At 43.7% G+C, this 144,179-nt stretch overlaps 3 protein-coding genes across 7 annotated transcripts in view; all 3 read right to left on the bottom strand.

The window, feature by feature from the left end:
- The window catches only part of SNX31 (sorting nexin 31), a gene marked incomplete at both ends in the record, with an annotated part of 24,176 nt that extends 7,981 nt beyond the window's left edge, over nt 1-16,195 (bottom strand). Inside the window, 9 exon segments of the mRNA XM_080339641.1 lie at nt 1-8; nt 580-649; nt 2,526-2,575; nt 2,580-2,611; nt 4,217-4,307; nt 7,590-7,700; nt 14,538-14,602; nt 15,715-15,829; nt 16,142-16,195. The exon segment at nt 1-8 is cut by the window's left edge and continues 16 nt beyond it. Of these exon segments, the coding sequence (XP_080195767.1) occupies nt 1-8; nt 580-649; nt 2,526-2,575; nt 2,580-2,611; nt 4,217-4,307; nt 7,590-7,700; nt 14,538-14,602; nt 15,715-15,829; nt 16,142-16,195 (596 nt within the window).
- A 13,921-nt stretch (nt 16,196-30,116) lies between these two features.
- PABPC1 (poly(A) binding protein cytoplasmic 1) lies at nt 30,117-46,336 on the bottom strand. 2 transcript variants are annotated; one of them, XM_080339165.1, is made up of 15 exons: nt 45,616-46,336; nt 40,785-40,978; nt 40,577-40,692; nt 38,603-38,733; nt 37,169-37,263; nt 35,455-35,592; nt 35,256-35,351; nt 34,583-34,855; nt 34,303-34,396; nt 34,015-34,125; nt 33,111-33,265; nt 32,569-32,653; nt 32,256-32,386; nt 31,858-31,953; nt 30,117-30,559 (listed from the first exon to the last, which is right to left on the bottom strand). In XM_080339165.1, exons 1-14 carry the CDS (start codon nt 45,806-45,808, stop codon nt 31,861-31,863), a joined length of 1,905 nt encoding a protein of 634 aa, XP_080195291.1. In that variant the 5' UTR covers nt 45,809-46,336; the 3' UTR covers nt 30,117-30,559; nt 31,858-31,860. The 2 variants fall into 2 exon arrangements, with proteins under 2 accessions (XP_080195291.1, XP_080195290.1); XM_080339164.1 differs by having other exon boundaries at nt 38,594-38,733; nt 45,616-46,335.
- Nucleotides 46,337-79,295: 32,959 nt separating this feature from the next.
- YWHAZ (tyrosine 3-monooxygenase/tryptophan 5-monooxygenase activation protein zeta) lies at nt 79,296-105,087 on the bottom strand. Of its 4 annotated transcripts, XM_080340665.1 has the most exons (7): nt 104,965-105,020; nt 103,769-103,933; nt 102,328-102,631; nt 87,200-87,323; nt 83,392-83,555; nt 83,206-83,301; nt 79,296-80,358 (listed from the first exon to the last, which is right to left on the bottom strand). In XM_080340665.1, the coding sequence occupies exons 3-7, from the start codon at nt 102,619-102,621 to the stop codon at nt 80,299-80,301; spliced, it is 738 nt and encodes a 245-aa protein (XP_080196791.1). In that variant the 5' UTR covers nt 102,622-102,631; nt 103,769-103,933; nt 104,965-105,020; the 3' UTR covers nt 79,296-80,298. The 4 variants fall into 4 exon arrangements, with proteins under 4 accessions (XP_080196791.1, XP_080196792.1, XP_080196793.1 ...); XM_080340666.1 differs by lacking the exon at nt 103,769-103,933 and having other exon boundaries at nt 104,965-105,087; XM_080340667.1 differs by lacking the exon at nt 104,965-105,020 and having other exon boundaries at nt 103,798-104,641.
- Between the last annotated feature and the right edge of the window lie 39,092 nt (nt 105,088-144,179).

The following is a 144,179-nucleotide window of genomic DNA, read 5'->3' as shown; positions in this document are numbered from 1 at the left end:
TGGATTGCCTTAAAAGAATTTTTTAAAATAGCAAAATACGTCAGTAAAAATGTATTTACTTTCACACACAAACACTCAAACACAAAGTTTGGGTTTTGGGTGCTTTTATTTTTTTCTTTAAGTCCTTTGATTTTGTGACAAGTTCACTCTACACTGTTCTTTCCTCTTGAATTAACAGTTTTCAAAGCTACTAAAACTCAGCGTACCTACTGTTTGGAATACAAATGCTGTCATATTATAGCAGAGTGCCTACACATAGAGATATTCAGATAAATACATATACATAAAACCAGAGTGGACAGACACCTAAATGTGTCCTTTTTGTGCAATACTTTTCACATGTAGAAAACATAGGTGAGTTCAAATCTTAAGTGTATGAGTTTGGGAAAAACAAGACGTGATCAACAGCAGCTATACCCAGCACTTAGAAAAGCCCAACAAAGCAGTGTTAAACAGGAACCATTTACAAATGTTTCAAGAATTCGTACAAAAGAGTAATTAAAAAAAAAGGTAAAAAATAATTTAAAAAATAATGTGGAAAAGCTAGCTTTTAAAATTCCAAAGACTATTCAGTTTTACCTGAATATATAGCAAATTCAGCGAAGCTCTACAATCCATCAGCAGCATATCAAGAGAAGGGTCCATATACCTTTTCCATGCCAGAGGAAAAAAAAGTAACAAAATATTACTATATGCTTCTAAATATGGCATTTTGATTTTTCAGCTAAATATAATGGGAGCCCAATCCAGAAAGATCCCATTACAAACAGAAAAACAAAAAAATCCACACCACCGACCAAACACCAGTTGTGCCCTTAAAGTGTGTACTATGTTCATTCTTTATCCATTGTAGCAGAATGGAAGTCAGGTTATTCAGTCTCTCCACTTTGAATTTGATGGTACCAAACATAAGTCACAATTCAGAACTAAAGCCTTCCTCCTTCTTTCCTAGGCAAGTAAGGGTTTGCCCTCGTCAGAGTCAGCAAGGCTCTGGGAGCAGGCAGTGCCACACTGCAGTGCTGACACATCAGACCGAGCTCCAAGCTGGGTACAGCAGCTGCAGTACCAGCCACTGTTGAACTGCTGCAGGATCGGATCTGGACAGCGGCAAAGCAAGTTAAATATTCAGTTATCCATATGCCCCGCTGCAACAGCTAGCTTGAGCCATTTTATTGACAAGCAGCTTGGGTAGGTCTATGTGACAGCACAAACAGAGCAGCACAGGCTCCATCGCTGTTACAGCTGTTATTATTCACACTGCAGGGCTGATCCACTCCTGCAGCCCAGAACAACCCAGGATCTGCCACTTACCACCTCTGAGCTTCGCGCAGTGCTGGCTGGAGAAGTATCTACTCAGATAGTCACTTTGTCACAGCTTAGTACCACACAGTGCTTTCATTAGGCTGCTAGCTTCTCCACTTTATAAGGGCACACAGAGCGAAACAGAGAAAGCTTTGTAGAGGCCAAGGTCTAGCCCAGTAGATTTAAACCAGACAAGCTGCAAGTATGAAACAACAGGTTTCTGTGTAGCTTCAAGCCAAGCAGCCTTGCTCACTGCCACCAACAGGCATGGTCTGTTCTTCCTCTGCTGCTCCCAACCATGGTCCTTGCTCTGACATTGACGCAGTCAATGCAAATCACTAAACATGCAAAAATATTCCCCTTTTTTCTTTTTCATTGTAGGGAGAAGGAGACCAGACCACAACCACAGCAGTGAGCCAATTAAACTGGCTCAGCTCTACTGCCTAACTGCACCCTCAGGGCACTGTGTGACAAGCGACTTTGGCACCAGACTCCCTGTCCCGGGGGTTTATCCTTGCCCACAAGTCAGCACAACTGTTTGCTGCACAGCAAACAAGACTGGGGGACTGATCCAGGCCAAGAATAGGCCAGCAAAACCAAATAAATAAACAGCCAGCAATTTATTTTTAGGCCAGGTTAGCTCACCAGTCCAGTTCACCGTGTCTGCCCACACAGTTCTACCAGCATGAGTTAAGAAGAGCCCAGGGTGTGAGCAAATGAAAGGGGAAGAGTGCATCGCTGCTCAGGCCAGGCCACTTGCCAAAATAAATGCTCAAACTATGGCCTCAGGTATTTTGTGTATTAGTATATAGAAACAAGCACTTAAGATAGAAAATAATCCATCTCTGCCCAGAGTTGCAGCTTGCAACTCAGAACTCAGAGTTCTCTTCTGTCTTGTTTACAGTTATATTCCCATTTGTGGTCACTGCATTATGCAGGTATAAAAATTAGGAGGCAAGGAGCCACAAAGCACCTCTCTATAGATTCTGAAAGAGAGAAGCTAGCTGCAGTAAAGGATACCTCAGGAATACGACAGTGATAAAATGTAAAACATACATGGCCACAGAAATCAGTCAATCCCAATAACAAATTGGCCTCAGAGAAAAACAGTCAAGCTGCTGAGGTTTGAAGACTTCGTAACCAAGTTATTCAAGGGATATATTTCTCTGCTTATATAGTAGTCATCACACATCTTGGTAGTTTCTCTTAGGCTTCTTGCTCACCACTTTCTGATCCCAAGCTTACAGTGCAACTCTTTCATGCTCTGAAGACTCATAAGGAAGTTCAAAGTCTGCCACTTTTTTCACCACTGGGAAAAGAAAAAACACAGAGACATTTGGTGAAATCTAGTGAAACAGTCCAGGTACTTGCATTAGATCAGCTAGTGCCGGTTTGCAATGCGCTTTTGGAGGAGAAAAAAAAAACTTAACCAATATAAATTCTGGGGTAAAGTAAGGTGACAGGTTAGCTATCTTCCTCACTTCTGAGTTTAAACTTATATAGCTCCGTTAATTTCAGAATATCTCCCTTAAACCACACTCTTATGCAATGTCCTTCCCTCAAAACTCAGCTAAGCAGTATAGATGTTTCTGCATTTAAAGGACATGTGGATGGCAGACTTCCAGGACTTGTGCTTTTCTTGAGTGCAACACCAGGCAAGAGCCCTGTAACTAATGCACAGCAAGAAAAGCACGTCACTCTCCAGAGGTCACTGCTTTCCTATGCACTTTTTAAAAATCTTATGTCGAAAGGCCCAAGTCTGGAAACATTTATTTCTAAGGCAATACCACAATTCAGCAGAACACTTAACATGTGATTTTAGGCAGTGGGTTACAACTGAACTTGATGTATTTATGAGGAATATCAAATATGCATAGAAATGTAATCAACTGAAAAACTTGTCTATTCTCCTGTGTATTTAATTATACCACAATACAAGGCAAAATAAATCCATCTGGAACTGCAGTGGAAGAGCATATAAAATCTGTTGTATCCAGACACGTTAGAGATGTAGTAACAGCCAGGGATTCTGAGTACTCAGATACCTTTCGCAGCCTGAGCGAAGCAGGCAGGGGAATGATAAATAAGACAAGACACGGACATGAAAGTTCCTGTTCCAGTGAGTTCCTGTTCCAAATCTACAACTGGACCTTCACCTTGAAAAGGTTCCGAAGAGCATTAACATCCTTATGCCATTGGGAAGACTGAAAAAAAGCAAAATGACTTGTCAAGCCTGCAGAGAGGCTGCAATGCCTCGCTTCGCTCCGGCCAACAGCAGAGACTGTTCCCTTCCCTGGCGTGGCCTGAGACCAGCCTGGTCCCCGGCCTGGACCCGGCCCCATCCACACACCCGCCCAAACGGGACATCAGGCCAACAGGGACACAAAAGCCCCTTCACATTGTATGACCATAAAGAGACTCACAACCATGATTTGAGGCTCACTCAGTACCATGATGGTTACAATTAAGTTTCTATCAGCTAAGAAAGGAAACTTGTAATGATATTAAGGAAAGTTAGCCGCAGACGTTGTTTATAAATATAACAAAAGAGTTTCCTGTCCCATTGTTCAACTCAGCATGTGATCTGTAAATTAAGAACGGTTTTATGTAGGTAAGGCCATCTGATTAAACGCCTATCCAGAAGTTCTCATGTGATAAAGTTGCTACATCTTGTCAACTGAAAGGGACATATGTGAAAGTCTCACCCCTGCAGCACAGGACTCATTGCTGTACTTTGCTCCCCCCTGCCCCTCTTTCCAAGCCCTGTGGGCAGAGGCCTTGAGGGGTTTATTAGGCAGGACGAGTTCTCAGCCTCAGCACGCTCACGCAAGCTCTGTTCAGGCTCACTCACTGTAGCAATTAAAAAAAAATAAATTCCAAGGGAAGGCTAAGTTAAGTACCTTGTAAAACTTACCAGACAGAGCTCCATCATCACCATCTTGAAAGAAAAATAAGCTAAAATACTTTATTAATTCTCTTGATAGCTCCATCTTGTACAACGTAACCTTTCAAAATAAAGAAGGTCAGAAGCTGAGCTATCCATTAGCATGAATATAGAAGAAATGTTCAGTACCTGTTAATGTAACTTAATTGGTTTTAAATTTTCCCTTCTGTCCCATTTAAGTGTCCATTTAAAAGCAAATATAACCATTCCCATATTGCAGCATTTCAGTTTGTGAGGAGTTTCAAAAGTTTCAAAGGAACACAAAAATGTAATAAAATAGAAAATGTTTTCTATTCTGCCATGCATTTAAGTATTCTCTAATGCAAGGCATCTGCCACGTTATTCCAGACCTTTACTACTAAACCTCAAATCCTGTTGTACAGTAAGCACTGTATACTCTGAACTAACAACATTGTTCATGAGCATCATAAATACATTTTTTTACAGGATTTGTGTGTTTTCCAAGCTGAGAGAGTTCTCTGCTTTTTCTAGGAAATATCTAGATGTTCTGCCCCTTTACTGAAAGCACCAGTCTTACTTGTAGGGTTCTACAATTCTGCGTGAAGGCTTCTGACATGAGCAGACTTGAGCTCTGTTGAGCTTTCATTATTGACAGTGCATAAGGAGAAAAAATCCTATCCACCTTGACATATGGATTGTCTTTAGTTTGCTGTGGTCTCTCTACATCTTTTCTGAAAGAGGGTAGAAGTAGCACCAACAGAAAAATGCAGAAATTATTTGCAGGACCAGCTGCACAATGGGATAGCATGGACAGAAGAATCAGGCAGAGGTGAGGACAAAAAACAGTGAATCAGCTTGGGGAAATTGTCTTGTTCTGTTTTAGGTCCTGAAAAATCAAAGCATAAGTTCAAGAAGCCATAACATAGAAGAACACAGTGCCACCAGAGCTTTCCTAAATTTTGCAGCGACCATAATCTCCTGAGTTCACTCAGGGAAGTGGTGGGGCAACCATAAGAAAACTCTCCACCCCTGAGAACACACTCCTGTCACAGCAAATCTGGCAGACTGTGCAGCCTGAGAGAGGAGTCATGCTTTGGGCAGAGAAGCTGGACTTTCTTTCTCTGAGCACAAGGTGGAAGTACTGGCCTTCACTCTTCTTCCAAAGGGTGGCAACCCTGAAACACTTCCAGCTCTGTGTCACAGTGACAGCATGGTCAATTCGCTCATTGCCACAGTTCAGGAGGGTTCTCTCCAGCAGTATTGGCTGGTTTAAAAAGCACACATGATTTGTGCATGGGGAAAAAAAAGCACCAAAAAATATCAAGCTAAATATAGTTTGGGAAGAATTGTTCCAAGTTAAAATTAAAGAACACGTCCATGAGGTTTTGCTTATACTTGTTAATATCAGGGCTGTTACCGGAGAGGGCAGCAGAGCATAAAAATCACTTGTCTCACACTCAGTTCAGACACCACATATGATGGAAGAAAGTTTCAAAGTCCAAACACAAAAGATAAAGTGAATATCAGCACCACCATTTTTCATTCTGTTTGTCTCTGTGCTAAGAAGTCCCCACAAATTACTTTAAGAAATTAGCCAGAGCTTCAACATGTTATCCCTTAGTGGCATAATACCAAGCATACCAGATGGCATTTCGCAGGAATGTCAAACACAGATCTCAGACTCAGTAGGATTTTGACAGATTTTATTTCTTGGATCAGAACACAAGGTGGTATATGCTGCCTGAACACTAGGACATTAGGGAGACAGTTGCAAAATCTACAGTGAATGTGGTAACACATTTACAATGATGAAAGCTAAATAATCCCTAAAAGTCCTATCTCATCTTTAAGATCGCAAGAGAAGAAACTGTGCATGCAGCATTTCAAATATCATTGATTCTTTAAAGTGCCACATGAACATTAAATATCTATAAATGCAATTATACAAAGCAACATACAACGCCATTGTCTGTCTTGGAAATTACCAGGACCCACTGCAAAACTTAAAAGTTTATCAAGCCCAAATTATTAGTATTTTTTAAATTATATTAGCAAACCCTTTCCTTACTCAATGTCCCTATGCAAGTCTCCTATCTAAAAATGTCTCCCTACCTCTTCCACCCTATTAGCACCTACTTCCCTCTCATCAAATCAAAATTCCTACCTCCTTGCCACCCCCAACACTTTTTACCTTCAGCATCTCCCACCCCACAAGTCTCCTGTTGCAGGGTCTAAGGCTAACTCCGGCACTTACCTTCCCCTGGAAGACCTGGTCCCAGCATTGCCTCAGGTGGTGCAAACTCCATGGCAGAACAAAGCCAGTGAGGGGTTACGTGGTAACTACCCACAGACACCGTGTGTTCTGGGGCCAGACTAACACACCTCAGCTTGAGGAGGGAGGGTGAATACACAGTTCAGCTCACTTGTACCTGTGGCCAGCTGAGAACTACCTCCACAAACTCAGATTGCAAAGGCACAACAGAAATACAGTACACAATTTTCTGTACGATGAGAGGAAGTTTCCCATTCCCACGACAAAGAAGAGCACCCATCTGGCAGGTACAGGCTTTGTTATTGCTGTTAAGATTAGGAGGAGCAACTGAGCTTCAGCCTCCCTCATGCACACACACCTGCAAATAAATACACGAAACACGCAGAGCTGCTGCTGCTTCTCCTCTCCTGGCGCAAGGAGGGAACCCCAGCTGAAAGTTTCAAACACAAGCCAGCCAGTTCTGTAAGCAACATTTGGTTGCTACTGGTTTCAAAATGTAACTAGCAGTTGTTTACACATGACACCAGCTGTTACAGCCACGCCAGAGCCACAGCGCTAGAGCTGCACCAACACTGCAAAGGAAGCAGCTTCACAGCAAACATCAGGAGACACGAAACAAGTGCAGGGAGAAGCACACAGGAAAACAAGACATAGCAGTTGCACAGTAAGTTTTAACAGCAGTGCACCAGCTAAGAAAGAAGCCAGGACTAGACCATTTCTGACTACAGTGGTCAAGCACTTTCACCCACACTATGCTAAATGAAAGCAGGGATTAATTAAGAATGTGCCCCCCAAAGGAATAGTATGTATTTTCTGATTCTATCATATATGAAGGAAACCTGAACTTGACAGCCAAATGCCATAGAAGCAGAGGGCACATAACATTAAGAAGAGATAAGTTATGGACAAATATAAAAACCAAAAAAGGTCATCTGCAAAAATCAGCAATGCCCTCCCCCACCCCGCTACCATAAACCCCTCAAAAAACACAGAAGACATTCTTGTATGTCTTCAAATAGGGAGTGTTAACCTTTCCTGACTGAAATTATCTTAATTTTTGCCCACTTCTCACAAATGGAAAATTTCAACACAATTCTAGAAACCCATTATCTCTAATATTCTTTCTGCAGTGTCCGATGTCTGGATATCAAGTCTAATATTGCTGCTATCGGCGAGGTAAACATCCAGAAAGGCTCTCTGGGTTTGGATCTTAAATGTATCCTGTTAGATAGAAACAGAACACTGTTTTATTGCTTTCCACATTGCTGGACCCCTTCTGAAGATGCTGATGCTCCATTTCCCTGTTTAGTAAAATAAACCATTGAGAATACTGTTTTCTAAACAGTAAGTTACCAAAATTACTGTTAAAGCTTGCAGGTGATAGAAAAAAAAACTCAACAACATATGCAGAACAGCAAGTGGGAAGATACTGCAGAATTAGAGGGGGGTCACCTCGATGTTAAGGTGAGCACAGGTTACTTAGTGTCTCAGTATCTGTAGGAACGACAGTTACTGTCCTACGAAGCAGAGACACCAATAAGAGGAGGTTGATAAACAGCTGCATGTGAGTATTCAAAGCCACAGTCTTACCAGAAGGAAAAAAGTGCACCCCTGTGCCTATAAATAGGAAAATCTCTGGTGAGAATCATGAGGTGATGGTACCTTAATACCCCAGAGCCACTGCTACTGGGATACTGGCATAGTGGGAGCACCCAAGATTCAAAGCCACTGCAAACAGAGAGAAGATGCAAAGAAGAAATGCATTTAGGTCATGAGAAAACAGGCTTCACAGCACGCGACCTCAGAAAATCTTATGTCTAGATAGAATACAGGGGTGATATGCAATCAGGAAAATTTAAATACAGAAGCCAGATTTGTTGGCTGTTGGGTGAAGATAGACGCAGCCAGATTAGCAGTAAAGCACACACTTGTAACATCATGCAACATGTTAGTAGGCAAGTTAATTTGAGGATCTACAAGAAAAGATGCATTAGAGAAAAGAAAATCTCAGTCCCATGTAGAATGGTCACATTAAGTATCACTGTTTAATACTTACACCAGTGGCTTCCATAGTCATAATTTAAAAGCTGCTTTAATTTCTCTTATTTGACTCTACTGGACTATAGGCACAGCTTCATTCCATGGTCTTGGGGGCAAATTCTCTACTGATCTGCAGCTTTTAATTGCTGTTCTCCTAATGTGGCTATGACACAGCAAACCAAAGAATAAGAATTATCTGAAACTGTTGGGTTTGGGGATTTTTTCCTTTTATCACATGCTTTTACCCCAGAAGGCAGAACTGTCCATGCCAGAAACTCCACATATTGTTCAGTGTTATAAATATTTGTTTAGCCTCTCATCAGAAAAGCATTGTTGAGATTAAAAAAAACCCCAAGCTACTTGCATAAAAACAAAAGGAGGAAACAGTGCAGCCTGTAAGGCAGGAGAAGACAGTGTTAAGGGACGAAACACAAATACAGACGTGTCCCTAAAATAACACAACAGAATCCAGCATAAGTTTAACACAAATACAAAGGGAAGAGCATTTATTGGTGTTATTGATAATCTATTTAGTGAGTGCACATGGCAATCCCAACCACTTCCAAAAATTACAGAAGAATACATTTGAAAGAAATTTGCAGTAGGGGGTCAGAAAAGTTCAGGTCCTCTCCCAAGCTGCTATTTTTGTTTTGGAAAAAGCAGTAGAGTCACTGTCATCTACTCAAAACAGGCACCAACATTAAAACCTCTATTTTGACAACAGTACACATTCAGTAGTACCTTTCAAATTTCCTACATTTTTGCTCTTAAAATTGAGGGAACATGCCATGTAACTAGACAGGGGACACTTTATTGTGTCCCTTAATACTGCTTATTTGAACCTTGCCTTAACACTGTCACTATTACCTGTGGTAAAATCTCCTGAAACATCGAGAACTGCTGCCTACTCTCCACGTGGCCTGCCCCAGTAGCTTGAAGCACAGCTCAGTCATTAATATAAGAACACAGAATAATACAGAGCTGGTAAGGGATTTTCTCTTTTTTTGTCTTATGAAAAGAACAATTAAAAACACACACAAAGAAACAAACAAGCCAAAATAACAACAAAACCACGAACCCCCAAATAAGATACCTCTTACATAGCTCCCTCACAGAAGAAAAAAAAATAATAAAAAATATCTATAGATATTTTTCCCTCCCAGTTTTCCATTAGAAAAGTTGAGTGATTTTGTTTTAACAGAAGTCTACACCACTCTGAACCCCCTGCAAGTTCTCAATGGATTTATTGCTCAGCTAAGCAACATGGACCACAAAAAAGGGTGAGAATGGAGGATCCTTACTACATCACCTTCAAAAAGAACAGCAGGTCAGGGGATTGAATTGCATCTTAATGCTGAAACAAAAATAAAACAGACATCCTTGAATTACAATTCTTCAAAGCTTCCTATGCCAGAAGCCTTTCACCCAGCCAGCACACAATAGAAGTCTGAAAGTATGAGAACTTCTCACATGACATTCAGGTTTCTGGCCAGCTGCACTTTTGAAATAGATGTTCATAAATAAGAAACCCAACCTGGTTTAATATGAAAGAAATAACAATTTTAGAGCAGTGCTGAAATCACAGATCCTCAGCCCGACTTCTGTTTCTGTACATACACATCCAAACATATTGGCGAGTTACTGCAGTGCATATAGAGTGTGCATTCCTCCACTGAATGCACAATGATAAGCATGTGCAACTGTGCAGAGAAGCAGAGGCTGCATGGTCAGAGAAAGGGGCTCTATCCAAGAAGATGCAGCCCATGATCAGACCAGCTTTGATTCCTGGTAACATCTGTAGGTTTCTGGGTAATGATTTACCTACACTTTGAACAGCACATGCACCACAGCTCTCTTATGGTATTCAGTCCTTGGCCTCATGCTTGCTCCTCAGAAGAAAAACCACATCGGAGTCTTTTGATGAAGGACCACAGAAGAATACTGCTTTTTGCCTGTTATCAGATACCTGTTAGCTCTACTTGCTCAAGTAATCAGAAACTTTTCATCTGTCCTTTCACCAACATCTACATCCTTTTGCTCATGCTAAAAGCTGCTGGTTACCAGCACCACAGACTAGAAAAGGTCACCCTCCTAGATCCCTAATGCAAAACCTCTGCTGCTGCGAGGAAATATATCTTACTCTTTTCATAAACGCATGACTGTCTGTCCTCACAGCTTCCTCCTGAATGCACCACATTACTCCATGGGTACCTGACACACAGACCATGATCTCACATTACCTTCAAGGATATAGATGAGCTGCATTAAAATGAGACTGATAGGGATGTATGTACCTGTTCATACCATCTTTCATCTGGCAAAAAAGGAAAAGACATGTCACAGGCACAACAGTCTCATCTTGTTAATGACTTCCTTGCAAGAACTGTGACATTTGTCTTTAGAGGCTGGAGGTAATAGAGCATATACTGAATCTGTCTCTTCAGCTTGGTCACTGGCCAAGTTTGCAGAGTTTGGAAGAGTGAAGGGCCAGAGGGGTTACAGGTTAGGTTGTTCAACTCTGCTACACAGCAGTGTTGGTAAATATTCCAGTAATGTTTGTTTCAAGCAAAGCATCCATTCTGCCAAGCTGCTTCCCCATGTGTTGGAGCCCCACTGTCCCCTGACAGCTTTGCTCATGAGACTGGGTTGCTGGGGAAACAGCCAGAGCATGCCTGGGGTAAGGAGCAAATCGTAACCTATGCAACAGGTGAAGGTGCTGGGCAAAAAGAGGGGTGTGGAAAGCGGGGTTAACCAGCTTGGGCTTGTCCACACTTGAAAAGTTTGCCCTGTTAGATATGATCAGAGTGATACAGCTGGCTGGTGTGATGCTGAGTGCAGATACAGACAAGTCCCATCCAACACTGTCAGGCAGCTGCAGTAAAGCCACGGTCCTTGCACAGCACTCCCACTCCAGGGAGTGCTGGTCTTGGCACACCCTTCATAACCCCGTTCAGAAGAAAATGCAGGACAAGGATCAAAAAGGTCTTAAATTCAGTTTGATTTTTCCTTTGCATCTTCTGTTTCAGTCAGTGACATGTACAAATTTCTTCAGCTAGAAGTTTCAATACTGCTGTTTTTAAGACAAGCCAAGAAATCGAGCAAGCTCTAGCAGACTACTATTCTCTCTCAATTAAAGGTAGAAGTGAAGGTGAAAAAAGCCAGCAGTAGAATTTTTAAGAAAAAAAATATACAGCCTAGCAATCTCATTCACCTCTGGTTTCCTGTCTTCTCATTCTATTAAAGCTGAATGTTTCTCTTATAAAATCTGCACTGTTTCTACCTGCAGACAGATCTGTGCTCAGTAAATAGCTGTGGTGGCAGTAGGCCACTGACTGCTTCCCGTTCATCACCACCTGCAGTGCGGTCCCTCTGCTGCTTCTCCCTCGTTACCTGCCAGGTTGCTTGTACAGCTGAGCACTAACTTGTTTCAGGTAGCCAAGACTGACTAGTCACAGCCATTTCATGTCATCAACAACAAAAAGCACACATTCCTCATTCATTAATCATCCCTCTTGCAATATAACATAAACAAGAGCAAGTCTGGAGGAATGCCTGGTTTTAACACTAAGTAGCAGTAATGCTGAAAGCTGAACTATGTTTTCACTCCTAAGCAATGTGTAGGACACCAAGTGCTGCCTACACACCAATAATGGAGAAGGAAAGAACAGTTCAGAGATGGTTTTAAGATGAACTTCACTCCATGTCTTTCAATGACAGAAATTTTGTCACTCTGCCATAAAACATCTCACAAGTACAGGAACATGCACAACAAAGCAAGTTTGTTGAGTGAGATTCTTTAATAGCCAAAATAAATACTTATTCAGCCAATCATTCACCAATTATTCACCAATTAATGGCACTGTGCACAGCTGATGTCAGTGGATGCACTCCTGCCTTTCACAAAGTTATCTGATCTCTCTTAGGAGTTTGTTCTTTACCATCAGGAAAGAACACAAAGCACTACTGATATCTGCATTATGAAGCAATAATTTATGTAAGCACTACCATTGTAAATTGAAACCATAAACAAAAAGAGCTGGCAAACTACTGACTTTGTCAAGCAGGAACCCTAATCAGCGTGGGTGAAAATCTGTTGTACTGTGAAACAAAAATTTGGGCTTATTTTTTGTCTTGAGAATGTACTGACCTTGCACTAATATTTAAGGTGTCATTCAGTGCCTGCCTTAAACTCTACAAAATAAGTGACTGCTTTTGTCAGCACAGCCATCCCATACCTTAATAGACACACACACGTACATAACCGTAAATCAAGTAAGTATTAAGTACAGGTACTTATCAAGTCACTTCTCTTTACCAAAAGGGCCTGTGGTAGAGAAAAATCTAAATGCACAACATTATTTCTGATGGAATGCTAAAAGTAATCCACAATATTGGTATGACAAAAACCATGTTTAAACACTGCAAACATGCATTTTGAAGAGTTATTTCCTGACAGAACTTTGCCATAAAGACTGTTGGTGGTGTTTGAGGGCAAATTGCAGGCATTCCTGATGGATTTAACTTTCTTTAGCAGACCTGTTATCAATCTAATCAAGACTAGTTAAGACTCAGCAGTAATTGCTGGGAGTTATCTTTCGGGCTATAGCAGGCATGGTTTCACAACTAGAGAGACTGCTTCTCACAAAAGAATTCCCTAATCAGAAAGAGGCTTTTCATTTACTGTCTTGAGCACTTCAGCAGATTTGAATGTAAGAGACTGTAAATAAACTGTATCCTTTTATTTACAAAGTATATAGGAAAAAATTTTCTAGAATTTGTTAGGAATACTTCTTCACACTATTTTCTACAGCCTTTCTGAACCCGCCTTCCATACCTTAATCACACATAGCAAGCCAATAGCTCGAGGCACAAAACTTAATTGGTCTTTCAAAACTTCCCTTCTCTCTCAAGTGGGCTGACAGCAGCACCAGCAGCATGCCAAGCACTTCCCAGAAAACTGAAGCAGCATCCTCTCCCTGAAAATGCTCTTGGAGGGAGTCATGTTGCACCCCCCTGCTCCAACACACTCTTGCCCTCCTAAGGACCACAGCAGCCGGAGAGAGCGGAAAGGAAGCAGAAGGACACACGGCACTTTGTGCGGTCAGACACAAGCAAGAACCACCCAGGCTGCAAGCAAATGGACAATTCAGGAGCTGCACTAGGTGAGGACTAAGGAGAAGGCAAATATCTTATTTTCTTAGTAGGGCTCATTACTTTCAGCTCCACATCCCTCTAACTGAACTCATCAGCTGTCTGCCTGTAGTCAGGCTGCATCCAGGTAGCACAGGCAGAGCTTCCAACCATCTGCAAAACGGGGTACATACACATAAGAGTCCTTTGGGAGTCACGACTGTCTCCTGATTTTACATTTATGACAAAGTTAGCATTATAGCAGATAGTATATACGCTCAAAATATGATGTCTATTCTCTCTTCTCCCCTCTTCCTCCCACTGCGCATCCCTGCCAAAGAATGATTATATGTATCACGGACTTCATTAAAATTGATTTCAAAATATACCTAGGCTGCAACAACCCAAATACATGCCAGATTCTGCCCATCACTACAGTTGCAAGATAAGAGAACATGACATTTTCACAGCAGTCATCAATACACTTATCAGTCCAAAGCACTGACACTACTAAAAAGCATTGACAGTTGCAAAATCCAAGAATGTGTGTAATCCTCCTATTGAGCTCTCACAAAGACTCTTCTGGGAATGGTTTAGAGGCAAAAGATTCATCAGATATGCCACAGGATATAAAAACAAAGCAAGTAGTTCTTTCCATGTGAAAAACAAATTTGTATATGGACAAAACAATAGCAATACTATTATTGTCACCCAGGCTTCACAGACCACACTCTGTCATCAGAACTCACTGCTTTACAAGACATACCAATATGCTAAGAACACAAGGAAAGGAAGATAGCAAACGAAGCCTTGGATTCGGGAGGTAGGATATAATTTCAACTCTTTCATATAAGAAAATATTTGACTGAAAAAGAAACCAAAACTTACCTGCTGTAGCTTTTGGAAAAAGCCTCTGAAAACATCACTATTGGTAATATTTGAATCCAAAGTAACTGAAAAACAAGAGGAAAACGGGGAGGGAGGAAAACAAACTTATCCAAAAGATGAAAAACATGGCTACTGTCTAAAGACAAGATGTATAAAATACAGCTGTTGGTTAAACAGTCGGTGCTACTTTACTCATCCTTTGGTTTCTGCACAGCTACCTTTACTGGCCTGTTGTTAAATCACTGAAGCCATGAACAGTGCAAGATACATACAATGTTGCTATTCTCCCAGAGCAAGACTACAGTAAAGTTCTTGGCCATGTAACTCCATGGTCACTCATGGCCAGTAACTCTAAAAGGAACTGTTGAATATTCAAGTAAAAAAAGATAAAACAATCACACTAAGTAAGATTTTTTCAAGACTAGTTTGTCTTGTAAGTCTTGACACCAAGTATCTGAGGCCAGAGGCTACAAAACCTCTTTAAGCTCATCCCCTCACACAACTTTCTTTCTGGGTAGTTGAAATGTTTGGCGTTGTTTTTTTTTTTATTATTATTTTTATTTTTATTTCTTGGATTATGCAAAACTCATCAGACATTCTAGGGATCTTGCAGACCCAGTTTATAACACAACATTTGAGATTCAATTTTTCTACAAACTCCTATCTTGTTATAATTCTTACAAGTCTGACTGGAAACCCTTGAATGGAAGCCCAGTTCCATATTACACTTCTACCAGTCCAAGTGCCCGTCTTTTCTGCCTTTCTCTGCTACCCACCAACCATGAGCTCTCACACCTGACCCCGTGTCAGCTCCAGCAGTTGTGAAGCAGCAGGGACGGTGCCCCAGCTCACTGATCCAGAACAGAATGGCCAGACTACGGGCTGCCACCAGAAGGACAAGGTGGCTCAAGTTTAGTGTGAAACTGCAGCCTTGTATTTTGAGAAAGCTGCAGAAAGGCATCCACTTCAGAAATTAGAGAAATATTATATGCTGCTATTCTAGAGCTAGTGAATCAAACTGGATAGGGCCACAACACTTGGCCACAGCCTTTTGGATACAACCTTACTTAGCTCAGTACAGAAGGCAAAGCACCCTGCAGTCACAATTGTTGACACATCCTCAAAGGCTGAAGCCTGATGTATGAAAGCTGATTAGTTTGTTATAATCAGGCCTTACCATTCTGAAGGTACTGCTTCAGCTGAGACCGCCTCTCATCTGCCATCAACTTGGTCATTGCCAGAGGAAACTTTGGAGAGAAAGCAGGCACGGCACTCCCAAAAAGCTGCCTCACCTGCAAAACAGCCAGAGGAAAGCTCCACACCAGTGAAGAAGTGCTCACGGTTTCCAAAAAGCTTTCAGTGCTCTCTTGTGTTGACAGCAAGACCCGATGACCTACAAGGGGCATGAGGGTGCCTACCCAGTAGCTCGCTGGTGGCCCTCAGGCCACAGCAAAGTCAAAGCCTTGGCCTGGGCAGCCACCAGAAGACAGCCCAAGAGAACAACCTCTCGGGTTTCTCTTTTTTACAGTCTTACCACCTCTGAGCTCCTGCTCCAAGTCAGAAAAGTAGCATTTTTTTAACTTTATCATCTAGGTCTTACACACCTCATGGACAAACAAGACGTGGTTACAGACGTCTTCTCTTCCCAATATGCCCATACAGGATTTCTTTGATCTAAGCCCACAGAACTACTTCTTAAGAGCTGGTGACTTCTACCCTTAACTTCTATTACCTCAGAGGCTTTTATTATTTTGTATATGAGTGGCAATATCTTTTGTCAGATCATCAAACATTGTCAAAGAATAAGAACAAAGCAAAACCACCGAAACAAAACAACCAGAGAATCTTTCAGGAACACAAATTGTTTGAAAGTTTGATTCTTCCTCAGCTAGAGCAGCTGGCTAATGAGAGAATGTCTCTGTACAAACCCTACATCATTTGTAAACAGACCTGGAAGGACTAGAGAACCACAATTACATTATCTTACAATAATATAAGACAGTTCCAGTATAGGTTTGGGCAGCAGTTAGTCACTTAGAAGTGTAAAAATTCTCTGATAGAGGCAAATTACCTCAAGAGAAGAATGAGCTATGTTTACCTTCTTAATATGCACATTATTAAACACAGTAAAATACAGCAAGTTTGCCTGGAAACATTCCTTCACCAAAATCGAAAAAATATGGCATCTGATCAGTAAAATAAGAATTCTATAGTACGCTGAGATGCTACTACTAGTTAAATTTTAAGTATCAATATTCAATGCAGCAATTAGTGTCATTAAAACCTCTGAAAGATGACGTTTTCCCTGCGGCCCCAGCTGCCCAAGTCTTTCACATGACTCCAGCAGCTGAAGAAAAAAAAGCAAGAAAAAAAAGCTAATTCTTGCAGTAGCAAGCTTTTTCTTTTTTTTTTTTTTTAACCTTTTCCTGCCTGTTGGCTAAAAACAGGAGTGAGGCACATTCTCACAGCTCTACTTTCCCTACGTTGGCCACATGCTGCTATTTCTGAATTCTTGATTATTAGATATGCGTGAATTGCTCTGAGATACACAGCATAAAAGAGTCAGATAACACCACATGCTTCAGTTTTATGTAAAGCTAACAGTAATAGCTAGCGTAGAGTGTTTTTTATCTTCAAAGTCCTTCACATGTGTGATCTTCCCCCGAGGACTGAAAAATATTATCTCTGCTCTACAGGCAGGCAAACTGAGGAGGTAGAGCAAAAAGATTGCCAGAAGTCAGAAGAGGCACACTGACAAAAAGGAGGTCTTCTCTCCTCCCGCTGCGGTCAGGCCGTGCCTCACCTACACAGAGCAGCACCGTCTGTTATCATCAGTTTGCACAAGCAGAGACTCTGGACTACTTAAAAAAAAATAATTAATTCATCTCAGTACTGGATGCTTGAGTTTCTTGAAATGCAATTGTGTGTCCTCAGGATTTGGGCTACAGAAAAGAGAAACTTCTTCCAACCAATTAGACTTGTTCTTGTCTCTAAGGATTAAAGAAAAGTGCCCACAAACTTTAAGTGTGCACTTGCATACACATTTGAAAGTCCACCAGACTATTAGCCACCAGCACAACATTTCATCCTAGCAGAATGAAACTAGCCAGTATTAGTTTTCACAAACCAAACAGCCTAGGCTACCTTTTAAACCCAAGTCAGTATCAACACTGCACCTGGTGGTGCCAGGTACCAGTTGCCTGCTGCTGTGCCAAGCCAACAGAACCACAAGAGATGGGTCCCCTACCCAAAATCTGCTTCTGACAATTTCTTTCAAGGCTGGGCTTCTTTCTGCAGCCTAAAACCACTCGCCAGAAGACACACGTCTCATACCTGAGTCAGGGGATCCTGTGCACTGCTGCTTTCTCTTGACTGGACCTGCTTGACCAGACAGGTACTTCCTATCCACACAGCTCCACAAGCTGTCCAAGGGAAGGACTCTCATCACTTCGGCCTCTCTGTGCCTGACCAAGCAGCTTCTTTGCTGAGACCATATGCAGCTCTCAGCAGCACCACACAGCAGCTGCCCGGGCCAGTCCTGCCCCACAGCCCAGAACCCAGCAGGGAGGCTGGGCACAGCTCCCCACCCCAAAGGCAGCTTCCAGAGCAACTGGTGGGAAAGTCACAGGAGACTGGATCACAAAAACAAGCTGAAATGTGACTGTGCTGGAAGCTCAGACTGAATGTTCCATCCTGGCAGAAAAGGTACTTATTCTTTCTCCAAGATCTCCACCTAAAAGAGGCAGGGCAGCTTCCCTAAATATGACAGTTTTAAGCTCTAACAGCTCATTTGTCCAAGAAGGGGAGTAAAGATAAATGCCATAGTTGGTGTTGTTTCTTTTTCATCTTCCTGCAATAAATATTCCCCTCCTCAGAAGGAGACATCATCAGTTTTTAAGCATAGTTGACCGGAATTAATAATATCCTACTTAGTCTCATCCTCTAGGTCTGCTTTTTGGTGTCAGGTCCTGCCCGTGCTGTCTAGACGAGCTATTTCGCCCACGGCCATGCTCCTTCATAGCTGTGCAGACACCAAAGTCAGAGAGAGCACCAGAAACAAAACTGCTAAACTGAAAAAACAGAGCAGCATTATAACTATAAAGCTATTATATATGGATTATATACAGAATGAACTGGCCTCTGAGCCTTTCCTTCTCAGCTACCTGATTAAATATTAAAAAAGGAGGAGATACCATTCTAAGATTAAAAACATTCAAAGGTGTTTCATGTGAAAATGAAAATACATGTACTCAGAAACCACCCAAGCAATCAAAGGCATGAGACTATTCTGGCACATTAGCTAAATTAACTTTTAAAAAACATTTTCTATATTTAAGTCCTTTTTACCAATTGTTTTATTGCGACTAACTGATTTTTAAGAACTACTTTCCCAACCAATCACAGATGCTGCTGACTCAGCAGAAGCTGGCATCATGGCCAGAGTCCATCAGTGCTGTATTTCATTCTTAACCCTACAGAGGACGCCTCCTATTTACTCCCTGCCTTGATGTAAACCAGTGAATACTCCAACAATTGCAAGAAATAATCTGGTCCTTTCAGTCCTACAACAGGACATAGGCTCATTCTTACGATATTTGTTTAGAGAGGGACACGCTGTCAAACTGAAAAGCCAAACGCAAACATCACATCACAGAGGTGGAAACCAGGGAGAGCCTGTGTCTTTAGCAACTGATCGATTTCGAGGAAATCCAGTAACATTTTTCGTGCACAAACCACTGTCCAGGTAATCTCTTGTCCTGCTCTAGAAGTTCCTGTCACTTGTATGTTCTTGCAAGAGAGTCTTACCTCTCAATAAGCAGCATGAAGACCCACAGCTCTGTTAGGGGTGTTCTGGTCAGTGTGCAGTCACCACAAAACTAAAGCCACAGGAGAACACAGCTACAGTGCAGACCACTGCCTAGTAGTCCTTGCATAAATCCAGGGCCAAAGCTTAGATGCTTAAAATGCACATCCATCTGCCACTGACACTCCTGCTGATGCTGTTCACAGAAAATCACTGCACAAGTCTTAGTTCAGCAAGTGCAAACAATAAGGAACGCTGCCCAGTGTGTATGGCGTTCATCCCGAGCAAAGGGAGACTGGTCCTTCAGCTGTCCTTCCTACCGCTAATACTTAATAGCTGAATACTCAAGACAGAGAAGGGCGTGAAAACTGGATTTCCCTCAGTTGAATGTTCTAGCTCCTAAAAAGAAGGGGCAAAATGGGAGAAGGCAGAGCCACCTCTTAAACCAACACAAAGCCCCATCTCCCAGAGGAAGGTCAAGGGATTAAATCCTCAGACCAAGATAGGCACCTTCTGGCAATCCACAGCCAAGTACCTATCATGTCCACAAGAGAAGGGCCAGAGCTGCACTGCTCTCCTCAGCATTTCTGCCAGCCCTTCCCAATCTCTTCTAAGCAAGATCTCTTTATGATATTATTCTTGGTTGTTCACACCTCCCTCTATACCATTTGCCATGGGTACTCAGTTTAAGGCTGTTGCTCGGAGTTTGTATACCTGCACCTCCCTGTTGAACAGTGCATCCGAACCCTCACATGCTCTGTTACACTGCACTGCCTACTACCAACTTCTGAACAGTTGCTCCCTTCAAACAGTCCTTTTGTAGAGAAAAATGGCTCTGGGAGACAGAGAGGAACAGAGTTTGGGAGTGTCAAACAACAGAAGCACTTTCAGAATATAAACTGATGTGGAACAGGGAAATGCGCAGAAAAGGGGCAGGTAATGCACAGCATAACAAACAAAATCTACGTGTACTGGTTCTGTATCACAGGTTAGGAGTGGAGCTTGCAGAGATGACATAGCAGTGCTTTAGAAATCACCACCCTGAAGGAGATCAGAAGCACAAGTAGTCCAGCATCATGTCCAACAGAGGCCAGAGACAGATCCTCCACAGTAGTGTTCAAGAAATACAAAGTATAATCATGCAGAAAACTGTCCATGGGAGAAGCTCATTTCTAACTCACATCCTGCACCTATCACAGAATTGTTGCATCTGTGGGGCTTTGTGGACACTGCGTGTGACCTGGTCAGGAGGGTGAAATTCCTGTATCCTGGACTTTAAGACTTCTTGTATGTGTGGATCTTTCTATCTTAACAGAGTATTTCAAGCAAAATAAGCAGAACAGGATATAATATGGATAAGCAACCTCACTTAAGTATAGGGAGGACAACTGAGGGACATCAGGATAGCTGGAAGCTTCAAGACCAAGTATGGCAGCTGCCAACAGCAGGAATTAATGAATTAAAAATAAAAATCAGCTAATGAGTTGTAAAGCCCAGCAAGATCAAACTGTCAGTTACAGAGGGTGTAGAGAAGGGAAAGATTTTGCTGAGCACATTAATGAAGTTAAAACTTCTTGAGTAAGAAACAGTAACCCTTAAAGATGCAAGCAAATGAATAAGCTGTTTTATTGGTTCGGATATATTATCCAAAATGCACCATTAAACAGAGCAAAATATTACTGTGAGAGCTCCCACAGGGGAAAGAATTGCAGAGCTGGGGCACAAGAGCACACCTCAGCAAACATCGCTTCCCATGGCAGCCCTGCTGCTGACTCAGCTGCTTTTTAGCTGTTCTACTCCAACTGCTTGTGCAGCCACAGATTGCTGGGAGAGATGGATGAATCCCTGTCCAGGGTTAAATGGCTGAAAAACTGCTCCAGAGTGGCCTATCACTGCAACTGAAAGCACAGCAAAAGAGACTGCCAGAAGAAGGAGCATCTAGCTAACCCACTACCACAAGAAGTGTTCAAACAGGACCCTAAACCAGAGTTGTCAATGTAAAATCAGGCTGTTCAGTGGGGATGACAGCATGCAGCCAGACTGACAGAAGAGCTGGGAGAGATTTGCGTGGAGCCAAGGGCTGGTAGAGGCCAGAGAGATCTGGCTAGCACACAGAAGACTGGCGGCCGCTTTGCTTCCACAAAGAGCTCAAAATCACATGCTCCCTGTTATCCTCCTAAGAAAACCAGAGGAAGGATAGAGGGGAAAGGGTCAGAGGCAACTTGACAAGAAACAAAAAAAAAAGCAGAGATAAACAGACCAATTCACCCTGAAATAATTCACTTCATTTAGCTGGGGCCATGCGTTAGTCTGCGATGCCCACTGCTCCTTGGAATACTCCAGGCCTGCGATGCCCACTGCTCCTTGGAATACTCCAGGCCTGCGTTCCAGCTGTTTTGTAATTCCCTGTAATTGTCTGTGGTGAAAGAGTCTCTCCTGGAGGCATGACTTAGCAATTCAAGCCAAAGGATCCGACACTCGGTTAACCCCTGGCTTGTCCAAAAAAACCCTGCAACTGGCTGTGCAACTTGCCCATTCTGACCTCCGTCCACTTTCTAGATTTGTTCCTAGGACTAAAGGCCCCAATAAAGCGGCTGCACCTCTCTCCCTGAGGCCAAGGAAAATGCACTTGGAGCCCACAGCTGTGGGCTGCGCTTTCCCACCAAGCCAGTTCACCACACCTTTCTACCACACCTTTGGCTTTTTTATCATCATCTTTATTATTGTTTCTTTCCCCTCAGTTGCTGCGGGATGTCAGCTGGCGAGCAGCAGCTCAGCCCCTCTGACAGCACAGGGTGCGAGGGCACGGGCCGGGACCGGCGCATCCCCGGCGGTGCGGGCACCAAGGCTGGTTTTAATAGCGCACACTGGGGCAGAAACAACTCGCTGTCCCCATCCCACACGGGGCCTGTGATGGCCGGAACAGCCCCTCCTGCTCCAGCGCCCTCGCAGGGGCCGGCGCACCCCGGCAGGCCGCCCCAGCCGAGGCTTTCGGGGGTGCTCACCTGCGCGTCCCCGCGGCGGAGCTGGCAGCGCCGAGCAGGAGCCCTCCAGAAACACGGAGTACGGCTGCCGGCACACCGCCGGCAGCCCCCGCGCCTCTCCCGCAGCTCCTGGGCGGCGGTGATGCTGAAGTGCAGCTTCATGGCGGCACCACGCCACGCCACGCCACGCCACGCCGGGCCGTCCCCCCAGGGCGGCGGGGACGCTGAGGGCGGGAAGCCGCGCAGGTGGCAGCGGGCGCGGCGCCAGGGGGCGCTGAGGCGGGACGGGCCCCCAGGCGCAGCCGCGGCGGCTTGTATTTGAAATCGCTCCCCAAAAGGGGCCTGCGGAGGGGCGGCGTGCGGGTGAAATGATGGTCACTAGGCAGCAAACGGTGCCCGCAGGGGCAAGCGGGCCGGCTGGGCGGGCAGCGGGGTGACCCGGGGTGACCCGGGGCACCGCAGAGGCGCTGCCGAGCAGGGAGAAAGGCGTAAATAGCACGGGGAACGGGGCTACGAATGATAACTCACTATGAAGTGAGGATAATTCACTGTTATGCAAGGAACAAGAACTTGGGGCCATCAGGTGAAAGGGGCACAGCAGGTTTATAAGAAAAGAAAGTCCATTTTTCACTCAGTGCCTCCCTGGTAGTCAAATATGGTTAAAATGCAGGTCCGCCTCTGGCCTGGGACTTTATCACTAATTCCCAAGCAGTAAAGATGAGTTAAGCTTGCTGTATTTCATAGCTGCCTTTAGCACATTTCTCGTACGCTCAGAGAAAGGCGCTGTGGGAGCTGGGCCCGCTGTGATGGCTGCAGGAGTCCTGGTAGCCGGACACAGGTGGCGATGCTGGAGACATGACGTGAGTTCATCAACAAGGAAATAACGTGGCTGAAACACTTCTCCTGCAACCCGGGGCCTGACATAAGCACCATACTCTGCCCTCACCAAAAAGCCCTTCGTCAGAGGAAGAAAGTTGTTCCAGGAAGGCCATGAGACACCAACTGACTTGGGGAAAACCCCTTCCCAGTGGAACAAGGTTTGTACATATTTTTCAAGAAACAGGATTAACTGTGGGCATTCTGAAGGAAATGGAGAACAGTAAGTGAAGTAACATTGTGTAACAGGTTTGATGACTTATTTTTCTTCTTCATCTGTGCAGCCAAATATAACCAGTCTGACAACTTCTGGAGCACCCACGCAACTGCCCTTACGGAGCCAACTTTGTAGCTCCAGGTGTCACGGCTGCCCTGTTGTACCTGGGAGAAGAGACACCTGCACCCTGGGGAGTTCTGGAAGAACTTCCCTTCCCCTCCTGAGCAAGGCCCCTCTGTTCATCCTTGTTTGCATCCCAAGCATTGTGGGATGCCAATTTAACCCAAACTGGCAATATAACCACAATAGCTGCTCACTCGCTCCCTCCCCCATCTCTGAATAGGGGAGAGAATTGAAATGGGAGAAGCTTGTGGATTGAGATAAACACAGTTTAATAAAGTAAAAAAAATTACACTAGTATAGTACTACTACAGCTAATACACATAAAATTGAAATAGAATATACAATAAAAGATACTCAATGCAATTCCTCATGAACTCTGTCTGCACTGAGCAGCCAGACCCAGGAAGCAGCACGTGGTCCCAATAGACGATCCCAGAGAGAGAAGAGAGAAAAGGGCAGAAAGGCCCAGAGGTCTCTGCAAAATAGCAGGATGGTAAAAGGCCGAAATAAATAAACTCCTGAACAGAACTCTCCCAAACAGTTCTCCCTCCTGGCTCCGAGCCGCTCCAAGACTAGGCAGAAGATCCTGACTCTCCTTAAATATGAAGCATGATGCTAATAGGACGGAATACTGTCATTGCTCAGTCTGGGTGTCAGTCAAGCTCTGCCCCATCCATGCCTCGCTGCCTCACACCTGTGGGCAGAGCGCTCAGAATGTCCTTGGCTCCCAGACAACTTTAACTCTGTCTGGGCATGTTATCTTCTGGTTCTCAAACCAAATCCAAACATTGACCACGCTAGCTACGAAAGGTTTCTAACTGCATGAAGGAAAATTAACTGGTTTTCAGTCAAACCAGCACACCAAGTCGCTTTGTAAATCCACATCTCCACTTGTAACCTGGGAGATAAAGCACCTGCAGAATTAGTTGGGTGGAAAAATGTGAGGTATAGGCAGACAGAGGAAAGATCTGTGCCCCGGGACATGGGTGGGAATTTTCTGCTTCTGCTGTCATTCTAGGTTGGTGGTCTTTTCTCATCTGCCTGAATCTGGTTCCCTTCTGGAAAGCTGCAGGAAGGGAAAAAGACCTATGTTTGGTGGCAAATATCTCTAAGAGTGGCAACAAATGAGATTAAGCAAGCTTCCACTTGTGACAATGCGATATGTTCGGGCCCAGTTTTTGAACTGTAATCTCTGTTTTATGTCATCTGCTGAATTGAAGTTTAACCTGGACCACATGTAACCCAAGGTCCCAGTTACTGCAATGTGACAAAACCAGTTAGCCTGCCCAGGGCATCATTTTTGTTTTCTGAGTGCTCAGATATCACATGGAACATTTTAAAGCATGTTCAGAGCTATAAAAAAGTACCTCAGGACAGCTATAGCCAGCTGAAACATGACTTGATTGGGGATGTTTCTTCAGCAGGCTACATAAGAAGTAGGAAACTATTTGGCATGGATACACTGCTCTTAGTACTTGATGTGCAACAATCCCATTCCGTTGGCCCAGCTTGTCATTTTCTTTTTTTTTCTTAATGATTACATTCAAACCAAATACAAGTGAGAAATCTAGTTTTCAAATTATTTTTAAAAAATATTCTTCCTTTATTCTTGTTGCCTAAGTCCTTCAAAGAGAGCTCCAACAACACGGACACCTTGTGGTCTTGGTGTAGCTGAAAACGTTTCAAATTTCTATTTGCTTCAAATGCCACAACCTAAGGATTTATAACCCTACCAGCTGCATTTTCACTTGGATGCAGCTACTATCTATCATTATCGACCACCTCCTACAGAAGGTAAGCAGGACTGAAAGCTTTCCTTTGCAGCTGCGGTCATACCACATGGACCCACAGGTGCATAAGGAACAGCATTTAGGCTGCTGGTGTGCTGTAATCTCTCCCTCCCTTCCTGAGGAATCATATCTTGGCGTTTTTGTGTGTCTGTGTGTGTGCTCCTCCCGACTTGTCAATTGAGGAAAAACCTGTGAAGAAGGCAGGCAGTGAATGACATGCTGACTTGCGGCTCAGAAGAGACAAGATCCCAAATGCAAATGTCAGCTGGCAGGAGGAGGGTGTACAAGTTTTCAGGTCTTCACATGAGAACAGGGAGAGCCTAGACTCTCCCCCTTGGCTAGCAGTGGATCTGCTTTAGGTCAGCACGCTGCCTTTGAAACTCCATCAGAGATGACCTGCAGCATTTCCCAGCCAGACCTTGTAGTGTTCCTGTGGCTTTGTGTCACACAGCTGGTGTGGGGCTCTTGATATCACTTGTCATGATGTTGATGAGGCAGCTAATTGATGTAACGGGACACAGGATGTGGTGTTTCTCTTTGTAAGGAGAAGACTGGTTGATCAAAGGGAAAATGGGAAGGAGGCAAGGGAGACGGGACAGTTTAGTTCAAAGTGCCCACTTACATCATAAAAAGTCATCTGAGAGAAGAATTGAGGCCTTTTTGAGAGTAGCCTCTGATTCCAGTAAATCCAAGCCTGTGCTGGCTTTACTCAGGAGGCATTTCTAACCTCAAATTGCCTCAGATCACATACATGGGAAGCTATGAAGAGTTCACTAGTAGTTTAAACTACTCCAGCAGGGAATGAAAATGTTGCTCGTGTTTGGGGAGTAACTCCAATGGAAGGGTCAATTGTAGAAATGGAGCTTTCTACTTAATCCCGAGTAGGATGGCCAGAAACACGGAATTGTGAAAGCCTAGGGAATTGTGGTCTTGAGGGCAAGACTGTGTCTCTCTCTAGCATGTCAGTTTGGACCGCAACTCCTGGACCTATTGAGAATAAAAACAAACGCTGCTTGTTTTTTGGGAGTGTTCCCAAGCCCACCCTTGCCCCGCCCCAGCCCAGGTATTCCAAGCAGAAATAGGTCTATTAGATGCAGAATTCAGAAAACCTTTTTGCTGAGAATCCTAATCCAAAATGGTAAGTGACTGTCTTTCAACATCCTGTTGCCCATAGCAATCACTAACAATGCTCCCAAGAAGGAAATGCATCTAGGTGAAAAGACTGAAGATAGAATTTTTTCAAGGGTAGACATCTAATTAGTGTAAACTAGCAACTGGAATGACATTGCTTGACTCAGGAACATCCTGATTTCCATCACCTTGCCCCCTCCTCTCCCAGTGAAATCCAGCTTTCCCAGACTTTTGCAGAGCAGCAAGAATGCCTGCAATCAAGATTTCCTCTGCACCAAACCTTCAACTTAGTAATCCATAAAGCCACATTCTGCTTGGGAAAGCAGATGACGAATATAGTACCGTTCATTCAAGCCACCATTCATTCCAGGAGCAGGCTTTTGGCTGCTGCTAAACTCTGAAGCGTTTGCTCTGGTTAGAATGGCAGACAGGCAAGGACTGAAGGAATGAAATACCAAGGGATCCAGCAAAATCAGCTTAGCGCTGGGTGGCTGCAGGGCGGCAGGGGATCAGCGTAAGCCTCTGACACATGCTGGAGGGAACATGAAGCAAAGGGAAGTGATTGCCAGTCAGGCTGCTTATTAACCCAAGGGGACGATGCACTACCTCTACTGAATAATGTGATTTTCCTGTGTGGTGCATTGTTCTACAGCAGTACTCAAGATACATTGATAGAAGCACTGACAAACACATTGTTCACTGTTCTCTGAAATAAAAAGAAAAAAAAATAGACATAGATTAAATAGATGTCTGAGGTTGACAGCGGGGAATTATCGTGCGATCAGAACGGGAAGAAATAAACCCAACCAACCTAGAGTTTTGTTTTCTTAAGCCATCATGATTGCCTCAGCAGAATTGCCTCACTGCTTCCTTCCATCACAAAAACTACCTGGTATTTCAGGCTGGTACAGATACTAGTGCTTGATACACTCACAAAGGCCTTGTACAAAGCTGGACGAACCCTTCTTTCCTCTTTTTTCAGTTTCCCCATGTGTAAGAGGTTAAATAAGTTGCATATTCTTACAAAATATAAAGATCAGTTTAGTTTAACTCCAGCACACTCACTGAAGACACATTACCTCTTATCGGGGGAAACAAGCAGAAGTGAGGTGGGCTCTTACTTTCCTGCTAGGGCCCTGAAACTCCTACAAACACTTAGGTCTTCATATCATCCTTTAAGACCTTCCATTAAACCTTCAAATCATCCAGTTCTTCAACATTTCTATTATGGTGCTAAATATTTTTAGGTCTTTAAAACTGTCTTCAGAGCTTTAATGGTTTTATAGTTGACAAGACATAAAATTAAGGTTGTACATTCAATCTCTTATCATGTAATGTATCTCATCTGAACTGCTTGCTTTGTAGGATTTACCATCCAATTTCAAGAATTCTTAGTTGTAATCGTACACTTCAGCAAGACTGCAAATTAAATGCTAACCCAGTCTGCCTCAGTCAGGACAGGACTGAAAGTAAGAATTGTACAAGCTTAGCCTAATGCTTTTATAGTGAAGTGAGCAATTTTAAATAGGATTCATTTATGCCAGACTAATTTCACCTCTCTGTGCTAGGCTTATTCCTCAAATTCACTTAATGGAAAAAATCTGGTCCGTAATACAAGCGGAAAAATGAGGCCACTCTTGCAGTGCCTTTTGGGGGACTTCAGAAAGCAGGGTGAAGGGCTTTAGAACCAAGACAAAAGGTCCAGAGAACACTGGCATTCCCTGCAAACAATACGGATTTCAGAGAGCTTTCCAGAAAGAACTCACTAACCCCTTCTGTAGAAACCATATCATTTAAATAAAGCAACTGGAGCCCAATGGATTGCAGTGGCTGAGGGTGATGCTTTCCTCCATGACTAACAGATCTCTTTTCCTTTCCCCAGTTCCAGCCCACCAGGTTGTTCTCTTTCTCTGGGAAAGGAGTACATGCCATCTCCACCGCTTCCTTTCTCCCCCAGCATTAGCAATTTTGATTAAGCAGCTTACAGAGCCAATTATGAGCTGAACTGGGTAGAAAATGCCTCTCATACTCTGCAAGTCTGCAGAAGGTACTCCCTTAAAGGGGAAGAAAAAGGGCAGGGCAGCAACTGTGGGATAGCCTATCTGGAGATGTACAACTTCCATCAATTTACACAGTGAAAGTTTGTTTTACAACAGCACGTCTTGTTACTCTCTCTTCATTATGCATTTAACAGTTTTAGTCCTACAAAACTCTCAGCCTCAGTAAGGTCCCGTAGCAAATTAAACAGCTCATGTGCTAGTGTTGGCTCTTCTCACTTTTGCTGCCATTAGTCATTTGCTTGGATGTTCTTTTCAGTGACTAATGCACAGGCTGACCTGAAGGCCCTGTCAGCCCTGGGTGAGACAAGATTGTTTCTGTGGTATTGTACAATAGATCAGATTTAGATCAATCAGCAATTTATCTTAAAAAGGCACCCCCTTCCTTTCAATTATATTTTTTAAGTGACAGTTAAATAAAAGGATGAACCAGGAAGGTCACCTTTTGTAGGAAGAAGCAGATTCCTGGAGCTAGAAAAACTGCTAGAAACATTGACCATTCACAAATTTGGAAAAAAAAAACAAACAAACCAAAACCCAACCAAAAAACCAAACCACCAATTTTTGCATAAGCTCACTGTATGCAGAGCTCTGTGACATAAATACTACTGGAAGTGACAGTAAAGATCTTTGTAGTGAATATTAAGGAACAGCACTCAATTTCAGGTCACTTTCTCAGTTTTAAAATCTGCTGATTTAAAGCACCCTGACTGTATTCTTCTTCAGTAGTAATAATTCAGTTGCCAAAGAGCTAGTCAAGACTTTTAAAGTTGCCTCTGACAAGTATTTGTTCAGTGCATCAAAAGCCCCCAAATGTGGCAAAGCTAAAATTAAACCAATAACCAATCGGTCTCTTACTAACAGAATGAAATAACAACAAAAACCCCAACAGTAGCCATTCAGCTGAGGGAATACAGCGTTAGAAATACCCAACTCTGAGGGTTCAGCAGTTCTGTCCCCAGGAGGATTTTTACTGTGTAAAAAGTGTGATCTTTTGGTTACTATGCATTCATTTTTTAATGCATTACCACCTGAAGCCTCACCCATTTTGTCCTAGGAATGCCTTGTGTATGTTCACAGCAATGGAATTTTGCAACACTATGCCAGCCAAACCTTGCTCATTCTCCTATATCCAGTCTGCTCTGTCTCCACCTCAGGGTTCATTCACCATCTGAAGACAACAGCCAGAGACCTACATAGAGATTCTTTCTTCCACCAAAACCTGTGGGGAACACCATGTGGAGGTGGTCAAATGGGACCACGTGTTGGTACGTTACACAACTCCAACACAGACCTTTTATAACAACATTTCTAACTGATCATCTCAAAGGAAGGTATTTAAAGGTCTGTTTCTAACTAGACAATGAGCAGAGCTCAGACATCATGCTATTAAGGATTTAAAACCCAGATATGGACCTAGCTGCTCTTTACATTTGTTTTAATGCCTAAGTTTATATTATCAGTAACAGGTGGCTAAATGTAGGCTAATCTTCTCTACAAGCTGCTGAAACATACTACAGAGTGGGATTCTAACCTGGCATTCTGAGTGACCACCTTATGAGAAGCACACTGGATGAAAGAAACCATCACAAGTCAGTCAGTGTTTAAGGAATTTTTATTAAACCAAGAATTTTATAATCCAAATTATGTTTCTTTGCTCAGCTATCAATTCTCACTGTCAACTAAAACAGTGGTGATATTCTGAGCTTTTCCACAGTAAAGAATTACAAAATTAAAGAAAGGAATGCTTTAAATTTTTGTACTGTGCTGAAAATTCTTTTCCCCCGGGTTTATAAAACATTAATTTGTATTTTTTTTATTTTACTATTTTTTTTTAAATTTTAAATCAATAAGTAATCTAGGACTAGCATTCGTTATGCTAGCCCCGGCGTTGCTCTGTACATAAGCGTCAAAGTTTCCTTTCCTTTTTTTATTTATTTTATATTTTGCAATGTTTTTCTCAATATTTAATAATTTTTCCATGTTTAGATTTTTTTTTCTTCGGTGAAGCGAAGTTCTAGATTGTAGTCCCGGATCTTTCTGCAAACAAAAACAGTGGTGTTAGGTTTTAAAATTAAAGCAGCACCTTATGTTTTCTGACATTCTTTCTGCAACGGTAAGCCTGACAGTACTTTTGGCTTTCACAGTATCATTCATACTAAAGTTCTTTACCAGCAGTGTGTATCGGAGGTGTGCCCGCCCCCGCACTTTCTAAAAGACAGGCAAGTAAAGTATCCTAAGTGATACCTGATAACACAACTAAACAGTATCCTGCACAGCATGGCCTTGGACACGGGCTACACCAAATCATTTGTTACTGTAACTGAACAGACTGCAAGTCACCTCTACTCTTGGTGCCAGCTTATCAAATAACTTGCATTAGCAGTATTTTCAATTTCCAGTTACTAAAACATCACGGAGCATATGGAGTAACGGTCTCAAAGTTTGAGCATCTTGGTTTCAGACACACAATTCATTCAGCACTTGTTTATCTCCCATGTGAAAGCATCACCAGCAAAAAAAAGGAAAAAGAAAGAAGTGTGGAAAAAACATGACTCAAATTCCACATCCAAAAGGTAAGTTGCTAAAATGAAAAGATCAAGGAAAAAAAAAAAAAATTAAGTGTTCAAATGATAACATAAGCATCTTCAACTGATGGCTACAAATGTGGGAAGTTCATAGGCAGGCAAAACCTAACTGGATGGAATAGGCTCCTACATCATCCTCAACTCCACATTTTCCCCTTTCAGAATTGTAAAGATACCATCTTTTGCCTCTTCCTGTCACGCAAAATTAAGATACTAACCTCACAGAAGGCAATAAAGAAAAATCAGTATTTTAATTAACATTAAATTCACCAAAAAGATAATATGTAGTTTAGTTTTCACTTACTATACAATTTCAGATTTCAGCAAGTATATACAAATTATAGCTTAAATAAGCTATTTAATTTCTAAGGAAAATCAGGCTTGGAGTGTCACTTTAAGCTTACTTCAATTCCGCAAGTTCCTCTTCAACAACAGTATGAATAGCAGCATTTGACAGAACGGCACATTTTTGCATGCAGGCCTAGAAATAATTTCAGCTATATGTGCTGTTAAAAACAATGCTTTGATTCCAGCTAAATATGCTAGACAAAATGTCAGTAGCATTTGCTAACCAAGAGCTACAGAACCAGCCAACAGGCTTGAGCAAAAATTTGTTTACAACTGTGACCATAGCTGCTGCTTTCTGCGGCTGCAAATGACACAGAGCCTGGAAATAGGCTGCTTGTAAGGCCATGGACCAAGGACTATTGCCCCAGTCAACTGCAAAACTGTAGTGCTCAGAAAACTTACTTATTAAACGCTTGGAACCCCAGTGGGGTTATTAACTGCCTTTTGAGCAGCCTCTTTAGCTTGGTGGGCTTGTAGTACGGCTACAGCTTCATCAACCTGTTACGTAAAAAAGAAAAATTAATAAAAGGAAGCTTGGTGATTTGGGTATATTTTAGTTAATGAAACAATTTAAATTACACACACAAGCAATGTCTGCATTGTTAAAAAGAAAAGGACGACATTACAGTTCCAGTTCATGCTAATGTAAGTCACTGTCACCCTCTGAAAGAGGATATTCGCACTTCTTGCCCTGGGTCAGTGCTGCATTACTGCTACTACACTGTGCCAGCACAAATGCCTGTTAAATCAGTGTAGAGTTCATGGATGATAAAGCTCACGTAAGGCAGAAGTCTGCCTACCTTCGAACGAAGAGACTCAGGAGACTCGAGCATGTGGAGGAGTTCAGAGTTGTCAATCTCCAACAACATCCCAGTGATCTTGCCCGCCAGAGTAGGGTGCATGCTTTGAATGAGTGGAAATAGACGTTCACCTGCAGGGATAAAAAATTATCAGTGACAAATCCAATCTGACAAATACAGTCCAGATTTAAGGGAAAAAAACCCACCTTGTTCTATTGCTAAAACCATTTATTCCGCATTTCAAGACAGATAAAAGAGTACTTGGACTGTCCCCTTCTACTACGTGGCATAGAGCAACGTATCATGTACATACCTAACATCTGCTTTTGTTCTTGTGGAGGGGCAGAAGCCAACATGGAAGCAGTCAAGGGTTCCTGACCTTGCACATGGACAGCAGGCTGCAAATTAATTAAACACTGTTTAAAAATCAAATTCTAATTCATAATTAGGTGCAGCTTCAAACATCCAATGTTCCACAACCCAGCACAAATAATGCCTACGCTGTCAGAGACATGGAAGACATTACAACTAAGTCAATTCAATCAAATACTGCTGGTTATAGCTGAGTGATGCTGGATATCAGTATCAATTGCTCCATTATGGAGCAAACACAAGGAGAATTCTGACTACTGAGCAACTGGAAAACATGAAGTTACTAATACAGGATTACAAACTGTCCCAGGTGAACTTAAAACATACTTAAAATCTCAAGACTGTAACTCTGTTGCCACAATGCAGAGCCTGAATTCTAGGATAACAAAGACAACTATTAATCATAAGTGTCCCCCTTCCTTGCTCTGCAAAAAAACAACAAAAACCCAGTAGAAGTATGGATCAATTCCTAAAATTACATACCTGCTGCATAGCAACCTGCGGCTGTGTATTAAGATGCTGCTGAGGATTACGAACACCTGCAGCATATTTGTACTGTGGTACTGTGCGTACAGATGGAGTAGCTGCAGTAGCTGCTGCTGCAGGACGTGGACCCATTGTTTGTGTTGATGTATTAGCTGAAAAAATAAACGTAATGCCATATATGAATAATTCATTTTTTAATCTAGCTTGCACTGTACGAGTCACAAAAAAAAACCCCAAACAAGCCCAAACGGAATAATCAATTTAGGTATTATATTATAGATTCATCTCAGTAGTTTTGTCAACTGTCACATCACTGGTCTTATCTGAAGGCTGAAAGCGCAAAATGTCCTGGATGTTACTTTCCAGTCACTTCGCTAATTAATTGCTTTTCTTACATGCTATTGAAAAAAGATCTGTAAGAAAACATTCACTTTGGTTGAATATTATTTTAATTCCATTCCAATCTCCAAGGACACTTGATTTCCTGATCACATTATGCCCATAGTTATCATTAAAAAAGATACTTTCATGAAGTAGAATAGCTAAAAAGTACTACCACCTAATACATTCTGAGAGAATTAAGACTCCATTACAATCAATTCCAGTTCACTCAGTGATGCACAGATTCTGCACACATGACACTGGTTCAGAGTATTCTTTGACAAAGTAAGAGCTGAAATTTTCTCATGCCAGTATTTCCACATGCAACCTATTATTACAATTGCCACAACGATGTTTAGAAATGGCAGAAGCTGTTATACAGTATTATTAAAATGCACACTAAAAGAAGAAATGCTTCATGCTAAAGAAATGGGATCACAGCAGGAGTCTTTGCTGGGACAATATTTACAGTAGCTACTAGAAGGTGATAGTAGCATAAAGTTTGCATAAGTGAACTTACCAACACGCTGTGTTGACATGACTCGTGGAACCTGGGAAGAAGCTGGTCTCATGGTACTAAATGGTGGTCTGGGTGCTGCTGGGCGGATAGCACCAGGCATGTTCTGGAATGCTATGTTTTAGAGAAAACATATCAAGTTACATGCTGAAACACTGAGTGGTGGTAATACCACTACCACGACGAAGAGAAGACTGATACTGTAATGCCCTGAAAATCTATTCAAAAGTGCAAAGCTAAATGCTATGGAGTTTACCCCAATCACTACAAAAATGTAAAGAAGTGACTTACGATGAGGTCTGGCACCCTGAGCAGTCCAGCGAGGACTAGGTCTAGCAAGTTGAGCGAGTTGATTAGTAGGGTAGTATGCAGCACGGTTCTGAGTCTGCCAAATACAAAAACATTGTGAAACTTTGTTATCTTTGAATGGCATTCTGAACAGTCCATCACCTTTCTGCTAAGAAATCAGAATGCTGAAATTATGGACACATGGTAATAGTTATATTTACTGTTAAATCAAACAGATTTTATACATGGTACAAAACATTCAGTTGCTCATCTCTATGCATACCTGTGGGATAGCTGCCATGAAGTAACCTGAAGGAGGTGCTGGCTGGTATGGGTTGATGACAGGATTTGGTACTGCTCTTACACTTGCCATTCTCTGCATATACTGGTTGGTGAGATGAGCCTGGCGCTCTTCTTTACGCTGGGCTAGAGCTACATATAGTGGTTTAGTAGCCACAATTCTACCATTCATTTCTGTGACAGCTTTGGTGGCTTCTTCGGGTGATGAAAAGCACACAAACCCAAATCCTTTGCTGCGGCCACCTTCCATCATGACCTGTCAGTACAAAATTGAGTTTTAAAACAAGAGGATGTTGTATCTACTCAACTGGCATGAGTTTCTTTTTTCAGCTTACTGGAAGTGTTTGACTGAATTGATTCACAAAAAGAAATACAATTACTTAATTAATAGCTATTTACTGAATACAAATGCAAATCTCAGTTAAGTAATAATGAGCACATTATCACACTGAAAAGATGTCATTTGTCTCACATTACTAACAGTACTCAGTTTATTTCAAGAAAGGATGATCATATGTGTTTCACCTGAGTTGTCTGTGTACAGAGCAGTGATAAGCAACCGGGTCACATTTGTTAGTCAATGAAATAAATCACTCTTTGGTGAAGGATCATGGTTCATTCTCACAGAAAGGATAAGCACAAGCTGTAAACTTTACCTTGGCACTAGTGATTGTACCAAATGGGGAGAATTCTTTTCGAAGACGCTCATCATCAATCCCATCGTCGAGATTTTTCACGTAAAGGTTTACACCCTTAAAAAAAAAAAAAAAGGCAAATTATTTTTGAAAGTAAACGGTCTGTGTAAGTCTAAAAATATAACAGAATAAAGTTAGTCCTCTTGAATTAAAACTGAACCTGGTATCTGGTGATCCTGTCCTGCTTCATTTGTTCAAACTTGCGCTTCAGCTCCGTCTGTCTTTCCACCTTTTTCTGGGCCCGGCCAACATAGATTTGTTTTCCGTTGAGCTCTTTCCCATTCATCTCATCTACAGCCTTCATGAATAAACAAAAGGTTAGCAGTGCTTTGCATTCCAACGTTTTTCAGGTATACAAAAGAAAAATGTAATTCAAATATAAAAAGTTACATAAGGATTCCAGAAAAAAAAGAAAGCCAATCCATCTAAAAGATCACAAGCTGAAACAAAATAACCCCAGACCCCTCTGCTTAAAGTAAAATGGAAATTGTTTTCTGAATGTGCTTCTGCCCAGTTAAAGTCATGGGTATGCAAAAAACCTTTCTTATATGAAATTGTGGAAACAAAACCAAACAAATCAAAGCACATACTGAAGAACTATTTCTCCAGCCTGATCTTGCTAAAGGCAGAGAAAAGAACACAAATTGGGTTGAAAAGCTCTAATTCATACACCTGATTTCTCTTTTTAAAAGTAACATCTGAAACTGTAGTATCTACCAGATTTTCTTATACTGTATGTTAATTACAGCTGGCATATATGTGGGTTTTTTTTCCCCTAATTTTTCATCTTTCATTAAAGACATACCTAAAGAGCAGGAAAATACAAACTTTTCTTCTTTATGCTGTTTTGAGTTACAACTATTAAGATGTGAAAACTCTGGTAGATTCATTCAATTAATTTAAAACCAGAAGTCACCAGTTCACTGTATACCTTCATGATCAAAGCAAATAAACATGTATTTACTGAGATATTAGAACGTTCTTGAAAACACCAAACATGTGATTCTGGCTACTCTAAGAGAAACAATTCATCGATGAATGTATGCAAGCCTGAACAATGTAGATGTAAGGCAGACAGGATTTGTTCTAATCTCTTGCTTGTACACTTGCAGTACTGACAAATCACCAAAATGCCTTTTGAAAAGAAAACTTTGTTGCCCTCATTTGTTCTGTGCTGAGTTTCTCTCTTGATGCTATGTCCCCACTGCCACAGTCAACTGACACATCAAAGCAACCAGCTGACAAAGAATGAAGTTCTACAGCATACCAGTACATTATTGACACATACACACATTAAGAGCGTCCTTCTTCCAAAGTTACTCTTCAGAGTAAAAGCAATATCACAGGGCTCTGAGTGTTTTCTTACAGCTGTGCCAAACATGCTCCACAAAACTAATAGCTTTCTTGCTGACTTTGCAGTGCTGAAGTCTGAAAACACAATCCTTTCTGCCTTGCACAAATGTTTTGTGCAACCAAACTGCATCAAATGATTCATCTGGGTTTCGCTGAGATGTAATAATTTACTATGCTTATATGTTGCACAGCATGACAGAGTCCAAATCTCACTGACACCTTGAAGCCCAGCTACAACAGGTTATTAAATTACTAAAGACTGCCCATTTCTACATTAATTCCAAATGTCTCAGAGTATCTTTACTTAATACGCTCCTCAAATTCACTGACATTTACTCAGAAGAAAGCACTCTAAATGACAGAAACTATGCTAAGTCATTTAGGGAGGAGACACCTGTTTCTTGCAGTGTCCTTCAACAACTAAAAACCCTTGTCAAATTTACAAGATTTCAAATCACTCAATGAAACATATTATTTAGATCTCAGGCATAGAATTCCTAAAATGAAGTCCGAAACCTTACTTTTTGGGCATCTTCATGTCTTTCAAAACTAACGAAGCCAAAGCCTTTGGATTTTCCACTCTCATCGGTCATAACTTTCACACTCAGGGCAGGGCCTAAAAAGATAATTAAATACTTATGCTTTGTACATAGAGTGTATTCTCGTCATGTTTTGAACATCCTGTTTAGAAGTATTAATATTTAGCTTGTTTTGCTTGTATCACAAAGGATTCCCATACCAATAATAATATCCAGTAAACATCACCCATTAATGTAAAACTGCTCATTTGCCCTGACGCTGAACTTCAGCCATTATGGCTGATGTCAGCCATGCTGAGTTTCTTTCCTACTGTAATATCATGTAAAATGGGGTGGGAACGTCACGTCAAAGGGAATGAAATTATTTTCCTCATTAAAAATTACAACATTCAAAAAGCATTAGTGCTTCCATCCTTTGAAACAAGTATTGAAAGCCAGAGCAGAGGCCTTTCCATTAGGTGTGTGCTTCACTGTTTATCCCGGTGAAAAGCCATCTCAGTTTAGCAACTGCAAACCTTCGAAAAATAGCAGTTCACAGACTCAATTGAGACAGATAAGGCAGCTAAATTCACTACTATTTTAACCAAAGGTACTTTAGTAGTGGAAAGGAATTCCCTGTAAATGCTGCCTAGGGCCGCTATAGAATATCCCACATACAAGGCTTTGTCTTGCTTTACATGATATCCACCGGAGAACAGCAAAAGCATAGAGGAGATAAAACATAAATAAAACCCAAACCAAAATAAACCCACACATGGCTGAAAATAAAATACATGTGTCCTATGAATCAGTATAAAAATCTTTAACTAAGGAGCAGTTCGCCATTTCCTGTTTTGATGGTGACACATCATATATATTTCTAGATCATGATCACATGCCTGCCATAATTTTTCCTCGTGCATAACTGAGGATCAAGACAGAACCAAATAGCTCAGCAAAGGAAAAGTTCCTTATAATTTCACTTAAGGTGAACCACTGCAATGCAAGTGAGTAATGAAAACAGAGATGCTAAGTCTGCAGGTCAATGAAAGCAAGAGCAAACTCACTTGTCATGTACCCCGTAGTGAATAGCATCTATCTGTACTAAAACAGAACACACTTCTAATTTGCAGCTTAAAAAAATTTTGAAAAACCTATTAAAAAGACTATTTAGACACACTATTTTCAGATTACCAGAAACAATTCTGATGACATTATTATATGTGTTATTCTACCTATTTTAAATTCTGCAGTGGATGTTACTGCACTTTGAATCTGAAATTAGAAGTATCAACTTTTCAGTACTTTTTAAAATCGACATCAGCCAGCCAGCTGATTCCTTCTATTACAAGGCACTGTACAGATAAGATGAGAGACATAAGCTGAAGCTCAGTCGTGTCTAAATAAACTTAAACTTTAAGACATTACCAAACTTGCCAAAGAGTTCCTTAAGTCTCTCATCATCCATGTCTTCTCCAAAATTCTTGATGTAAACATTGGTGAATTCCTTTGCTCTGGCTCCAAGCTCTGCCTCACGTTCCTTGCGGGATTTAAACCTTCCAACAAATCTAGTTGCAGGAGAACAGAATAATGTAGATTAAAGCAAGTCTGTCAAGGTTTAAAAATTTACTTTAATCCTCTGGCATCATACTTTATTCTTGAAAAGTTTCATTAACTATAGGCATGAAATTCTTTAGATAAAATATTTACAATAAAACTCTAACAGAAAAACAATGTCACCATCCTCTGCCACATCCGTGTGCCTATCAGAATTACTAGCGTAAAAATGCTTTTCCAGCTGTTGGGGAGATTGTTCACTCTTATAAAACAGACTTTGCCAACAGGAGCTGGACAATGGGAAAGAGTACTAGGAGTGGCTAAACAGAAATTCTAGATATCAGCATAATCCCTCGGCCATATTAAAAACTTGGCAGCCTTAAAGCAGTTACTATTTGCCAATCCAGTTTTTAAGCAAGGGATATTTAGCTAACCTCCCCTACTTCCTTACACACCTTTCCAGTCTATATCAAAGCAAGACTTTTTTTTTAAAGTAAGCATAGAGAAATAAATAGTTCAACTTGTTCTTTAGTCAAATACCATTGCAAATTGGCTGGGAACACCAAAGGTCAGTTCATACCATCAGAGAAAGAACAGAAGCAGGACACAACATTCTATTAGCCAGGGAACTACTCTAGTACAGATGTGACATGGCTAAAACAGATTTCTGATTGTAGTAGACTTTTGCTCTCAAATTTTATTGTATTGTCCAATTTTATCGTTCCAAATCTGACAAATCCAATAAAGTAACACACAGTAACTTAACATTTTCTCAAACTTTGACAACTTCACCAGATTTATAGTAACCAAGAATGGCAAGAGTGATAGTACAATGTGTTCAGTAGATTTTGATAGTGAGTGAAGTATTTTAACTCACTTTTAAGAGCCTAGGTTGAATAGAAATTCAAAGCAAAATTAACTCTCCTAATATATTTTACCAAAGTTTACACAAATCATTTATAACTATATGCTGACCCTTTTTTACCAATTTTAAAATACTGTATAAAGATAGAAGCTGAGTAAAAATATCCATAGTACACCAGTCAAACACAGAATAAGCAGGATAACTGAAGTTCCAAAATATGTATCTATGTTGTCCTTGTTTATGGCTTGATCCAGCCATCTCTACATGTAAAAATAATCCATGATGGTAAGCTGATGCTGATTTCTGTTATCCTTTTTCCAACCTTTCTCAAGTATTTACAGAGCTATTCTATTGCAACTATACTAACTACTATAACAATCCCTGAGGCATAGCTGTGAGGCACTCTTGTCCCCTCCAAGCCTAGGTATCACTAACAAAGCAGTCAAATAACTTTTTTCCTACAGTATACAACAGTGATACTATTTAAAACATTATGTTTCTGTAAGTTTTATTTTCTACTCCTATTTCCTGGATATGCCTATTAACAGACATTCATATAAAAACATCAGTGTAATCTGACCGCTATTCAGGACTGAGTAATACTAGAGTTTCATCCAAAAAATGGATAATGTACCTATCGCACAACTAAGTATTATTCAGAATACCCAATGGACTGTATTTTATCTCAGACCAGCAGAATCAGAAAACCAGAGAAGTTCCCAAATCCTCATTACAGCACTGGCTTGTAACACAACTAACACAACAATATTTTCCCTCTGAATCCTTTATTAGCCTTTTCTGAACTTTATTCTGGCTTTAGAATAGGCAGGTGGTAAAATTCGTAGTATTCCTAGCACTAAAATACTAATTCCACTTTAAAATTAGAAATTTTTAGAACAATCTGTCTTTTCTAGGTAAGCTTTAAATAGCCGTCTGCTGTAAAATGAACTTCAGTCTTTTGATCCCCAGCTACATATTTATGTACTTACACTTTGCGGTCGTTAAGCAGCATACCATTCATTTTTTCAATAGCTCTTTCTGCAGCTTCTTGTGTCTCAAAATGTACAAATCCATAACCCTTGGATCCATTTTCATCACATACCACCTGTTAAAGAAAAACCCTGTTGTAATACCCAGCATAAATTGAAAAGTTTTTTTGTGTCAAACCATTAAACAAACCAATAATTTTCTACTAACCTTACAAGATAGGATGTTTCCAAAAGCAGAAAATGTGTCATACAAAGCTTTGTTATCAATTGATTTGTCCAAGTTTTTGATGAAGATATTTCCTACACCGCTTTTGCGTAGAGATGGATCGCGCTGAGACCACATGATGCGCACAGGTTTGCCTTTAATGACATCAAAGTTCATGGTATCCAAAGCTCGTTCAGCTGGAAAAACGTCACGGAAATTAGTAGGAAACGCTAAAGTTATCTTAACAAACACACAAATAGCATTCAAAGTACAATTCTTCGTAACATTTTTATTATTTCAAGTCCAGCAACAGCAATAAGTTCCAAACCCAAACCTCCTATGTAAATAAAAACCCCTCTGTTTTATGCAAATGAAAACTGGCAAAAACTTCTCAGCGAAAGCTGCACTTAAGAGATAGGAAAGAGGACAAGTCAGCTGAACAAATGGCCTTAAGTCACCTAAAGGATTGGACCCCACTATGAAAAGATGGTTTGGTGACCGGAGAAAATGTATCAAGTGATGGCAATTATGATCTATTCCGCAGAAGGAAAAGTTTTAACATTTGTTAAAATCAGCTGGCCGCTCCTGTATCAGGTAGATTATTTTTTTTTTTTGCAAATACTACCATAAGAATCCTAAATCACCAATACCCTAAACTGACCAGATTTCTTTGCTAGCTGTAGTTCAAGCCTGGTTCAGGCAGCTGTTCCACACAATTCCTTCCTTAGTGACAAAAAAGATCTGTGAAGGACTTCCAGGCAAGGGACAAAGAGATTTAAAATTTGCACTTAGATGATGAAATCCATACTAGACAAATGAAGGAGCAAACATTGAAACAGCAAAACAAAGTGACATAAACCAGGTTTTGTTACTCCAATGGAGCGGTTTTTCCAGTAGAACTTCATAACTAACTTTTCAAAGCCTGAATTTAACAGGGAAGTATCCAGACTTCTTCAGTTTTCATGCCCTTCAAAGCAACAAGGCATGTCTGTGATGTTTTAAGTGAACAAGGTGTTTAAGTAAGAAAAAGGAACAGTTCTCAAGTATGGCAGACATACTTCATGATACCCTACATTAGCTCCTTTTTGTTATTGTTCTTGTATGTCTCGAAGAACACTGAAAATTTCCCCAAAAATACCTGAAGTCACACCCACTGGTATTAATTCACTTCACTGCAATTTACATATAGTAGAGCAATGCGATATTAACAAGACTGAAATCAGTTTAGTACTAGCTTCAAAACAGTAACCACGTCAGTCGATTGCTTTTCTTACAAGAAGTCCCTTCAAGGGCAAACCAAGGTATGAAAACTCTTATGTTTTTGTTACTTGAGCTATATCGTTGGAGATCATGGCCAAAGAAAATTTGCAACCAGCCTCCAGTTCAGCAGATAGACCAGGTTTTACATCCTTTCTTGCCACATTTTCAGATTACAAGTGAATTTGAAGATTATATTCTCTGAAAGACATCTGTAGAACTTAGCAAGACAGACATCTAACATTTTCTTGTACAAAAAAAAAAAAAAAATCTACATATTCACATGACAGTAGCAAGTCAACAACTGATTTAAGCTGAAGCCACAAAAAATAGACTGGCTGAAGCCAGTCTTTTAAATAACTTAAAGCTTTCACAAACTTTAACATAAACTAAACAGGAGAGAAAAGACAACCCAGATACTGATAATGAGAAATAAAAAGCACTGGAACACTTTACATTACAAAAGAAGAAGAAAAAAACAAAAACAACAAAAACAATATAAAAAACAACAACTGTGGATATCAGACTGGCCACAGTAGAAACATCTAATGCTTTGGTATCACCCTGGAAGTCATTAGAATTATTACTGCCAGCACCAGCAAAAGTGCCAGCAACAAACAGTTCATTATTTCCAGAAGTAGTAACAGAACTTCCTTTACTAGAAAAAAAGGCTTTTCTAATTCATGCTAATTGATTCTAGAATAATCCTGAAACTCCTCAAAAATGTGTGTGCCTGGTCGCATTTCACAAACATCTGAATCCAAGGGGGTCCACACACAGGCCTTCACAAACTCCACTGCTCTGAACAACTAGTGAGCACCTCTCGCAGAGTGATGCAATTTCTCCATGAAGACAAGGACAGCATGGAAACTGTCAACAGCTCTCTTCATCTGTTCCATGGAGTACAACTATAAGAAATTTAAAGTTTCTGCTTAGCTAACACCACACTGTCACTCCACACTAGATTTTAAAACATTACTAGAATACATCTGCAACCAGATATAAGCTACTCTCAGTAAAATTCACAACTAGTATAACTGGCTTACTTTGATTACATTTCAGCCATAAAAGGCTGGGCACTGGTTTGCAGGAAGCAATTCCGCATAGCAGTTAACTTGTTACCAAGTGGACACACCTACCCATGCTGTACTTCTGCTGATTCTGCTGGAGCTTTTATTGAATGAGTCACCGGTTCCCATTTTAGTTGTGAGCAACTGGATAGTCCACTTTAGTAACAATTTCAAAATCACATGGAACATACACTTAATTCTAAGCTGTGATAAATGTACATAGCAATAGTCATTAAAAAATAAACCTCTGGAAACATAATAATTCAAAAAATCTGAAGGGAGAAGTACAGTTTCAGATTACCCAAGTTCAGTGATTAAGCAAGAGTGCCTGGGTTTTATTCCGGACTATGACTCAAATTCAGAAAAGTCACAACTATGAAACATGTGCATACCTCACAAATGTGTAATCAGGCCTAATTAGTTTTTTGAAGAGCTCTGAGATGCCCAGTTTGCAGACAGCTGGTAATGTCAAACGCACCTTCAAAGATGTTTTCAAAACCCAAGCTAGTTGTTACTGGGTGTTTAATAAGCACAGCCTGAGATGTAGCTAAGAATAGGCTAAACCAAGAAAATACGGGCAGTTTGGAATCAAAATGAAACCAGTATTACTGTAAGAATAACCATTCATCCTCAGAGCTAATATTTCAAAGCTTCAGTAAACAGACTGATCTATGAAAAAAAAAATCAGCAAATACTTTCTAGGTATTTGCCAAGAACATAAAATTCTAAAAATGTTGCAGAAGTATAATTACACAATATCATTTATTTTAAACAAGTGCAGATACATAACAGATGCAAGTTGATACATATGGGAAATAGTTGAACTGGACTATGTGCAGAATAAAACGTGTGTGTTTCCCGAAGTCTGAAAGTAACAGCACTTTCATAAGAGGCACCATCTCAACCTCTGACTGCGAGTATACTGCTCAGGTTAAAAAGCTGTACTTGTTCCCACACTCGACAAATGGCAAACTAAGTCATAAGATGTAGGGCTGAACAGGTTGCTCAACTAATGGACACAACAGAGTGGGCCCTTACAGAGTTATTACTGTTATTACTAAGGAGACGTAACATTTGAATCACCTTCAACTTCTGCCTTGACATTATCACATCACAGTACTAAACTGTGCTAACTCCTTATTTTCCTTTTTCAGAGTAAACTGTATTATAGGCTTTACCAAATAAAAGCAAAGAATGTTAAAACAAGCATTCAACAATGGATGAATAAATTAAAAGCTCTCTGAAGTGAGAAAGCTGATAATAACTGAAATATCTGCCTTATTAAAAACATGAGACAGTAATTTTTACTACCTAAATACAGATATCATTGGTACACCAAAGTCTGATCTGATAATGGCCATATCTTTTCAAAGTCAGTTAATCTAATTGCTTGAAAAGTTTGTAATGCAAATCTTTCATACGCTTAAAAATAAAACAATTTTAACAGAAAACTGTTTACACTAAACTGTACTTGAAATCAAGTACAGTCTCGCTGGCTGGATTACTTTTTCTTCTTATTGGACTCCACAAAACTTAGAACTAGCCCCATTTCATTCTTTTATCGAAATACCCTCCAAGGGAGCAAGCTGGTTTGCCAAACTCAGCACAAACACGACCAGAACTACATGGAAAGTTTCTTTACTGACATAACTTTAGAGAACCAGCAACACACTGTGTCAAGCAAGTTTAATAAAAACACGACTTGGGAAACACAATGCCAGAGAGTTCGCTGCAAAGATAACAGATCAGAACACAATTTGTTACAGGAAGAGTGCAGCAAGGAGACCCAAGTAATTTCATGCCGTCCCTACACGTGACAGCTCTGCCATGGTGTTTTAACGTATTGCTTCAGCCTGGGCTTTGGCTGGACGCCTGTGAAACCACCAAGCGATCCCAGTCCGTCCTACTTCCTTCTTCTGGCCCCTTAAATCACGCACACACACCCAGCTCCTGCGTACTTATTAGAAGGTGCTAATGACTATGATATTTTCTCTGAGCCGAGTCCTGCTGCGGCCGCGCACGGACGTGCCAACCTGTGGAAAAGCCGCCCGCACCCCCCCGCCCCCCGGCCTCCCCGCAGCCGCCCACCCGAGGCAGCTCCGCCAGGCCGCAGGCTTTCGGCGGGGGCGGCCGGGCCCGACCCCGGGACCCGCCTGGGCTGTCGGTTCCCGGCGCGGAGGCGCCTCCCTCCCTCCCCCTCCGCCGCCACGAGGCGCGGGCGGCCCCAGGCCGCGTGTCAGCAGCGGCGGCCCCGCCGCGAACTTCCCCCCGCGCGGAGACAAGTTTGGCCGCGTCCCGGCAGCAGCGGCGCCGGCCCTGAGAGGGCAGAATGGATACGGGGCGGCGGCGGCACAGGCCGGGGGGGGGCGGCCGCGCCGAGCCCTGGTGGGGGCGGGGGAGGAACATGGCTCCCGCCCCGGCTCTCCCCTCACGCCGCCTCGCCCGCCGATCCCCCGTCCTTCCCTCCCTCCCTCCCCCGCGGCCCGGCCCCGGCCCCAGCCCCTCACCGTCGGCGGGCTGCTGGAAGTTGACATAGGCGTAGCCGAGGGACCGGCGGGTGATCATGTCCCTGCAGACGCGGATGGAGAGGATGGGCCCGGCGGGGCTGAACTTCTCGTAGAGCATGGCCTCCGTCACGTCAGGGTGCAGGTCCCCCACGTAGAGGGAGGCCATGGGGTAGCTGGGGGCGCTGGGGTTCATCCTGCCGCCGTCTCCCGGCACGGGAGGGCAAAGGGAGGGCGCTGACGAGGCGAGGAGGCCGCGGCGGCCCGGCGGTCCGTAGGGGCAGCGGCCGGCGGTGGCGGCGCGGGGCGGGGGGCACGCCGGAGGCGGATTCGAAACTTAACGGCTGCGGGAGGCGGCTGCGCGGCGGCGCGGGTCGGGCTCACTCTGTGCCGGGCCTGGCGGAGCTGGCGGCGGCTGCTGGTCTCGGCGGGGTCGGGCTCGCTCTGTGTCTCCTCTCGGCTGCGCCGGGTCCGGGGGCTTCGCTTCACCGGGTTATTTTATATCAAACCGGCCGGTTGCAGAAGGTTGACGGGAGGTGGAAGAAGGGAGGATTTTTTTTTTAAGGTTTTTTAGGATTTTTGGATTTTTTTTGGCTTTTTTATATTTTTAGTAATAAATGGTGCGGCGGGGCCGGGCCGGCGTGTCCGGTTGTCCGGAGCACACGCACTGCGCACACAGCTCCGACGGCGGCCGGGGGACAAGGGGGAGGCCGCCGCCCCGGCCGCGCACTATATATACCCGCCCCGCCCCCACCCGCCCCCACCGCTCCGCACGCCACGCACCGAGCGCGCGCACCGCGCAGGCGCCGCCGCGGGGGAGGGCGGAGAGACGCGCGGCGCCGGCGCCACGGCCGCTGTCGCGCATGCGCGGCGGTGGAGGGGGGGAAATGGCCGGGCGGGAGCGCGCCTGCGCCTCGCGACGTCACCGGGGGCGGTGGGGCTCGGCGCTAGGGCGCATGCGCCTGCGTGAGAGCACATGTGCGCAGCGGGGGGGCAGCGGCGGAGCAGAGCGCGCGTGCGCACCCAGCAGATCGACGGCGCGCGGGCTGAGCGGCCGTGCGCGTGCGCCGCGCCCAGCCACGCCCCGTCCCGTCTCGCGCGCGCCTCGGGCTGCCCGTGTGGGGAGCGGGCCGGGCGCAGGCGGGCAAGGAAGGTCGCGTGCCGGCCGGAAGGGGATGGGCCCTTCCGGCCCCCGGCGCATGCGCGGGAGAGCCGTGTCCGCCGCGGACGGTGTGTCTGTGCCCCCTGCTCCGTGCGGGGCTTCCTGCCTGCCGCACCCTAACGGGCCACCTGCGCCCCTGTGCCGGCTAGTCGGTGCCCCGCCGCGCTCCCAGCGCCGCGCTCCCAGCGCCGCGCCTGTGCCGGGGGGTGTCACTGCTCGGCGCCGCGGCTGCGCGGTCAGCAGTGAGCGGGAGCCGTCCCGGCGGCGCGCGGGCCCGGCCTCCCGCGGGAGTTTGTTGTTTGTTTTCCCCAGGCTGAGCTGGCGGCAGCTGACAGCACCTCCCGAGCGCCTGTGTTCGTCCCAGGGCCGGGCGCTGCAGCTCCGGCGGCGCCTCTGACAACCCCGAGCTGTGCAAACCAGGGCTGCGCCTTGGCGGCGTGGGGGGCTGTGCTGAACAAGCAGGAAAAGGGTCCAGGAGGAGCTGGTTTTAGTGGAAGCAGAATTTAGGTTCTACTCAGGTTGTTTCTTAATTGTAACGTATGTACTTGCTGTATTTTGAAACATTAAATTTTGGTTGTAAATCGAATAGTATCAGGTATTAGCTCCCAATCTTTTTGTAGTTTTTGCATGTGTGTGAGGCATCTGCAGTTACAGGTGGTTTGGGGAGGCGATACAGGGCCATTATGTCCCGTTAGAAGTTTGAGTATCAGGATTTGTGCCATGTAAAGAATTTTTCAGAGAGAAGCAGCGATCCTGTGGAGTTTAGAAAACCTGTGACAGGAATACTGCTGGTTTATTTTTAGCTAACATCTTAGGCCCTAAAAGAGTGAAGCCTTTCATGAAAAAAGGATTTTTTTTTCTTATCTTTAAGAACTCTATGGTTTTCTATTAACAACTAATTAAATGTGTTTCAGATTCTTACAAAAGCGTAGAACCAAATAAAATATCAAATGTGCTTCATTTCTGCCATACCAGTTAGTACAAATGTAAAGCAAGAAGCCAGATCTTAGATTTGCAGAAGTCTTGGAGATAACAGCTCTTTAATGTAATTTTTCTTCTCTGTGTGTGTGAGTGTTCTTTTTTTGTTGTTTTGTTCGTTATTTTTTTGTTTAACACGTAGCTTCAACAGAGAGAGGAATAATTGTCTGCATTTTTGTATCTTTATTTTTCTTTCACTGGTACTTGCCATCTCATGTTTAAATAGAGCCGTAGGATGGAGTACTTGTGGAATTTTGCTGTCACATGTGAAGGATTCCACCTGCATTCAGCAGCTGCTGCAGTTTTACTGCCCCTTGTCGGAGGTCACCCAACCCACGGCAGAACGGGCATCTCCCCACTTGTTTCACGGCACAGTATCACATCTTCATTCAGCCCTGGTGTTTTAAACTCAGATACTGACTTTGCATGGGAAGCAGCTGACAAGCAAAGGTGTCCTCTTCTGCTGGCCCTTCTCTAGCAATGGTTGCTGCTGTCGGATGAGTAAAGCAAACAGCCAAACTCAACAGTATCTTATAGTATCTGATGTCTTTGTTAAAATTTAAACTGTCATTTTTGTTGGAAAAAGGAAAAATCTAGTTTCAATACTGGTTTATAATGCCCTCCCTAGGATTTACTATTTACTGTTCCTGTTTCTTCTCTCTCCCTTCCTTACCTGGGGTTCTGCTGCACATCTGTCCTCAGACTGTCCTTTTTTGTACTGCTATTGCTTTTGCACTTCTCTGCTGTTGGCACCTGAGCATATTCTCACATATTTATTCTTGCCTAGGCGTGTTCTTGCTCTTTCATGTGAGTTAGGTCACTCCGTTTCTGTCAGCACTCCTGGATGATGGCAATAAAGAGCCCAGAGCATGGTAGAGCATTTATTCTCTCTGGCCAAATTAAAAAAAAAAAGAAAATGGCAAGTTCTGTTTGGCAGAGCGGGACTTTTCTGTGATCTTGCTGTTAGTCTCTTGACAAAATCTGACTTTGGAGTTTTCTAACACCAAATGCTATTAAAGCAGTAAAAATGCACTCTTAACCTTAGATGGGTAGCCAGCAAAGTTCAAATTATTATTCAAAAGCACTGAAGCTTTCTAACTAAGCATTTCTAGTATTTCTTCTTTTGGCAAAATAACATGCTGTTTGTGTCTTGTCCTCATGGATTGTGCTCCTTTTGCTTTGAATTGAAGCAAGGATGTAATGGTTAATAAAATTTTGCTGTCTATTCCCCCCATACCGTGGTACCATTGTGAAGTGTTAAACAGGAAATTTGGACATAATTTGTGAGAAGAAAAAGCTTCACAGTAGGAGGCAGGTATAGTTAGCTGATGGTGTCCAAAACAATTATCTTGTCCTCCTCCTGTAACAAATGTATTAAGTTTTCTTTTCAAGATGTGGCCTAAGTGTTTTAAGGCAGCATGAAAGGATGGGTTTATGGTTGAGGCATGTTTGCATTAAGCTTTAGATTCTGGTGGTGGCAAATTCTGCTAGTCATTTAGAATTAAATCTCATAAAGTACGTGGATGGTTGCATGCATGGCTCTGCAGATTGCCCTCCCAGAACTGCAGTCTGGAGTCCCAGGTGAGGTTTGGGGTCTGGAAGGGATCCTGGTAGGAGAGCCCTTGTTGAGTGTTACCTGATACTCTCATTTGCGTCTCCCCAAGATCCGTTTTAGATCTGCTGGTCCCAGGTGCCACATGGCAGTTGATAAAAGCTGCCGTAGCACGCTTGTCTCGTGGGCTGGGCTTATCACCCAGGCCCAGTGTGTGCTTTGTCATTGCAGGCGTTACACGCGTGGCTGGGCCTACACGTTGGTCCTCTTAACAGAAACTGCCTTTTTAAAAAAAATCTCAGGCTCGATATTTAGCTGGAAGACATAACTCAATGTTTCCTTTGTCAGCTTGAGAGAATCTAAGCCAAACAGGAATTGAATGAGGGCTAATTATTCTTTAATTATAAATCTTTGAAGTATTTCACAATCCTGATAAGGCAAATTACCTGATGGACAGGTTGCCTCCTTTCAGTGAAATGTTAGTAGAAGTACCAAATAGGAAAAAGAGCAAAGTTTACACAGCATTTTTCACTCACAGCAGTTGATTAATATCCTAGACTACATGGATACGTATTTTCTAAACGTAAGTTCTACCAAAGTTAAATAAAGATCTTTTATAACTTAAAGCTCTTAAGTAGAAACAATGTTTTTCTTTTGTGCTAGTGCTATTATGATTTGTGAATGCAATTATTTTTTATTCTAGGCTATCATGGAAATAGCAAAGTTACTAAAATGTGTTCAGACTTCAATAAGTTTCCCCTCTGTTGCCTAGGAATTATGACTTTTTGATAGACACTGTATTGCACTCCAGCTTTGTTGTTAGCTGTGGGAAGCATTTTTAAATTGCATCTGAAAAATGCAAGTATCAAAGATCATTTTTTTAAAATTAACACAGCTGCTAGTTGCTTTTAAAAAATAAAGTTTTATTGCTCAGAATACACATACTGTGCTTCTGTGTTGAGAAGCTGCATGATCCCTTTCACATCTCATCATTTTCCTTTTCTGTTTAGCTACAGAGCAGCGCTGTGTGCTGAAAGAGCATTGTGAAAGCTAAAACCTTGATGGTCTGTGTGAAGAGATAAGGGCGAACATGAACCTTTTGAAAGGGAGTGCCGTTTTCTTTAAACTGAGCGCTGAGCTGATAGCGCTGTTTGCTTTTGGCAGCCTACTTAGGCCAGATAGGCTTGTCAGTGCTAGGTAATCTCTTGAGCAGAGCCAATGCCAAATTCTGAGTAACTTCTTTAATAAAAAAGAAAAAAGGGAATAAAGCTTACATCAAGACCTCAGAGCTCTGTATTTTGAATTTTCTCGAATGTGGGAAAGAGCAGTTTTGCTTTCTTATTTTTGAGGCTATTTGACGAGTATTCTTCACTTATACAAAGAACTGTATGTCTGTTTATTGAACTTGTGGAGAAGTCACTTTGACAACAAACGGGCAAAGTATCAGGCAGCCATGACAAGGGAAAGGTAATAGTGAATTACTTTATAATGTGCCTGAAGAAAACAAAGCAACAGGTTTGTGTGATGGGATTGTTTCTCTGATGTCAAGTGCAGCCGGGGGAATGGGAAGGTACTGAGCTGAGTTTGGTCTGGAATGTCGCAGCATTTTTCCCCTCAGATCTCCACAGGAGTACGCTGTGTCTCCCCCTCCTCACTCTAAGAACTAGTTAAGTCTCAAGCCCTGGGAGATACTGTTGGAAAGATGGATGGGTGAAGGAAGAGGCCCTGGAGCCAGGTCTGGCCTGGGCACAGAGCTCTCTGGGATGGTTCTGTCTGGAGGAGAGGGATGGTGCAGGAGGGGGACAGTCCCTGCCTGGCTGTCACGCTGATCTAGGTCTCCAGCTGTGTCTCGTCTGTCACTCCTTCTTCCTTCCCTGAGAATGAGCTTCATGCTGCACCATCCCTGTCCCTGATCCAGCCACCTCCCCTCGGCCACATACTCTGCTCCATTTCTCTCTCCTCTGCCAGATACAGTCCACCCCCCTTGCTTAGAAACCACAAAATTAAGGTATTGTCAAAAACAGATTAGTGTTTCTCTTTTCCTCTGCCCTTTACCGGCTAGAATGAGAATTGCTTAGTCTGAGGCTTTCTCCTTTCATCAGTTTGTTCCTTAAGAGCCAAAGTACTCAAAGCAAAAACGTTTGAGTATCATGCTGCTCTTCCTGAGTGTCCTTGAAATGCCACACAGTGACTTGTGTTGTATGCTTGGGGAAACAGAGTTACTGCCATATTTCTAGATAATGACAGATTGTAGACTGTTAAAGATGTTAAAGAATTGGGGGGGTTGGGGAGGGAGGAAGAGGAAGACACGGGAAGGAAGCATGGTAAGTGTCCTAGTCCGTTCTCTCCCCAGGTGAGAACATTGTATCATCCTGACCAAGAGTTTTCAAGCTTTTTCATAGAAATCCTCCAAGGATGGCAATTCAGTAATCTCCAAGTCAGTCTATTCCAGGGGCCTTACTCCTTAACTTGGAAATTATTTTCCTAATATCTGACCCAAGTTCCCATTTTTGTAGTTCCTTCTTGTTCTGTCCCCAGTGGAAGTGCAGAAAGTTTTGACCTTCTCCTTTCCTGGTTGTTGTTGTTGTGGTTTTGGTTTTTTTTCCCCAACTACTTTTCTCCTAACAAAGCCATATCTCTCTTGCAGGGCATGCATTGGAAAGTGTTCATGCTGGTCTTGTGGTGTTGGCTTAGTGAGTGGGTCAGACTGGAGTGAGCTCTGGCATGAGCAGGTAATCTGTTTTGGATGGACTTTGCTAAATTAGCATGTACATGTCACAGTGGTTTTTGTGCCACCACGTACCAACCTGCTGCTCCCTATTCTGGAACAGGTTGCTGTTGTTCTGCCATGTGCACGATGGCGTGCCAGTCCTTTCATGTTGTGGAGATTTTGTCTGTATATTCCTTTTGCAAAAGGCTCATGGCAGTAGCGTAAGTGTGTGTTGCCTGAGAGAAAACACGGACTTCACTGCACAAGCTACAGTTCATTCATTTGCCACAAGAACCGGCAGAACCAAATCACAAGGGATGCTTTGGCCAGTTTCTCTGCATGAAGTCGTTTAGCTGTTCAGTATGACTTGAGATTGCCCACATGCAGGATATATTTCTGTTTCTTACTCCATGAATGTTGCTTTCTGCTAAACTTTTCTCACGGGTCTTATTCCAGGCCCTTTGACCATTTCATAGTAGTCCTGCCACCTTTGAATCAGTAGCCGGACATCTTCTAACCCAGTGCCAAAACCTGGCTGTCTCTGACATGCCAACCTGCAGCTCCTCCAGCACAGCCCTGCAGGCTCTGGCAGCCCAGAACTAATTATCGTAACTCATGTGGTGAGCCAAAGAAAAGTGCAAGGACCATTTGAAAACGAAGTACAAAGAGGAAAACCAACAGGCAAATGGAAACTGAAGTAGAATATGATTCACAGACCTGGTGAAACTGAGCCAGGGAGAGGACAGAGAGGGGCAGGGTGGCTGCCAGGGTGGTGGGGCTGGACTAAGCTCCATGCATGGCTGCGCAGTTCCTCCTGCTGCCCTGGGTTGGTCTGCGGCAGCAGTGTGGGCTGGCAAGGATGTCTGCTGAGGAAGGTGTGTGTGGGGTGTGTGGGGCATGGAGACACAGCTCAAGCACAGCATGAGGTGTTGGCTGGTGACAATAAGCCCTTATGGGACCCTCATAATGAGAATCATGCTTGAATGAACTCCTACTGAGTCTGTGCTGGCTTGGTTGAACTCTTACTCTTCACCTTGGTCCATGCATATCAGCTCCATCATGCTGCACCCACCTCAGAACCTTGCAGACCTGCTTGCCAGGCTCCCTTCTCCCTCTGCCACCACAGTTTCTGTGCTGCACCCACATTTCCAGGGTGACTTGAAAAGGTTGCATCAGTTGCAGGAGGGTCTGGGCAAACATCTTCTGCAGGAGCTGGACACAAAACCTGATATCTGAGGCAGGAATAGACCTGCATAGAGCTGGTGCCCAGAGAGAGGTTGCTCTGTGTTTGAAGGAAGCTGGTGACTCAGGAAAAAGGGCCAGTTGGAGAGCAGGAAGGAACAGGTGGTGAAACCTCCAAATTAGCTGTATGAAGTGCCACGAAACCCTGCCCTGGACACATGGTGACAGAACCTGCATAAAGCCTGCTAGTATGAAATTAAACCATCATCATTGTTTGGATCCACCATGAAGAGCTTATATCAGTGAGTGCTTCATGTCACACACTGCTTTTAACCCAATTTTAGGACGTTACAGCTCAATTTATTATATCATCAAACTGTGGCTCTCACTAGTGAAAGGAGACAGACAGCTCACCTATAGCAGGACATGGGCTTTCTGGCCAAAGCTGACCCTGGTCCCCTCACCACTGATGCCATGGTATTTTTTTCTCTCAGTTCAAAGGGATTGTACTGCAATTCATAACTGCCTTATAATAATGCTCATACCTGTAAGAGGTGGGAAGTAAGGTACTGCCATTGGTATGTATCATAGTAACTGTTCAGTTGTGTTTTGTGGTGTCTGTGGATTCCAGTGCATTTTGGGTTAGAGTCAGGATATGACATGGCCAAACCTGGTGGTTTTGGAGAAGACAGGGAGTATGGCCCTGCCTGACCATCCTTTAGAGGGCACTGACTGACCATTTGTGGTTCCACCAGCGGCTGACAATACCCAGAGACTTGCTGCCACTGTGAGAAGGACCATTGCCCTTTCCTGCTCCTTTCTGCCCTTGTCCTCATGGCTTTCTCATGTACTCTAGCCCATGTAGTCCTGACCACTTGCCTCTTAGGAACTGGTTGGTTGTAGGGTTTGGTTAGTTGTGGTGTTGTGGTTTGGTTTTGTTTGTTTGTTTTTTTCTAGTGAGTTAGTTTCAGATGTTTTAGTGACTTAAATCTGCTGAAGAGTCAGAGCTGACACAAGATAAGCAGCAGGGTGCAGGGTACAGGTTACGTGGCCCAGGAACAAAGGGAGATTGTTCCAGTGCTGATAAAATGTTAATTGGCCTTACGGCCTCCTGTGAAGTTACTCTTTTGCAGCACAATTCTGGAGGAATAATTAGCACAAATTGTTTGCTCACCCTGTTTTACCAAAAGGAGGGGGAGAATGTAAGGGAAGGAGACAGGTGAAAGGGCTGAGTGTTGGCGAAAGGCCTGAGGAGAGATGATGTGTCAGGAGGGACTTCAGACCCTGGGGCTGAGAAGTGATCTGATGGGAAGAGGACTTCTGTGATGCCCAGAGCAGGTGAGCAGACCCTTCTTCAGAGCCAGGGGAATTTGACCAAGAGCCAGAAGAGTTGCCTGGGGCAGGATTTAACATCTAGCATGTTTGGCTCCTGTCCCCTTTCTCCTGACAGAAGGGCAGGGCCCAGCTGGTGTGGAAAATAGATGGTGGGTGTCTGGCTAAGCACCTCAGTCTCTCTGATGGCCCAAATCTGCCTTCCACTGCTGTGTTACGCAAAGCACACTTCGCTTTTGTGTCTTGCAAGGGCATCCATTTAGACTTGCAGAGCTGCCTCCGTCCCTCTTGCCAGGTTAGCTTCTTTCCCCTTGGGTTTGGTACCAGTCTGCAAAGAAACAAAGCCAGTGAGCGGAGGAAGGGGAGAGCTGATCTGGAAATGGAGCAGGAACTCTTCTACCCACTGAGGTGACCACAGGGTGATCCTTGGCTCCTCAACAGATTCTCCTCCCAGCTGAGAGGCACTCTGCTGCCCCTCGTATGGGAGTCAAACCAGTCCAGTCACTTGCAGCCCCAAAGGGCAGGTAACAATGCTAGGTAACGCACAAATTAGCTAATGATGTAGCACTGTACAAATGTGACTGCTTAAAATGAAAGGTGAACTATTAAATGGCCAGTGATTCTTAACTGGGGTAGCATGAGTGCAGTTACACCCAAAGAGAGAGGAAAATGAAATAGAAACAGCAACTAAAAATGTCATTGCAAAAACAACCCAAAGAAATATTGTATGAACATAGGAAAATGCACTTCTTGTGCACTGCAAGCTGCCGCTTTTTGACAGCATCAGGAAACATGCTGTTGAACAGATAAAACCAGGCTCCCAACTTCCTCTGAGTTGCTGGTGATGCTGTTGCTGGGCCAGAGGCAGATGGCGGCATGGCCACCTCAGCTGTGCCCATGTGCTGAGGGGCGGCTGGGGTATGTGCCGAGTGATGTGTCGTCTGCCATCAAACCAAGCCCCTGCCTGGTGAGCTCAGACTCCTTTTCCATGGACAGGGTCGCTGATATGGGTCTCTCTTTCTCTCTCTTCTGTGGCCAGCCACTGACTGTCAGTAGGAACTCCAGTATATTTGAGGTATCTTGGCTAAATTTGATCAATTCGATCATGTTTAACTGGGGATTCTGGAGAAAAAAACAGGCAGACAGGCCTTGGGATTATACAAGTCTCTTGCCTTTATGAAAGGCAGACTAAAAATTAATCCAGAGCTCAGGAAAGTGGTGAATGGCTCTGGCTGTTGCTGGGTACCAGTGACTGAGCCATGTAGGTGCGTTCCGTGACACAGAGACACCCGACACCTTTGCCAAAAGTGCCGCAGAGCTAGGCATGCAGCACACAGGGTGTCCAGCCAGCATGAGGACAGCTGCCCTGGTGCAGACCTTCACCTGGTGGGAATCCACTGCTGCCATCCTCTCCTGCACTGCTGTGCCCCTTGCGAGGTATGAAGGTCTTCCCCAGGTCAGGTGCCTCAGTGCTGACAGCAGGAGTGCTCGGGTACTTCAGAGGACTTGAGTGTGAAAGTCTTTGATTTGGATAGGCAGAAATGCAGAGGCAAACAATAGGGCTTTGACAGTCCCAAGGATCTGGCTTACATATGGATATAGACTGGTTTCTACTAGGTGGTATTTTTTTTTTTCCCAGGTATTTTTCTCCATAAGAACAACCCTGTTTCATCCAGCTGCACCTTCCAGCTCTGCTGCTGACATTCTTTGCCTATGATGCACACTGCATGGGCATGAATGAGCAGGTATCAATATGGCATGCTGGCAGGGATCTGCAGTAAGCACTGAGTGGAGTGATCCGAAATCATCTTACATACCGTGTTAGCAAAGTACAAAGCCCGAGGGTGCTGATGCTGGCATAGCTGAACAGGGAGGACTGGGCAAGCTCTAACTCCTCTGTGTCTTTTTCCGACAGCGCTGCCCTGTGGGGCTCACACCGGGTTTTGTTCAGCAGTCCCTGTGCTCCCTGGTGCTGCAGCTGGCAGTGTGTGGCAGCAGCACAGCCTCCCTGGGTGAAAAGGAGTTTAACAACCACCTCTGTCTCCTGCAACAGTGCCACTGCAGCCAGGTTACTGACCTTCGAAACCAAGTTATTGCTGTTTAGCTGTTTTGCTTAAAAGCAATCCCTCCTCCCCATTTTCATAAAACCTGGCTGAACAGCTCGGACTTGACAGCTTCATTTCTCCAGAGGAGCACAGCCAGGTTGCTGCCAGGTTTTAATCTAAAACCTCTCCAAATCCAGGTAGAATTCATCACAAAAATTGTCATAGAAACTAAGGAGAACAGCTCCTTAGGAGGAGTATCTGCAGCTGCCCTTGGGCTATGGGAATGTGGAGCTGAAAAACAGGGATGGATTCCCAGGGCTCTTCATTCTCACTTTCTGAGTAATCCTGTCCATTTTGAGAGTGAAAACAATCCTGTATTCTGCGCCAGAAGGAGCAACCCCAGTGAGGCATGAGTGTCCCAACACAGACTACACCACGGGAAGCTCTGCTGCTAATTAGCTTTGGCTTTTCTTATTTTCTGTATAATTCTGCTTGTTTACCCCATCATCTCTTCTTCATGATACATGAAGCCTTCTGCTACTGTAGCTAAATGGTGGTTGAGGCTGGAGCACCCTGATGAAAGGCTTTCTCATCTGCATTTTGTTATCGTGGAAAGGGATTTACCTCCACGCTGTACCCAATGTCCAGTTCCTTGTATGTGTCCCGCATCTCAGCACTTCAATTTTCCTGCCTATTCCCTTTCCACCTCTGTTTTTATCACAGGGCCCCCATGAAAGCCAGCATTTTTATAACCAGGATTTACCCACCAATTCCCGCTGCTGGGGAGCAAACAGAGGCCCTGACATGTATCGCTTGGTTTATCAGAAAGCAGGGTTGTGTGATGAGAAACCGCAGAAGGCAGGAATACACAACTGGTTGTACAACTCCCTTCCCTTAAGGAAGGAGTTTGCCGTTACCCTAAACAGAGCAAGTCAGAGCAGCCAGGTGTCCTGCATCCCTCCTCCCTGCCATCCTCCGACTGTGCCATGGGCGAAGACAACATGAGGGAAGATTTCCTGGGGATACTCAGTCCTAGCTGAGGCAACAGGCACGTGGTGCAGGCAGGGCACAGCCTTGGGACATCTCCAAGCACCTATAAGCAACCTGCAGGAACTCCTAGGTGCCAGCCCAAGGGCCACCAGGAGAGGTGAGCCCAGCTGCCCGGGGAGAGCAGGCAGCCGTCGGTAGGTGAACGCCTCGCTCAGCTCACTGCCAGCTGCTGCTGGTGGGGCTCTCTGCACCCTCCCCTTCCTCCCCGTGCGCTGCCCACGCCACAGGCATCTGCAGATCACTTCTCTTCATCCTCCTTTTCATATTTGCAAGGTGGTCAGAAGAAAAGCCCCACCCAAGAGTTTCCTGTTCTCTGAGCTACTTTTTTTTTTTTTTTAAATTACATTATGTCTTTATTGGGTTGTCTCTCACTCAGCTTCCTGTCAGATTCCTGCTTGTTCACTTGGGCTATTTGGAGCCCCTTGGTTGCTGCCCCACTCTCTGCTGACACAGAGATTTGTGGCCAGGACATGGTTGCAAAACATGAGCCACCAGCTCTTGGAGCCTGGTGTGGCTTCCCATGCCCCAGCCCTCCACCTGCAAGCAGCTGCTGGGCCAGTGGTTTTCAGCCACAGGCTGTTTTTAAAGTGTTTCCTATTGTCATTGTGGAGATTCTGCGTCAATGAAGAAATCAGCTTTGAAGACAAAAAGGGGAACAGGGGTCCAAGCTTGGTCTTGCATTTGGTGCAGAACATCACACTTTCCACCAAAGGGCTGGAGTACATACTGCCTCCTTGTGCTGGTCGTAAACTGGAGTGTGGCATGCGTCTCACCCAGGGGTTGTTGCCATACTGACCATCATTAGGTGTCACAACTAACACATCAGTGAGGTCATCTGTTGGAAATGAGCTGTGCCCTATACTTTTGGCCCAGTTAGACTTTATTTTCTGGAGTGGCAGATGACCAGCTGGCACTGTGGTGCCCAGACCCTGCTGTAAGTGGAGAGGACCCTGCTGGAGTCCTGCTGCAATGTGCAACTGCTCCACGTGCCCGCGGCTGCGGTGGGCTGGAGGAGATGCACTCAGTGCTTTTCGCTCGATCCATGAGATCAGGTCCTTGTGCCCCACGCAGACAGCCTTCACATGAGGGTGGGTAGGTGAAGTTTGCCTGGGTTTTAGAGCCAGGAGTCAATATCTTGGCTAAATACAGATCTTAGGCTAGGCACACAGAATCTGAAGCAGTCAAGTTAAGTTAGTTAAGTTCCATCCCACCTGCTGAGCTTGGCCTGACTCTGAAAAGGTAACATGTTTGTGATTACCAAAGCTCCCAAGTTACTGTCAGTCAGCTGAGCCGTTGGTTGGGACTGATCTGCTCCCCCTGCTCCCAGTGATGTGTGCTGGTTTGAAACCCAAAAGAAATTGGGATCCTGTTGCAACCACTCCGGAATACCAGGCTGGTTCTGAGGTAGGGTCTGTGTCTGTCCCATATTACGAGGGTCATGCAATTAAATGCTTGTATACATCCATGTCTTCAGCATCTTTGAAAAAATATGCAGGCAACGGGGTGGTGCACAGGCTGTTTCCTTCACTGTTCTCCATAACACAGTTACACTCTTAACGGAGCCCTCCTGATAGAAATTAATAATGGTGTTCCCCATTCCCAGATATGGCCCGAGAGCCAGCCTACAGCAGCTCTCCTGGCTCTCCTCCTGCCTGCCTTTGGTCCAATATCATAGTAGTGGCACAATGCCTTTCTCCCTGCTGTGAACGGGGATTATCGTAGCCAAGGGTGCATTTTACACCGTCATCTCAAGCATCAGGACAAAGAGTTAAAAACAATTACTATCTCCATCTGCTGACTCTTCCCCTTGTGCCTGTCAGCTAGTTGCACTGAGAAAACCCGTGTTTCCTAACAAAGAGCCTTGTTCTCCACTGCCGTTTCTCCTGGGATCGGGTGTCGGGGGTTCGCCTGCCTGCTGTGTCCCCGTGAGCGCCGGGCTCGGGGCTGCCCGGCAGAGCAGCTCGGAGAGCTGACAGAGATTTTCCGTCTGTCTGCTGTCCCTGCCCTCGGACGTCACTGCCAACGGGAGCCAGGGAGGGGTGGCCAGAGACAGCAGTGCCAAGGTGCAACTCCCAGGCATTACCACTGCTGCTACTTATAATTTCTCCTGTATGTGCCTTGTCAATGAGATAATAGGATAGGTGTTTTGCCAGGCAAGCTGTACTTTTTTATCACTAGTATCTCTTGCTTTGTCATTGTTTCCTTGCTTTAATAGGAAGCCCCTCCCCCCCTTTTTTTTTATGAAATGCCTCACTAATTCCTGTAAATAAGAAGGGTGAGGCACATACTGGAGAAACTTAAAATGTTTGCAGTGAAAACCAGTGTTACAGACCAAAGGCGTATCGACTGGGAAATGGCTGTGACTCACTGCTTCATCACTCTGAAGAACTATATCCAGCAGTTGCATTATTTGCCGCTTGATGGCCTGATTTGGAGGGTGTTGGCCTCTTATGCCAACTTCCGTGGGAATCTCCATGTGCTGTGTATGGGGCATGTCGTCACTTTGCTGGACCGAGGCCGGAGCGCTCAGTGCACTGTATGACAGGTAGACCCAGCTAGTAATTCGTTTCTCTGGCAAGGATCAAAACATTTCTCTAGTACCAGTACAGCCAGTACTTTAGCCTGAATCTAATCCACATGTATCTGACAGGCTGAATTCAAGCTGCCAGTTACAAGCCTACGATCAGAGAGGTCCTTTCTCTCAGAAGCTGCAGAATCCTCCCTGCAGACCTGAGCAGTTCGTCCCCCCAAAACAATGTGGGGTGGAAAGTTACATTTGGGGCATGTGACTTAAAATGGAGTTTAAGAAAGATATCTCTCCCAGCTTTTTGTCCCTTGATGTCTCACTCTTAGGTGACCAGAGCAATCCAGAACAGCTTATTTTATGTGAAACAGCTGATTGATCCTTCCTTGAGCTCTCCTTCATGCTCCACTTTTTAGACAGTTAATTGCCAACTCTGTTTGGTGAGCAGCAAGTCAATGGCAAGCAGATCTGAGATCACCACCTTTACCACTTCTCTGGCTTCCTCCCTACTTCTTCGCACCCTGAAGAGGTTTTAAAAAGAAGGTAACAGCACAACAGAGAAGGCTGTCCAGAATCGATGGTCTCCTTTTGCTGACCCTCAGATAGTCATGTCCTTCAACCCTCATGGGGCAAGGGAAGATGCCACCGCACCTTTTAACTCAATTTTCCTGGCAGCACTGCGCCTCTGCCCGAGGTGGGGGGGAAGGGGGAGTCTCTTGGGATCCTGCCATCCCCTTTCTTGTGGCCTCTTGGGGCACCTTCCTCCTGTCTTAAAATGCACAAAACTGTGGCATTTGAGGCCAGCCTCATCTCTGAACCATGCGGTCTCCTGGAAGGATGTCTGAGAGGGCTCCCAGTTGGAGGGGAATAACTGAATCAGAAAGCCTGCGCCTGCTCCCACCAGCTCAGTGGCTCATCTCCCCCCACCCCGGTATGTCCCCTGGGCACGTCCCCTCTCTCTGCAGGCTCGCAGTGATGCGCAGGGCGGCTGCGGCCCAAGCCGGCTCTGGGCTGGGTGCAGGCAGAGCAGAGGCTGGCGTTGCCGCTGCCATGGCAGGCGAGGGGAGCGCGGCCGCAGGATTTCTGTCTGGCTGGAGCTGCCTTTCGAGGGCTGCCAGCTGCATGTCCCCATCCCACACTGCCAGGGACAGGAGGGGACAAGGCGTGCGAGAGCCAAGGCAGCCTGCCTCTGGGTGCTGAGGGTGCCGGGGCAGCACTGTGTTCATGCCCATAATCCAGTTTGTGGCTGGTGACTAAATAATCCCGAGTCAATTTTTAGCTTTCCCAGCACGAGCTACTTTTTCAGCAAGATGACGTGACCTGCTGGGAGGCTCAGGCACTGACGAAGCAGCCGTCTTGCTGGATTTCCCCTCCTGCTGCTGATGGAAACCACCACTTCCTTCCCCGCTCCCCTCCGGCCCCCCTGCCTGCTCTCTGGGGCAGCCGGGCGCCTGCCGCCCTCCCCAGGGCTCCTCCAGCCCTGGACACAAATACTAGCTTGCCATGTTGGTTTTGTTCTCCAGATCCCTCACACCCCCAGGGGAAGGATGATGGAAAAAACTGTCCTGGGTGGCATGTACTAAATGCACCGAGAGGCCTTGGTGCAGCACAAGGTCAGGAAAGAGGGTTTCAAGGCACTTGACAACCCATGGCCACCACACCTGAGTGACACTTAGGCACTGTCACTGTCGGTCTCTCTCCAGGAAGAGGTGTCAGAGTAATCAGCAGGCATGTGGCCGCCCCGGGTCACACTGAAACGATGATTTCTTGTTACGCTGGGCAACATGCCCAGCTGCTTTTGAAAGGATGCTGGTGGCTTTCTGAAGGCAAGTAAGTCACGTGTGCTCCATTGAGGCAGAGTGGTGCTGCCTCTCTTCTTCCAAGCAGCAGCGCAGGGGGTGAGTTCCAATCAATCAATTAGCACTGATTAACCAGGAGGAAGAGGAAACCTGGCCCTGGTGCTCCTCAGTCACAGCCCAGATACATGGGGTAAGCTGCTCCTGGCTGCTTTTACATAGGGACTAAGCATGAAAGCATCAGAGCTGGCCAGGGGGTGTCCTGGGGGAAGATGGGATGGGGAGCAGGGACAGGGTCAATGGGGCACAGTCACCTGATGGGGAGCTGGCTTGTAGGGCCACCTTTGTGATGTACCTTATCTCAGTGCTCCTTGGTTCTCAGACGTTTGGACTTTATCACTTTTATTCCTGTTTTTCAGCAATCTGGCCTGCACAGCAGCAAAGGCAGCGCTGCAGCAGCCCCAGCTTTGCTTGGTTGTTTTCAATGCAGCATTGCAAGCAGAGCCCAGAGGTGCCTGGGTGCAGGGCAGAACCCTGGGGGTTCTGTACCTCAAGTCCTCGGCCCCCCTCCCAGCAATCACACTTGCCTCTGCAGGTCCAACCCCATCTGTTGAGAGGAATCTGATCTGCTTTGTGATAAACTAAGGGCTGGGGATGTGGATTTATTCAGCAGGGAGCTTTGATGTCTTTTGTCTGGTTGAAATTGATGGTGTTGCTGGTGGGAAGCACCAGCTGCACGTGTGAATGGGACCCATGCACACTCCTGAAGAGACTCATCAAGGAGTATGGGCAAATCCGCTGTCTCCCCAAATGGACAGGCCTCCAAGAACTGAATTTCTACCCTTCACACCCCAGCAGCAGGCCCTCAGCTCAGAGCTTACACACAGGACATGTACTTGAGCCCTTCAGGTCCTTGCTCAAGTCTTAATCTTGCAAGGCAAAGTCAGAGACAGAGCTTGCAAAAGTGTCTTTCCTCTAATGGTGGGATCTTAATTGGATTCAGCATTCATGAGGTTGCACCTGGAGGACTGTGTCCAGTGTTGGGGTCTTCAGGGCAAGAGGGAGACTGTCAGACAGGAGCGTATCCCTTGGAGGCCATGGACATGGTTCTGGAGCTGGAGAACAGGATGTAGCAGAAGAGGCTGCAAGAGCCAGGGATGTCCAGTCTGGAGATGAGAAGGCCAAGCTGGCTACAGCTGCTTCCAAGGAGAGCACAGAGAAGGTGGTGCTCAGAGGTACATGGAGAAGAGGCAAGGGACACGAATTGTGGCAAGATGAATTCTGATTTGATACACGGAAAAAATTCCTCACGATGAGGGTGGTCCAGCACTGGAAGGGGCTGCCCTGACATGTGGCATCATATCCACCCTAGGAGAGACTCAAGACTCCGCTGAGAAAGGCCCTGTGCAACCTGGTCTAACTTTGGTGTTGTACCTGCTTTTAGTGGGCACAGATGACATCCAGTGGGCTCTGAATTAATCTGAGTTTTCACGAATCTCAGCTCTGCTGGGTCTGAGTCCTCTGAGCATCACCACCCTCACAGCAGTTCTCGGTGCCTTGATGGTTCCTCTGGACTGGAGGTTGTGGAACTGTCTCATTCCTCTTGGCCTGGGAGAGGGGGGAGATAAGAAGCAGTTTCAAGGAGAAATTCTGGTTTACTTCTCTGGTCAGATCCAGACCAACTGTTCAGGTGTAGAAGAGAGGATCTGCAATGGCCACCGACTGCAAAAAGCTAAATTGAACACAGCTGGTTTGTGTTAGAGATTAGGTGAGAAAAGCTGGAAAGGAATAACCTGGCATCTCTTCCGCAGTGCTTTACAAACAGTACCGAAGTGCTTAGTTTTTGTTGTTGTTGCGGGGCTGGTGTTTTTAATGCAATATTTTGTTGCTTCATCATTAGTGAGAGCAAGACTTTCAGCTGCTCTTGAACTCGGGGAGACCTTCCAGCCCTCCTGGTTCCAGCAGAAGCCGCCTGTGCCCGGCAGAGGAGCCTGGGGCAGCCCGCACAGCCCTTCCCTCCCCTCCCCAGCACACCAGGGTGTGGCGGCTGGGAAAGCTGGGAAGAACAAGGTGGTGTGTTTGCTAGAGTATTTTAAGCATGAAGAGATACCAGGCTGTGATTATCTTCTGTGTGGATGTTAACAGGTGAAACATGGTGTAATTTATGACTCATGTTAAAATTGCAATGGTTGAGATGCTGAGGTGGCTGAGAGGTGAGTGTCAGCAGCAGCCTGCAGGTTGGATTGCTGCAGGTGTCGAAATTTGAGGGATGCTCAAGGGCAGGTTCCTCTTGTTCCTCAGATCTGCATGGCATTTGGTGAGGTTTATGTGGAGATGAATGCCTCACTCTATCTTTTCGGTGTGAGAATTTTTCCTGGGCTTCCCCAGGAGCATTGTGGGGAGGTGCTGGTGGGGGCCAAGATCAGGTTGCCAGAACAGTTCTTTCAATGCCATGTGTGCCTCTGTCAGCCTAGTGAAAGCCTAATAATTAGGATTGCCATTATCTTTATTTTTAATTATGAGGTAGCACTGTATTTTAGAGGGCAAAAGTAACCCTGTAATTACCTTGTACGATTATTCAGATATTAGCTGGTCTCTGACGCTGCAGACACCCAGGACAGCCCTTGGCAGGCTGGCACAGCACTGTGTGGGCTGGGTGGAACCCCTGGGAAAACCCTCCTGTCCTCTTACCCAGACCATGCACAGGCCCTGCGGGGACAAGGACAGCACAGGAACCTCTGGCAGTGAGGAACTGACCGTGCTGACACCACTAGCAGGCTCATGCCTTGGGGCATTGCTGAGCACTGCGATGTGCGAACTGTTGAGTAGCATCAGTCGAGAAACTAATGTGTTTTAAAACCAAATTATTTCTAAATAAAGAGTGGAGGAGGGCAGAAGGCTGCTGCGAGCAGCCCTGTGCTTCTCAGCTGGTGCATGGGGTTGTTCTTCCCAGGGGCAGGAGGAGGCTTTGCCTCTGCCCAGGCAGGTCTCAGCTCTGCTGCCTCACTCGAGGCTGAAGGACCGAAGAGTTCATGTGGTTGCTGTGGCGAGAGCCAAAGGGGCTTCACTGGACATGAGGAGGGAGAGCTGCAGGGAGCAGCCCGGTGTCAGCCCAGCACCCTGCAGGCTTGCAGCTGTGATTAAAACATGCTGGATAGGTTAATTTTCCTTCTGCTGACAAGTCCTGGACAGACGGAAAGCCTGTTCTCGGCTCAGCTCATCACTGCCTGCACCCCACGCCCTGCTGGGCTCACAGGAGGTCTCCCGTCCTCCCTCTCACCCCTGCCAGGTTTGCTGCTTTAGCTGAGCCATTCCAAGGCTGGCTGGTATTTCAGTCACTGAAGCAATGAGTAACTGATTTATATAACATGACTGTGGCGTCTTCACAGAGGTGCAACTGCGAAGAAATACACTACTGGCAGAATAAGAAAGAGCTGCTAAAAAACTGCCCCTCAGTTAACTATGGGACTTGCATCGCCAGGCCAGGTGCTACTCCACTGTCTTGCAGCAGCATCTGTACCCATGTGCTGCAGCTCTGCTCTGCAGGTGAGGCCCCAGCAACCACATTTGCCCGTCCTTCCAAGGGCCTGAGCAAGCTCTGTCCTTGGAAAGGAGCTTCTGGTCTCCCCTGTTTCCACAGGGCTGAGGAGGAGCCCTGTCCCAGCAGCACAGGGCTCAGCACAAGGTGTTTCCTCACGCAGAGCCCGTTCCTGCTGGTGTTACGTCCCAGCACTAGCAGTGCATCTCCTGCTCCGCCTGCTGCATCAGGCCCAGCAGATGCCCAGGGCTATGTGTCACCAGGCCAGCTGCCTTTCAGCAGAAGGTGTGTGCTGCTGGCTCTTGCTCTCCTCCTGGCTCCCTGCAGAGACCTCGGTGGCCATCGCTCACGTCTGGTCATGGGCACTTGTGGGGCAGGAGGGACGTTCTCCCCATGTGCGCACAGGTAAAGCTGGCAGAGCAATGCTGGGACACTGGATCCCACAGCGCTCCCCAACTCTCCTGGGGCTGAAGCTCCAAGCCTGGATGGGTTATTTTGGCATATGTGACCAAACGCCCTGGTGCAGGAGCAGAAACCCCCCTGGTTCAGCAACAGGAGGTGGGAAGGCTGAGCAGTGGTGCCAGCTCCCCTCTCAGCAGCTGTGAGGTCTAAGTAGGAAATAACAAAGAAATGCTTGCAAAATAAAAATGCTTTTGATGTGAATAGAAATGTTTATAATAATCTGGATTTTTTTTCATTTAGATAAGGCTCAGAGAATGTATTTTGTCACAGTGACATGCAGTGAGCTCTAGTAGGTGTACCCATTCCAGGATAAAAGGAACAGAAGCCACTTGCTTGATGAACCTGAAAGCTTTCTTAGAATTACAAAAGGAATAAATTATCTTAATCATATTAACTCCTGGGTGGTCGCTTGAATCTTTGTGAGCAGTATTCGTCACATCCTGAATGGTGTAGTTTTAAGCCTGCACAAAAGACAACTTCACATGATCTCATGCTCTCTTTGTCGGTGTAAATTTGGATTTAATTCCAACATGAGCATGTTTAGCTCAGTAAACCTCAGTGCAGGACAACAAGGGCTGCTCTCGCTGGTGCAGGAGTGCCCTGCGGCACATCCCAGCGGCCCCCCTGGGCCCCGCCACGGCCTCGGCACACAGGGCACCTTCCCACCGGTGTCTCGGAGAGGGTGGGGTGGCTGACAGCCGGTGAGAGGAGAGCAGGGGCTGCAGGAGCCGGGACACTCACTCTGCTGTGCAAATGGCTGACCAGGAGCCGTGGACCCTCCTCACACCTCCTGCAGGCACCGGCTGCCATGGTGCTCCTTCAAGCAGTTCTTGCCCGAAGCCAGGGCGGCTTAGCACGGCATCTTCCAAGCAGCTGTGGTCAGGACATCAAGTATGGAGGCTGCTGTATGGTCATGTTTATAAAGAATGAAAACCAACATCCAGATTGTACCTTTCCCTCCAGCATCGTGTTTTCAAAGGCAATTTCTCAGACTGTCTTTTGATCTCAGGTGAGTGGGGCCACTGAATTTTGCTGTACTTACATTGCTTGAGCAGTTGTTGCCAGTCTTCTTGATTCAGTTCTTCACCAAAGGACTTATTCAAATGCAAAATAAATTAGGCTTTTTTTATATTACTGCACATGTACTTCAGGATTTTTTGAATATTAAAAACCCCCGGAGACTCCTTTCTTCTCTCCAGTTACCATGGTTCATTTTGACAAGCAGTGATGCCCCCACTTGCAGGCGGCTGCTGGCAATTTTGGGGAGAGACGGTGGCAGTGGGAACAGTCCTGTGCTGTTTCTGGAGGAGGTGCTGGAGTCCGGGCACCGCACCGGCGTTGTGGTGGGTAAAGTGTTCTGCGAAAAAATATCACGGGGCAATGGAAACTGAATGAACTCCCTGCTCTCTCTTTCCCATCCTCTCTCCTCCATCAGAGCTGGTAGGAGACAGCAAACACTAGAAATTGATTTTACTCACCCTGGATCCTGCATGATGGAGAGATTCTCAAGTGAAAATGCACTGAGAAATACTGTGCCCAACATTTACATCTAAACTCGGTCTGACACAATGTATTGGTATCTCCCTACAAACCTTGCTTGGCTTCTGTCTCCAGCTCATCATGGTTACATCACCACACTCCTAAAACCATGATCTTGCAGTAAATGTGAAGAGAGCTCATCAGCACATCGTTTAGTGTCAAGTAACAACGCAACACGGGGATGAGAGAAACTCACTGATGACAACCCTTTATATGTGTTGTCTATAAACAGAAAGTTCACCTTCCTCTCTCCTCAAGGGAAAAATAGACAAAGCAATGTGCTTTTTTTACCACCTAACCTAGTTTATTTTCAGATATAGAAAGAAAATATAAACATTTTTAGGCTCAATAACTATTTATACCTTACACAGGAGTAGAGAGCACGCAGGGCAGGCCTCAGCACTGCGTGACCTCTGTTTCACACAGGTGTGGCTCCTGGATTAATCAGTCCGGTTCAGGTCATAGATGCTCACCAAAACCACACCTTTGCTCCACGGGGTGGAACAGGCGAGTACTGCACGGGGCTCTTGCCAGTTTGGAGGCTCCAGCTCTACGTGCAGGCTGCGGGTTTTCTAATGGGCTGTGGTCAGGAAGGGTGGTCCTGCGCTCTCCTGGTGTTGACACTGGGTGTCTCTGTGCCCTTGCAATCAGGGACCCCATCCATAAAACAAAGATTAATTTTCAGCTGCATCAGTTTTCTGGTTACGAAACCACACAAAACAGTGCATAGGACAGCCCAGATCCTCCTGGGAAAGAAACACAGCAGAACTGTACAACTCCAGTGTAAGCTACAACTTTTGCCATGATGCTTTTGCTTTTCAATTGCAACACCTGCATTCTGCCTAGTCGAGCTTCTACTCTAGCTTCTCAGAAAGGCAACAGCAAGACCCTTAGTGATGCCAGACATGGCTAATTCCCCAGGGGCCCTGGGCACAGCACAGCAGCAAGGCCTGGCCTCTGGAACCAGAGAGACCCCCTGCTGCGGGCGGCTGGGGACCGAGGCTCCGCTCCGCAGTGACCATCAGCTCTGTGTCCCTGTGTGCACCACCCCGTGCAGACAGCACCAACGTGCTGCAGACCGCTTTGAATTAACAGTAAGGAAAACATGCCCAGGTCCCAATTGCAGGTTTCCCAAATGCTTTTTCTGCTTCAATACTTGCTCTCATCAGCTTTGCATGTCATTTCACTTCAGAGCTCTGCTTTGTGTGTATGGCAGGTTGAAACATCAAGGGTTTATTATCTGCACAGCTCCTCTGATTATTCAGAGACTATGATTTTGGCAAGAAATAGCTTCCTGAGGCCCCGGGGCGCCCTCAGGCATGGGGGTCACTGCAGGCAGGGCCCACAGAGAGGCACCAGCCCCAGCCACATCAGCAAGGAAGCGAGAGAAGCCCCAAGGGTTTTGCAGGAGCTGCTGCTGCTTGGCAGCGAGGGAACCGCTTATAAAAACAACTGGGTTAAGAATCTCCCCGCTCCTCAAATTGTCATCTCCAGCCACACAGAAGCTGCTCTTTCTGGGAGACGCTCATGTAGGTCAGCTTGGGATCACTGCCAGAGCTGCTCCCGGGGACATGGACATTTAAACATGTGCAGCCTGGGAGGAAAAGGCAGCAGCCAAGGCTGCACACACAAAACAGAGCAGGCATGAGGGGCATCTCCTCTGGCTTCTGGCATCAAACACCAGGGCTCCCTCGCCCATCAGAGAGGAGAGGGGCATCTCCAGGAGCTTCAGTTTACGCTATGTAAACACAGAGAGGGTTAGTTGCTCGTGTAAAGAGCCCCTTTTCGGCTGGCTTTGGAGGGGCCACAGAGATGACAACCACCCTGCAAAGTGAAGGCTGCTCCTGGAGCAGGTGGAGGGGGCACTCCTGCTCTGCCTCCTCCTTCCTCAGTACCAAGTCCAAGGGCGAGACGCTTTATATTCCAGCACCTTGGCCTCTTCTAGTCTATGGCTTGATGCTGAGTGATACTGTCCAGGCGTCTTTGTGCTCAAAACTGCTCTATTAGGCTGGATGCAGTATTGAATTTGGGGAGCCCAATACCTTTCTCCTATTACATGAGCTGGCCCACCAGATGTTTGCTATCATGGGAGAGGTAATGATGGTGCCCTATGAGTTAGGGCAAAAAGAAAGATTACAGGTACACCCGGACAGAAAGCACACACATTGCTGCTCTGCTAAGAGAGGTCAAGTTCATTATTTACTACGGAAAATGGAGTTTCAGTGTGGATTGCCAGCAGCACTTACTTGCAGGTGCCAAGGTTTTAGTACTTGGGTCTCTGGACAATTCTCCACTGAGGCTACATAGCAGATGGAGCTACCAGGCAGCCACAGGCAAAGACATGAACTCCAGCATCACTTCCAGCCTCTGGAGGAATTCTGCAGATCCACCGAGCAACAGGTGAGAGCATCAGCCCCTCCAGGGCAGGTGTTTTGTGAGCCTCTCTACAGCCCGGCACAGCATTCACTGCCATTATCTACAGCACAAACATCTCCTAAGAGATTTTCCTCCTCTCTCAGATAATTCTGCATCTTCTTGCAGTTCTGAGAAGCAACAAGCCCTTCTCTCAGCGCTCCTTCCTCAGCTACACAGTAGCCAGAACTCTCCACAGCATCCTCAGGCTTTCTGTCAGATGCAGCTTAGTGTGGCTGCCAGATACTTTCAGCAGTAGCTCTTCAGTGACTACACAAATACTTGTTTTTCCATCAAGAATATAAACAATATTTTGAAAGGTAGATTTTACTTCTTGTTGTAATATGCCACTGAAATTGCATTAGAGTATCTCATATCATCTTGATGTTTTTTTTGAGTTTCATCTTCAGCTGCATATGGTCTTACCATAAGGAGTACAACTCCATGACACAACTGAAAACCTTAGCACATACTACATAAAATAAAAGACATAGTTAAAGAGGATCTAATTTCACAGAAAATAATACTGCAGTCCATTTTGTAGGGCTAACAACTAAAAGAAAAATGTATCATCAGAGTGTAACAGGCAATTCTTGACTCAAGAAAAGGTCATCCAGCTCATCCTTCTGGGACATCTTATTTCCTTGTGAAAGATACTTAATAGATTATTTAAATTGTCCCAGGAACCTTGTTAGGGAGAGTCTGATGTAGCTTTTGCTGAGTATGTGGCACGAAGCCTGCTCCAAATTCAGCTTGCACTTCCTCAAAAATATCTGTAATTTTCTAAAAGGTAGTTTCTTGTTTGAATAAAAGATGTTTTAATCAAGCAAATTAAAAGATCTCTCATATGAATTTAAGTCTAACCTGGCAGACCTGCAGACTGAAGTTCATTCTTTAGCCGGGGAGCAGGAGCAAGGCAGGCAGCCATCCTGCATTTCTCTGCCCATCTGTGACCTTTAGGGACAGAGTTTAGGCTTCCCCATTATCCTTCCAAGAAAATGTAAGTTCCTATGTCACCACAAAACCTAGAGAGCACCAGTGACAGGCAGTGCGATTGCAGCCTGCTTGGTTGGCTTTTGGTGAATGAATGTTGTCATCGCCTCTCTGCACTGGGTGCCGGTGGGGAGCCCATCCAGCTCCTTGGAGGTCTATCATTCCCACCACCTTCACAAGGGGAGCAGGATCTGACAGGCGAGTGAAGAAGGTTGGTCACATCATCTCTCCAGGTTCACACAAACTGAACATCTGGGGAATCATTGTGGGATATCGCATCAGTGATGATGATGATGGCCACAAACGCACGCTCTGCCCATGGCTCAGAACTGGCTCTCCATCTCACTGGTTGACTTGTCACTCATTCCATCAGCCTCTGATGGGATTTTCATGTTCCAAAGCTTTAATGACCATAATGCATTAACTGACTGATCTGCAAAACTGACTCACATCAGCCTGTGGGGAGATCTCCATGGCTTTGTCCCCGAAACGGGTTCCTCCGTGTTTCAGGGCAGCTGAGCACAGGCGGGGCTGCAGCCCCCTCAGCGCTGCTGTCTTCAACACCAGTTGCCGAACACACATCGTCCGGCCAAGATGGGGACAGGACAGCGGCACAGTCAGGTGTGGCACAGGACAGAGACAAACCCGTGCTTCGGGAAGAAGGCGATTCCTTTCCATTTGCAACACAGTACTATATGTACCAGAAGAAAGTGATCAGACAATTCGCTAATTGGCTATCTTGTTTCACCCATTTGATAGGGAAATGAGAAAAAGAAAAAAAATCTTGAAATTCAGAGGCAAATAATCCATTTTTTTTTAGTCTCAGTAAAGCTTCTTCTTCAGGAAACTTCATGGCTGAAACCAGCAGGGCAACTTCTTTTTCACTTCCCTTTGTTATCAATCCCAAGGTATTAGTCGGATAAAGGAGAAGGTGACTCGTGAATCACTGTGGATCTTCAGAGGTGCAAGGCCCAACCTGGTGAGGCTGCAAACTCATTACAAACTTCATCACTGTGATCATTACAAGCCACCCTCCTCCCTCTCCACACAGATGTTTTCTGCCACCACCAACTGTTCACCTAGGCATCAATTTTAGCCTTTCACTTGACTTTCAGGTGTCCCTAATTAAGCCCATTTTGACTGGAAGGCATCTTGGATGCATCCTTTACATTTCCATGTGTTTGGAACATGATGTACTACCAAAATCTTTAACGAGGGACTTCTTCGGATATTTTTCCCCATTTTTACTACGCTTATCCCATCACAAAAAGACTCTCCACTGCATCCCAACCACCAGAGCTATTTCCTTCCCCTCCTTGAAAGTCCATCAGTCCTTTCCCTTTCTACTTGCCAATTCCACACCTCTCTCCCAATCTGCTGAACACCCCGGGGAAGCCCCAGGGCCTCCTTGGGCAGTTTGTCTGTCCTGTCAGCCCGCAGGAGCGGGGGAAGGCAGCGAATTGCCTCTCCCGGGCAGCTGGTGCAGCTGGGGGGTGGCAGGTTGTCCTTTGCTTGTACATGCTGCGGTTGGGAGTGTCAAGGCTGATTTTTCCTTCCCAAGCATATTCAAAGCCTTGGGCTTTGTATATACGGCAGATTCAAGAGCAGGGAAGAATTATATCTGGTGTATATTACATCACTGTAACAGTCACTGAAGCAAAAACTCCCTTTGCTGACCAGCCCCTCAGGTTAATAACTTTGCGGTCCCGCAGTAATTGAAAAGGAGACTGTTGAAGCTGTGATGACACAGCTCAGCGCTCATCAGGCACTGGCAGGTTATTTTAGTTCAGAAAACTCACAATAAATCAGGTACTTCCTTTAAAACCCTTAATTGTGCAGCATTTGGTGTCTTACTCCGATGACGTTATTTTACAGGTTCCGCTACGGCCTTAACTGTGATCTGAATTTCTACCGGGTATAGCAGTAAAACCAGAACCCAATTTCAATCAAGATCTCATCACAATTTGGTAAGTAGCACAGGCCTGACATATGCTTAACATGTAAATTCTTAATTTAGAAAAAGGTGGTGGTGGGAGGGGAAGATAGAAGTCTAACTCTGTATGTCTCTGAAGGCCACATTTAATGAACATGATCCCATTTTGCCAAAGCCAAGACCATTTCTGAAAGTCATGTTCTGTCTAAAAATTCTCATTTATCTACTCCACATGTTTAAAACACCAGTCCTACTAAATGGCTGGGTCCCACAGAACATGCTGTTGTAATTGCCCTCATTGAAATGCTCAGAGGGCTGGCTGGGAAGCTGGGTTGTGTCATCTCCTGTGTGCTTCGAGGTTGGATTCTTGCTGCCTCACTTCCCCATCTTCCTCAGCATGTCTTCTTGCTTCCTTTTGTTGTAGTCTTGTTATTAGCATTTTCTTTGCTCACCTCCACAAAATATCTATTTGCATTCTTTGTAAAATAATTATTTACCTTCCAGAATACAAAATACCAGACTTCTCTTCCCTGACACGCAAAAGTAAGCTATTTCTATATCCCAGCTGTTTAACCTTTGGTTTTGTTGGGGGTTTAGCACAAAATGAATTGCAAGCCTGATAAACTGGAAAGAGATAGTACACAAAATTTGCTGTGCAAAAGGTAGACTGTACTATTAGTACTGACAGGCAGCAAGAAGTAAACCCCATCCTTATGCCTTGGCAAGTCACGACTAAAGTCCATGCTACGCTGGAATTGCAAACTGACCATCAACCTGCTGTGTCTTGAAGGAAATCACTCATTGCTGATGTTTGCTGCCGCTTTAGCTAATGGACTTCCACCTCTCTTTTCCTGCTATTAAGAGTTTAAGCCACTTGCTTCAGTAACTATTGTTTTTGCTCTAGTGTAAGAGCCTGTCACCCTCACGGCTGTTGCTCATGGACACACGTCAGGGTGAGAAGGCAGGAGGTGGATGGTCTGGATTCACACGGAAATGCCCAACATCACCTGGCTTGGGTGAAATCTCAGCTATGAGCATTCAGGAACTAACCAGTCTCTACTTGGAACAGAACTGTGAGACTGAGTACAGAAACCTTGTCAGGTCTCAAAACACAGACAGATGTTTTGCTGAAGTTCAGTGTTCTCTCTACAAAGCCCACGACCTCTGGTTGTCCCAGGACACATTAAGCAACCAACGGAGGCAATGGTATGTCCTTACCTTCAGCCAGAAAGATTCGCATTCAAGAAATGCCACTTGCTGGCAATCTAGAGACAACCTCAATGACCTAGAAGGGTTCTCCAGTTCCTTTTGGCAGTAGGAGGTGGACTTAGATATGCTGATGCTAAATGGCTTAGCATTAACAGAAAAACAGCTTAACTGCTCTGTCCTAGAAGGTTAAACTATAATGAGCCTCTTAAAAAATACTCAGTGCAATGGACAAGCACTGGGCCTTGCAGCACAAGGCGGGGATCAGCTTTTCCTCTCCAGCCAGAGTGTGGCTACACAGCCAGCAGAAAGAGTCAGTCCGGACCAGAACATTTCGGAGTATTACTTTGGAAATGTAAAGAAATAAAATGATCAAATTTAGATGTAAAGAAATAACTCAATGGAATTAAATCTGACATCTGTCTATGAATAAGGATAGTTTACCAAAAGGATTTACATTCAAGTAATTATTTCCTCTTTAAGTATCTTACAAAAAAAAAAATATCAGCAGCTTGGGACTTGGTTCTGCAAATTCACAAGTGTTGACAAGATGTTATGTCTGCCCTACAAGTCACCTTGTGTGCACCCACGCTTGCCAGTCTGCCTGGGACAGCTCAAGTGTATGATATTTGGATTTTATGTAGACAGCAGTCTAATCTACAGCCATAGCAGCACTGTAAATGAATGCTTCCAATATGCAGGTATCACTTTGCTCACCACAAGTATGCAGATTCCTGATGACATGCTCCAGCTTTAAAGCGTTACAGCGCAGCTTATGCAATGGAGCAGGACTAAAGGCAAGGAGAAGGAGGAACATGGAGCAAGCAGAGGCAATAAGCGAGTAATTCCTCCCACTAAACCCAGTGTTTATAGTCAGGCAAGAAAGAGTTGGTCAACAGAAATAATTTGCTGTTCTTTCCAGGAAGAAAACATTAAAACACCCACTCTAAGAAGGAAAACAAAGTAACCTACAGATTAAAATCCTTATTTTCTTCTACTATTTTCCAAGCTCTTTTAAAGACAAGCCTCAGATGTGTAATCCCGGTCATGACATACTTGAAGTTCTGTCCTCAAAACCTTTTCTTTTTGCCCTTTTCATCCCAGTCAGGAGTCACATAAAGTAACAGGGTCTGCAATGAATTACAGCATTCCAGATCTGCACCCAGTACTTGAGTTTGGGGGCCCCAGACGTCTCAGCTTCCTCCACGGCCACTTTCAGCCGCTGCAGCCTGGTGATATCTGGAGGCTTTGCCCATAGGTCTCATTAGAAAAAGTTTGCTTAAATTTATTATTATTATTATTTTTTTTTCCCCTACAAAACAGCTCTACCAGAAAGTTCTCCAAACATCTAAATCTGCCTTGCTCACTGCAGGAACCTTGGATGTTCCAAAAATATAGGCTCCTGGTAGGCCAAGCAAAACTGCACAGCTTGCATGGTGAACGTCTGAAACCCTTAGAAATTCCTACTTTCAAGCCATAATTCTTGCTGTATTTTGTCTAGAAACAGAATCTGAAATGGACATTTTCTCTCTAGTCCTAAAAAAGCAATTTGGTACATAGCATGACTGACTTGGCTCTATCCTGTACACATCTCACTGCTAATAACTGTCAGCACCTGGAAAACCAGCAGACATCCCTCATCTAAACAGCGAAGATAAGGGATGGTGCAGCCTCACCCCATGATGCAGAATTCTCCTTCACCAGCCGGTGCTAACAGGATGACCAGTACCCCTAATGTCCCCTCCAGAGCAAAGTGACACCTCTACAATAGTTCATTCTGCTTCAGTCACCCATGTAAAGACTGAAGCTCCATGTCAGCCTCGCTCAGGAGAGTAGGAAATAACTTGACCCACAACAAACAACTAAAGGTAACACAAAGCACTGACTCCACTAACACCCCAGCAGGCTGAGGTGGATCTCACACCCTAAGACCAACCAAGGAGCGCAGCCTCAGCTCTTCTGCTTCCAGCTGCAAAGCTGAGTTACACGGGACAGAAGTGTTTGGAGCACTGTCCTGTCACTCATCTGTCAATGGCAGAGCTGGGGACAGTGAGGCACAATATAAAAAACACGGAATTGAGCTTCATTTTCTGTGATTTATATTAGAGTTGTCTCTGGTCACCAATGTTTCTGAATTTTTTTTTAAAAAGCAAGTAGTTGTTACAAAAATTAGCCCTTGGCAGTTTGTTTATTTAATTTCAGACTAGGCTACAAGATAGAAAAAAAGAAGAATCTTTAAAGTAAATTATTTTGTTACATTGCAACAGAAGAATAAACAAATCAACCGACCTTTACAGTATAATTTGTAACCTCAAGAGTGGAAAAGCATGCTTGGGTTTTGCTTGTAACAACTAGCGGCTCCCACTACAACACGTAACAGGTAGTACCGATTTTTGAGGGTGGAGGAGGCAAAAAATTATTTTCAGTTATATCCACAAATGAATGCAAGGCCTTTGAACACAGGTCAAGGCTACAGCGATTGTTTAGGATAGTTCTCACTTTCAACAGGTTAATGTCACATCAGTAGCAAGTAACTTCCCCTCTTTGCAAGGATAATGTGAGTAACCATTTTCAAAAAGGCTGGGATTACCTGTCTTTCAACAACTTTTAACTGTACCTTAAAAAACTTACCATAAAAAAAAAAATACGGCAAGAGAGAGTTGGGAATAGAGGCTAAATCTTGACTTCCAATACCTTTTCTTGTCTGTAGGGCTGTCTATCCTTCCCTCCTCCGTTCAGAATGTGGGACACCAGCCTGCCCAGATCTCAGAGAGATGTCAGCTACTGAAACAAGGAAGCAGCCCTGTCACACGCTGCCAGCTGTGCCGCTCCCGCCCAACAGACTGTGTATCTGATTTAGCGACCTGCCTTCCAAACAGACCTGGAGCAAAAGGTGAGTCACAGGCAGGCGCTCCCCGGGCTGTCAGAGGCTGCTCCTGCGCCTTTCAGGTCTCTGCGTGCCCTGTCGTCACCCTGGAAGGGCTCCTTCCCCTGGGGCTGTGGTGGATGCTGGGCCACCCTTGGTGCAGCAGCAGCTCATGTTCAGCCCCAGCTGTCTCATCCCTGGTCTGTGGGCATCACGCAGCTCCCGTGGCAATAGTGTTGTGTGACACAGACACGTGCAGCGCTGACCCCGCGCTAACAGCTCAGGGAATTCACGGCTCCCGCAGCCTTTTCTGCTCAACAAGGCAGGGGCTGCACCGCAGAACGGGACACGCACCGTGTGAGGCAGCACCGGCACAGCTCGGGAGGGTCTTTGATGCCAGAACAAAGACTAAAAATACATGAAAATACGCTTGTAATAAGATCATTCAATACAGGAAATGTTTTTCATGATCAAATACTGTCAATCACTCTAGTGGAGGAAATGAAGACTCAGGGTGAACCTTCTGTGATATTTAAAAGATCAGCCCAGATAATGAAATAAGAGAAGGCTTTCTTAAAAACACAACAAACCAACACACCCCCCAAAAAACAAACCCACAAAACAAACAAACAAAAAAAACCAAACAAACCACAACCAAACCCACGAAACACCACACCAAAAAAAGCCAATGACCTCTTATGCAAAGATACCTCCATATTTTGTGTTTAGAGGAATTTCAGTAAAATATTTCTGCTATATTCCACCAGCCCTCATTTGATCATGCACCTTTTAATTTTCAGCAATACCTTGATTTCTCCAGGTCCATGGAGTAATTTCACAGAACCATAACAACTCAACACTTTTATACAGTTGGATAAAGGCTTTAAAAAGGAAAAAACCAAACCAAACCAAAAACCCACGGAACACTTCCAGGTCACACTATTTCATATAACTTAAATGTGACTGTTTAGAGCAAAGCAGTTTACCATGCGAGTTGAAAGCCAACTCCTCCCAGGAAGGGACGCAGGACATGTCCTCAAAGCCTTTGGAAGAGACACAACTCGCATTTGCTATAGTGAGCTACCGTCTTTCAGATCCAATATCCCCAAAGGAATTTTTTTTAGTCACGCTCCGCCAAATAGCCCTTTGTTTTGTAAATGTATTTGATTACTGCTTTTTCCTTTTGACAAGTGTTTTCATATATTAGTCATTGTTACTTTTTTCAGTGGTAATTGAGGAATATACTAAGTTCTCCTTTAGAAAGCTTCACTAACCTTTGCCCTCCATATTCTTCCCTTCTTCCTGTTCTTAATCAGATTCTAATTTTTATTACCTATTACAACAGATTATTAGCTTTCAATTCTAGGAAAGGTGACTAGTGTCCCTAACTTACTTTAAGGTTTAAGATTATCCTACCCACCTTTTTCAACTATCTTGATCCTTAAATTCTGCGACAAAGGGCTCAGCTGCTTCTAGAAATGAAGCATATGTATTTTAACTTTTTTTAATTAATAAAAGAAAAAGCCTATACTGAATTTCTAAAAAAACAGACCTGAAACTTGCTCAAGTCTGCTGCATGTGCCAAAGGGTAAGGCAATGGAGTTCATGTCCAGGGACTTAGTTCACCTTATTCTCCCAGGTATCAAATTAACCCGGTTACACCAAGATAACTTTTCACACAAATAAAAGGTCTCTAAAACCAGAAAATACTCAACACTGTGCTTACTGGTGCAGCTTAATAAAGAAAACGACTGCTCAAGCTTCCCTTATGTTGACTACGCAAATGCAACAATATTTTAGTATAGTTCAATCATTTCCCCAAGAGTCTCAGTTCTTGACAGAGATGCGACATAGTTTGAAAATTATTCTCAATTTCCCCGTAATTACTTCAGTTCGAAACCAGTATCTACAAATGCTATAGTTATTCTGGGAACACCGCCAGCACAGACCTCACTGCGGATGAGGAAATGAAGAGCATTGTTACTCTGGGGAGCCTCTCCACAAACTGAGCCACTATGTCTGAACCCTATGGAGCCTCCTGCTCAGTTCTCTTTTGAAGAGCCACCAGCAGCAAGCGATGGACTTCCATGTAACCGGAGCTGTTCCAAAGGTCTCCTCCTAAATAGCTTTGTGTGCCTTTCACATTAAGTCTGGGGATCATATGTTTGTTAGAGTGGCTACAGAGTACCAGCCAGCCAGTCAGGAAGCTGTAGGCATCTGAAAGTTGCAAATTAATTCATTAGAGCAATCTTAAAATCAGACATGAAGTATTAAATCCTGACTTCCCTGAAATCAACTAAATGCGTGTTAAGATCTTCCATAATAAAAATACTTTCGTATGGAATTTGTGTATAACACTGCTATTACCCTAAAAGGTGTGAGAAGACAGATCACATGAAAGCTACACCAAAGGTAGTTGAAAAGTCCATTCATAAAACTTTTATTCCACTTACATCAACTTAATACACATGTTCTGAACAGTTATGCTTGGATTGTTCATGAAAATTTCATAAGACATTAAACAAAGCTAGCCATCATCTCAAGTTATTTCCCTGTTAACTATTTTTACAGCACATGCATGTTAGGCAAGTATCAAAAAAAAAAAAAAAAAAAAATCACAAAAGCAAAAAACCTAAAAAAGTTAAATACATGGGTTTTTGTTTTACTGCTGTGCTCGATATACAGTGTCATTATGGATATCAAGCAATTCATTTTTTACTGCATCTTTACTTGTACATTTGTTCTTAGGTTGCTTAAACCATTTAAATACAAATAAAATGTGTAGCAAAAATAATGAAAGCAACAGCAGGTAACTTTACAAATAATGGAATGTGAACCGTTTCTCTGTCCTTCTCTAGAGAAAGCTGACTGGGTAATCAAACTGTCTTAAGGAACACTTCAGCTGCAATCAAAGATGTACACTTGATCAGTCTGCTCCACAGATCTCACATGTTGACTTGACATGCAATATCTATGGGACATCAGTTTATTCCCAGCCTGAATATTCACACTAACTACACCTGTGGCTGCAACTGATTATCCCTTTTTTCCATCGTCACAGACCAATATGCAAGCAGTCGCCTTTGCTTGACATAGAAAGCTGTTTTAACACTGGCCTTGTGGGAAGCCACAATGTACCAAAAGTACTATGCCAAACATGTAAAACTCGTATAAAAATGTCACAACCCTATATTGGCCACCTCGGATGAAAACAGATAAGTTCCCCAAATGTTAACTGGCTCTATTCCCCTAATATTAAACAAAACCACATGGGAAATATAGAAATCCAAACAGAAGTAACATAAACCTGTCAAATCGTAAACAAAACCTATTTGTGGGACAGCATGGATGACAAATGGTCTACTGTGTAATTTCAGAATGAGGCAGACGGAAGTTGGAAGGCTGGTTAATTCTCCCCTCCTTCTCCTGCTTCAGCTTCATCTCCTTGGGTATCTGATGTCCACAACTGTTTGGGAAAGGAAAAAGAAAGAATAGGCAAGCCATTAACATTTATGGCTAATAAGGAGTTATTAGATAGAAAGCCTACTTCTTAAATAATAATTTTGCAAGAGGTCATACAAAACACCACGGAAAAAAGCACATATTAGCATTAATATATTTCTCTTTGCAGGAAAGCAGAAAAAGTGAACTTCTATTACTTCTACACATGACAAAACTGGAAACCTATTCCTAGGTGACCCAACCCTACACTGCATTTAACAAAGAAGTTCAAGAAAAACCAAACCCAAAGTCTCATATCCACAAGGCTCACTAAAATATAATTACAAGCAGAATCAGACCTATAGAACAGATTACATAAGAATCGAGAACTATAAATACTTGGTTTCCTGTGGATTTGTACCTTCTCAAGTGAGCATATGTGTCCTTTTGAAGGAAGAGCTTCAGTAAAGGTTTCTCTCCGTATCTAACATTAGAGTGAATGCTGCCTTTTCTTCAGAACAGGCATATCGAAGGTGTTTTTTTTTTTAAGCCAAAACCATTCCACTAAAATCTCTATCCCTTGCCTCTACTCATTCAATTGTGCCCTGCTTAGCAACTTTTGGATCACAGAGCTTCCAGACTTGGAGAGCAGGTCAAAGAGGGAAGAAAAGCAGGCTAAATATGCGGTATGCACAAAACCTCACTTTCAGCTCCATAAATAATTATAAGAAGCTATATACCAAGATTAAATACCAATACCAACTAAGAAAACTAAGCATCAGTTCCAGAGCAAAACCCAGTGCAAAGAAATTTTGTGAACCAAGTATTTTGTCATGCTGGCTGCTCCCAAACTATTAACCAGCCAGTATGAGTTGTAATCTCTTGCTTCATGGAGTTATAGCAGCATTAACTGAACCCTTCACGCTCTGTAGCATAAGGTGGTAAAACCTAAGAACAACTAATTCTCTATCTGCCGCTAAGTCCACACAAGATGCTTTAAGAAAAAAAAGTCTATAATCAGAAACATTTTATCCTTTCCAGGAATACAGAACAATAGATACTTGCACAAGACCCTGTTCTCGCACACATGATATCTGTACTAAGTGTTCCTTGCTAAAGGCATTAAGCAACAAGTTAGTTTACTTGAGACAACAGCATTTGTATCCATTTCTAGCTCCTGCACTACGTTCTATACTACATTATTAGAACGCTACATTTTTCTCAACTTCAGTGCTATTCTTATAAGGGAAAGTTAGTAGGAACAGTTTTATGGGAATTTTATCCAAGGCTTCTATCCCAAATCCTCACCTCTAGAGTATCTACAGATACATACATATATACACCTTTACTCATTACATAAATAGGGTCTGACTGGTATGAAAGGAAGATTACCAATTGAGAGCATAGTTTAACGAATCTGCAGGGAAAAAAAACCCTATGGGGAAGGGTTGCCTTTTTTTTTTAGGAAACAATGGACAGGTCATGCTAAGCATTCAAGGCAAGACCTACCATCCATTCAACAATACAGAATCACCCTGCAGCTGCCTACAGCTTCTCCCTTGTAATGCAAAGATCACAATAATTATCAGGCCTGCTACCATAATTCACGCACAGTTGTAGCTCAGTCCAACTTTTGCTCTTGTATGAAACAATTTGCTTTCCAACTGCTATGACAAGCTTCACATTATTGTTACTGGGAAGCCAGCAATTAAAGTCAGCTTCTATTCTCTATTTCAATGCCACTCATTCAGAGGACAAGTCTTGAGCAATCTCACTCAAGGGGACAGTAAAACAGACACTGAGAGCAATGCCAACCCTGTGTCTGTCTCCATTATGGAGGTTGAGAAATATTTCCATTTGTTTTGTAAGCAACAGCTGGAACAATCAGAAGTAGTTCTTTCAGCAGTGTTAAGTTGCCATTCTAGTGGAAAAGGTTCCAAGGAACAGGGAGATAAAGCGCTAGAAACAAGCACAGAAAATGCGGCAACTCCAATTTAATGGAACTATACAACTTTTAGTTATGTTAAAAGTCTAGTAATTTTGTAAAGGTCTCTGATACCAGATGCATAGAACACAAACAAAGGGTGCTTTTTTTTTTTCAGATCTTGCTTGCACCAATCTTGTCTCCCAAGGAAGACCACAGAGTGAACTATGCCATTAATTACACTACTGCACGTTTGCTTCGGATGTTTATCTTTCCCATTTTTAAAGTTCAAAGTAGGTTAACCACCCCCCCAAGATGAAGATTTTGATTACTGTGATGGAGCAATACAATCTTGATCCATAACTTACTCCACAGACAGCTGTGAGTCCAAGGAAAAAAAAATAATTAAAATGGTTGTTTTATGAGTGCCATGGAAATAGCCTGGCTAGCACAAACTCCAGTTTCAGTTTTACCAATATTAAAACCAAACAAAAACCCCCAAACAGGTCCTTAACTGGATCTGCTAGCTCTGTAGTTTTCATGCAGGATCTATTCCTTGCACACGCAATCACGCAGAATAAGCTACATGAAATTTGATGTAAGTTTTGAACAGGCAAACGTGACTGTATTATCAAGTGTTGTTTGACAAAAGATAATAGCTTTGCTAGTCACAGTACAAACCCTGTCACTTAAACAGGATAAATTCCTTGAATTAAAACAACAAGAAAATTTGGTCAATTTGTCATCTGTCAGCAAATCATATTAATAAGCATGTAGACAAGAAAGACTAGGCAGTAGGAAAAGATGTAGCCTAGAACATGATGTACTGTAAACTCATCTGTAAGTACATGACAGACCCAGCTCCACAGCTAAGAACAAACAGGGCAGCTCTGAGTGCCACAAAGACCAATCCCGTTACAAACAATGCACAAACTTGATGATACTCACTGTCAAGTTGTCCCTCAGTAACTGCATTATTAGCGTGCTGTCTTTGTATGACTCTTCACTTAATGTATCAAGTTCAGCAATTGCTTCATCAAAAGCCTAGTGTTATAAAAACAAACAACTCCATTGGCCATGTGACAAAAGGTTATGCAAACAGTTCAAATGGAATTTCCCCCCCCTTAGACTTACCGTTTTTGCAAGGGAACAGGCTTTCTCCGGGGAATTGAGAATCTCGTAATAAAACACAGAAAAGTTTAGAGCCAGACCTAATCTGATAGGGTGTGTTGGCTGCATCTCCTTTTTACTGATTTCAAAAGCTTCTTGATATGCTTGTTGTGATTGCTCCACTATCCCTTTGGGGAAAAAACAAACACACACAAAACCCACAACAAGTAAGTAATTCACATACTGTATTCAGACATAGAATCAGGACTGTGTTCACACTTGCATGAACAAGCTATGTTAAGAGTGAATGCCTGTGAATAAGCACTTTGCCTAACAAGTTGATATTTTATGAAGACTTTAGTAAATTACATTTTTAAATTATTAAAAAAGGAGGTTGTCATTGACCAAGTCACAGGTTTGAGTTTCTCCCTGTCAGGCTGACTACTTGTATTTACAAATGTTTGCAGCACTTGTATAGCACTTAAGGAGTATAAACCCTACCACCTACATGAAAAGGTACAAAACTGAAGTTTTAATTACACACAAGTTTGATGCAGTACCACATCTTCAATGCCTTTAAACCCTGCAAAGTATTCAGTGACCCACATTTTGGTCACATAAAACACAGACGACCTTTGCCTATTCATGGTGAACCCTTCCAGTACCAGTCATCTATGAATTTCTATTCAAATTGCTTGGCATAGATAGCATAGTGTACCTCAGCCCTAATTAAATACATATTTTTAAAAGCTTCCAACACAGTTCCATTTCCAATGCAGATATGGAAAGCATTTTTACCTAAAAGTCATAGTACCTATAAACTTTCAAGTAAGGGGGAAAATATTAATCTCCAGAAAAGGAGGCCAATTGTTAATCTTTCACGGTTCTCTTAATAGGTCCAATTGTAAAGTTTTAAACACTCAGCAGAAAAAAAAAAATCAAACCTATATTATGTACGCTAAGACTGAAAAGCTCAACAGTTTCCATTTCACCAAACACACTTAAACCAAAGAGCAGACTCTGCCCGCGCAAGTCAGAGGTCACAGCCCAACACAAGCTGGACTGTGCCCGTGGTGGCAGCAGGAGCCACACTGGACACCCAGCACAAAGGGACCCTTGTTGTTCCTGCGCTCCCCAAGACTGCTCATAACGTCTGAGAAAAAGGTGGGCAGGAAGTCATTCAATTCAGACGCAAAAGGATTCCAATCCTAACATTTCTGGATCAAATCAGAAATGCATACAGCATGATCTCTGCAACAGTGCCAGTCACATGAACTCGAGAATAAAGGAATTTTAGGCTAAGAACTCAAAAATATATCCGTATATAAGTATTCAAAGTCTTAGAATAACTGAATACCAATACTCAGGATGTCTATGCAATCTCTATTTGTTTACTTTTATGTATGCGCAAAAATTAAAGCAATATATTTTTCTTCAACATGGAAAAGGGAAGACACTCATTGCACAATTATTCAACACTTTGTCCTCCCCACATGCATAGCTAATAAGGGAGTGCTTCAGAAAGTCAGACACCTGCCATAATACCTTGAAAATCACCAGAAGTTGGTACATTACAGTTGGGAAGAACCAGGTTTACTCCAAGTTAAAATTCAGAAATAGTGAGATGTGTTTTACTCTTCTTATTATGGAGAAGCCTTAGAAAATGGTGCTGCTCATGAAAGGGAAACAAGCAGCATGAAAAACAAGTAACCTCAAGGAATGAAGCTGAGCACTTTATTTCTGTTAAAGAAAAATGATTAAAAATAACTTAAACCAAAAAGGGCGTATTTTGTCTCCTTATTTGAGAAAACATAGTTACCTTTTGAGCAGTGATTTGGGGAACTTAGTGCAAAATTTGATGTATTCTGTTAATTTTTAAATCAGTCACCCAGTATAAAAAAATTGGCAAGACTTTTAACCTTGATTTCTTTAGAAAGTGTTGTACAGTTCCAAATTTCAAGGCTAAAATACTAGGGTGAGGTACCTGCTTGACACTCCTGTCTGCTAGATTGTTTATTTTATTGACTGGGGTTTTCTTACAGCAATCTGGTTTATAAAGATAAAAAGTCCAATTCCTAGAGTTGAGAGCTTTATATTGTTGCTGTATTTACTGCAAAAGGCTGAAAGAATGCCGTCCAACTAAATTGCTTTTTTTTTCTAAACAATAATTATTAACTGCTCTTCAAGGTGACAGACAGCGGGTAGGAAAAGCCTATGAGATTAAACACTTGGGGGGGTGAAATAAAAAATTAAGGTTAGGAGCCATGGCAACTATGAGCTAGATGGACTTGCAAAAAATTTCTTCATCTGGAAACCTACTAAAAACTGCTCAGCCAGGAGACTGGGTTAAATAAAAATGAACTTCCAAACCACTTTAAACAAAGATTTTCACAGTCTAATTTTAGAGCCTGCAACTTAATCCTCAACAGAAAAAAAGACACTTTGGGACTCAATGTTGTACTTTCTATGCATGTGAATAGAGATTACAAATACACTTCACATGCAGTTCTGTAGTCCCCAAGAATGGGAGAGTTTTCCCACAGTGAAGCACCTGAAGTCAAATTGAGCCTTATTATACCAAGTCTTACTACTGTTATGCAACTCCTTATTACCTGGCATACTGGGGAAACTGGGGTACCCTATGTAATGTGGATATAACACATATGCCACGAAGCTAAAGCAGACACATCTATCCCCTTCAAATTCCAAGTCTGTTTTGCCTCTACACTAACTCAACCCAGTTTCTGTGAAGCTGCACAGAAATCTGTCTGTATCACACCAGGAGAGCTCATGAACTTGAGAGCAGCACAAGGCCGCAGCGGCACCACCCGGAACCCAGTGAGTCCTACAGAAGTGCTGAGCGCTACCAGCCATCAGCTGCGCAGCGGAACAGTTCCCCAGCAATCCCCCCGGTCCCAAGTCCATACATTCCAATTGCCTGCACACTCCCAAGCACCCCGTATTCCTGCAGACTCAACAGATCCCGCAAGAACAGCTCAGGGCTGGCAGAAGGTCCCAGGCTGGGCTCTGTGCCAAAGCATGCTGCTCTTTGGGGCACACCGCCGCCGGTCCTAAACTGGCTCCAGGAAACAGCTTAGCCCTGTTTCCAATGAGCTGTGTCTAAACATCATGTATCGTTCTGGATTAAGTGACTCTGCGTGGAGTCAGCAAGGTGTTAGGGTGTCTCTTCAACTGCGGTAGTTAAGCCACCTAATACATTAAGTGTCTTATATTAACTTTTCTAACGAAATTAGGTGAAGGCAATTTACTGGCAATTATGACAAGCTGCTTACATGAAGATACATGAAACTCAAGGAAACAAAAACTATTTGGACATTAAACTACCATGGTTGTGGAAGAAACCTTTCTTAACAGTAAGGTTAGTTTTGTAAAGACTTTTCATCTCCAGGTGGTTTCTAGTATCTTTACTCACTCAAACTAAGCAGACTTTATGTATTCTGTAGAAACGCAGGATAACTAACATCAATGAGACTTCAAAAAACTACAAGACTTTGTCTGCCTACAAAGAGGTAAAAACCCAATACTCAGCCAGGCAGAAGATGCACAAACCTGAACTTCAGTGATAAACCATATGCAGACATGCATAACTTAGAGGTGATTTCAAGACTGAACATCTGTTCTCTGCTTCAAATGGTACATGGAAACTTTCGTAACTCATTTGACAGCAAATGACCTACGATTTTTCTCCAGAAAACAGGAAGCCTATTACCAAGTAAATGTACATCCAAATCAATTATTCTAAAACTGTGTCGCTGCCCCACCAAAAGCTATCTAATTTGACAATATTTACCCACCAGCCAACATACAATACCTTTCTTGTCATCTCCAGCAGCAACTTCAGCCAAGTAACGGTAGTAGTCTCCTTTCATTTTCAAATAGAAAACTTTACTTTCTGCTTGCGAAGCATTAGGGATCAAGAACTTTTCCAAAAGAGACTAAAAGAGAAACAAAGAACATAAGTGTTTTGAATATACACACTTTTACAGCACACTGAACCAACACATCAGTTACACCACAATGTATTTAAAAGTCAAGACAGCTTTACTTTTTGTCTATTTTGGTCCTTTCTTTTTTTGACTTTTTTATTTTTTGTCATAGCATATTCAGCTAAGGAGAACGTATTCTGGATCAAAAGCCTAGGTACAAAAAACAATGCTACATGCTGTGTGTCTATGGGAGAAGGCTGTGTAATTTAGCAATGAGTCTTGTGTGGCCAAAGGAAAGGTTTCTACAAGCCATCACACAGCACCCCAACAAAAGCAAGGTAATCCAAAGAGTCTGGGCAGACGGTGTACAATGGAAGGCAGTCTGCAGTCACAGAAGATAACAAAAGGATTTGAAGTATCAGCTGCCAAATCAGAGACCCAAATATCTTACATACACAGGCAATTAATAAGCCTCATTAACCTAGTTCTCGTTAACTGGAACACTGTGTTGGCATCGCTGGCAAGAAATTGCAAGGTGAACCTGGATTCTCGCATTTCCAGATAGCTGACATTGGACTGTCAGCTGCGCAGCCCTGACAAGGATCCTCCATTTGAGTTGATGTGCTGCCCTAGCAGGTGTTCTCCACCTTCCAAAGCAAAGGTGGCTCTCTGGAGCCACTCCACCAAATCCTCCCTGTGGGCTGCCACTTAGACCAGTTTTTTCTAGATTCTTCTACCTGCTTATTAAATTAACATAGCAAGTTCCCAGCTGAGGCAACAATGTAATTTAGCAAAAGTTCTATTATGTTGAAAAGAAAAAAGGAAAAAAAAAAAATCACTAGCTCCAACACATTTAGCCAAATTAAGGTACAAGCTTGTCAAAATTCTTGATATTGAGTGCTTAAAGTCAGACTTTGAAAGAAAAGCCAGTTACTTAAAAGCCAGAAAAAGTGCAGAAGTGCTCATGAATACCCAAAATTAAATCAGAAGCTGTTACCTATGCTTTGCTAAGGCTGTATTTTTTAAAGAAGTTTTTAGCAAGAATTTTTGGGTGTCTTTTTTTCCTCCTATAAATTAGACAACTGACATTTCACTTCTGCCTCCCTGTTTTTAGCTCATATTTCCAATAACACCACATAAATGGACAATCTAATTCAGTTTTAACCCCCAGAATGGCAGCTGCTCTACAGGACTTTCCTCTAGACAGCATCAGGCAGGTTCAGTGAATATCCTGCACGACATACTCCCAGGATGGGCACACCCTCAATATGGCAGGTTGTAACCAATGTAGTGTGACATGGGTACCCATGGTACCCACCCTGCTTAACAGGCCAACTGACACAAAACTACAGAAAACTGCTTGTAATTCACAGAAAGAACACAGAGTGAACAAATTTGGTTGTGTTTTTATTGTTTTTTTTTAATGTATTGCTAATTGTTTTATATAAATCAGGAATATTGAGCTTGGTAGCCTCAACCTCATGTACAACCTTTCAAAACAAAATGACTTATTATGGCAGTTTTCTCATTTCTATCTCAGCAGCTCAGGTAATGAAAAAGTCTGTCTAACAGAAACCAAAATCAGGCAAGGTTCAGCTATGCCTATGCTCCAATGAGATAAAAACCCATTAGTGGACTGACTTTATTGCTTTCAACAAAATGGAAGGTATTTATTCAATGACCTTTAACAACAAGTATTTCCAGTATTGTTGGGGTTGGTATATAGCTTCATATTATAACAAAGCAGGGCGACATAAAAAAAATACTGCATGTACTTGCTTCCCATCACCTGAATAACAGCAGAGACAATCCTTTGGCAACAGAGAAAGCACAACACAAGCCAAGTGGGCAGGACAAGTATTTTGAAGGAGCCAGTCTAATGGGCTGCTGAGCCGCCTGGTGCCAAGGGCAGCCTTCTGGGTGGCACACCACGAGGTGATGAGAAGGGCTGGGAGCCCCCTCTGCCCCAGCACAGCTGGAACACAGCACAAGGCCATGAGGTACACGGCTGACGCGCTTCAGCTCCCTGGAACTACTTACACGCTCTGCTCTCGCCGTCAGAGAACTTCAAGATTCACAGGTGCCATTCATCAGTGCCAAGAAACCCTGACTTCAATGACAACTCAAGGTTCCCAGCTACTGAGAATAAGGCTCCTTATCAGCGCTTCTCTGGAGGACTGCAATTAAGTCAGGTCTGTCAGTCTGCACTACGGGGAGTTGCCCTCCTTCTCTACCCTTCATTAACTGGTCAGGCCAAAATACTGTCAGGGATTCTAGAGACAGAAATTATTCATCATCCGCATAGAAGGTTGTTTGATTAAAAAGTACAGCTCTGCTCACTCCCATAGCAGCAACCACACTACCAGACTTAGACTTCACTTAGGTCACTATTGAAAAAAGTTGAATTTAGAAGACTGATGAACTAAGAAAATCCCCCTCAACAGCTATTCACAGAATATAGCCTCTGCAAAGAAGCTCTGGCTCTGAGACTGCACTGGTAGCTTGCTCATATCTGGATGAAAGACACTGTTCTACATAAACAACTCGCAGGACTGGTAGGCCACATTTCTTTGGGAGAATTTTGTTTATGCCAAATACTTCATAAACAGAAACAACAAAACTTGAAAGCAGACTAACATTTAAAAGCTGGCATGTGAAATTACTGAATGGAGATCTCTCCCTGATTATTTATCTAGCACTATATATTCAGTTTCTCCTGTTTGTACCAGTTTTTTTATTTCAGGATATATTTCTTTTACTGGCATAAGTAAACACAAAACACTCCTTTAAAGTCAGCCTGAAGATTCAGAGTATACTGATTTATGGTACAGAACAGCTGTGAAAGCTGCAACCTGCACAGAGGTGCTGTGGCTACAGAAATCCATGCAGACTACTGACCTTTCAGAATTCAATTCCAGAAGACAACATAAAATGTTAGGCATAACAAAAGTCATAACCAATCTCACACTTCATCTGCTAACACATCTGCTTATGGGGAATACTGTTTATCTTTTTTGTTTGCAAATAGTTTTAACTGCAAGGCTTCTCTGGAGGATACAATTTTTCCACAAGGAAGAATATCTTGACATTTAAGTCCTATTGATGGGTTCTGTTTGTCCAAAGCAGAATAAACAGAAACAAGAACTGTTTTGGTAGTACCATCAATATATGCATAACTTTTTTCTCTTTTATCAGTTAATGTGACAATGTTTACCAGTACAGAGCTGATCACCACATGGGCCATTTGTGTGCTAACTGCCCTCCAAGCTCCACAACTACTCAGCTGTAACTGTCAGAGCTTTCAATTTGACAGCAAGACTCTAAGTGCTGTGAAACAAACCATAGCACTGTAGTCAATTAGGCAGATGCAGCAGCATCTTATAGCACTTTTCAGCCAAAACCTGTAACAGCTTGTACAAGTGCTTCTAAAACTTCTCATAGCAAAGTCTTATACAGTCTTTCTAGAAAGACTTAATGGAAAATTACTACCTTTTTAAAACACAAAGATGCATGTACTAAATATCAACTCTCACCAGTACACTGGCTGTTAAAAGATCAGGCTTCAACACTTCACATCTGCAATGGTGATTATGACTAAGTTAACAGCTTTCTGGTTCTCTGGACTGAGAAAGACAGCACATTCATACTCAGGAGATGTCAGCTACGCTCACACATACCAGAGATAACAAATCTCATAAATCTGGCACGTTCCCCCACCCTCAGCAAGTATGCACTAGTATTTATTTAAATGTCTTTAAAGACGTAACTGAGGCTACATGCACACTTCATTATTCTATTAGCAACTTCAATCCTGTTTTTAAAACATTAGCCTGATGAGAGATTCACTTTCATCATTCTTAAAAATGTTCTTTGCCAGAGCAGGACACAGTCAACAGATGGCAACATTAAGCACATGTTTCGAGCCTATTTTGATGAAAGACCCTACAGATTTGTTCCTGCAGCTTTGCAAGATAAAGTCTGAAAGGTAAAGAGTTGTCAGATTCAAGAGTGTTAAGGAAACATAAAAAGTAGTAATTGTGTGTAAGAAAACACAACACTCAACCCTCTACAAAAAGTCTGCCTGCTTCTTACTGCAAGTAGAAATGCTTCAGTTTGTCAAGTTGTGGTGAGAACTTCAGTTGAATACAAGAAGCCAACCCATACAGACTTGAATGGTCCTTTCCTGACACCTGAAGCCTAAAACTACTCTGGTCTTAAAATCATGTGCTTTGGCACATGACTTGTATGGGTGAGAAGACTATTCCTAAATTCATCATAAAGAACATTAAAACCAATACCTCAGCTTTGCCTTGTTGCTACCAGTTTTGTGCGTATTTCTCTTTATCAAAGGCTTGGTCTCAGCACACGTTATTACCTGGGAATTTCATATAATTATTAATGCACTTGAGGATTGCATCAACAGCTCAATTTTCTATTTAAGACATTTCCCTCCTGACAAGCAAGTCATAAGAATAAAATAATGACATTCTAGGAAAATGTAGTTGTAAATGAGCATGTAATACATAATTAAAGCACTGAGAAGAAGGAACTCTGTTTTTAAATACCAAAAATTAATTATTAAGATACATCATTAAGTAAATACACTATAACTATTGGAAGAACAAAAAGATATTGCTCTCAAGCAAAAGAACTAAGCTGCAGAATGGCAAAAATCCAAAAGAATAGACTGATAAACAGTAGCTAATTTAAACAGTATCAGTTTTGCTCAGAGCTAACGAGGCAGGCCTTTTATGTTCATGCAGTATCAAAAGCCACCTGACACAGTTATGACATTATTTCTAGTTTTGAAGATAAATTACACAGTAGTATTAACTGAACTTCAATTCACTTGTCTTCCACCTGTAGTATATGGCACAGGGATGAAGAAGACATGGAAGAACTCTCTGTTTTATAAATTCATGGAAGATATGAAATAAACATAGTGTGTTTAAGCTCATCCTGAAAGCCTGTTTCTTTGTCATTTCACACTAATTGACAATGGCCTAATATTTCTGTGATGTAAGCAACATGCCACTATCCTTCTCCAAGACATTACAGAAGCACGATGATTGTACTGGCTGACAGGACCCTTCTGTCTACTAACTTACCCCAACACTGCTCAAAGAGGATGCCATTAGAAATATACATAATGAAAGCAAGAACATAACATGCTTCTATTAGCCTCTATCAATGCGTAGGGACTTCCTGAGCCAGGTGAAGGTTACTACATTCAGAGAAACCACAGCAGGCTTCTCATCCACATTCTACACACTTGTCCAAACTCCCCCTTACACCAACACAACCATAATACCCACAATACAGCATGGAGAAGAAGCTGGAGATACCCAACTACCTGCACATGAGAAAGTGTTACTTTTGTCTGAAACCTATTTTTTGTTTCATTAAAAAAAGTTTAGCTTATAAAAGCACTGGTACGCAAGTCTGAATTTCTTTTAGAAGATTATCAGATAACTTCAGATTATTTGAAGAGTTTCAGTACCATTTCCAAGCCCCCACTGCAGTTTCACACCATCCAGGTAGCTATTTACTTTATTTGCTACAAAGGAAGAAGGTGAGCAGGGGAGGAGGGGAAAAAAAAATAAGAAAGATGTGATGGATACTAACAGACATCCAGCTGAAGCACTGTATTAGAACAAGCAATAAAATCACAGCTTATTGCATCTTAAAATTCGGCTTTCCAGATGCATCAAGATACACTTACCAGCTGCAACCCAGAGAATACCAAGCTCCCCTTGTGTTCCAATGATCCCAGGGCAACAACGCTTCCTTAGTGGCAGGAGACATAGACCTACCCAGACTGCTGTTACAATGCTGGCTTGCTGCTTTCTGACTACCTGTGCAGCTGAGCGTGAGTATTCGAAAAAAATTACACATATTAAGTAGCAGCTGTACTTAGGTAGACATTAATAATACTGATTCAGAGCAGCATTTGCAGGTACAAGCTTTGTGGGAAGAGCTACACATAGTTTCAAGTGGAACTTGCTAACCAACCAGCATGGTAACTGTAGCACACTGTTGTTAAGCTATTATTTTACAGACTTTATTTTGATGACAAAGTTATTAAAGTAGGCCCCTTGTGTCGGACAAGCTCAAGACACCCATCGTTCCCATAAAAAGCTAGTGTGTGATTTTTCACTGCATGTGTTTTCTGCTTCAGTGCCACAGTTTGGAACAGTAATTGGGCTACAAAACAATACGTGCAAGTAGCTGTGCTGCAGATTGGCACCCACACTACAAGGGGTTTATACAAATCATTTGTGGCCAGCAGAAATTTTACTTACACAAGTCTACCTGAATTATTGGAGGAAAATGACATGTATTTGTATTTTTAAGAATATATTTTAGACAATCCCTTCCCAAATGCAGGCTTTTTTGAGACAGGCTCACTACGCTGCTTCTGATTATAGCTCTACCCAGAGCCCTGGCCGGGGCTCTGCAACTGCTGCCTCATGGGTGACCTCCAACCCTCTTGGGGGGAAACCCAAGGACTGTTCTGCTCTCAGCCTTCTACTCCAGCCAAACGCAAAGCCTGTGTTTACAGTTAACTACAGATTCCGATCTACTCATTTGCTCACTTGAACAGGAATACAAGAAAATGTGTCAAACACTAGTGGCTGCTGTGGCACTGGAGACGTTTACAGTAAAACATCTGCTGAAAAAAGAAACAAGCCTGCTGCCTCTTCTCAGTACCAGTTATTCTCTCTTCCCATCAAATTTGCTGCCCACACAAACAGCAGCACAAGTTTGATAAAGGTGAGAAGGCCGGCTGGAAAAGATGAGGTGAGAACAAAGAACCAGAGCAAGGGAGGAATTCAGAATTTGGAACAAAGGACCTTCAGGGGGCAGGGAGGAATGTGATTGTGAATCTCATGCCAAGTGGGAGATGTGACATGCAGGAATACCAAGGGAAGGGGAAGGGACACTTGGTTAGCAGCTTTGCTGCAGTCATTCTGGTGAAGATCTAGAAAGGGAAAAAACAAAGGAAACGAGGCCTGAGTAACAAGAGGGTAACTGAAAAAAATAACTAATGGACTAATGCAGAAAAAGGAATCCTGCATAACAGAAAAAATGGCAATAAATTTTAGCTTATTAAAAAGCATACTACTAGAACAGTCTAAATGTGTTTCTTTAGAGAACAAAAGCAGCATTCACATATGGGCAGAAAGAGAAAAAGATGGGAGAAATAAGTATAACACCCAGAAAAACCATCTCCATGCTGACACATATGCTGGGGGATAGAAATAACTCAGCAGGTGTACGCACCAAAATACCTACAGGGTGCTTAGAGGAAAGATATGGCATGTGCAGCCTGACAGACTATGTGTCCACATAAAAAGAAAAGGATGGGAAGCGAGGCAATGGGGAGGAACATCTCTCATTCCACACTTTTGCAGACATACACATAGCTCTCCTTGTAGACCTGCCCTCCCCAACTTGGACTACTGTGCACTTCACTACCTTGTTCCTTCTACCACTTCACTTTCCAATTAGTATACATGACAAGGGAAGCGATGTGCTTAATATTAGGATTAATATTAGGATATTATTTGAAATTATCTGTAGAATCATAGATATCTCATGTTAGAAGTGAACCACAAGGATCATCAAGTCCAACTCCTTGCTCCCCGCAGCACTACCTAAAACTAACCTATATGACTAAGAGCGTTGTCTGGATGTTCCTTGAACTCTGACAGCTTTGGTGCTGTGATCGCTTCCCTGGGGAGCCTTTTTCAGCGACTGACCACCCTCTCACTGAAGAACCTTTTGCCAGTGTCCAACCTGAACTTCCCCTCCCTTACGCAGCTTCATCCCATTTCCCCGTGTCCTATCACTGGTCACCAGAGAGGTGATGGGCATCTCTCCCTCTGCTGCCCCTCCCGTGAGGAAGTTGTAGACTGCGATGAGGTCACCCTTCAAAAGACTCCGAGTCATTAATGACAATAATTAAAAGGTTTTTAACACAGCATGCTTAACGGCACATGACAGTGAAGGAACTGAATTCTGATGCATAAGGAAAAATACCTTTCCAGGTCAGTAACCAACTCTGAGAAAACTCATACGAAATGCAGCATCCAATAAGACATTTAATAGAAAAATAATTAGGAATAAAGTATCTAATTTGTTAAGGCATTGCTATAGACATTAATATACAAACCAGTCTTCTCTGAGGAGAAGCCAATACACAATTTTCACTTCTTTTTTAATCGCCTCATTAATTTATTTTGTGAATATTGGGGGACTGGCAGCAAAATAGAATGGTGCAAAATGCATCAATCGTTACTTTCAAGAAACAGAACATCTTCTAAGAAACTTGAGATAATAGAAAATTGAAACCAATTAAGTTGGATGCGAATTTCTGCCAGACAGGGAGGTCTAAGCAATAAATACTGTGGCCGTACTCTGCACGAGAACACGTTCTAGCTGTTTTAAGACTCTACAGTTTTGGTCTCTGAAGAAACACTACTAAAAAACCCCATAAACATATCACACTTTTTATCCTTGATAAGAAGTGAAGTAGGAAACATTTATCTTTAGCAGCTTGCACTCTGAGCAGATCTGAAACCTCCTAAACCAGACTATGTATCTACCAGAGGTTCGTTATAGCATACAGTGTTAATAAAAGCACTTTATTAGCAAAAAAGCCATTTTAGTCATGTAAGCCTACCCCGCACTAGGAGAATACTATCAGTTAGAGATCAGATTCCCATTGTTAAATGTTTTGTTACCTGCATAATCACAAAGGGTAACAACATCCAGAGAAAAAAACACCACCAGTACAACCCACAACTGCCTCCTACCTCATTTGAGCTCCATTAAATCTGATTTTAAAAAATTAAGAATTTACCATTCATCTCAGCAGCAGCATGACTTATTCTTACTACTTCTCATTAGAAGAGGCATCACCAATCTTCTCTCAGATTTCAAGAAAAATAAGCAACTACACAAGCGCTGATATTCAGTAAAAAGAAGTTTAAGAAATAATCACAATCTTAATGCTTTTCAACCAACTTTAATAGCACAAGCTTTCTCAAACCATTTCAAAATGGTAGTCAACTACCACCTGAAAGGAGAATCAGCTTCAGGTTCGGAGCATCTGCCTGCAGTGAAGAACAAGTTAAGCGTTTGAGAACCTGTTTCAGAAACGTTTACTTGCGTCAAGTACATGGTAACAAGACAGAAGCTTCCAGATTAAACCAGAGAGTGTAGCATCTGCTTATACAGATGTACAGAGACAATGCACTAACTCTGCTCACGTTGTGAATTTTATATTTCTACCACTTACAGCTTTCACAGGCACGGTAAAAGTTGGTATCTTAAAGGGGCAGCGTTTCTACTATCAGCCTTCCAAGTAACCAACCAGTGAAATATACACAGTTAGCAGCTTCGCAGAATTACAAGTACATGCAATGAAATTCTTGCTGCTTCAACAGCACGCAAGAAGAGTGTCTGTCACAGGTGACCAAACTGATTTGTTTTATTTTGCTGCTTAAAACTGTGTAACAGCAGTAAGGTACTTGAATGCTGAAGGCTGCTGTCAAATACAGCAAATTGTTACTCAGATGCTTTTGAACAGAATAAATACTATGTACTTTATTTTATAAATCAAAACTAATTATTAAACATTAAGGCCAAATGAAATTAATACAGACTATTGGTTATAGCAAAGACTTATTCTGCTTCCAATAAATGCAAGTCTTAGGCGTTCCTGCTCCAGCAGGAGGATTGGACTAGATGATCTTTTGAGGTCCCTTCCAATCCCAAACATACTGTGATACTCTGATACTGTATATGTGTGTATACATGTATGCACAGCTAATTTAAGTAGAGCTAAATGGGTGTTTAAATTTTTTTTTTGCATTTATGCAGAGCATCTCAGCTGATTTTATGATAAATAGATGCATTGAACACACATGTCAACATTATTAATCTTAGCAAGAAGTACATCCATAAGTACCAACTCACCTTTGGCTCATGCAGCCCAACCACTGATAAAACAATTCTATATGCTGGAATCCAAAATCCTTTTAAACATGAGCTGAAGTTTCATGCATTTACAAACAATCATGCAAACATTGTAGAATACATAAACACCAACACAAGTTATCTCATATTTGAACTGATCCATGAATGATGTTTTAATTCTCCAAGATCCAACAGTTTTTCAACAGTTAAAAAAAAAAGACCGTTTGTTTAAAAAAAGAAAGCAAATTGCTCTGGTGCTTTAACTGCACAAAAACCCAAATGAAAACAATAACTAACTAAAACTCCAACAGTCAAAAAAAACCCAAACTCTGAAGGTGTGTAGCTACAACCAGGGAAGCAATTAAAGGATTAATAAAAAAATTAAGCAAGCATGAAGGCATCACAGGGCTAAAGACAGCAATTTTCCATAAAAACATGGAATTTTTTGTTAGTATCAGATGTTTCCATAGCACAGAAGGCTGCAGGAGCTCTTAAGCAATCTACTCATCTGCTTGTTAGCACCACCCTATAGGTTAGCTGAGAGGACTACATTTCCTAATGCTGTCATTAAGAATTAGTGCAGAAACAGGTTTTATAGATGTTAATACATTAACCTGTTAGATGTTCGCAGGCAACTAGAAAATAGTCCCACAGTAATTTGACTATGACAGCAATAGGCATTAATTCTGTGGTATGTTCTTTAAAAAGCCATTTAGATGCATTCTAAATGGAATGGCACTCCCTTATCCCCCAGTGAACTGCAGCCCCATGACAGGTTACTAAACCTCTCCTACTCCCCCCAAACAACATACATATGAAAGAAACACAAAATAAAGTCACTTAGCTGAGATTTAATTTCACTTTCTCTTTTCACAGCAATTACCACTTCTAAAAAGTGAAGCATTCATAATAAGTACAAAAAAATCTAAACAGTATAAGCACACAAGGAGTACCATTTTACATATCTGAGCATGTCTGGAAGAAATAACAACCTGGAAAAGAACACGAACAATCTTGCTGAGAGGGTGATGAACCTTTTCTGCCAGGGAGGGAGCAGGTACAAACTGCTGTGTACCACCCATGTGCAACAGGAACTCCAGAATGCTGAAAGGGAGCCAAGGTTTTGGGAAGCTCTCTAAATCTTACAGGGAACAACCAAAAGGAAAAAACAAACAAACACCAAAAACAACCAACCTACAAAACAAACAAACACATTGAAACCGAGCATTTGGGCATCGTAAGCAAAAAGATTTATGTAAGGTATGACTGTGGGGGAACCTGGAAGATGAAGAGACATTTCCCAGACTGAGCATGGGAAAGAACATGGGAACTGTCACACAGCATACACTTCAGAAGACACGCACGAACTACTGCTGCATGTGCAGCATAGGGAAGAAAGTGGAACTCTCTAGAATTACACTCATACTGAAGATAGCTAGTCATGTTTTAAGTGATTAGTTCACATTTAGCTTGTGTCAGAAACTGCCTGAAAGCTACTAGTAGTTTAAAGCTCCTGAGAACTTCTATCATGGAAGCAGTATCAGATGGTAGCTATTCAAAGACCTCTCCATACATTCTTCTCTGTACTTCAGAATCCTTGTTAGCTGAAAAATTCATCTTACTACAGATTTAACTTGAACCACTTCAACTACAACTCTGTTTCCCATTAACTGCAAAAAGCATTCTGAAGAAAATCCACACCTGTTAGACTAATAACAATTTTTATTATGGAAATGATAAATAGAAGATCATTATGCTAGGGTTTAGACAGACCCTCTATTCTACTACAGAAAGTGAAACAGGCTGTGAAGTACACTTAGCTAACATGAGGAAAAGTACTTAACAAAAAGCTTAATTTCCTGTATCAATAAGAAATTTCTGAGGCTGGAAACTTTCTATCATACTCAAGTATATTTAAAGTGCTCAAGTATGGCAATGGACTTCCTTCCCAACACATGCTATATTATTCTTTAAGAATTTGGAAATTTGGTGTTTATTGTTACAGTGCAAGGAACTTGTACTATGCACAGTGTGTCACAATTACTTGCAGTTTATCAGCACTACTAGACCAACTCCAAATTAGATTCAGTTATAATACACCTGAATATACTTCAGTGTATATCTGACTGAATCAGTGCTGGACCAAGAGATTTTAGGTGTCTATCATTTGCACGGCAGCACTAAGGCTCCAGCAAACAAGAGCACAAGTTCAGAGGCTTGCAGAGTTGTGGAGGTACCTCACTTCAGGTTCAAGTCAGGGAAGATTTAGGAAGTGGCAAGGATGTAGATGCTGACTTTTCCTGCTGCAAGGTCAGTGTGAAGGACAAAAATAAATAGTTGGACCTGACCCACATAACCCCTAAAATCTTTATCACTGAGTCTAGTAGTTATGCAGCAAGAAAAGAGTCCAGCATTAATTGCTCTTAGTCACTCCGTAAGTCAGTGGAAGCACTGGGAACAGAACCCAGCACTATTTAGTGTATTGGATTAGAAGAGCTATTTCTTCCCACCCACTAGTAATTCAATTCCAACAAATGAGGGAAGAATGTGAGAAGGTGCAGAGGAGCCAGCTTTGGCCACACTCTGCTAGTCACATTCTCTTAATTGGTTTCCTCCCTTCAACACTAAGTTAGGACACCAATCACTTACACGCTCAGCTATGATGTAACACCCCAGGGTATTAAATATTACTTAAGAACCTAGCAAGCAATTGATGACACAACAACAGCCCCAACAGATTCACAGTCTTAATAAAAGATACAAAAGTTTCTGAGCTGCTTTTGTACTGTAATAGATAAGACTTGTGACCGAAAGCTTTGAAAATTTGTTAACACTTCAGGTCTTACTAATGGCATCCTTCACATCAGTCAAGATTTGGTTAGCCTTGTTTCTCACATCTGTGAATAGTTACAGACTCTATTGTGCTGTACAAAAATTAGAGAGGATCTTCAGAAAAAAACCCACCACACTAGTTCTATGCTTGCACGTAGCCTTGTGCAGACTCCTGTTCATAAAAACACAACTAAATATTACCATAATTCTTTCTTCTCTGTTAAGGCAAAGTCAATGCCAAATAAAGCAATATGGTCAGGACAGGAACAGGATATTCCAACAAAGAAACAAAAATGTGTTTTAAAATATAAATCTAATTCTTCCATGCAATTAGAAATGTCAAATGTAGTGTCTACTGCTTGAAAGCATTTTAAAATCATATCCCGTGAATTTAAGTTTTTTTTCTTTTTAAATCTAAGTCTAAAAAAATAGTTTTATTACTGCTAATCACTGCCTAAGGCATTGTTTTTATTAGACAGCATTTTTTTCTAAATCTAACAGAAAAAAATGGACTGTCAACACTAAAGATTAGTAAGATGTTAGCTGCCCAAAATTAGTAATACCTCGAAATAAGAATTTGTTTCAATAATGCATGTATCTCTTATTAAATACAAAGAGAAATTCAACTACATTTTGAGATTAAGATGATTTAACAAGATTCTCCACCTGTATGTACCGCCCCCCCCCTCAGATAATTTAGCTGCTGCAGCAAACTCAAAAGCTGGGATTTTTTTTCTTTATTTTTATTTAGCATTCACAATAAAAGCTAGCTTCAACTCAGTCTGGCTTCCATTAAAAAAAAAAATTGCAAACATTAAGTTCTTCTAAAAGGGAGTTTCTAAGCCAAATTACTTAAAGTGATTTCTTAAACCAAAATGTAGCTTACAACAGCATTTCAGATCACTCTGAGCTAAAAGCATCTACATCGAGAACTTTTTCATTAAATAAATTAATTTTAAAAAAGAAATAACAAGAAATTAGAATGCCAGATTTGGATCTGTATATCCCTGTTTTAAATAGATGAGCCACCCCTTAACAACACAAGAACTAGCAGATCACTTTCCTATCTGTAAGTTTGGCATTTTCATTTTCATAGTGGAAGTTTAAGAGTTACTCTTACAAAAAATAACAAAACATACAAAACTGGGTGTGTTACAAGAATCATGGAAGCCAGCCTAAGCTAGAAGCCAAGACTCATCCATGCCGACTTTTACACACCCTTGGAGAACCAGTCTTTAGATGCAATCATCGCCCTTGTCATTTAGGTATCTTACACAGCAAGCAAAATTTGTTACTCACTAGTCTTAATTTTAATTTGACATCAGATCTTCAAACACATACTTAGCTCCAGGTACATATGGGATGACACACCAGCAGAGTTCGCAGTCCAGTGCACAATTCTATTGCTGACACAACACCTATCTCACAAGTGGTCACAGGACTGGACGCCCGTTAACCATGTGCTTGCTGAAGCACCACAGGCATATGCAATTGAAAAAAATCCTGACGGTCTGGAATAAGCATTTGGAAGCGGTTCGCATTTCATAAACCAGTCTCCTAGTGAAAATACAGGGTTGTTGCCTGGCACTCGCACATTTTAACGTAACTTCAAGCCACAGAAAACATAACTTGAACATCCTTTTAGTCTGCTACTAAAAATTTTAACTTTAAGAGGGTATCATAGCACTTCTACTACCTCTTCCTGCAGACAATTTTCTGCATGGCTGAGTCATAACTAACATTACGTCATCTTACCCAGGGAGGGGCACAATTTCCGTAGAGTAAGAACTACCTCTTACAATTAGAACAGCATATTAAAGTTGCAGAAATCAAAGTGATCTGGGGTACAAATACTGCAGCGATGGGAGAGGGCAGAGGAGAAAACCCCAAACTAAACCTACATCTAGTTCAGTCTCAAAGAAATATGTTGACTTTTCATACCTATTAGTTTATATGCAATAATGTTTCAACAAGTCTCCAAATTCACTAGCATTCATAACTATGAAAATTTCTATATAAATAATGAAAACATTAGAAGGAAAGAGAAGTCAGACTTTTTTTAAACCTTGTCCTTCAGAAACAGCACAGGAGACCACAGCTTCACTGACAGACTAGAAGTAGTCCCAGAGGGCCCAGCACCATTTACCCTCCAACTCTAAGTAAAAACCAACCAACAGTTAGTTTCATTATTTCTCACCAGCACATCATTGCAGATGTCTCTTAGCTCAGTCTCAATTTTCTCTCTGTATTCTCGAGCCATCTGCTGCTTTTTCTCAGCGCCTTCCGTCTTTTGTTCAATACTTGAGACGACTCTCCAAGATGACCTACGGGCTCCTACAACATTTTTATAGGCAACAGAGAGAAGATTCCTCTCTTCGTTGGACAACTCAGCTCCTTGCTCAGTCACAGACTTCATGCAACTTGCCATGTCATCATATCTTTCAGCCTGCTCAGCCAGTTTGGCCTTCTGCACCAGCTCATTTTTATCCATGCTGATATTTCTAAAGAGGAAAAATAGTGAAGCATTATTCAGACATTGATCAAGGATAAAGGTATTTTAACTTCATAAACAGCAACCATTCTTTAAGTAATCTGGAACTGTAAGAGGTACAACTGAAATCCAGAACACCAGGTATACAAACAATGCTTTAACACATGGATATGTGGATCAAAGACTTAAAAGTCACTCCTTTCTCCTGAAAAATTGTTAATTAAAAAAAAAAAAAGTATGTTATTTCTTCAATAAATGCAAACAAAAGCATCTAAAGTTAACTGAAAGCAAATCATTCCTATCTTATGCACATAAGCGATCCTAATTCTTTGCCATCACTCTCTCATAAGGCTACATTCAAGCTGCAGCATCAACTGCATCCAACTATCAATATAACGAAATTGTCAAAAAGAATAACCAATAGTAAGTTCTTACTGGAACAAACCAAATAAAGGCTAGACAAACAGCACAAGATAACTCTTGGTGCCTTAACAAAGTCTTAGCTACATGCAGAAGAACTTGACATATGGATCTGCAAATCAAATCCCATACTGAATGTTACAAAGTCATAAGCCACCAAATATCTAAATTTCAAGGTGTACACACTTTAACAACATTAACTTCTTTTCCCAAACCTGGATACAGTAGACATTCAGAGCAAGGTACTGCTTCTCAGCCTGAGAGGCTATTCTTTCAGAGACAAAAGGAAATATTACTATTTCAAAATATTACTTCAACATCAGTATTTCAGATAGTACAATCCGGCTGAGATGCTTCATAACCTACATCTTAGCAACACTTAAAAAAAACCCAAGCTCTGCTGAACAGAGATAACGAGGTTTTTTTATTTTTTTAGTACATCAGGAAAAAATATTCCTCCTTCATCCTTATGTGCCTTGATCATTCTGAGACCCTGGCAATGTGCTTTGGGATACACCAGCCTTTAAAGTTTGACTAGACTATTAAAGGAAGAATCAATTTTGGCCACATACGCTTCATGTATTTCTGTATGTTCCATACCCAACAATCCAGCATCTTAACCTTTAACCATGAACCTTTCTGTGGTATTACATGAAGTTACCACAAAAGACAGCAGCACCATCTTCCATTTCAGAATAAATTAAGCACGTTTCAACATTCCAGTCACCTGAAAGGGAAAGTTTGAGTAGCTCCTACCCCCAACAGCGGGGCACAAACTCAGCGGCTGTTCCACAGTGTTCGCAAACGGGCGTTGAAAAGTTGACTCCACCGTGAACAACGGGTTAAGGAGCCATTTTAAGGCAAGGTTTTGGCCACGGTTATTTACCGCCCGCTGTGACCAGGACGAGCGTGGTTAAAACACCGACCTCAGAGCCAGCCGGCCGGGCCGCCAGGCTGCCCGCAGGCTGCCGCGGCAGCACCGTTCCCGCCGGCCGCGGGCTGGGCGCGGCGGCGCCGCGGGCGAGTGACACAAGAAAATGGAGCGGCGCGGGGAGGAGCGGGCGGCGCAGCCCCCCAGGGCGAGGAGGCACGCTCCGGGCCGCCCCTCCCGCTGCCCCTCCCCGCGATGCGGCCGCCGCATCCGCCCGCCGCGGGGACACCGAGCGCCTCGCCGGCCGCCTTTGTCATGGCGGATCGGCACCAGAGCCCAGCCCACTTTAGCGCGCGTTAATCCCGCTCACCTCCGCCCAGCGCCGGGGGCGGCGGCGAAGGATGCCGCGTCCCCGCCCCGGCAGCCGGACAGACGAGGGGAAGCCCGCGGGCGCAGCCCCGGCGGGCAGGGGGGAAGAGGGGGCGGCGGAGGAGCCCCGCGCTGACCCAGGGGGAGCCGCCACCGCCCGGAGCCCTCTGCCGGGTCGGGGAACGGGCGGAGGCGGGGGTGGGGGGGGGGGCTAGGCGGAGGGAAGGGAAGCGAGCCCGACCGCCGGCCGGCCGCTGCGGCTCTTCCGCGCCCGGGCAGCACTCTCGGCGGGAGACCACACCCAGCGGCGCCCGCCCGCGCCCCGCGCTTCCGCCCCGCCCGGCGGAGGCGGCGCCCCCACCCCCGCTCACGCGCCCACAGGGTCGCCCCCACCCGCCGCGCCACGGGCGGGGCCCTCACCTGCCGCCCCCGCCGGCGCTTCCCCTCCCTCGCCCCCTCCTCGCCGGCGGGGAGGGGCTGCCGCGGCCTCACCTGCGCGGCCCCCGCAGCGGCCCCCCGCGGGACAGGCTGCTCCCGCTGCCTCCTCGCGGAGCCGCCCTGCCGCCGAGGCCCTGAGCGGGGTTAGGGAGGGCTCCGTGCAGCCTGCCGGCCGCCTCGCTCGACCCCCCCGGGGGCGGGGGCAGGGCCGCCGTGCGGCCGCTCGGCGCGGCGGGCCCCGTTACCTGTGCGCGGCGGGAGCGCGGCGGCGGGTGTCTCGGGGCGGGCGGCCGGCGCGGACTGTGCCTGTGTCGCGGCTCGCTGCGCTGCAGCCTCTCTCCCAGCGCCACACACGGCGTCTCCGCCAATCACCGCGCCGCAGCGCACGGGCAGCGCACCGCCTGTGACGTCAAACGGGGCCATGGCAACGGCGAGGGCGCGAGCACGAGCCCGCGCCTCCCCCGGCGCGCCACAGGGTGGAGGCCTCGCCAACCGCCGCGGGCGCCGGCGGCGCGCGGGCCTGCGGGACACGCCCAGAACCGGCGGGCGCGCGCCCTGCCCCCGCCCAGCCCCCGGCTGCGGAGCGGAGCGCAGCGCGGGGTGTGCGGGGCGCGGGGCGGCGGGGCCCGGCCGGAGCGGGCCGGGGGAGCCGAGGCGAGGCGGCGGCCCACCTCTCAGCGCTGGCCGCTCACTGCCCGCCAGGCGCCTCGCCCGGCCCGCTCCGGCCGCCGCCCGGCGAGGCGTCCGCGTCCCCTCCCTTGCCCTCGCCGCTCTGAGGAGCCCGGCGGTGCGGAGCTGTGCCCGGCCCGCAGCACCGGGCGCCGCGCGAAAACGCGGAGTGGGGGCGGCCGCGCCCAGCGCGGCCGTGGGTTGCGTGTGTGCGTTACCCCCGCCCCCTTTCACCGCACACCCCGGCCACCCTGCCCGGCTTTGTGCTTTCCACAAGCGCCGGGTTCTTCCACCTGCCCCCCCTGGCGAGCGTGAGCGCCCCTCCCCCCGCGTCAGGGCCGCACCGGGGGGCACCTGTGGCGGGGTCGGGCCGGCGGGTGAGCTCCGGGTGCGGGAGGGACGGGGGTGCCCCGCTGCGGCGCTGTGTGCGGCATCGAGCCGTGTGCCGGGAACCTGATCCCGGAGCGGGGCGGGAAGGAGGTTGTGGGTTGGGAAGGCCCAGCAGAGGGTGGCCCGGGAGCCCGGGCAGGGGCTTGGGGAGCAGCAGCCGGGCCTGGAGAGACCCTGCGTGAGGGCTGCAGCGTGGGCCCCCAGCTGGGCTCTGCGAACGCAAACCTCTCCCTTGGAAAGGCACACGGGCATTTTGGACAGCACCGCAGAAACGTTGATGAGAACGTGCTGACAGGAGTGGGAAGAGTATTAAAATAATAAACGTTTTTGTTGGAAATGCCTGTTTTTGACAAAAGGGTATTTCCCAAAGGCATCCAAAGCCTGCATTCGCATGTCCCCTTTCTGAAGAGCTCGTCCCTGCTTCGTTCCCTGACTGGAGTATGCGGTGCCCTGAGCTCTCATGGGCTTTCTTCTGTGATCTGGGATCAGCACTGTCTCACACAATTAGAAATAAGGTGACGAATAACAACATGGAGAAAGCACCTCGATAAGTTTTTTGAAAAGGGTCAGGTAGGACAGAGGGAGTAGGAAGATTGTCTCTTCCAGACTCACGTTGTACCTGGTAGTGCCGCTGCACAGGAGCATCTCCAAGCAGGAAAGGGAGATTCCTCTCTTTAGGGCTTGCTTATGGCTTGCTTAGGGCACCTTGGGAGACCCTGGTGAGCGCTGTGCCCTGTCCCTTTTCAGTGCCAGGTCTCACAGAAAATCTCAGGCTCTGGCCATGGGGTCCGTCACCATACCCCAGCTGTGGGTCTGTAACTGGAGATCAAGCGTCAGCAGCTTTCTGAGTGACTCCTACTCAGATCACAAAAACCTGCTTGGCTAATTCAAATCAGCTCACGCAGAAATAGCCACAGCCCAGGATGGACATGTGTTTACATAGACAGTCATAAAAACCTCTTGGTAGGGCAGTATCTGGGAATAGCACAGGAAGAGTGAGGTGATGCAAGAGTGAGGCGAAAGCAAGAGGAAGCTTTACATGTGTTTGTGTTCTTGACAAGTGACTGGCCTGGACCAGGTTGGTACAGTACCAGAGAAAACAGCATCAGCAGACTTTCCTGCAGATGCGCTGCCTTCTGCCTCCTGCCTCCTGGTCTTGCCCACATGCCTCTTTCTGTCTTTTCCATGTGCTTCTGGGGTAGCTTCTCAGCATCTTCCTTGTCTTCCACTCTCCATTCATGAAGTAAATGTAGACCTGACAGTGATAAAATGACCAGAACGGGGGATTTATTTCAAAATCTTCAAAATGATCCTGTGTTGTAACTGAATATCAGGAGTGCTATTTTAGGATCTACATGACAAAGCTGGCTTTTTAAGAATAGGGCTTCTTGTCATTTACCCTTAAAATGTTATCATATAAAGAACAGTTATATTTTCTGTGGCGCCATTTTACCTATAGCATTGGTTTATGCATCTCTTAGGATCCTTTCTCATGGCCTAAGATGTATGTTGGGACTTGCAATAATGTACGTTTTTCTCAGTGTAAGTTTTGTCCAGCAGCTTCTCTTATCTTAGACATTAGCATCTTAGACATTATCTTAGACCCCACACTGCAGTGGGGTACTTTTTAAAAATTTCTCATCAGTTCCGGTGCCTTCCATTTATTCCAAGTTTTGATGAATTTCACTCACGTTCCTGTGGAATATTGCTGGAACACTTGTGAGAAGAGCTAAAAACAGCGAAGTGGGCAACATTGGGCAGGGCAAAACTCACCAAAATTTACTACCTGAGTCAGATGATAACATCACTGTTGCTTAACTGAAATGTGAAGAAGAATATAACCTTCTCTTTTGCTTCCCAGTGATGCTTTGTTGCGGTATACATATACAGAGCAGTTCGCTTTTGAAACAGATATTGTAAGACTCAGGTTCATAATGTATTCCAATGCACAATGCTGCTTTATCTTAGCTGTTTTTATTTTTTACCATTATTTTCCACTTTAGAAAGCAATAGGAGGAGAGCCTGAGATCTGTACTTGAACACAGATGGTATGATGGCACAGCATTTGCTGCAACTTGCTTCAAGTTATGTTACAGAGTTCATTTTTAACATAAGCTTTAAACCTTTATTTTGTAGAAAAGTTTCATTGAAATGGCAACCACCCAAATATAGACTATACTTTTTCAGAGGTACTTGAATATTTTGTGGTAATATGACAAAAAATTAACTGATACAGGAAAAAAATATCCTGAAAAGTGCATAAGGAATACAGACCAGAGTGTGTTAGATGAAGCACAGGTATGTATTGCTTTTTGATAGCTCCAGAAAATACAGGGGAACCCCTTGTGAAGGAGGCTGCGGTCCTGCAAGCAGCGTTAATAGTTTTATGGAAGGAAAACATCAGCCTTTCCATTCACTCCTTTCCGTTATTTCTGGAGTGAATGGAATGTCTCCTGCAACAACCCTAATTGCCACTAACCATAGTTTCTGTTTGCTAACAGCCCCATATGTCAATAGACGCTGCACTCCTTCCCCTTTAAGTGGGCTGTTTTTGCCAAACACCATTTCCACTCCTCTGGATTTCATGAACGCTGCCATTTGAACCAGATCCAAGGAATGAGACATTACTCACCTTTGCATATGCCGTCTCTTGAACAGATACTTTCCTCCTGTCGTCTATTCTTATATTTCCTGCATTTTCCCCCCAGCGTGGAATGTTTTATTTTGTCTTGTTTATTGCAATTTTGACCAAGGAACTCGGTCTCTTAAAAAGAAAGGTTTTAAGCAGTTTCCCTTCAAATGCATTTTCCCTTCTGCTCTCTGCACAGCTTTTTGTTCGATGACTTGCACTTTCACTATCTCAGCCTGTCAGGCGTACTTGTCGGCAGCTTGGAGCAAAAACTCATTTGTAGAGTTAGACACATTTGCATATAAAAGTATATATATGTATGTTTATTTACATTGCTTCTCGTATGTGAGTGGAAGAAATGCTGGAATGGTGGGGGGAAGAAAATTACCCCAGATATCTTTTATTCTCCCTCTAACACAGTTATTTCTTCCCTCTAATCCTTTCTCCTTTAAGTGTTTCGTTATTCTTCCCTGTGCTTAACCATATTTCATTAAAAGTGGCTGGGTAGCAAGGCAGGGTATTCCATGCACTAGGAGAGGATGGCAGGGTTTTTTGGGGGGATGCCCTCACCCTGGCCAGGGGAGGCAGTCCAGGATGTCTGGAGTCAGTGTTGAAAGTCAAGGAACGCTGCCGGAACTGGAGGGTGCAGCGGTGGTTGCTCTCAGTGCTCACTAGGCTGCTGCTGGAAAATGGACATGTTCTGACTGACTGGTTTTTTCCTGGGAACAGGAAAATGAGGAAAGGCAGCCTAGCAAAGGGCATTTCTCCAGAGACCAGGAGATGATTCTGCAAATCTACGGCCTGCGGGGTTGGAAAAGAAGAGTTGGCAGCTCTCTTGTGTGCTCTCCTGCTGTCAGGAGCAGCTACTTTTCTGAAAACTGCTTGCTTAAAATCCTGACTGTTGTGACTTGGTTACATACATACCTTTTTGTGCTGCTTCTCAGGGCACGTGATTATGCTGTATATAGGAGTATACTTATGCAGCCTCTGTGTGCTTCTATAGGGCTTCCAGCTTCTTGCCTCCCACTTAGCAAAAGCAAGATTGTCATAGTATTACCACCTTTCTGGAACAAAACATTTGTTAACATTTTTTAGGAATATGCCCTAGCTGTCTTTATCTCTTTCCTTGGCCACAGCCTGTGATTTACAAGCTAAACTTCAAACTTTGCAGAAGGGAATGAGATCTTTCATTCCTCTCCTTTGTATTCTCATCATGCATTTGGATCAACTGACACCCTCTGTCCTCAGGACACTCCTGTAGGTTAACCCAACTGAGAAACTTTAGTGAAGGATAGATGCGGTTTAGACTTTTCCTTTGGTTCCTTATTTTTCCCCCTTCAGTGGTCTAAACTGAGTCAGATTCTGACTGTATGTCAGGTGCCAGTGATAAAACATACAAATTGTGAATAAGGCTGCTATTTTCCGTCACTGAATGGAAAATAGGTAGAGCTGCTGGATCTCACATGGCCTTTCCTCCTGCCTCGTCAAAGATGTCCTGAGAACCTTCTCTAACCTCCTCACCTGTCTGTCCATAGTCTGGTTTTAGAACAAATGACACAATTAGCTGAAGAATCAAAGTACCAATGAGTCCTGTTTAAGTAATCCTGTACCTTGCTTTAAAATCCTGAAATGATTTTGAGTGTGGACTAGTTTAAATATATATATATTGGAGTGTTACTGCATGGTTGGAAGTATCCCCAAGAATGATTCCTCAGATTCGGCCATCAATAAAATGCAAAGGTCATTTTCACAAAAATGATTTAAAAATGTTTGCAAACATCTTGTCACTGAAGTGACAAGTACCCAAGAAGGTTGTCAAGGTCCCTGTCAAATAAATGCCATAGATATGATGAATTGTAAGTTGGCACATTCCTTCATTCTGAAAAAAAGTGATGTCAAATGGCAACTTCCTTCACAGAACTTGTCACTGAATGATGAAGATAAATCAGCACTGCTCCTTGCTTCCTACGGACCTTTCTGAGAAAGGAAGCTAGATGCTGTTCTTGTTTAGAAAAAGCTCCAGAAAGGTATGTAAGACTTCAGTTTGCACAGGTGTCATTAAAAAGCTGAATTTAATCTAAATAACTTTTATTTCTCACATTTAGTGTATGAGGTGGGGGAGAACACCAGGACCTGGCTGCACTTTGAGGCTGCAGTAATGTTCAGTAATGGGTTAGCTGGAAGGAGGGTTTGAGAGGTCTGAGTGGCAAGGCCGTTCTGTATAAAATGTGAGTCTACACATGGATCTCTCATTTGGTTCTTTTCTTTGTAGTGCTTGAGTGCACTGGTGACATCTGAGCACCTACGTCTTGAACGTAAAAGTGTGCAAATCCTTGAATTGCTGAGAGCTTGTTTTGAAAACTGGCAACTTGGCTTTGCTTTGGGTGTATCTGCTTTCCCATGGAAAATTCAGTTTGCTTCTGTCTTGTACCTGATGTGATTTTAAAGTGTTAGATTCAAACTCAAAAGCTGCATGGAAAAACAAAGTTCATCACTCTTGAATAAGATTGATTAATCAGACTATTTTGAGATGCAGCTAAGGAGCATTTAGGGATGCTGCTGCAGTCATCAGAACCGTGAAGAAATCAAATGAAATATCCCCAACCATCATTAAGAAAAAGGAGATTTAATGTGTGTATTTGAAAACACTTGGCTAGACAGAGGCCGGCAAGTGGAATATATATGTTTTATGTATTATGTTTCTATTATATTCACATCCTTAACTTATGCCCCAATACTAGGGTATTTGTGTGCCTTCCAAAGATACATTGAAAGAGCGTATCACATCTGTTTTCTTCTCCATTTCTCCCTACAGGAAGCACAATGGATGGATGGATGGATAGATGGATGGATGGATGGATGGATGGATGCTTTTGCCTGGGATGCGTGAAGGCTGTTGGCCACCTGCTCCGCTGGCAGCACCAGCTGAACATGGGTCCTCCAGGGCTGGAAGTACGAGTTACAGTGAATTTGATAGGGTGTTGCTAAATTAACTGTGCATCAGTGTTATCCTGGTCCTCCATACAGGACTGAATTACACCCTGAATTACTGAATCCTGCATAGTTCTGTTGGTTTATAAATGAAAACAGTTATTTTTACAAACAATAGCCATTGAGATTTGGGAACTTGGAACTCTTTTTAGCTCGTATTAATTTCTGTTATGTGTAACTGCTCTTGAGTGAGCAAGATAGAAGTTAAGTGTTACTAGATGAGACAGGATGTCTTGAAGCAAACTTGAGACTAGCATCATTATATCTACTTCGATTTATTTTCAGACTTATTTTTTATTTATTTGAGCTTACTAGCTAATGTTATTTTAACATTGATTGTCACGAAAAAGGCTTCATCATGTCTTTTTTCAAATTGGTTCTGCCACTTCATTTCAGACCTTTTTGTCTTGTATGCATTTATCCTGTGTTAATTTGTCTGTTATTTCTTTGAATGATAAATTATTTATTTTCTCTACATTCTTTAGAAATATACAGTAGCTGTTAGAGTTGAATGCATCAGAAAAATCCCAAGGTGCAAGTTACCAGTCTCATAGGGTACACCCTGAGGATTTCTAGAGGACCTTAAAAATGAAATAGTGTAGCTGCTATAGGATGTATGCAAACTCTCACTACAAACATTTGCCATTAAAAGGATCTATAGGTAATGTATTGAGCTTGTGTTTTTAAAAGGTCATCCGAGGAATTATTAATACAGTGAATTGTGTATTAGATGATCATTTGAAGTTGTTCTTGAAAATGGAATGATACAGCACCTCAAAGGTAATTTTATGAGTTGGTCTAAGAAATTACAATTTCTAGAGGAGAAAAATCTGACTCATTAGTCTCTTACTGGTATCTGAATGGTTTGATAGTGGTATGGATGAAGGAGAATTTACTAATATATTCTGTTTGTATTTTTACAAGCCCTTGGTAAAATTATCACAACAGGCTACTAAAGAAATTCAGGATGTAGTTTTAGAAGGGAAAATTAGGCCCCTAAATACGTATTTATGTAACTTTATTCAAGTCGTAGGCATGACTAGCATTTCTAACCTTGAAGGTTTTCTTAATGCAGTAGGAACTTACATTTTCCACTGGTGAAATTGCTCAGTTCCCTTGTTTTTGCTGCTGAGCATGTGCAAAACCATCTTGACAGCTCCAGGCTGCTAAGCCCCAAAGAAACACATAAAATAAGCATTTTCTTGCAAATTTCCTCTCAACTGCCTGTCAGCTTCAGTTTTGCATCCCAGCAACCAGTTTCAACTAATTTTATTTTATACTGACTACATTTATCACAATTTATTTTATATTCTTGATAGGATATTGAAAGAGGCTCTCAGGGCCACAGATTGCTGCCGAAATGTTAGACAACATTTGGCATGAACAGGATCAGAAATTACAAACTGGCATTTTTTAGCCTGGTTGCCTTTGAAATTAGGTTTATGAGATTGTGTTGTTTATCTCTCTGTACATTCAGCAATTCCACTTTAAAAACTTTGGGACCCAATTTCAGCCAAATTTGAAAGATGAGCTGAAATCTCAAGATTAATAAGGTCTGTGAAAAACTGCAGCTGTACGGAGGACAAAGCGCGTAATTAAATGCCTGTGCTGTGGAAAAGGCAGGTGGGAGCGAGCCTTTATATAGCGCTGAGAGCTGCCAGCCTGCCAGAGTGTGCTCAGAGATTTTTGATTGAGCAGAGCACGTGCCCTTTGTGGAGCATGGGTTTCAGAAGAGAACCTGAGGTTGTTATGGCAGAGGAGATTTTAGGAGGCAAAGACTGTAAGTTCATGAAAACAGTCAATCAAACCCCATCTTGTTTGTTTTATTTCTTGCACAGCAACTCGATTTTCTTGCCTCTTCTTCTTCCTTTCCACCTCGAGCACCCTTTTTCCCTCCCAGAATCTCCAGAGTCTGTTACTGTCTCTGTGTTCTCCTTGCTCTCCTGACTCAGCATCAATTCCTGTAACTTAACTGGCCTAAGAATTCTGTCTGATTCAGTAATGAGGTCTCAGATATACCCTGGTGGGAGCCAATTAATGGCTGTTTCTTCATCCAAAAAGTTCACCTGGGCTGTTAGGATGTGCTTGTATCAACAGCTGTAACCGAACTAATTGGTACTGACCCCTTTCCATCCTGACCAGAGAATCACCTGCTTTGGTATTTAAACCTCTCAGACTTTTGTGGATTCTTACTGTGCCCCTTTGCCAGCTACCTGACATTTTAAAGGTCCAGCTGTTGTGCGGTGGGAATAGTGAATCTAGTTTTAAAGAAACAAACTAGAATTAAACAAATTTTATATATATATATATATATATTTAATCTATACACACATTTCAAATAGTATATCCAACCCAACATCATAATGTTTTTCGAGAATGTTGCTGTAAGGTATGGAGTCTTACAACTGTCCCATAGGGTCTATATTGCTCTAAAAAAACTGTGAGTTGGAGAAACAAAGAAAAATGCCTTGTCTCCCTTTTGTCTTTTCTGTCAGGTTCCTCCTCAAGATGGATACCTTATCTAGCATGGAAAGTTTTTGTAGCTCTTCTCTGGTCAGTTGTCTGAACAGGACACAACTGAGCTGATGGCAAAACAAGAGACACATATATAGTACTGGGCTGTGATAAAAGCTGCTCTTCTGCACAACTTCCCAGCTTGTGAAACCTGTCTGGTTTTGCATAATAGATAAGCCCCAGGAAGTGTAAAATTAGTGGGAGTGCTTGCAGTGTGGCCACGTTACAGTTTTACAGTTGTTCAAAGGTCAGCAGCAAATGGACATCTACACCCAGTCCCGCAGGATAAGGCTCTGTAGGGACAAAGCTCTCTGGCAAACATCTGCATGATTTGCCTCTGGCCACATGGAAAGCCCAAAGCTCAATAAGGGGCCGAGATCCCACCCTGTCGCTTTCAAGCCAGGGCCAGAGTGACCGGGCCAATCTTCCTCGTCATTTATCTAGGGCACACTTGGAAACCTGAGCCTTGGGGAAGGATTTCTGTAGCAAAAACTCCAGGCCTAGGGTCTCACAGGGCAGGTACTCTTTTTTCCCCAACTTCTGCATTATTTTTTTCTTATTACTTAACTTAAAAATGAGGTTTCAATGAGAAAAAAGTTGAACTGCTGAAGGAGACTACAGAGTTTATGGATGTTGTTACCTCTCGCATAGTTAATGTCTGACTTCTCAGTTAAACATTTTTTTTCCAAACTTGGCAGGCTTCTGGCTGGGCTAATTAGGAGCGCAACTAGGCTGTGACCAAATGATCTCTATGATGCGATAAGCAGCTTGTGAACAATGACAGGAGTAGACTAACTTCAGAATGCTGTGAGTTCCTCTGAGCTTCACCAACAGATTTGTTGATCAGCTCTAGATTTTACAATGTCATTTTTCTTCTTCTTCTTTAACAGAAAAATTGTCACCAGAGCTGGTTACAGCTCATGCCTGCAAATGCAAGAACTTGTATGGAGACAACCGCGCACAGGAAGACTGGCTAGGCCAAGGATTAGGATGCGTACTAGTGCCAATTTTTAGAGAAGATGATTTGCACAAGGAAAGATCAGAACTCAAAAGCAGATATTGGGTGTTCTTCTAAGGAGAATAAGCAGAGGAACAAGATTTTGGGGAAAAAACTAAACCCGAAAAACCTACTGTAGAAAATGTTCCACTTGCTGTGAAAGTAAAAAGGAAGAAGGGTATTAAAAGAAGACTGAGGCATATCTAGTTTCAGAAAAAGAATCAATAAAATCACCATTACAGATGAAATCCATAGATGGGCTTAAAGGATGGAAAGATCTGTGCTACATCCTGCAACTACTGGAAAATAAGTGGGGCAGAGATGTTAGTAAGCAGATGATAAGACAAGGTGGAGATTCGGAAGCATCCAGCTAGAGCTGTGGTTGATGTTCAGGGAAGCAGTTCTTGAAATGCCCTGAACTCCAGGGTGCATGCTGAAATCCGTGAGTCCCTGCGGTGTATACCACAGCTACTCAGCACCGAACAAGCAGCTCTCCCAACAATTTATTTTCTTCATTTCCTACAGATGAGGCAAACACGGCGAGGAGTTCACTTTCTGATTAAACTTTTAAGCTATTGGTGCACAGGTTCTTGATCTACAATACCAAACGTACCCCCAGACAGCTGGATGCAAACCAGGGGAAGACTTTTCCTGCAGATTCTCAGGTGACAAGCTAGGCTGAGGTACCTGTACCTCCACTGTGAATCAAGAAGCCTCTCCTGGCAGTCGCACATTGTGCCACTCCCAGGAAGATTTGGGAGTTTGCCTGGCATGTCCTGCCCCTGGCATGCGTGGTCCCTGGCACCAGTCCGGCACTCACAGAACAACTTATGTCTCCAGCACATCACCTCTCCAAGCAAATAAGGCATAGCAGCTCCAAGGATGTTCAGAGGGCTCTTCAATACATTCATTTGGATGTACATGGCACTGAAGTGCTCTTTTTCTATGCCTTGGGGCTTTGCCACCAACCAAAAATCCCGCCCCCTGCCATGATCTTCCTCCCACAGCCCAGCCTCGCTGGTGCTTTTGGCCCGCTCCTCCCTTCCCCAGAGCTCCCAAGCCAGCTTCTTGCTCTGACAAATTCTCCCTTGGCAACAACAGCTCCTGCTGGGTTCCTCCCAGTCCGTGGCCATGGCTACTGGGGTGTGAAGCGTTCTGCCCACCTGAGTCAGAAGCGCTCAGCAGCTCTGCTGACAGCGTCACTGGGAGCAAGTCACCAGCTGAACGGTACAAGCCACCGGCACGGTCTCAGCGGAAAGGGCTGGGTGTCACCATACCTGGCACGACTGCTGCAAACTCGCAAATTATTTTTTCAGCTCTAACGGCCTTCAAACAGCTTCAAATTTATGAATCCATCCTGCACATAATTTAAAAATGCGTTTTCTTCAGAGAAAAACTAAATTGCAAAAAGAAAAGTGTTTCTCTACCTAAAACCAAGCCTGTGTTATGTTTTGGGAGTGGAAAAGAATCCCCACATTAGTTTACAAAAATGCACAGTATATTATTTTGATTACAGTTGTTCTAAATGGATATTTTTAGAGATCTGAAAGTGTTCAAAGGGATTTAAAAATAAAGGAGACACTTTTTTTTTTTTTTCCTCCTAGGGCTTTAATATCTAAATTACATCTCCATGTTTGCTGGAGATGCCTTTCTCTGCTTCCTTTATGCTGAGCCTCCTAAGTAAGATTTCTTTTTGGGGGGTGGGGGAGGAAGGTCTTCAATTAATCTGCTTGGCACACTGCCAGAGCAGCTTGGCTCCTGAGCCCACAAAACCATTGATACTGCAAACCCCATGTTTGTGAGGAGCGCAACACTGGGGGGGCTTGTTCTGTTACCTAGTGGGGGCACCTTTGCTGGACCAAGCGCACGTGCTCTTGTCGTGCCACACCTGTTGTTCCTTGCTGTCAAGTCGCCCACCTCGCGTAGCTGTCTGCCTGCCACACTGAAGGGAATGCTTTTTGTCAGGTTGGGGGGCATTAACGTGCTTTACTTGTGGAGATGAAAATGGCAGGTTTCTGCATGTGTTTGTTTCTTCTCATCTTTTTTTTTTTAATGATAGAGTAAGTCAAGGTCTGATCTTTTATCTGTGTGGTGGTTTCAGTCTTTGACCACAATGCTTACTGCAGCAAGGAGGGTGCTAGGGAACTGTGATACTCCTTGGAAAGGTAATCTGAGTTTATTTATTTCACACGGTAATAATCAGCAGTTAAGACACAGAAGCAGTCCTAAAGGCACAGAGCAGAACCAGATCTCCTTGCCCTTGGCTATGAGCTCTGGCCAGCAGAGCAGCAGGCTGTGGTTGCTCTCAGGATCAATGTTCTGTCATTAATTTTTGGACAAGTATGACAAGCTGGAACTAAAGGTCCCCCTGTGGAGCCTAATAGCAAGAGTGTGCCCTGAAGAGATGAGTTTGTCTTCTCTCAGATGGAGGAGTGAATTGAGTCTGGGTCCCCCATGTCCTGGGTGAATGGTCTTCCCATTGAAATGCTGGGTTAAGTTGATGGGGGAGAGAAGGAAGGCAACTTGGTCCACTGTTTGAAAAGAAAACGTGAAACCTGCTTGTGCTTCTCCCAGCCCCAACTTCAGATGAAGCAACTGGCTCTTAGCCCCTGGCAAAGCTGGATGCGGGCAGAGTGAAGATGCCCCGTTGCAGGGACGGTGCAGGGTTTGGAGGCCAGGCTTGTGCATGCTGCAGAAGCCGTGTTCTCAGGAGACGACTGTCGCAACTCCGATGGGGTTGCATTGTGCACAGCAAGTGGAAGATATCCCTCTACGTGGGCAGAGAGCCTGTCCTCTGGGAAACACCAAAATCTTGCCAGAACTTGATGTGAAGTGGGTGGGGAGGAAAGGGAGGTTTCCATGTTTCATGCTGAAGCAGCATGCATATTTACAATCCTCTGCGTTTGGGGTCTTTCTTCCTGTGCTCCATACAAACAGGAGTCCGTCCCAGTTAGAAGGCAGCTGCGTATGGGATGGGCTGTGGGGTGTTGTTGTTGTTCCCATAACACTTGCATGTAAGGATGCCACCCTATGCTGAGACCCAGTTAGGCTATAAAAACAGCAAACTGGAATCCCTTGGAGAAACAGAAAGATGTATGACTTGCCTTCAGTCAAACACAAGTCAGTGGCAAAAATAGTACCTGGTCTCTGGACTGAAAAACCAGCATGGAATCAGCCTGGTTTGTGTGGTGTTTCCTGCAGCTCACAGGTGGATGTGAATATGTGGGGCTGAACAGGGATGTGTTAGATCTAATTGAGCCTTAATGGTAATACATTAAACAATTAAAATAATGAAGATCAGGCACAGTCAAATTTCAAAACAAAGAGATTTAGCAAGATTAGACTGTTAAAACTGTACAGATGATGCCATTAATCTTGGAGGAGGTCCAACATAAACGATACAATATATAGCCAGCTGGGAAGGCAGCAAACTGGAGGTAATATCAGGTTCCCAGCATTACATGTAAGGGAGTAAATGGCTTTTCCCCTTATATTTTACAGCTTTATTTTGATACAAGAGCAAAATATTGAACATATCAAAACCTGTATATGTGTGCACATATAACATAGGTGTGATGGCTGTGAGTTAAAGACATTTGTGGACTTGAAGGAGGCATAGAGTTCACACCTTGAAATGCCTGGTGAATTATATGTACTATTGCACTTCCCGTTTATGTTTTTAAGAGTTATTCTGCTATTTATAGTAACTTTAGCACTGAGGAAGCCGCCTTTGACTGACAGCTCTGGGAGCAGAAGTTGTTCTTTGTCCATAAAACAGGTAGAGCACGTGAGGAGATGAGAGAGGGCTTTGGGCCTCACACTCATTCCTTTCCTGGCCTCTCCAGGGATCTCATCATCACAGTTATCAACAGAAATGTATTTATGGCACTTTGTCATTTGTGAGAAGAACCTGCTGTGTTGTTCACATGAAGCCAGGCTCCCCCAAGGAAACCCAGAGCTGGTGGAAGGTCCTGGCACAAAAGCCTTGGGGAGGGGGTGCTGCAACACCCCCCCAGCTGTTTGCTGGAGCCAGAGGATGGGGAAGAACAATATGTAACAGCTGATAATGGAAAAGCAGGTAAATGTGACCAAAAGCCTGGCCTGCAGTTCACAGGTAAAACGATTTTAACAGTAAAGGAAATTCTTTTTAAAAAACCAAAGAACAAAGACATTTGAGGCCTCCTCTGGGAAATAAGGATGAGCAATCTAAACTGCCGGTTTTCTTTGTATAATCGAACACTGCATTCCTGGAGGGATCTTTTTATTTGGTTCTTTGCTCTCTCTGATTCCTCTCGACAATGTACACAAGCTGCAGTACAGAAAATAGAGATAGTCAGAGAGAGATAACACTGTACTGAGATAATTTAATTAATAAGCCCTTGTGGGACTGTGGGTGACTATGGAAAGAATGGAGGAAGATGAGCAAAAAGAAATCCTAGTAATGTCTGAATGTATTAAATATTTAATTGAAAGAAAGCAAAAGAGCCACCAAAACGAATTTATCATTCTTGGAAAACCTGAAAAAGAATATTAGGCAATGTATTCTCTTTTCTCTTTCCATTTTGCTTTACACAACTTAGTACTGCAGCACTTTCAAGGAGGAGACTTTTGGCTAAGGATGTAGCAACAGACATCTGAGGACCTCAGCAAGAGACTGGGGAAACAGAGCAAAAGGAAAGAATCGTTCTCTTTTTTAACAACCACCACCTTTTACAGTTCTTCAGGAGACACACGTGAAGTCTTGCCACACGCACCGAGACAAAAATGCTGGACGCCCCTTGCCCCATAGCAGGCAGCAGACAGACAACAGCAATGCTGCTTCATTTCAGGCTGACCCAGGAACAAAAGATTTTTGGCATACTGATCTTGACCTCTGTCTTCTGTCCTGACAGCTGTTACATCCCAGTGTCCTTGGGCTGGCTGAATTTGCTCTTGCTGGTGGCTTTTGTATAGTTCCCTGTCCTGGTACTTGTTTTGAAGCTGGGCTTTTAGGTCTTTGGCTAGATCTTGGAATTGCAGATTAAGATCACATATCTCTGCTTTTATTAGAAGCTTTGCTGAGGTCCAGAAGTTGCTGGAAGCCTGATATTCTCAACCACTTACTGGCTGTGAATTATGTAGATACTAATATTTTAAATTTCCTTTCATTTAGTTATATGTGCAGGACCTCTGTCATGACCAGCAGAGAGCTCTGCCCTGGGTACAGAGAGGCAATTCAGTGTCTGTGGCAGCGCTGGCTTGTAAAAGCCTGGCAGCTCTTGACAAACAAAGCCTAGAAATGTTGCTATTAAAAGCATTTATTGAATAAATCCATATGTGACAAAATGATAGCTTCAAAAAGCAGTGGAATTGTTTTTTAATGGATAAATCTTATTTGAAAGGTAAAGCAGAACTGCAAAAGCTCAGAGAACAGTCACCTGAGGATAGAGCTGTGAGCAATGTGGGAAAAATTAGAACCACTATGAACAATATAGAGGATAATAGATTTGAGAACGTCTGCTTTGAGTGGGAGCTTTCATCTAGAGAAAAGAGAGGATAAGCCTGGATTTAACTTGGGTATTTGAACGCTCTCAAAAATAGAGATAGAAGAACAAACCCTCATTCCCTTCAGCAAGCCTGCAGCAGCTGGGAACAAGAGGACCCCTGTTTTTCTTGGCAGGGCTCAGCAGGCTGCCCAGGGGTTCCGTGGGCAAGCTCTGACCCCAGCGAGCCCCCTGGGTCTGTCTTTGCACCTTGGCTGCAGGTCGCACCAGCTGTCTGGGCACAGCCTGGGTGTTTATGGCAGGCAGGGTGCTGGGCTCAGTGCTGAGCTTGGTGGGTTGAAACCTCCCTGGGAGGGGCAGAACAGAGGAGCAGTGGTGGTGTAAAGTCTTGTTAGAAGAACTGAAGAGCAGCTCCGCCAGAAATCCAAAATATTTTTGTGCCTTTCTGCTTAAAGTGTCTTTGCTTTGGCCTTGCTTGGGTGATCAGAACTTGCTCTAGACACCAAAAAAAAGGAAGTAGTAGAAGAAAAAAACCCCACCTCATTCTTTAAAAAGAGGCATCTGGACAGTATTTAGCCATAAAAATAAAGCAGCATTGGCTATCTGAATTGTTTCAGAGGATGTTGAAAAGAATCTGTGGTGATAGGCTTTTGGCAGGTGACAGCTGGGGGTGGATGTTTCCTGGTGAGGGATGGGGAGCCCTTTGTTGGAACCGGCAGAGGCAGATGTAGTGACCTAGAGGTGAAAATAGCCTCTCTGGGAATGAGCGGTCTCCAGCGAGGACAGATGGCTCCCGTGCCTGCTGCCGACACACATGAACGCAGTATGGAAACACTCAAACTAATGCAGGAATTTCTTGGCACATAACGTCCACATTAGGGAAATGTTTTACATCATTTGAGGGATGGTCTAGCTTGTCTGGTCTCTTCAAAGAGATTACTGGGGAAACTATGAAAACAGCATACAAGGATTATAAAGGTTTACTGGAAGATCAGATAGAAATGAAAGGGAGGACAGAAAATGCTATGGAACAATGAAAACAAATAACATCCAAAAATGTAACATTGGAACTGATCCTGCAGAGAACTCCAGGATGAATATCATGTCCAAATTTGTATTTAAGAAGATATTTGGGAAGTAATGAGTTCAATCTAGCAAGGAACAGATTTTTCAAAAGAAGACATAGGAAAACAGTCAGAAGCACCTACTATGTTTGGAATATTACACATGCAGGTGCAAGTGCCCAATTTAGAAATGAGTCTCTGACACTCCTGCTCACAATCTAGGAACAAGTGGATGTTTGTGTGCACCTATCGCTATAAATCAGTTGCATCACCTATTAATATCTTGCTTCTGGAAATGTAAATATTTTCTGGGGAAAAAAAATCTTCTCTGCAGCGTCTTCCCAAAGCAGGATGCCTAATGTTAGTAAAAATGTTATTTCAAGATACATCTACATTGGCTTTTCTGTAACAGCAGTTTTTCCATCTACTGCTTCCCAAAGTGATTATGGTAGATCTGTGATATATCATCAAAGAATATAATGTGCTCAGTGCTTGGAAACCATCTTTTATTGGAAAATATCTTAGTGAAAGAAGAACCATTCTGAGCTATTGAATCTTTCAGAAGTGTTTAGGATCCTCAATTTTTTCCTTACTTTTTTTTTTTTTTAAAGAATGAGATAGGTAAAAGAAAAAAAAACTCGGTTCAACACCTTATCCATTGGAGAATAGACAGAAATTGCAGAACGGAAGCACATTGCGTTTAATTCACATGCAAAATTCTCCCTTTGCATTTCTAGTGAGCCAGGGTACTACTGCTCTATTCCAGGCCCTAACTAAAGTAGCTGGAATCCCATGTAAGTAAAGCCCATCTCTTCTGTCTTGTCTTTCCTCCTCTGGTTCTGTTGTCCTGGGGATGAAAGTGGGATGCTGTGCTCGCTGCCAGCCCTGGCCACCTCATGATGGTTTGTTTGCCTCTCGGGACGAGAGGCCTCGACTCCAGATATCTCACAAAATCCCACTGCTGGCAAGAGCAGGATGGCTCTGTGATATGGAATAGAGTAGAATGGTATAGCATGGAATGGAATAGTTAAGTTGGAAGGCACCTACACTGATCATCTAGTCCAACTAGATATGAGATGTTAGGCAAGCCTTCTGCAGGGATGGGACGGTGTTTCGCCAGCGAGCGCAGAGGTGTCACGGCTGCAGACCCGCAGCTCCCCAGGGGAATGGACACGGCTGTGCGCACCTGGGCAGGCTGGGTGCTGGGCACAGGGCCCCAGGCTGTCACCGCAACACGGTGCCCCAGCCCTGGGGATGCAGGCCTGGTGCGTGACAGCTGGCGGAGGAGCTCAGAGAGCCAGGGCAGCGGTTGCTGTTGGGGTGAAGGGAGGGCCCCATCCTGCTACAGTTCTTCTGTCTTCACCCTTCCTATCTCCCCAGTAGAGGCAGCGACAACAAGCCTGGTTTTCCGTCACAGTGCTGCCCTTCCTTCCCCTTTTCTGTGGCAGGAGCAACCCGGCCCTGGCCCCTTGTCCTCAGGATGGCAACATTCAGTGCCACGGGATCTTCTGAGGAGCCTGCGGCTGGCTCTGCCGACTTCAGATTCCCCGTAGCAGAGGGCTATGTTTGAAGCTGGGGACTCACAGCCGCCCATGCTCCTAAAGCAGTCCACAGGGGAGGCATGAACCTGTCCCTCATGTGAATTCTTAGGGAAAAGTCAGATGCTTCTGCTAAATTAGGATTCAGAGCTTGCAACTGGGTTTTGCGCCGGCAGAACAGGCTGACGGTTATGGCAAGGTCAGTGAAACCGGAGAGTTTGCCCGCCTCAGCCTGCGGGGATCGGAATGCACGCATCCTTCGGGAATACCGTAACCACCGACCCCTTCGCTGCAGGACACGCTGAGGAGCTGCTGTCCTGTCCTTGCGACCCCTCAGTGAGCGAACTGAGGCATCTGCTCCAGCCGTGAGCCTGTACGATGAGCTGGAGAAAGCTCTGGACTCAGATGCCTTTGAAATCACTTTGGGCCTTACACTGCTCTATTTCTCCCAACAATTCCCATTTGTATACTGTGACATTTAAGCCTCTCAGACCCTTGAAGCAGAACGGCTGGGCAATTATAAACCGCATTTGTTGTTTAGCTTGCACCCCCTTCCTGTGAACTGAACCGTGAAAATGGAGCTCACGCCGGCTCTGCACTTGTGACCAGGCAGCACCATCTATAAAACGCTGGGATGAGGCTTTATGGCCCATCCACAGTGGTGGATGCAGAACTCATACAGGTGGACAAGGCTTGACATTCAAATAGTCAATCTGATCTCCAGATTCTTCCTTCCACAAAGTCAAAAAAGCTGCTCAGCAAAGAAGAGCTGAATTTCCCATTCAAAAATCCTGCATGGATCTCTGTTTGCAGACTCTCTTTCTTCTTGGCCTCTTTGTAATAGAGGGCACTGTATAAACATTATTTATTATCAACCTCCCTGGGAATGGAGCGTGACCAGTTATAATAATCCCTTGTATTTCTTAAACACCTTATGCCTGATTTAGTGGCCTTTGGTAAATGTTATGACTTCAGTGTGTTGTCTGTAAGAGACCTTGACATGACCCAGAATATGTATTTCTAACAGAGCCTTTCAGCCACAGAGGCATCCTTCCTTCCCCATGCCCCCTGTCACTTGTTACGATAGCTGTGGTATTTTTCCAACATGAAATGAACACACATAACACATTTTTTTCCCCCCAGCGCTCAAGTATATCTAACTCAAACATTTTTAGGAGCTGGATAACAGAGCAGAATGCCAGCCTCAAAATCATAACTTATAAAGTTGGGTGAAAAATTTAAACAAATTCAAAATAGATATTAAATTTGAGAGAGGCTGAAAAGGTTCTGTTGGAACTTGGAGGAGTTTCAGATGTTATTTTTAACCATAGACATTTAGCTTTTATGGGAAACAAAACTTAGAAGGACAGATATAATTAGGTCAGATATTGAGAAACTTATTACGCTTTGCTACAGATGATCCCAGGAGAATGTAACTTAAGCCCTTTTTTTGTATTAAAATTCAGTTATGGTTCTTCACTTTTTAAATATGCTTTGTATTACTAACTGCTTCAGCATGTGAAGCAATGTATGTTTGACAAGAAATCTGAGGACAGAAGGTGAGATTTTTTATTTCATTTTGTACCAAAATACATAACCTGGCATAATATGCTAGCATCTGTGCCTGCTTTTGTTCACTGTGTAGATACAATTGATTTACTGATGATACTGTTATCTTCTGGGATTATCTGATGCTTGGCATCTTCAAAGCACCGCCATGTAAATATTAACCACACCTTGCGGCATGATTACAACGTAGACATTATTCATGTTACAAGTGGGGAAACCGAGGCAAAAAGCATCAGTTGTCTGAGGAGCACTGAGCCTGTTCCACAGCCACAGCCAGGACTAAAGAACTTCTGCCTTCCGCTCCCACTGCTTCTGCAGAGACATCCACTTTCAGACAAGAAGTGAACATTTCATACATAACCAGACAAGAAAAACCTTTATCAAAAGAAGAAGTGAGCCAGTAGGTGGCTGATAGGGAGTACTGTTAGCACATGCATCTGTCATTACTCATGGCATTTATCACGTGAGGCACACTGTTCTTTAAAGGAGGTATCTCATTTGAGGGAATATTTGTTTTCCTAGCAGCTACAGTGATCTGGGAAGGGAGAGCTGGTGACATATTGTACATCACTTGTTGTAAAGCCTGCTCAGAGAGAGGTGGAAGTGGACTGGTGTCATGCTAGGCAGGTCCTGGGTACCAGGTTTTCCTGGCACAGCCCTGCTAGCTCAGGAGTAGGAAAAACAATATTCTCACTGATAAATATTTGCCGGCACCTCTCCTGGAATGCGCAGCCAGAGCAGACGGAACACATACAGGTGAAAGAGCCTTTTGGCTAGATAGCTTGAAATTTCAGGGCTGTGGTTTAACTGTATCAGTCTCCATTGCTACTATGAAATCTTTCTTCAGCCAGCAACGGATTTGTGTCTATAGCTATTAGCAGAACTTCTGTAGTGTAGAAGGGTTATGAACAAGGACAAAAATGCAAATTTTCACAATGACTGCAGTGTGTGGATTGTGAGTTTGGGTCAGACCCTTCATCACATGAAATAGGAGGCATCTTCTCACAGCTAAACTGTGTCCAGGTCAGTAGTGGTGAGAAGCCACTCTTTAATCCATCTCTAATCTGAAATTAAGATTAGCAAGAGGCAATGGCAGGACCATTTAGACCTAAGCACATTCAAGATAACTAGATCCAATTGGTGTTAACATGGAGCAAGACTCCGTAGCTGGCATAGCATCAGAGGAATATAAAATAAGCCATGAAACAGAATACATCCATATTTCTTATATTTGAAAATCATAGGTGAAAGGAAAACACGTACATTACCAAGGTGAGTAAAAATCTCGTGTTTGGCCTATAAGAAGTCTTGATGAACACAAAGTGGTGGAAGGTAACTGAGTCCTGCATGTCTATTTGTGGCAACATGAGAGTTTCATCCATTCCACTGTTGTCAATATTCAGGAGTTTACTTGCTTTCTATCCTTTTAGATGTTAGAGATTGCAGTCAAAGTTTCCCTGTCTGCCACAGGATGTATCAAGGTTGATGAGCTGTTCATAATTATTGCTAATGACTACAAGGTAGTGATATTGCTCTTCACCTTCAAGGTAATAAGTGGCATCAAGCTCTGGCAGTAATTTCCTGGAATAAACACCGTACTTTTACTTTCTAATGTAAATTGCACTCTTATTGAGGCAATAAACTGCAACCGTTTCTTCAGGCTGTGGAAGACTTCCAGTAAGTGATAAAAGCCTTGGTCATGTAATTCTGTTGGGTGTCAGCTCCTCACAGTGCTTTGCTTGCTGAGCTTGCAATAGGGGCCGTACAAAAGAAACACATTCCCTGTCTGCAGCATGTAAACTGTACGGCAAGTTTGTCTTTTTCCATGTGGTTGGCTCTGACCTTGGTTGTTGTCTCCCAAACATTCCACTTCCTACATTCAATCGCAGAACCTCACTGCCCTGAGAAACTCAGATCATCTGAGTAGTAACTCAAAGCCCAGAAGTAACTGTTCCAAGATAGGGAAAAATCTTGGATAGCCTGTTAGGGATAGCGCTTCTTGGTAGTGTCCAGACAATACATTGACTTATAAAGCTTGTTAAGATCAATACTGTTTGAGAATACATGTGCCTTCCTATATTGAGTAGCTCTGCAGCCACACTTCTACCACAGTCCGTCCTCTGCTGCTGCTTCTCCGCATTTCTGTTAGACTCTCAATCATCTGTCAAGTCTATCTCAAGCATTGTCAAGCCTTATGTAGTGCTGCAGGAGAGTAAATTTCCTTACTCAAGGTATATTGCCTGAAGAAGTTTAGTGTTGGTTTTATTTATCTATGTATTTATTTATTTTCTGAGGGCGCTGGTTTAACTTTTCTCAATCTAAAAAAAAAAAAATAAATTCCCAACAAGATTCAACAAGATTACTTTTTTGCTTCTGTACCAAAATTCATCTTTTCCCAGTATACTAATGTAACTCAGATGTGTACACAGATGTGCACACTAACAACTGGTGTAGCAGTTACAGCTCTCTCCTGACACAATGGCTGAGCTCTGAATTTGACATTTGAGTGTTCCCTGCTGTAGGCAATTGTGCCTGCATCTCTAGGGTAGTGGCAGGGGAGCACACTATGCAGAAAAACTCCACTTTAGGTTTTTAGGATGTTTCTCTAAAAGATACTATCAGGGAAACATGGAACTCCGTCCTTAGGCTTTGACAAGTGAAATTGTATTCCTTTTAATCCTTAAAACATCATATTTCTCTGCTAGCATTCAAGGCAACCAGTAGGACGGCTACTTGCCTTCCTATTTTTCTGAGGAAAGCAAAAGCAAAACCAAATTCTTCCCAGTTTGATACCAGAGAGACACTGTCTACTTGAAATAGAGACAGCTTTTGAAAATGAGTTAAAAGTCATCTTCTTGCCAATTTTTGTGGGTGTTCATCCTGCCTGTGTAGCAAGAAAAATCCTGCAGGGAACCTCAGAAATGCCAGTGCAAGCAGGTAATGAAGAGCTAAACTCCTGCTAAATTCCTTCCTTTGAGGAGGAGGGGGAAGGCAGATGGTAACTCCTCACCCAAGCACTGTGCGTATGGCTCTTTTTGAAGCTTTACCTCTATAGAATCGATGTGTTTGAATAAAGAATTATATCCTTGCTGCAGAAACAGGAGCAAGACATCAGCATGTCCCCTGACTTAATTCCTCTGAGCTGGGGAAAAGTGCTATGGAAAGCAGGGAGAGGAGAGGGTAGGAGCTGCTCACTGCACTCCCAGCTGCAGGAGAAAACGTCAGGACTACTGCCAGCCTACCAAGTGAAAGGTGTTGGGGAGTGTTGTTCAGATTTACCAAATTGATGTGATTTGTTGTGCTTTTCTTTCATCCCCCTCCAAAGATTTTCTATCTGTTTAAATACCTTTTTTTACTGTATTGCTCACAGTTGGAGATGTTTCAAACAATGAGGCCCAGGAAATACAATGCAGTTTCCCAGATTTCTCCGTGGAAGCTCAAAATAATGCTTAAGTGCTTTCTTGCAAAGATGCTCTAGAAATTGAACCCAACCCCTGCTTCATTAGTCCATTTGTGGCAGAACAGTAGGAAAGCCTGCCTCTACTTGGACTTTATAGCTACATTAAACCACATTTTTTCACAATAAAGACATGGCCTAGGACTATGGCTTCTCAGGGAAAAAAGGAAAAAAAAAAAAGAAGTGTTTAAGCCAGTGTTAAAGTAATTTTTGTTCATTAGTCTCTGATGACGTTCTAGGGAAGATAAAGCAGTGCAAGGGAAATATGTCCTAAATGTCCTAAATTTGGGGGTATACATTTTTTTCTACTTCAGCCAGCTGGGAAGTTTAGAGTTCACCACATTGAGGGCAGGAGAGGATGCTAAAACCTTTTAAGGTCTTTGCTGGATGCACTGAACTGTGTTCATTTCAGAGGTCACCTTTCTGAAAATATTTTATTCCGACGCATTCAAAATGAAACATTTGTTTTTTCACATCTAAAAGCCTTTTCAAGTTTTAACTACATTTAATTTAGTAAAAATCTCCCATCTACCCAAATAAAAGACTACCTTTCGTCTTCATGCCTAGTTCCCACCTTTTATTTCTTCGCTGGTTTTCCACTTCAGCTAAAGGGTCAAAAGGCTCCAATCCAGACCAGCCACAGACCTTCTAGATCTTTATTTCACTGGATAATCATAAAACATCAGTAACTTGTGAAGCTGAGCAAAACAGAGGATTTTTACCTGGTCCAGCCTGGCAAAGTTGCTGCCCTCCCCAGGACACCTCCTGAGGCAGAGAGCTTGTGCCAGGGAAGGTTCTCAAGGAGCCCAATTAGCACCACAGTTGGGTGCCGGTTAATTGGTGATCTGAGCCTTAAAACACAGCACTGTGGTCAGGGCTGGTCCTTAGAGTAAGGCCTGTTGGAGTGCAAGTGGGTGCTGCCACCATTGCTGCCCCAGGGTAGGGTGAGGGCAGCATCTCACAGCCATCTTAGGGGAGCACCCTAAAACCTTAGGGCATGGCCTTAGGGCTGCCTTAGGGCAGCGTCCATGAGAGTGAGGACATGGCAGGCTGGGCCGGTGACTGGAGCAGCTCCACTTGGCAAGGGAAGAACCTCCTGGATGGGTAGGAGGTGGCAGCCATCCTGTTTCTGTCGGGAGAAAGGTACCAAGCAGCGTTGTCCAGGAGGCATCATTAGTTTAATGGCAAATAATGCAAGCAGGTGACATTTCTGTGGGACACACTGTAAATGTGCAACAGAACCATGGCATGAGCACCAAAGGGAACTTTATTCAAAGTAAGAAAACTATAGTCTAATAAGGGGCATGACCATTATGCTTGGGTGCAGACTAGATGTGTTAGTGAGTGTCTGACAGTCTGACTGTCACCAGAATCTGGTTTCAGAAAAAATCTGATGCCCAGCACTGCAGAAGATATACATGGCCCTGGATGAAGGTGGGCAGCCATTGCTTTCAAGGTGGTGTTTATTTCAGTTCAACTGCCCTGTTTCCACCCTGCGGTGGATGATGGCAGGGAGGGATGGAGGTGGGGGCTAAAGGTGCACTGCCAGGCTGTTCAGGGACGTGGTAGACACAAAGTGTCAAGCGCCATCGAGAATAACTTTTCTTTGTATACCTGGTATGTAGGAGTAATGTGGAATACTTGGGTGAAATTTGGCTAAACTGATGTCAGGCAGCATTCGTTTTTACATTATATCTGTGCTGGTGTGGAAAATGGCATAGATGTTTCTGAACTGGAACTGGCTCCTTTGAACTGCCCTGCACCACAGTGTGCCTTTCAGGTGCTGAAGAGCACCTGTGAGCTTCCCAGATGCTGTGCTGGAGCCAGACACGGTGCAGCTGGAGGAGACATGGGCAGAACTGAGCTACCTTCAGTTTAAGACCCAGGAGGAACAACATAGTTCAAAGCCACCTTTTCATGCAGCTTTGCCTTGGTCTCTCATCTTACTCTGAGTCAAAGACATGAGAGATGAAGAAAATAAGTCCTGGAGATGTCTCATTGCTTCAGTTTTATGAAGTCAGGAAAAAAATAATCCTTTGTTTAATTCTGACTATGCTGCAATAGTTTACTTCTGCTTTTGTATGTATTATACTGCATACAAAGTCCCTGTTTCTTTCTGTTGGATACAGGTAAAGAAGACTGAGCAGTCCAAATGAATCAGCGTGCAACTACCCTGACCCGTTGCTTCTGCTGAGATCTCAGCAACATATGCAGCAGCTGTGGAATGCCTATCCTGCTTTACATTCAACCCCTAGCTAATTCTGGAATAATTTTCATGTGTAGACAAGCCAGGGCAAGGCTGCAGTGCTAACTGCCCTGCCTTTCTGTCTTCAGGAGTTCTCCCATGGGAAGGGAATGCTGCATTTCCTCTTTAAAGCAGTGATTTGTCCCAGTATCTTCCACAGCTGCACAAAAGTGGGGAGACTAGACACCAGGATATGTGCAAAACAAGATGGGCTGGAATGGGAATTAGCAAATCAAACTCCCTTCATGTGAAGGTCCCACCTGCCACTGTAAGATAGATCCAAACCAGAACACTGAATGTGACTCCACTCTGATGCCAGGGAAATTCAAATCCAGGTCCCACGCAGAAACCTAGGAATGAGAGGTGAAGTAACATGACACTTCCCTTTGGGATGGCTGTGCAAAAGAATGCAGGAAGAAGGAAAAATTAACCCTGTCTGCATGTGAAGTGAGCCATGTCCCTGCCACTCTCAAATCCTGGGGGAAAGACTCCCTTTGCATTCAAGATTTGAACATTATTCCTGTGCTCCAGGCAAGAAATGGCACAATACAGTTCTAATGACTGGGATCTAGGGGAATGTGGAGTTCATTAAGAATATTGCAGACTTTGCAATACTGACTGCTGGTGTGAGGCAGGCAAAAAATAATAAACATTCCTAAAATGTTTTCCTTCATTTGATGCAAGAAAGTTAGCTAGGAAATAAGTTGCCCCTGATATTTATTATAGGTGACCCTTACCTACACTGGAATATCCAGTCAGTTGTGTAGCACTGGATTCAGAATGTATGTTGTATTATCATCTGTGATGACTAAAGGTGATCCCAGAACTCAGTACTACTAACACTTGCTTTACTGTCCCTTTCATCATTGTTTCATGGCATTTATATTATGATACAAAAGCAGCAAAGTGATTTTAGAGACAACTACAATAGCTGTAACACTCTCACTCAAAGCTGCCATTAAAACATTTTTCAGAGAGTGAAGAGATGTAATTTGAAAGAGAAGAAATTTGAAAAAAAAAGCCTGGGGCAGTGGCTGATTTCCATTTTAGCAGACATCTGAGGTGGGCAAGGGAATCTCAGCTATAGTACCATCTGAAGGCTGATGCTTTTAGTTCAGTAGCACCTAAGAGCCATACACCATCAGCCAAAGTTTTGTTCACTATTTATATAGAGCCAGCACCTGTGATGTTCTGGTCTGGAGGCTACAGGAGTCCCAGCTACTGCAAAAAAGTAGTACCTGCTAATGCAAACAAATTCACTACAGATATACACACCTATCTGCTTGACAGTGTTGTGCTTGCTGATAAAAGGCAGATATTTAGTCCTGGGTTTGCAGAGGTACTTAGTCAAAGCTGAAGAAGCTCAGGTGGGAAGCACTTCTGACATTAAAAAGAGGACTTGCATGCCGCACAAAACAATCCAGTATGGAAGGTTTAAAACATACGGTGACTTTACTTACTCCTACCTTTTGGATCAGTGACTATTACAGTATGCTGGAAAAAACCCAAGGCAAAACACAGCCTAAACTGTGGAACTGCATATGGTTTTGACTCAAAACTGTGCAAAAATGTGGTCTTTCAATGATTTGGGGAGTTGAAACCATAATTTCTTCCTCCTATGATCTGTTTCATAATCCCCACTGGAGGGATACCCACTGGAAAACTCGGTCCTGCTGCAAGCCCAGATTGGCCTTGGTTTGCTGAGAAGGGCTGCAAAGCGGTCAGGAGAGCTCAGCTGAGATGTGGTGCTGGAACAGTGAACCCCACAGCTGAACTCTGGAGAGGTCTCAGGTGGTTCTATTTAGAAGCTACAGTTTCTATCAAATTAGTTATAGCCCCCCACGGGCTTAGATCTAGGCCAGTTTTAAAATGATGGTAGAGCCTATTATATTTAAATACGTACTCTACTTACAGCTTGAGTGGTAGCGGTGCAGCTTCTAAATGAGGTCGATGACTAATCAAGGGCAGTTTGTACTAAAAAGAAAAAAAATGTGGCACATGTGTGACTTTTAGATGAGGCCCAGTGTCACACAGTCGGCCAGTGTGGGGCTGGGCAGCTTGGGGGTCAGTCTGGTCCCAAACTAGTTTGAGCATTAACCTGGTGACTATTTAAGGTCACTCGGGTATTTTACCCAGTTTAAGTACTAAAGGGCCCTATGGTGTCACAGCTATCTGACTGTAGGGTTAAAGGTATGGTTTCAATAATGTTCAGGATGATGCTGTTTCATGTGGGCACACGTGATACAGCCAGAAGGCTTGTGTGGATGAACAAGCAGCTCCTGGACAAACTCAAATACAAAAAGGAAGCCTACAGAGTGGGGAAGCAAGGACAGGTATCCAGAGACGAATGCAGAGAAATTGTGTAAGCAGACAGAGATCAGGTTATAGGAAAGCTAAAGCCCTGATAGAATTAAATCTGGCCAGGGACACCAAGGACAACAAGAAAAACTTCTATAGGTATGTCAGTGATAAAAGCAAGACTAGGGAAAATGCTGGCCCTCTCTGGGAAACAGGAGACCTGGTTACCTGGGATATGGAGCAGGCTGAGATACTCAGCTTTTTTTCTTCAGTCTTTACCAGTAGGTGCTCTAGCCACATCACCCAAGCTGCAGAAGACAAAGGCAGGGACTAGGAGAAAGAAGAATTTCCCACTGTAGGAGAAGATCAGGTTCAAGACCGTATAAGGAACGTGAAGGGGCACAAGTCCATGGGACCCAATAAGATGCATCCGTGGGTCCTGAGGGAACTGTCAGAGGAAGTTGCTAAGCCACTATACATCATATCTGAGAAACTGTGGCAGTTCGGTGAAGTTCCCGCTGACTGGAAAAGAGCAAACATAGCCCCCATTTTTAAAAAGGGAGAAAGGAAGACCTAGGGAACTACAGACCAGTCAGTCTCACCTCTGTGCCCAGCAAGTTTATGGAGCAGATCCTTCTGGAAACTGTGCTAAGGTACATGGAAAATAAGGTGGCTTCACTAAGGGCAAATTGTGCCTGACAAATTTGGTGGTCTTCTATGATGGGGTTAGTGTTGGTGGATAAGGGAAGAGCAAATGACACGATCTACCTGGACTTGTGCAAAGTGTTTGACACTGTCTGGCACGACAGCCTTGTCTCTAAATCAGAGAGACACGGATTTGATGGATAGACCATTCAGTGGAATTGGCTGGATGTTTGCACTCAAAGAGTTGTGGTCAACAGCTCAATGTCCAAGTGGTGGCCAGTGATGAGTGGTGTTCCTCAGGGGTCAGTATTGGGACCGATGCTGTTTAACATCTTTGTTGGAGACATAGACAGTAAGATTGAGTGCACCCTCAGCAAGTTTGCTGACGACACCAGGCTGTGTGGTGCAGTCAGCACGCTGGAGGTAAGGGATGCTATTCAGAGGGACCTTGATACTCTTGAGAGGTGGGCCTGTGTGAACTTTGTGAAGTTCAACAAGGCCAAGTTCAAGGTCCTGCACATGGGTCGGGGCAGTCCTAAGCAAAATGGATTGAGAGCAACCCTGAGGAGAATGACTTGGGGGTGTTGGTCAGTGAGAAGCTGGACATGACCCAGCAATGTGTGCTTGCAACCCAGAATGCTAACCATATCTTGGGCTGCATCAAAAGGAGCGTGGCTGGCAGGTCAAGGGAGGTGATTCTGCCCCTCTGCTCTGGTGAGACTCAACCTGGAGTCCTGCATCCAGCTCTGGAACCTCCAACAGAAGAGGGACATGGACCTGTTGGAACAAGTCCAGAGGAGGGCTATAAAGATGATCAGAGGGCTGGAGCACCTCTCATTTGAAAACAGGCTGGGAGAGTTGGAGTTATTAATTCTAGAGGGGATAAGTCTCTGGAGAGATTTTGTAGCAGCCTTCTAGTACCTAAAGGAGGCCTACAAGAAAGCTGGAGGGGAACTTCTTACAAGGGCATATAAAGATAGTACAAGGAGTAATCGCTTTAAACCAAAAGAGGGTAGATTTAGATTTGCTATAAGGAAGAAATTCTTCACCATGAGGATGGTGAGGCACTGGAACAGGCTGCCCAGAGAAGCTGTGGATGCTCCATCCCTGGAAGTGTTCAAGGCCAGGTTGAATGGGGCTCTGAACAACCTGGTCTAGTAAAAGGTGTCCATGCCCATGGTAGGGGGTTGGAACTAGATGGTCTTTAAAGTCCTTTCCAACCCAAGCCATTCTATGATTCTATGATACTTTCTCATGCACGTCGATATAATTTTACACAAGCGTCTCCGCATCTATAATGAGTGCTATATATCAAGCCTTTGTGTGAAATTGCCCTGGTTTCTAGAGATGTGATGGGATTGAATTCACCTGATTTCAGTGCTTACTGCATCTCTTGTCTCATTAGGCAGCTGGGCCCCCTTTGTAGTCAGAGAGAAACAGGTGTTGAAAAGTTGTTTTGCCTTATCTCTTTGAGACATCTGCATAAGGATGAGAGAAATCAGGTTCTGGACTTGTTGATTTCTCCCCACTGAGTGTCAGAGGAGTCCGGTGCTTTGCCTTGGAGCTGCTGTCCCAGCACCCCAGCCTCCTGCTCCCTGTGTCTCTCATGTCTCCCTGCATCCTTGGCTGATCACAGCTCCCACAGGAAGCGTGCGTGGGTGGCAAATGCGGTCAGCCCCATAGTGCAGTCCTGGCTGATCCACAGAGTGCTGCAACCAGCAATCCCATTTGAAGGTGGGGTAAGCTGCAAGGTACATCTGTGGGAAAGGATAAAGCTCAGGTATTTGTCTTGGACAACCAAGAGACCAGAAACTCAATGACCCTGAATGTTCTTCATAAACCCAGAACAGGAACCACTCAACACACTAGTATGCCTTGCTGTGATTTCCTCCTCTTTTTACAGACTCGTGTTAACAGTTCAGTGAGGAAGATTTCACTTTCCTCATTCTCCTCAGGCCTTTGAGTCTGTCCCAAGAGACCACCTTTCAAGGTTCTCCACGCACCCTTAGCCCTGTCAGGGTGGCAGCCTGCAGAGCCATTTACAGCTGGGGCCAATCCCTCCCCACACTTGCTTGGCCCTGCCTGCCCACACCAGTCTCTGCATGATGACCGGGGCTGCCTCAGCTCCAAGCTGCAGGGGAAGCCAGGACACAAGGGAAACTGGCCAGCAACCCAAACCTACCCTGGGACTGTGTACAAACAGATCTGGCAACGAGCCTGGCCTCCCAGCAGCGCCCAGGGAGAAATACCCTGATGAGCAAACGTGAAATGCGAAGAGAGGAGGATGAAGGAAGCAGCCAAGCTTTTCAGATGATCTGAAGCAGAATCTAGTGGGTGTTTTCACTCCTTTCAGTTCCCTCTGAAAACCCTTGCTGGCAGTGATAAGATCACATGGGTGCACAAGCCGGTTATTGCACAATATTGTTGCAGGCGGTTGAAGAGGCTGCGTGGCTGTTTTTTCATGTGCACTGCCTCCTCCGGCTTCCCTCTCTGCTGCTGCTGGGCTGCCAGGTGTCCTGCAGGAATCCGGGGTGCAAGTGGGAAGGGAGCAGGGCTGCAGAGAACGGGAGAGCAGCATAGCTTTATGGATCATGTCAGCCAGGACAAGCCATGTCCTCGGGCAGCATAGCAGAAAGTGGGAAGATGCTGTTTGGAGAAGCTGGCAAACAAGTGGTGTCATTTCCAGAGCACAGGAGATGTAAGGAAATTTTTCTGCCTCAGATTGCAGTTCGCATTCCTGCAACTGGCACTGCATGGTGATGGGGTTCAAATTTTTTACTTCCATTTATTTTTGTTTCTTTCACGGTTTAGTTCAGCAGTGTTAGCGCTTACATAATCTCTAGCAGGCTCTGATATTAGCAGCTCATTAAAATGAGCAGAGAACAGGATTCACACTGCTACTGCTGCTGTGTTTGCTTAGAGTCAGGTATTCTCTGAGATGGCTGAACGAAAGTTTTTTGTTTTTTGTTTTTTTTTTTAATGGGGAAAACTATCTTTGTAGCAGATAAGGCTAAGAATAGACAATCTCCTTGGCTTTCACCCATCTTTCAAAGAGACATCCAGATGGGAATCCTGAGTCCAGTGAGTCAGACCGTCTGTGCAAGATGAGGGGGCAGAGGGCTCCTTTTTCGCAAATCTTCCTGCTAGATAAGCAGGATTTAGAGAGCGTTTTCACTCCGTGAAAGCTCCCTGCGATCCTGCAAGGGCGCCCGTGCAGCAGGTCATGGCTGCAAGCAGGACTGCAGCAATGATGTTCCTCAAGCAGCACAGCCATCAGCACATCCTTCATCAGAGGCTGCACATCACTGGGGCCTTTGCACACTGGGAAACCTCTTCCAAGTAGGGAAATGTGATGGTACTATTCCAGAAGAGGAAATGAAGAAGAGATATGCTCAAACATCTGAGGAAAAGGGCCTGCCCCTCCAATGGGTTCAGAACAGGTTTTGCTCAAAGAAGAGGAAACAGAAGGTGGTGCAACCAGGGTGAGTTTGTCCCTGTTGCGAGGCTCCCAGTTGCCTCCCCTTGCTGGCAGGTGGAAGGGCAAGCAGTGGCCAATATTCCTAAAGCAAAAATGGGCAAAGAACAAGGTGGTAGGATGACTTTTTGAAGCTGCCTATTTGATATGTCTCTTGAAAGTGTAGTATTTATGAGCCAGTGCAGAAGAGCTGGCCAGATAAACACAACACTGCATTCAGTATTTTTGTTTTTCCAAAGTGTTTTTAAAGAAGTAAGGATCACTGCCTTTGGATTAAGTGATTTTAGGAACCGTCCCTCAGGAGGGAACTAGGTCATTCAAAAACGCCAGCTGACAACTGCCAGAAACAATTTATTTTAGAGGCAGTACTTGTATGAGTGAAGTGAGAATACAGAAATCCTCAGTCTTACACCTCCAGGTTGACAGGTAAGTGAGACACCTGTTGAAGTCCATAACTATGATAAAATGCAGCTCCCTGGGGTACCAGCAGCAAACTGGATCTTCATTAACCCCTGTGCATGACTGCATTTGTGTGAATGTCAAATAGGATAAAAGACCTAAATTGTTGAAGAAAAGCACAGCCACACTGCAGACATTCTCTTTAAAGCTGTAAAAATAAAAAAATATATTTTATATGGATTCACCCACTCTTAAAATCAAAGCCTAAAGGAATGTCTTTGGTGTTCAAGAAATGGCACAATATGTATCTTTCCTTCACTGCAGGATGGCAGGTTTCAGTAATATGAACACTTCTAGTGCACAAAACTAAATAAAAGGTATTGCATATCTCTTTGTGTGTGGGATTTGTTCTTGATTCACATGGCAACTTAATTTATACTGTCTTTGTTATGAGAAACAGATCAGACCAGCTGTTCAGTGTCAGGAACCAGAAAATGCAGCTCCTGAGACTATGGAAACCAGTATTGCTGCCATTACTGGTCCTACGGGAAGATCTTTTCTATGGTAAGGAAAAATAGTACCTATGTGCAATATTTATTTTTTATTATTTTACAATAAATGCTCTGAAAGAAATGTCTATGAAGCAAAGCAGTCATGGGAAGTTGTCCTGGTTTCTTCCTTGTTATTGCATTGACTGAGGAGAGCAACAGTGGTTCTTCATCTGTTCTTCTGAGGTGGCAGTGTACTTGGTGCACTGTGCATCAGTGATGGATCACTGCTATTCACAAAGTGTTTTCTGATGCTCTCAGAGAAATGAGATATTAAAGGATAAAGTGTTAATTCTATCTGATCTTGCTGTTATCCCTATAAATCCCAGGGGCAAATAAAACCAAACTTAGCAAATCAGTCCCTATCTATTAAGGATGGTATTTTAGGCTTTGGTAGAGCAGCAAATTAATACTGCATTCTGGATGACTGGCTGAAGAGATCTGATCATCTCTAGTTCCTCTGCTCATGGATTTCAGATTTTCTGTATTCAGGGCTGCTGACAAACCTTGTTTCCCCAAAGCTACTCCTCTATAATGTCGTCTGTGTAACCCAGTGCAGCATCATCAAACAAATATACCTCTTCTGCATTTATAACATGACTTTTGCTTACATTCTGTGTTCAGAATGGCTAAGGTCCTGTTCTATAGCACAGCCTAATACCCATAGAAATTAATGGAAGTGAGGCATCTGTTTGCTTTGTGGTTTTTGACCTGGTTCCTTAATGTTCAGGTTAGCCTGACAGAGATCAGCTGCTTCTGCAAGAGGGGACGACTGCGTATCTGTCGGGAGCAGGGACACAGGGGAGAGAATTGGTAGGGTTCTGTAAGACAACAGAGTGAAACTTCTGGCAGGTATCAGTTTCACGGGAGAAGTAAAAAAGAGAAATGTCTACACATCCATTGAAAACAGATACAGATGCCCCCTTTTTCAGATTTTCCTCTAACCTTTATACGTCACTTACAGTGCGTCAAATACAAGTTCTTAGACATGAACACAGATGTGGACCTCACCAAATGCCATCCTAAAGCACTGTGGATATGGGGCTAGCAGACGGAACATGTTGTTCAGATGTTTCCAGAGGCTCCTGCAGAAGCCTCCCCTGGGCAGAGCTCGCTAGATATTTTCATCAGCTGAAGATACTTCTGACAGAAACCTGTCTAACAGCCAGTAAGTACTGGCAGTTACCCGTGGCAGATGAGGCAAACAAACCGTGTCTCCTCCTCTTCCCTGCCATGCCAACTCGCAGGACAGCTCTGTCGGCAGAAATGGTGCAGGAATGTCTTTGTCAGACTGGAGCTGGTGAACCTCAAACCCAGTGTCCTTGCCTCTTCAGTCTCCTTCCGGTGCTGTCGGTGGCAGATGAATATCCCTCCATTTCCCTCTGGAAATTTACGCTTAACCTTTAATTGAGTTGGTTTTGGTTATACCCTTGGTTACCATCAGCACTGACACAGAAATGGAGCCCTTAGAACGTGGGACCAGCCAGGCTACACTCAGGAGCAACCTCGCACCCCTGCTTTTGGAGATCAGTGTCCCCTGCCCTCTTGCCTGGGTGCAGAAGAAGCACCACTCTCTGATGGAGGAACAACTTATAGCTGTAGCACCTCTTTCTAGAAGCACAGCTCCTTCCTTCAGTTGTGCTCTGGAGCAAAGTCATCACCTCTGATCCTGATGCCATGTGTACACTTTAGACTCTCCACAACACCCCCCTCACCCATATTTAGAGATCCACGCATACTGATACTCTGCAATGTAGTTACCAACACTGTATTTACAAGAACAGGACATGTATCCCACAAAGAAGTAGAACAAACACAGCATGAAAGAGTGGAGGAGAGTTTTGATTTACCAATTGCAAAATTGTATTGTGTTCAACCATACTATTAAAGGACTAAGCACTTTCCTACATAGAAAAGTTAATATTAAATGTTAGTAGTTTCATTAGATCAGTCATATAATTCTTCTAATTCTGTACATGAGAAATGTGGTCCTAATTGCAAGTACTCTAAACTCTAGCAGAGTAAGGCTGTGCCTGCTCTGGGCTGACACTTCTGTTTAGATGATGCAGTGAATTGCGCTTAGAAAAAAACTGTATTAAAAAGCTAAGTGGAACCTGACAAACCATCAAAAAATGTTTTATGGGAAGAAAATGGATAAAATGAGTAATATTTATGCATAGTTAAAACATATTTGCCAAATGCTGAGGAAAGGGGAAATATTAATTAACAGCACTTTTTTACAGCAGAAAATTAAATGAAATTATTCAGAGTCCAATTCTGCTCTCCTTGTGCTGTGACTAATCTAATTGAGATGAATAGGCTACTTGTAGCATAAGAAACTTCTTAGCATGACTAACTTTGGTGGAATCAAGCCCTCCATGAACATTATTAACCAGTTTTGAAACACAGTACTCATTTTGTGTTCCTCTACTAAAAGATAGGCAATTTTATCTACTCCTTTACATTTCCAAGATGCCCAAAAAGGTGTCATTTCAACTTATGCTAAGAAAAAAAAAAAAACAGACAACAAACAAGTTATGAGATGGTATTCTTACAGGTGTAAAATGGCTCCTGTATGTATAAGAAGTGAAATCACACTTTCAAACTTCACATCTCAGAAAGGCAGGACCCCTGCCAAGGGGCTATGCCAGTGGAGGCTTAGCACCCTTAGTGCCAAAGGGATGTGTTGGGTTTTCTGGTGTCAGATAACGTCAAAGCACAGGGCAGAACCGTCCCCTGGATTTCTCAGGCACCCATGTTCTGCAGCCGTCTGCTGCGCAGAGCTGACGCTCTCAGTGTTTCATTGTGAGAGGTAGTCTTAAAGCATTTAACATAACCACAGTCTGACAGACAGGAAGATGTTTATCCCCTTAGGGAAGATATCAACAAAAGCACATCTGGACGCAAAGCAAAGCTTTTGGATCCCGTCCTTGTGGCCTGACACCATAAACAATGAAGTCAAACTCTTTTTGCCTGCAGGAGGGCTTTACACTTTTGATCCAGAGATGTGCTAACACAGAGCAGAAAGTAAAGGTGGCACCCCAGGTGGACCACTGGCAGATCTCTGGATGCCCCTGAAATGAAATCCTAATACTATTTCTGAGTCCTGCTTTTTGTTTTCTGGTCCTGTGCAGGCAGTTGGGTCGTTCTCCAAGCAGAGAGGAGACACCTACCTGACAGACACCCATGCACACTGACAAGCTGGTGCAGGGTCAAGGCAACTGCTGGTTTTCTCTCAGCATCTCACCCAAGGTAAGAAATTTTTCCTTGCTTCTAATATTACAAGAAAAACAAAATCCTTACACTATGGCTACTTATTAAGCTATTCTAATTTATTCCATTTGGGTCTTTATACAATGAGTTCTTAAATAAGACTACAGACTTTCTGACAATCCACTCCTCAGCATGTCTGCTAATGATGCTGTGGATTCATGGGAAGATGGCAAACACAGGATAGGATGCTGAAATATTCTATTCGATGTCCCATACATTTTACCACCTCAGTGATACGCGTTCTGCATTGCTGGTTAGAACATGGGAACCGGTGTAGTGCTGCCTACACCGGTCACCTGCCAGAATTTGGATCTTACTCTCACACTGGCCTTTATGGTACTGCCACCACATGAAAGAAAGGGCCTGAGATGTAATATAATTGAATCACAAATTGTCTAAAGTTGTGGAACACATTTTATAGTTTTAGCCTCCTGCGTACATAAGGCCTTAATGAAATGTGTCAAGTCCCAGACAAAGTTGTGCCTTCCTCCAAAAGTCCCAGGTCATAAGTATGTGCAAGAAAACAGAGAAAATAATGTCTTGTCATGCAAGACAGGAATGCATTTCACCTCCCATCTGAAAAGCAGGCATATAATTTATGCTATGATCTAGAATCCTGTGAGCATCCATGGAGAGGACCACCCCTAGGATGAGTCACCCCACCTACTCTAGACACCTCACTTAGGAGGTGGTGAGTCACCCATGAGGGTGTCTCTTTCTGCATTGGTTGCAGAGGAGATGGAGACGGCCGGCACACAGTGGCTGCCCGGATTCTCGGGCATTGGTGTGAGGGGAATTCTACCTCAGCTGATGGGTGTTTGACTCCACCTTGTCAATGGTGGTGTCAAGGGAGGAATAACATCTCAGTCCTTTCCTGTTGAGTATGTGGGGTGATAAAGGTAGCACTGGTTGCTGGAATGAGGTCTAGAACCACCCTAACTTAGGTAAATTTTGTGCTTTTCAGGCCTCTCTGTCTTGCCTTTGCAGAGAGGACATGACGCTTGCAGTCCCTCAGTTGCTACCCTCCATCAGAACTGGGTCATTCTGCCTTTAAACCTTGATGGTTGGCATAGTGATTAATGAGATTTGAATTTAATGATAATACTAAGGCTGAAATAGTTCTTTGGGGAACCTCTTTCTCCATTTCACTTCTGTTCACAAGTTATATACAAATTTGAGTCCCTTCACTTCACTGAGCTTGTGCTGTTTATCTTTGAGAGCTTCCTGTGGAAATGTTCAATTGAAAGCATTTACCTGCTCTTTACTGGGGCCTTGTAAGTCCTTTCTGAACTGCTGATGTCTGCCAAGTAGCGAGAGGGTGGCCTTGTTGCTGTGCCCACGGCACTTTCTTCATCTGGGCTCCCATCACACTCAATGGGGCTGGTTTGGGGGCTGGCAGGGGAGACACGATATCTGAACCGTGTTCTTTCCCATTTTCAGACTTTCTCTTTTCATTTATGTGCTGCTTATTTGGCCTCTGTCTAAAGCTAGTGTCATGGCCACCTGTCTTTATGGAGTCAAGGGGTTCATTTAGAATTCTGCAATGTGTGGCAGGACCTTTAAACAGGTATTTTCTTGCATTTATCTACCCTGCATTTCTTGTACCATATGTTTCCTTTCAGCTGGTTTGTTTTAGGCTCTTCAAAGATCCTTAGCATTATGGTCACAACTTTTCTTACTTGAATATATTCTTACCAGATCTTATCTCCCATAAACCACCAAAAGGCATAAAATCTGAGTTCCAGGAAACCTGTTTATGCAGATGATAGGAAGAATGCTTCTTGTTCTGTGTGAATAATGTGGATATTGCCTTTCAATTGTGATAATAGTTTTATTCTGATCCCCTAACTGAGGCTTAATCAGTTACTTCCATATAGTTTATAAGGGATTGTGCACAACATAATACCTTTTGGACCAACTGATACCAACTGGAGGTTCACATCACTTTATGCTGATGCCATAGTCCAAAGCCTCTTAAGTAGGCTTATTTTCTTTTTAAGGAGCTTTAAGGAAAAAGCAACTGAAATTAACATTCAGCCTTTAGCATCCACATCTCAACTTGGACATGCTCACATGTTGACTTGAAGGTCATGTTTCACGTTCAAAATCCATTTCTATAATTGTGCCAGGGTGGTACATGAAGTCTTGAGCAGAAGATAACTGAGTCTGGGGAATAACTGCAAATGATGCTCCAGAGGAGTGTCCTATCATCTTTTAAATACCGTGCCAAATTTCTTGGCTCCTCTTGTGGTTAAGAGGGCTACCAAAGCCACATACCTCATATTGCAGTTTCTCTTCAGAACAAATTCTATTCCTTTTTAGCTAAACATAAATGTTTTAAGTGTAATTTTTATTCAGGTTTTTTTTTGTGGTTTTGTTTTTTTTTGTTTTTTGGGGGTTTTTTTTTAGAGCAATTTAAATTCTGAGCTATTTAAATAGCTTGTTTGGTTAATGGATGGCATATGTTCATTTGTTAAACTGGTAATTTGCTCTGAGGTATAATCCAGGAATCAGATGGTTAATTATTGTAGTTCTGCACAAGAATTAATTGCGAGACCAGGTGCTTGCCTTTGAACATGTTAGGTAGAAGTTCCTGAGAACAAGTTGCTTCTGTATGATTGTTGTTCTAGCTTGAAACTATGTTGAATTCATTGGAGTGCAAAGAAAGTGGTTAGGAGATCATCTTGAGTGGGTGAGAAGATTATTAGCCTCTGGACTTCTAGGTTGTTGTTTTGAGGTTTAAGGATATTCCTTTTTCTCCTCAGTATTTAAATACGAGTGAAATATCTGTGAAACATTTTCTGTCATGTGTCAGGAGTTTTAAGACAAGTCTTTCACACATCAAACCTTACTGTGTCCTATCCATTATTTCCTATAAACTTGTCCTTGTACATCTCAGCAACCGAAAGCTAATTGTATGAAGGGAAGCTACCTGATTCATCATTAAATTTTTCATTTCTGATAAGATTAACCACTGCTGGCATGTTTTCGAGTAACTTCTTCATTCCTAATATCCTGTTCATGACATTAATGCAGCTTCCAGTGCCCATGAAATCAGGAACTATAAAAAATAACCAGAAATCATGCTAGTATCTGTCACTTACTATTCTTCTGTTTTACAAGCTTGTCATTCAGTTAGGGAACATAAGATACGCTATGTGACTAGTCCAATACCAGTAACAGACAGCAACTTGTCAAAATGAACATTTGCAGACAACCCACAGAATAAAAATGTTTTTTTCCAAAGTGTTTGAGAACACTTACAAATAACAATTA

This window comes from Nesoenas mayeri (genome assembly GCF_963082525.1).
Source record: "Nesoenas mayeri genome assembly, chromosome: 2".
Classification (NCBI taxonomy): domain Eukaryota; kingdom Metazoa; phylum Chordata; class Aves; order Columbiformes; family Columbidae; genus Nesoenas; species Nesoenas mayeri.
Note: the sequence above shows the minus strand (reverse complement) of the source record. Positions and strands in the feature narration are given on the sequence as shown.

Bases quoted from the DNA above. Each gene is read 5' to 3' on its own strand.
- PABPC1 (XM_080339164.1), bottom strand. From the start codon at position 45,808: ATGAACCCCAGCGCCCCCAGCTACCCCATGGCCTCCCTCTACGTGGGG. The intron at 37,264-38,593 runs GTAATGTCTTAA...TTATCTTTTTAG, and splicing joins GGAACTCTTTGGCAAGTTTG to GCCCTGCCCTGAGTGTGAAA. The intron at 35,593-37,168 runs GTAAGGTTTCGG...TTATTCATGAAG, and splicing joins GACATGAAGATGCCCAAAAA to GCTGTAGATGAGATGAATGG.
- YWHAZ (XM_080340666.1), bottom strand. From the start codon at position 102,621: ATGGATAAAAATGAGCTGGTGCAGAAGGCCAAACTGGCTGAGCAGGCT. The intron at 83,556-87,199 runs GTATTGTATGTT...TTTTCCCCAAAG, and splicing joins TGCTGGAGATGACAAGAAAG to GGATAGTGGAGCAATCACAA. The intron at 80,359-83,205 runs GTGAGTATCATC...TTTCCCAAACAG, and splicing joins TACTGAGGGACAACTTGACA to TTGTGGACATCAGATACCCA.